Raw genomic sequence first — 139,321 nt, 5'->3', positions numbered from 1 at the left:
CAACAACACCAAGGGATTATTCTTCTTTACTGTGTGTAATACACATATCCACGCTCTTTAACCTCCTGGGGGATCACTATTTCACATGTTATTCATTCAAATCTCCGGTAGACACCAAGTACATACAATATACACTAACTTGTGTGATTCATTACAGTTATATTACAATATGTGAACTTAGATGCACTTATAACACAGAGGGAAATCAGAGGGAAAGTTAAGGTGTGTTGGTTTTAGAAGGGGAGGGGGCTACAGGCTAGGCCAAAAACCTTACACTTAAATAATATATATATATATATATATACTTAGGCCTATTTCTATCAGCTAATTAAAGAATCAATTAGTATAGCCTGAGAAGTTAAATGTAATGTATTCTGAATGAGTAGAGGAGTATTTTGTCTCCATGAATGTAAAACTTTGGTTTATTAGCTTCAACATGGACCAGTTTTCTAGTGAGAGTCAGAGATAGAGAAGGACTTACTTTACAGTGAAAACTCTGCTGTTTGCTCGACTCGCTCCGTAGTTTCCCACTTTTCATCGGGCTCCTGGTTTTTCTCTTCCTTCTCCGCTTTTCCTCTCGCTCGTTTCTCTTTCTCGCCGCCGTTAACGTGTGTGTGTGTGTGTGTGTGTGTGTGTACGTACGTACGTGTGTGTGTGTGTGTGTGTGTACGTACGTGTGTGTGTGTGTTTTCCTCTCCTTTTTTTCTCCAAAGGGATGGGCTCGAGCCGAGGAAGTGACGCAACACCTGAGCGCTGGAAAACCCAAGCGGATATTTCCTTTCCAAAGGCCACTTTTTGTTTCGCCAACAGAAAAACCTAAAAATCTGTTGCATTTATTTCGAACAAAAACAAGATATAGTCGTCAACAAAAAAAACAATTACAAATGTGTTTAAAAAAAAAAAAAAAAAAAAACAAGGAAGGTGAACTGTTAATGTCCTGATCATTTGCAGCAAGTCTGAGCTCGAAAGGTTGTAAGAAGAAGAACTATTAACTATTTAATCCTATAGACCTTTATAACACACACTCTCCAATCAAATATTTGAATTTATCCATAATGATATTTACATAATACACACGTGTCAAACTAATGGTCCAGGGGCCAAATCTGGCCTTTTGGAGCATCCAATTCGGCCCGCAGCAGAAAGTAAAAATGACAGAGAAAAATTAAAAAAATAATTGTGTAAATGAAACTCAACAATATTTGCAGAAGCTCACAGTTTTCCTGGTGCTTATATCGCATGATTGCAGTCATTTTTAATGTAAATTCTTTGAAAAAACACAAAATTCTTACAAAATCCTTCAATTTTATTCATCCTAGCCCTTTATACCACACAATCTCCAATCAAATATTTGAATTTATCCATAATGATATTCACATCAGTCACCGTCTATTCATGCACCAATGGTTCCTATAATGCACACGTGTCAAACTAATGGTCCAGGGGCCAAATCTTGCCTTTTGGAGCATCAAATTTGGCCCGCAGCAGAACGTAAAAATGACTCACAGTTTTCCTGGTGCTTATATCACGTGATTGCAGTCATTTTTAATGTAAATCTGTTGAAAAAACTCAAAATTCTCACAAAATCCTTCAATTTTCCTCAAATTATTACATAATATTTCCCTTAATTAATTAGAAATTGTTCACAAAATCTTTGAAATTAAAAGTGAAGATCCTGTTTGGACTGATATTTGTCACTTGTTAGTTTCTTACGTATTTAGTATTTTATGTATACGTAGAAGTGGAAACTAGGGCACAAAATTGTTGAAATTACTAATTTTCCCACATAAAATCTGTAGCCCACTTGAGATAAACTGCTCTGTTTTTGGCCCCCCAACTAAAATGAGTTTGACACCCCTTCTATAATATATTAACTATAGTAAAGGCTATTCATATACAAATATGCACAATATATTACTCATGTTTATATTATTACATTTCTATACAATACCACCAAACTCACACACAGTATCTGTCTTTTACAAAAAAAGGCAGTTTATCCATATTTTTCTAACCATTATATTATAGTCCTGAGTTAATTCAACTGTTAGACTATTCTATAATTTGACCCCAGAGAATGACAGGCACATTCTTTTTTTATATGTAGTTCTGCCCATCAAATATAGTCTACAGCCAAGGCTTTTCGTCCATTTGTAAATAAACCTAACTTCATTAAAGTTACGTTTACCTCAACAGTTCCTTTAAAACTGACCTTTGAATGCATATAGATGTATAGTTAGAGCGGTGGCTCCCAAACTTTTCACAGTCCCGTACCCCTTCAGACATTTAACCTGAAGCCATGTACCCCTTACTCCTGCACACTTAAAAACATAATGACGTAAGGAGTAGTGTAGAATAAACCTACCGTGAAAGTTTCCTATGGTAGACAGTGGGAATGCGCACCTGGCGAACTGCTCAAGCGCGCCTGTCATTTTGAAAAAAAGGCAACAAAACATCATCAGTAGGGTAAAACTAACCTGTCTCACGACGGTCTAATCCCAGCTCACATTAGGGTTAAAATTAGGGGTTTCTAGTAGGAAAAATTAAGGTAGCAAAATATTGCACGTATACGTGTAAATATTTACTACGCTATTAGTGCACATGCGCCTGTAGGAGGCTTTCACGCGTAAGATTAAGTTTCACTACAATGTCATGTACAATGTAGCCCGACAGTGAAAATTGTCTCTGAATTTCACCTATCCTGCTGAGTAATCATATATAGCTACAATATTTACATTTCCTGATGAAAATGCAAGTGAGGATTCAGGTGCTGGCCTGCATCATTGAATACTGCATTAGCACTAGCATTAGCATTAGCCTAACATAACCGTTAGCATTAGCTAGCACTAGTTAACATTAGCATTAGCCTATTATTAACATTAGCATTTGCTAGCATTAGCATTAGCCTAACAATAACATTAGCATTAGCCTAGCATTTCCACCAATATAAAGTTAACATAGCATTAGCCTCGCATTATCATCAATATAAAATTAACAAGGCATTAGCCTAACACTATAATCAATATAGCAATAGCCTAGCATAGCATTCGCCTAATATTAGTATTAGCTAGCATTAGCTTAACTTTAGTGCTAGTACCCCCTTTCACTATTTGTGTACCCCTGGGGATTAGAGGATATTCTTACTACTGCTCAGCAACTGAACAGTTGAAAAGCTTTATTATGTTAAAGTTAATTCACGAGATAAATATATAATAACTTGAAAGCCACAATTTTTAACTTTTATTTTATGTGAAAAGGTGGGATTTATTATTTATTCCTAATGCAAACAGTAAACATTTTATTTATTTATTTATTTATTTATTTATTTATTTATTTATTTATTTATTTATTTATTTATTTATTTATTTATTTTTGGTGCATGTTTTTAATCAATTTAATCCATTTCTCAGATTATATATTATCTTAGTGTTTTAAAGCTTTGGCTGCATAAGATGGACACAAATGTATGGCATACGTGACTATTTTGTTGTCTCATCTTTTGTATAGAATCAAGAGTTTTATGGGACCTAAATTGAGGTTTCTACTGGAATATATTTTAGCATTTTGCTGATACTGTACTGGAAATAATTGTATTTTTTTTCTTTAAAACTAATTTCTAATTAAAAATGTCCTAAATGTTTCAAATAGCAAAAACGTTCTGGACAGCTTTTGCACAACAGCTGAAATGCCATCTTTGATTAAAAGATACTTCAAGTAATGCCAAACTTTAGAATCAATTCTACTCTCACTTGAACAAAATATATTTTTAAAGACAAAGGCTATCTGGAATAAAGGTTATTGATCTAAATCAAATCAATGATAACTGATCACTTTTCAATGCAAATAATTGTTATTGATCATAATAATTACATATGGTATATAAGTTGCACAGGAGATTGGAAGGCAGTTTCATGCTAGACGCCATAGTCATAGTCTACGCAATGTCAAGATGGAGCATAGCAGCAATACACAAGGTACAGTAATTACACTGTACCTACAAAGTCTCTCCCAGACCAAGAATTCAAAGCACACTGTTGTTTCAAAGTGTTCCATACAAGATTCTTTTGAAGAAAATAAAAGAACAAAAAAAAAAAAAGACAAACAGTAAATCAAGATGTTTCAAGTAGCAGGTGAATAACACCCTTTAGAATAGAATGATGCATTTTTCATAAAATAAAAAAATATGTTTGAATTGTTGAACAACAAGGACCAGCAGATTTATAATAATAATAATAATAATAATAATTTTAAAAAAAAAGGTATTTATTGCTCTTCAATGGTGCCTTAAAAACACAAAATAGTTGCATCTTGTGTATTATTGCCATTAAAGAGACAATGAAATGGACAAAAACTATTAATATAATTGGACACAAACAGTTTCAGCATGTCCTGATTGAACTACATAAAATAAGACCAAATACACTTTCATTTTGATCCTTAAACACTGTATCTTTGTAAATGTGTAGAATACAGAAAAGGAAGGTGAGTGGACAGAGATTAAGACTTGTCTGTCTGTGGATTTTGATAATAACCGAAACTGGTTTAAGAAAGGAAACATGGTGAACAATGGTTGATGACTGTGGGTGTGGCTGGTAAACCTGGGAGTCGTCACCGAGAGCAGAAAATAAAGAAGACAACCACGGCAGTATTGTGACTTTGGTCAAATCTGGCTGAAATGTTTAATTCATGCATTCAATGCATGCACACAGATATGCAACTTCTGCCTGTTTATAGAAATACTATTCTCTGTTGTGAAATAGGTTTTCTATTAACAATTCCCGATATGCAATTGTCATCAGATCTTACATCGAAACCTGAGATAATTTATCCGGAATGTGTCAAAAACAATATAAAACTCAGTGAGTAACGGCACATGGTTTGACTTTGGACAGGCAGTTATTACGTTGTTGTTTGTGGAATGTAGTCGATGAGGTTAGACCTCTTACTCAGCAGTTTTAAGGCTGTCTGCTGGGGGGAAATAGGTTGAAAAGAGTAAGCAAAAGACCACATAATTCATTCTGACAGATGTCTGAGAATCCTTTAGGAAGAGATAGTAGAAAAGGAATGAAGTGTGATTTATTTATTTATTTGTTTGTTTGTCTAAATACTTCAGGTAAAGAACAAACTTAGCAATAAGACAAAAAATAAGGCAATAAATTCCGATGGAAACACAATACAGAACAGTAGCCCATACACAATGAAGTAAAGACATGTTCATTCATGATACACTTTTTAATCCAGCTGCTTCTACTGTGGGTCAAATAAACATTAGTCTGTCCTGCAGTGTTGCCTGCCTGTGACTCATTGTTTGTGAGATATTGTCACAATTGCTCAACATATTTGTGCGATGATGTCGCTCCATAGCTGACAACACAACAATGAGAGCAAATGATTCATTCAGCAGACACGTGCATTCATTTACCGAGTTAGAGTTTATGTAGATTTTATCCAAGTAAAAAAATAACTAATGGAGTGGTAACAAAAGTCTGTTTTTCGAAAGAATTGTTGCAGAAAATTTAAAGACGAGAAGTAATTTTCAGCCTTTGAGCTTGTGGAAACTTGGACATACTTGAGGGGGATTAAAAGTGTGGGAGAGACTAACAGGAAATGACTCCCCTCATTCTAACACACGCACACACACACACACGCACACGCACACACGTCATATAAAAACACATCCTGCAGCTGTCTCTACTCCACAGCAGGCGATATGGGTATATTACTTTGCTCAAGATGTGTGGATATTTTTAAAACTGCTAAAAACAACACTTCTGCTCTAATTCGTACAACACATGGCAGCGATAACTATGTATAATGTATAACATATTTAATAAAACTTTAAATAACATTATAGCTCACTGGACACCTGTTGTTTTTTTTTTTTTTTTTTTTTTTTTTTAAATTTCATTGGGTTGTCGACTTTTTCACTCAATTCAGCTCCAACAGGCTGAAGTGAACACCCAGGATGTGACATCAACCCACAATGCTTTGCGTGCCATTCAAGTTGGCAGGTCCCGGATTAATAAAGTCGCTTGAGATTATGAATGATGATTATCCAACAAAAGTATTATTGAGACAGATTTTATTTGGATGTTGGTTACTGTGAAGTCAGGACTGACATTTTGGATCATTTTCTCTTTTTGTGTGACATAGTGCAGAGTTTTTGGAGTGGTGTTTCAATCCAAAGGGATTCAACTTAATATGTTCACTGTATCCAATGTGAAATTTGATTTTGGTGTGAATACGCTTTGTTTGGTAAATACAATATATTTATAAATGTTGTTTCTTTAAATCTAAGCATAAATGTAACCAATGGAGGAACTAGCTTAAACTTTTTGCCATTTCTTAATCTATTCTTCATTGCAGATATGCCTCTAAACTTGTTTCTTTTATGAAAAACTTGATATTTTTCAATAGCCCAATCTGTTGTATGATTGTAAGTACATTGTTTTGCCCCTTGGTTAATTTTTTTTGTTTGTTTTGTTTTGTCTTTCAACTTTGCATGTTGTTCAATAGAAAAAATAGAATGAGTATTAGAAAAGTATTAAGATCGCTATAAGTCATATAATTTAAATTAAAGACTTAATTTGTCTTTCATATAAGCACAATAATAAGGCTGTATTTGTCAAGAGAGGAGGATCCATTTAAATGAGAAATATGGTACATTTAAATCAGCAGTAGATGGTAATTCAAAATCTTCCAAATGCTGATAATACAAATATTTGGTTACTCGTTAAAATCTAGTCCTGTAATCACACATGAATAATAATGATAAGATAAATGTAAGTGTCCATAATAATAGGATAAAAAGTTAAAAAAAAAAAATCTAATTGTAAAATGTTGAGGTGAAAATACAGTACTCTCACACAGACCATATTATATACTAGATATTACATGCTCCACTGAATTAGTGAGGATGCTTTGATACTAACTTTAAAAAAATTTAAAAAAAGAAGACAGAGTTGTGTTGCTGTGAGGTGGCCCAAAGCAGCAGATAGGGCGATCACCCTGTAGCTGGCCACCTTTGATGAGGGTGTCTAGTGTTTTAAAGGCCGAAACACCCCAAGAAATATGACTGATGATGCGTTTCAAAATTCAAAAAGATTTTTCTTGTGGAGTATTTTCCCTTGACATTTTCTTAATAGCACATAATCATTTTTTTAGGGTTATTTGTTGTTTTCTGTGTATATTATGTTCTCTTAATACTATTATGAAATGTGCACTTTGGCTGTTCTGTCTATTGAAGGTAATTTGAATTCATTTTATGGATAAATGTAAATCTACCAAACTGATTCAGTTTAAAGAAGTTAATCAAATCGTTTGATGATATTTGGGGGATTCTGGTTGTTCAGTGGTATTTCCAGAATACCGTCAGTGAATCGATTCAAACTAAATCTTCACAGCCCGCCAAGTGTATTGGTGAAGTTTAAAAAACAAAACAAAAAAAATATATATATATATTATTATTACTTTATTGTGACACTAATACAAACGTCCTGACAGTAACCAATTTACGTTGACTTTTTTTCCCGACTGGGTAATAAACCGACCAACTCTAGTTTTTTTTTTTTTTTTTTTTTTTTTTTTTTTTATAAAAAAACACACTACAAAAACAGTCACGTCCAAACATTTACACGTGACCTATATATAAATTTGTTTTTATAATTTCAAGGTTCCATTTGAAAATTCTAAATGTACAAGTCAGACGTGTACACGATAAAAAAAAAATACAGAACATTCCAAGGTTCCATGAAGACCTTACGGTTGGTGACGTCACATCCGGTATAATCTTCGTAGCGATTTACAGGTCGGACTGCCATTTTGTATCTGCTATGTGCTTAATCGAGTTGATGATGAAGAAAAACAAACTTCGGGATACTTTAACTGGATTGTAATCAGAAAAGAAAGTGCTAGTGTATAAATAGTAGTCTTGGTATTATTTTGTTCGTGGAACATTTCCTTGACTTTGACTCTTTTTTTTTGACCGTCTGCTTGTTTACCAGCGAAGGATCGGGAGCTAAAGCTAACCAAGCTAGCTCGGTTAGCATCTACTGCCGCAGCTCTGACCGACATCTGTGGCGAAATGGCGGCCAACGCGGCATCAGTAGCCGTTTCAACGAACTGGTAGGATGCACTGGATAAATGTGTTTCTCCAACCATATTGTTCACCAACATTGTTGTCAATGCTCAAATTAAACGGAGAGTGAATGATAAATATATAATATCGTGTATATCAGTATTAATTGTGAAAGCTTCTGAGCTACATGAAGAGGCCGTAACCCTTTCAAATATGCAATTTATTATAGTAAAACCTTCAATAAGTTGAAATATGACTAATTTTTCTACGTGTCCTTTGTGACACCAATATTATCGTGTCACTAACAGACATCTTGGCTTTCATTCAACAATCGTTAACGGTATTAACGTTTTCTGAACAATAAACATTATAGTTGCTTTATGTAATCTAATAATAATTCACAACACTGTTTGCTTGTTAGTTTTTATTTATTCATAAATAATTAAATTGAACTTAATTATATTGAATCATGTGGGCTTACACGGATAATATTATATATTATATATTTTTTTTAATATTCATTATAACATAATTATAAGCAGTAAATAGTCTTACCGTTTTGTGTAGTCTAATTGAGATATCAATTTATAATGTGTGGTTGATTCCCAGTAGAGTAATACATATTAAACGTACATATGTGATTGAATCACTTGGTATTTCTTTTTGCCTAATAAATTCAACCTAAACTAGATTCCTTATACATGTGTTTAAGCTTAATCATTGTTATTGTGTTCATGACAGGAACTATGGTGCTCCAGGAGACAGTAAGACTCATGAGAATCCAGAATGGGAGAAAGCAAGACAAGCGCTTGCATCTATTAATAAGAATCAAACCTCTAATAACCCAACCCAAGGCAATCACACCGCTGCAGAGGTACGTGTGTTCCTGCAGTGATAGAGTGATCACTTATGAAGAGGCAGACACTCCTCTGAAAGAGACGTGATTTTTAATTTGACATTGAAAAGTGTTTTTAAACAAATGAGTATCCTGTTCTGTTTTTATATCTTCTTAGACTAGTTTACATTTAAGATCTTGTGTCTTTTTTGAGTAGCAATATTAAACCTGTTTATTTTTTACCCGTTTTTGTCGATTAGTTTCAGTCTGGAGGAGCAGATTCAGCTGCTCTTCAGCAGCAGCAGCAGCAGCAGCAGCAACAACAACAGCAACAGCAGCAGCAGCAGCAGCAGCAGTACTATCCATGGTACCAACAGACTCAGCAGCATTATCCTGGATACTCATACCCATATAATTACTACTACCCCATGGGTCCGGTAAGTAAGCAATTGTAAGCTAATTGACATTTTCCTGTGTCAAGAAGCTCAAAATATCTAAATTTTCAACAAAAAAGTGTATAATCATACTGGTCTTAAATACGTTAATTTCAACTGGAACTTAAAGCTAAATGAAAAGTGACATGGCTGTTTAATTTTCCAGTATGGAGGGGCATATCCACCAAACCAGTACAGTGTACCCACAGGGCCATATCCAGGAGCCCCGACCTCAAATGCACAGGTGAGGTACAAATGTGAATTATTTACAGACTGCATACGATTTTGAGTAATTTATGCACATGTCAAGTAAACAATGTTTGAACATCATTCTATCCATTGGAGATTGACTTCTTAAATGCAATGTCATTACTGGTATTTAATCTATTTTGTCATGTGAAGTGACTTTAAAATGTGACCGGCCATGAGAAAAGCTGGAACATGTGGGCCAGAGGGTGTTTTTTTTTTTTTTTTTTTAGTTATTTACAGATTCTGAAAATGTGGCTTCTAAGATTTCAAAGGGTGTCACACTCACAGAAATCAATTGCAACTTCTTCCTGGATTTGTCAAGGCGTGTCACATACTCTTTTGTTTTTATTAGTAGTTATATTTTCTTGGCCATGATTGATCTCTGAAACCTTTTTTTTTCCTACAGCCTCCCCCTGTCCCTGGAATGGAAGACCAGTCCTCTTCCTACCCAAACCAGCCTAAGCCTCCCCCCCCTGGCACCCCTCAGCCCCCCCAGAGCCCGACCACTTCAGAGAAACCTCCCGTTCCTCCCCCGTCACAGCCAAACTCCCAATACCCCCTTCCTCCATCACAAAACCATTATAATGCCAACAACACCATGCAGTTTTCCTCTAGTGACGCAGGCCAGATGCAGGGCTACAATCACTCCCAGGTAAGGCCGAATTATGGCCAAGGCTTCCAGGCCCAAAACACCTACCAGCCCCCCTCCAATAACTCCCAGCTACAGCAGGCACCAGGCCAGTATTCTCCTGGACTGGGCAGAGGAGACGCAAACAAAAATAAAAACCAAAAACAAGGACAGGGACAGCAGCTCTGGCACCGCATGAAGCGTAAGTTTCTCTGCCTTAAGTTGTTCTCTAATATTGTTACCAAGTTAAAAATGATGAATAGTTGAATGCACAGAATGTGTTTTGCTAGTTTCTGTATTTGTTGCCCACTGCTAACTTGCATTTTTTCCACTCATGCAGAGGCTCCTGGCACAGCTGCCATGAAGTTCAACCTTAACAAGAGGCCCTATCAGGTCCCGTGTTCTCCAGTCTCTAATCAGCCTTTTTCTCCAGGCGAGAAGCTTTCAGGATTGAACCCAACACCTTCCTCTCCAGCCACTGCCAGTGCCACCCCTGGTGGTGCTCAGACCAGGTGAAGAATGGTTTGTGGTGAATAATTTTGTCTTTTGTGCACATTGTACTGATGTAGTGTTTTTTTTTTAGACCCCAGGACTGGCCACCATCAATGAAAGAGTATGTTCAGCGCTGTTTCACTGCCTGTGAGACTGAGGAGGACAAGGATCGTACAGAAAAGGTCCTGAAGGAAGTTCTGCAGGACAGGTTAAAGGACGGTTCAGCCTACACCATCGACTGGACCCGTGAACCTTTGCCAGAGTGAGTTTAGCATCGAGTTGGATGGACTTCTCTGGGTTAAAAAAAGAAAAATTTGATTTTTGACACAGGTCTTTCATTTTTGCACTTGTCTCATGTAGTCTGAAGGTAAAGCAGTCCCGTTGGGGATCTGCTCCACCACAAAGAGCTTCAGATGTCTCAGTGAGTCGAGGTGGAGCTACTGGAGCAGGAGGGTCACGGGGCAGAGGCGGTGGACGCAGGTTAGGTCACTACAGAAATATCTTTTCTCAGAGAAGCCCGTCTTCAAGTTCATCTCGGTCATCCTCGCATTCCCCATCGCCGTCTCGTAGCCGAATTCGAGACCATAGCAACCAAAGGCGCAGGCGCAGGTAATGACATCTGTCCTCTACTTGGGTTAACCTGAGCTTGCTGAGGGTTTCCTGTTTAATTTGTCTGTCTGTGTTGTCAGTGATTCAGGGTCACAGTCTGACAGCAGCGTCTCCAGTGATCTTCGTTCTCAGCTGTCAAAACGTGGCCAGAAAGGAGGACGTGGTCGTGGTAATGACAGGGATAGAGCGCGTGGAGGAGGGGAGAGGGGTCGAGGGAGAGGAGGAAAAGCTAACAGAGGGAGACGGTAAATGTTTTTTCTTTCTTCTTTTAATTCAGAGGGAAAAAGCTTTTTGTATAGCCTTTGAAAAGCATCTGAATAACCCTTTACTGCTCCTCATAGAAACACAGATGATGGCAGTTCAACTGGTGGAAAGAAGAGAAAAACTAGCATCACTGCCATGGATTTCCACGACCCCAACAGGGAAGCAAAGAGGCAGAGCAGAGCCGCTCGTTTCCACAAGCAGCTTCGCTCCGAGCCTCTTGTCCTTTCCATCAGCTCACTCGACCTGCCTGATGGGACGCAGGAGGGCCTCAGCTGGGAGGACTGCCCCATCGTAGGAACATGTCAGGACATCACCAAACCCTACCTGAGGCTCACCTGTGCCCCTGACGCTTCCACTGTGCGGCCTGTGCATGTACGTTCTTTTCTTCACTGCTCGTTTATTTACTCTGTATGGAATATTGCTTATCAGGCATTTATTTAAACATCTTAAAAGGCATGAAACATTTCTAAAGCTTCTGCAGATGAGAGAACAACAATCAATTTTCAATTTTCTCTCCAAATGTTGGTACAGGTTCTGAGGAAGTCTCTGGTGGCTGTGAAAGCTCAGTGGAAGAATCAACATGACTATACCTACGTCTGTGAGCAGATGAAATCTATAAGACAAGACCTGACGGTTGGTTTTCTGTCCTCATGTTTTTATTTTTCTCACAGCGTGGAACAAGAATGTCTTTATCAGATCAGAACCGATCTTTATAGGTTATTTAAATAAAAAATACAAATCTTCCACAGTAGCTTTTATCGCCAAGTTTTATTTATTTTTTTCTAATAATTACTTTAGTATTTATCAAAAATGATAAATTTGCATCAGATCAAGGAACAAAAAAAAGTAGTTTAGATACAATTAACTGTTTTCAGGACGTCATTCATCTCTTCCTATGTTAGAGTAAAAATGTCTTCACTGTGTTCAGGTCCAGGGTGTTCGTACCGACTTCACAGTGGAAGTGTACGAGTGTCATGCACGGATTGCCCTGGAAAAGGCAAGTAGTTATAATTAGCAGGTTGAGCTGTATTTGATTTAAAAAAAAAAACTGATCATTGCACACACCATGATTTATTTGTCCGTAGGGAGACCATGCAGAGTTCAACCAGTGCCAGATGCAGCTGAAGGCCCTGTACAAGGACCATCCCTCAGAGAACGTTGGTGAATTCACAGCCTATAGATTGCTGTATTATATCTTCACCAAAAATTCTGGAGGTATGGACTCACAAAATTATGTCCCAAATGGCTTTTGGGGCAAGTTCTTTATCTTTACATTGTTTTTGGTTAATCTTTTGACAGATTTGACCACTGACTTGGTGTACCTGACTCCAGCGTTGCAGGCAGACGTTTGTGTGTCTCATGCTCTTTCTCTGCGGGCCGCGTGGGCGTTAGGCAACTATCATCGTTTCTTTAAGCTCTATCATGAAGCTCCACGCATGGCTTCATATCTCATTGACAAGTTTGTAGAGAGAGAAAGAAAGATTGCTCTCCGAGCCATAGTCAAATCGTAAGTCATGCCAACATAAACACCAGTAACGTGAATGCTGACTGTTGCATGTGTCCTCATTGTTTCTTTTGTCTGTTTGCAGGTTCAGGCCTGACGTGACCGTACAATATGTGCAGTCTGCTCTGGGCTTCTCATGTCTCGACACTTGTATGGCCTTTTTAACTGGGCTCGGAGTCGCATTTAGCTCCTCTGATCCCCAAAAGTTAGACTGCAAAAGCAGCACAGCCTCTTTAGCAGCATCATGAGAGGGTGGGGTCAGGGTTAGCACAGCGCTAGGAAATGCAAATGGACCTGAAGGGATGCTTTTCTTATTTAATATGCTGCACTACTTAAGACTCAGAGTTCTGATACTTCAGTGGCAGGTTTACACAAGTAATACATGCACAGTCATGCAAATAGACATAAGATTTCCTGATACACATACAGTTCTTTTAAATTGTAGCTTGAACTAGGATTAAGTAATGTTAAAGAGGTGGGAGAAGCAGAGCAGGGAGGGGTGCATACCATCATGGTTCCTGTTCCCGTCCAGCCGTCAGATTTCAACGCTAACAGTGTTCTATTATGTTTTTCCTTCCTCAAGTCAGCAGCTCAAAGATGCAAAGATTCAAGTCTTCACAGCCAGAAGAAAAGTTGAAAGTTGAAAGCCACCCTTAAGTTGATGCTTCAAAGTCCCAAAGCCAAGTCATCTGCACACAATTTACAGAGAGACTGAAATACCAGCAAGTTGTCCAAGGAAGAAGAGGTGGTTTGTATATTCTGCCCTCGTTATCCTGTTGCTCCCCCCTCCCCCCGAGATGAAGAAGTGAACTGTATTTGGAAGGTTGATTTAGGGTCAAGTTTTCATCCTGAACTGAGAATATTATTCCACCTGATGAGAATTGACTTTGTTTCCTATTGAAAGTAAGCTACAGTTCTAAGTCCAAAGTTCTCCAAAGTCCTGGAAGTTTAGATTCATCAAAGCAGCCCCTAGCATAGAGGAGTTTGTTTTCCATCATCGTATCGGTAGGAGTTCCTCCAAGCAGCTAAAGCTCCACTCATCCTGGTGTCGTCACAGCATCGTTGCTATGGAGTCCATTTCTGTACCCGACCAGCTGCTCTGCGGTGATCAAAGTCGTCGTCGCTGAATGCTGCTGAAAGTAAACGTACACAATGGACCGTGAGAGGGAAACCTGCAGTGTTCCAAAGAAGGGATCCAGAGTGGTTTGTATGCTCCACCTGTCTTTGCTGAAGCAGGCGACCAAGAGCTCATCAAAGATCTTTCCTCCATTTTCTCCTGTTACTACTTTTATTTCTTGCATTAATTAGGCTGCAGTATTAGCTTTTTTCCATTGAAAGTAAAGTTTTACATTATCGTATAAAAGCCGAGTTAGTGCATGCCACTTCCTTCGGTTAACCAGTATTTTAGCTAAGAGCATTATGCAACATTTTGGTTATTCTTTAAGCCCCTAATATTTGAATTGATTATTCCCATGAATTTAGAAGTTGCTTTGGAGCCCTTGATGTTGTTTATTTTTTTCCGGGCTGACAATAAGAACTATCGGTGAAGCTTTAATGCAATGCTTAAACATTGGATTTAAAAGGTACATCTGTGCCTGAACTATGAAATCCTTGTGCCACAAAGTTTTTAGAAGGAGAAAATGGTTTTTTTTTTATGGCTCAGCAGTGTTAACTCATTAAACATGTAGCTTCATAATGTGGATCTGTTAATACTGATAGGAGTAACTATGGGCCTGCTGTACAGTTTGACTGTTTTGGTGAAGACTCATTTTTTTTTAAATTTTTTATTTTATTTTTTTCTGGGGCTTAGTTTAGGTTTACACATGGGTAAGTGTGAATTTTCTTCCGGCTTGACTATTTTAGATATGTTAGCTCAAAAAGCAGATTCAATATGATTAAATTGTATGCCACCAGCACACAATGTTTCAAATGACAGCAAGTTTGCCGTCATACGCTGTCAGATCCTATTTTGTCAGATTGGCACACTTAAACCTAAATATAATTATTTGTGTCGACAATCCCCTCAGGCTGTGTGACAAATGTCTCGTGTCGACACATAGTTTCAATCACCTTTCCAAACCAGCTAGCATCAGTCGATAAATCTCAAAATTGAAATGTTTGTTCTGTCTTTTGTTCTTGTGATGTAATGAGTAATCTCAAAATGTTTCCTTTCTTCTACCCTTTATTTATTCTCTTCCCTCTTCATCTTCTGCCCTCTCCCCCCTCCCCTCCAACCCGAAACACCACCAGGCCTGTTCTCCAGCTCACAGCACTGCTTCTTAGCAGGATCACCTCCTCCACACATCTGACCGGGGAGTGAAAGTGAGCACATCCAAGTCTGGCTGGCTTCTACCGTCACAAGTTGAAGCAGATAAAAAAAACGCAGTGGGAACCTCAGCCTGGATGAAATGTGCCGTTGGTGTGATTTACTAAATTAAATTTTTCAAACGTCTGTCTTTTTTAAACCCAATGTTTGTTTGATTCTGTTTGTCCAGACACATTTAAAGCTAGAATTAAGCCACTTCTTTTTGATGTTTTTTTTTCTTTCTTTTTTTTTTTTTTTTTTTCTTATTTATAATTAAGTTTTCTTCACAGTTGTTTGAGTGGTTGAATTTTTCACTGAAATTGGCTTGAACGTTGCCTCCTGAAAATGTGCTGATTTGCCACAAACTACTTTTATTTTGATGTAGGCATGCTAAGGAACCCCTTTAACATGCAATTGGCCTTTGATGTGACAGCTTCAATTGTGCAGGTTTTCACAAGTTAAACATTATGATTTGGTATATTAGACAAGTTCCCCCTTCAGGTGACTAATGGTTCATATTCTCATGTAATTTCTTTTTCCCAGCGATGTTTGACTTGTGTTCTCTGTATTTTTGCTCCCATGCTGCTGTTTGCCTCCATCAAACTGTAACTCCCTCTTTGGTATTTTGGCACTTTAAGAACCTTCCCTTTCACATGTGCTCATCCCCCTGCCCAATCTCTCGTTTTCGTTCTTTTCTGGTAAATCTCATCGTCTTCTCCTTGCATGAACCCTCTCCTCTTTGCTGCTGTCCTCTCAGAACTCTGAGCAGTATCTCTTTTCATTCTTTCCCTCTCACGCTCACTGTGTGCAGCTAATCACTTCCTATAGTAAGTATTGTGCAGTGCCCGCTGTGCTTTCAGTTTCAGCTTACTAACAACTGAAGCAGAAAGATTCCCCTTTCCCACACCTATACAGATCTGATTTGTAAACTGTTGTTTTGTAAATGTGTAAATATCTTTTTAAAAAGAAATATAATAAAATTCAAGTATAAAGATCATGCAGTGGTGGTGTTTTACACATGGAGTTGTCAAATGCAAACTTTATTATGAAAGGCCAATTTGCAACAACAAAAAACCAAAGATGTTACTTTTTAATGTTTCCCCATCAAACTGGACTAATCTCATCAATGTAATGTCAACAGCAGCTCTTTACAATACATGTTCACTGTCAATTTGGCTTTGGTAGATGTTGGAAGAGGCTGATCTAGATTACACCAAAATTAAAGGTTTTCACCATTACTAAATTGCATTATGACATTTTTAATCCTCTATAAGCATTAAAAGCCGACAAAACAGATTGATTTGTTTTCTACAGTTAAAATACAGATGGGCAAATATTTTTCACCCAAACAAAGGTATTGATCGATGCAGATGAGAAAAAAGAATAAATTAAATTGAGTGAGCCAGTTTGAAAGACAGAATGAAACTCATGCAAAGATCAAAACCAAAAGAGGTGGAGTTTAAAAAAGAAAGACGGAAAAGTAAAGTTTTTAAACAAGCAAAGGCGGTTAAGGAGAAAAGCAGCATCAGAAGGAAGTTATAACAGAAATATATAAGCAGATATATGTACCAGCAGAACTCTCAAACTTTCTCATTTTGACAAATTTTAGCAGATACTGACCTGACTGGGAATGCCCCAACTGCTGCTCTGTTTCACTTGCTTTAATCTTTTTTATTACTATTATTTTATATATATATATATTGCCAATTTCTTTATTCTAACACAGTGGTTCTTATTTTTATAAGAATATTATATATTTAACCCTGCAAGCTTCATCTGTGTATTCACCGAATCCTTAGCAATTGGTAAATATATATATATATATATATAATATGATTTCTTCAGAACGTGTATATATTCTATTGGGAGTCACACTCGTAAACCTGGGCTAATTTGTTGATAACGTAATTTTATGTTTTAGGAATCAATATCTGAAATAAAAATGTAACATTCTTATAATTTATCTTCATACATACAGTATTTTATGTAACACATTTTTGTTGAGACTGACTTAAAGAACCTCTGGGGATCGATCAAACCCAGGTTAAGACCAATGTTCTAATTCCTCAACTTTAAGGACAGGTTCCCCTCACAACCAGATACATCACCTTCCTATAAGTGCTTAACATGTAATCAATGCTATTCATTTTATCTGTCAGTGGTCATAATGTTATAGCAGAGCTTCATTCAAACTGTTCCCAATGGTACAATTAAAAAGAAGAAAAAAGGTAGAGCAGTAAAAAAAAAGTGCACATTTAAGTGCCAGGAAAAAAAGGCACACAAGACGAAAAGAAATAAGTAACAGGATTAAAACTAGAAGGCAGCAAACACTAAAAGAGGAAGGCAGTGCAAAAAGAATAGCAGTGATTGTTTCAGTTTCATTCTGAGGCCTGATGGGGGTAAAACAATGGCTCCAAAATGCTGATTCATATCAAAGCTAATGTTAAAGAGCTGTGGAAACAAACAGATGGTGAAGGTGAGCAGAATCAATAAAGAGCAGAGAAAGAGAAGGTAAAAGAGCAGCTTTATTTAGAGCTAAACAACAATCAAAGCAGAACAAAAGAGCAAACACAAACAGAAGAGAAAGAGAAAGTCATTGAAACAAGGTGAGAGGTCACTCAGTAGCTCAGAGAACAAGAAGAAGATACAGAAAGAACTGAAAAATGGACTCACTTCAGAGAAAAAGGAAAACAAAACTAGAAAACTGAAAGTCTGCGGCTGTTTCTTTCCAACTGGGTGAATAGACGAGTTATACCAAAATGCACAAAGATCACATAAGTGAACGTTGTCAGACAGATGGAGAACATGAGTGATGAAACGGCTGAAGAGGTAGATTGTTGGAGAAGACAAATATAAACTACATCTGGGCAGAGAGTAGTCGTCTATGTTTGAAACAATGAAAGCTTTGTCTCTGATGTCTCCATTTACTGAGTGGACAATGCTGATGTACACGCACACACACACACGCACACGCACACACATACATACAGGTAATACCTGTTACCAAAAATAAGCCCTTTGAAAATGTACAAAATGTTTTTGTACATATTGACCCCTGATGATAAAATTCCAGACATTAAATAGAAACCTCTCCCACAATACTTTTCTCTATAGCATCACTTTGCCTTTGCATCACTTCCCAGCATCAGTACTCTTTGGATTCTGATAGGGAACATTTCAAACAACTGTCTATAATTCAAACATCATCATCATCATCCTCTGAGTACTCTCTAACATGAAGGACACTGAATGAGTCCTTTAGCGGTTCACAGCGTCCTTTCCTTCTGCTTAGTCTCTCACTGAGAACTTGCGCCGTTTGTCCGAGGCCTCGTAACCGGTCCTGCAGCATCCCCGGATCAACGGTTGAAAGGGAGCCTCCTCCCTCCACCTGCTGTGTGGCTTAGTAAGGGGTGAAGCGGTTGTATCCTCCTCTGTACAAACTGGCCTGTGACAGGAAGTGTTCTGTGAGCAGGCAGGAAAAAAGGCAGCAATAGTCCTGTTTGTATATATATATATATATCTATGCTCAGCTCACCATTGTACCAACCCCATACGTCGTTGTTGGTCCAACAGAGTGGTGATAAGGATCTGCAGCAGTGGCGTACACTCGTCCATACCTGGTTAAATAAAATATCAAAGACATAGAAAGCTCTGAAAAATTGTATCCTCCTTTTAATCATCTTCTGCATTAAAAATGGGGTGCCCAAACATCTGGACCTACTTTATCAGTATTTAAGAGGCTAGAAATTTTGGTAACATTTTACTTGAAGTTTTATGCATAAGGCTGTCATTAAGTGTTGTTTGCTCAATAATGACACTTTTCGCTAAATTGTGACACCTTTGAAGCTACAGTATATGTTGGCATTTTTTGGTTTAGGTGGAGGGATCTAATGGGGTTAGGTAGGGTTAGAAGATAGGGTTAGGGTAAAAAACAACACATAATGACAGCCATCATGACATAATAATAATAATAATAATAATAATAATAATAATAATAATAATAATAATAATAATAATAATAATAATAACCGTGTCAGCCTTTAAAGTGTGAATGACCATGGTACCAGGATAAGGAACAGATAACTGAGAATATCTGGCAAAGAGTGTTTTTGGCTCTTGGTGCAGGTTTTTGCTCTCTGAGTGTTCTTGAGTTGTTTTATTTCACACAGGTTCTTCCTAACACGAAGAAAAACATATGCCTGAAGTGTTTTCCTTATCACAGGTAATGTTTCACTTGTACTCATCTTTATGCCAAATAAATGGCCTTCTGTTGGAGAGAGATTTTGTGTGTTTATATGTCATTGTGTCTGTACCCATCACTGTAGGCCGCCGTGGCAGCAGACGCAGATTGGGCCACTCTGTAAGCTGCAGGGTAGCCGCCCTGCACAGAAACAGAAATGTATGAAAGAAAAGAAAGCAATTTTTTGAGGTGAAAACCACTGGTTTAGATGAAATCAAGGGATTGTGTAGCTTCTTACATAGACTTCTGCTCCGTATAGGCCATCTTGATAAACAACCCTGAACAAAGAACAGAATTGTAAAAAACAAATGACAGACTAGAGAGATTAGTGCATGAGGAGGAAACTGGCGTACCCTGGGTAGGCGGGTACGGCTGTAGGCGTGGCCGCCCCCGCCGCCGAGCGGATTGTGTTGTAGACCGCTCGACCCCGACCTCGTAGAGCAGAGCCCCGGTACGCTAAAGTGGGAGTGGCCATTGGGTATGGAAAACTAGCAACTGACATAAGACAGACGGAAAGAAAAATCAGTCAACATTATCACACATTCAACAAAGTTTTGTGGGTGGACTGTGTCTGTGAATGTGCCTTTACCTGTGTAAAGTTCAGGTGCATACATTGCTCCCATCACAGGGTTGATCTTCCACCCCTGGGCTACAGAAAACAAACAAAAAAAAGAAAATAAGAACTTCATATTCTTCACCTTCGCCAGCTTCAACTCAACCAGCTGTATGAAAAATACAAAAAAAAAACTAATCTTACTTGAAATGTCCCCATTCACCAGAGGGGCCTGTGGCTTCTTGGTGACGACTCGTGCGGTGGCATTGTTTACCTGTGAAGAAAAGACGAAAGAAAATAAGACTTTGGAGGCTCAAAAAGTAGAAAACTTTAACAAAAAAATCGTTAAAAGTTTCCGATTTGCAAAATAGTTTTAAACTCCCTCACTTCAATCTTCCTCCCTTCCACAATTGTCCCGTTCAGCTTCTCCCTTGCTTGGTCGGCCTCGGCGGCGCTCTCAAAAGTGACGAATCCAAAGCCCTGTGAGCCAAAGGTCTGCATATTATGACTCCAATGGTCTCTTCTACTTCCTGATCAACATTCTGATTGCTCACCTTCGACCCTCGCTCATTGAAGATGATTTCCACATCAAGGATTTTTCCAAATTGCTGAAAGTTACAGAACATGCAAATGGTTTTAGCATTTCATCTAGTGCTGTGTGCTATGAGTCGCTGATTGTAAAGTTGCGCATGCTAGAATAAACAGCAACTTTTCACAACATTTAGCAACAAACCACATTTAAAAAAAGATATGTGAATTATTTTACTGTTAGCTGTACTTTGACCAGATTTACAGCAATATTTGTGAAATGTGTGATATTTATTTCATAAAAATAAGAGGTCAATGTTGAATGTTAAATCTAAATCTGAATGTTAAACCTAAATGCTAAATGTGAAATCTAAATGTAAATGTTAATGTAAATGTTAATGTAAATGTTAATGTAAATGTTTAATCTAAATCTAAATGTTAAGTCTAAATGTTAAATCTAAATGTAAAGTCTAAATGTTAAATCTAAATGTAAAGTCTAAATGTTAAATTTAAATCTAGATGTTAAAACTAAATCTAAACGTTAAATCTAAATGTTAAATCTAATTGTTAAATCTAAATGTTAAATCTAAATGTTGAATCTAAATCTAAATGTTAAATCTAAATGTTGAATCTAAATCTAAATCTAAATGTTATAACTAAATGTTAAATCTAAATGGGTTTTTTTAGCATGCACAACTTTACAATTGGCACCCCATATTTTGCAGATTCATAATTGAGTTCAGGAGTACAAGGAGCATCTAACCCCAAACATCTGGCGGAGGTCGGGATCTCTGAAGCGAAATGGGATGTTGGAGACGTGGAGGCGCTTGGGTTGGGCCTTACCTGACCCCTCCTCATCACTCCCGCTCCCGGCTCCGCCCCCTGACGACACGGAAACGCTCAGAGATTGGGGGTCAGAGGTCACAGGCGCCAAAGGGTCCTCCTGAAAGGGAGGGAGAATGAAGGAGAACGAGGTGGAGAGAGAAGAGAGCGAGCAACATGGAAGTAGGAGGGACGGACGAAGCATGAAGGGAACAAAGAGAGAAGAAAGAGAGAAATGGAAAAGAATGAATGAGATGAGAGATGAAAGGAACAAATAAGAGAGAGCATCAGTAGCAAAGCAAAGAAAGAGAAAGAAAAACATCAAAGTCAGTTCAACTTTTCTTACTTTCAGATTCTGTTGAGTAAGCATCACATGACATGAGGCAAAGGAAAAAACAAGTGTTCCTCTCAGGCAAACATGAGGCGTGAACAGGGCTCTGTTTTAGTGAGACATCTTTAACACATGCCTGTAGGACTTATTAAGCACTATTAACTTACAATAATACAATACAATAGTCCTTCAGCTGCAGCGTAAACACTACAAATTATTCTAAAATGTACAAACAGGCCTAAATATAACAAGTTTATCATTTGGAAACTTTGATAGTTTCTTTTTTTTTTTTTTTTTTGACAAAGCAGCTGTTTGTTTTTTAGTGTTTGATGTGACAATGTGTAAACTGGCCCATGCACAACAATTCAAGAACTAATGTGCCAAAACATTCACTACCCACAATGCACCACGATGCTAGTGCGCGCGCGCTGGACTCTTGGCATGTGGGTGCTTTGGTCAACCAGCACTATCATGTATGGTACAAACTAATGTTAAAAAATATTTTTAAAAGGCAAAAATAATTAGTTTAAATGGGGGAAAGGGGAACAAAGAGGGGAAAGAAGAGATTAGGTCAGAAAGAAAAGAAAGTGGGAGAAAGCAAAGGATAGAAAAAATAATACAAAAAACAGAATGGAAATACAAATAGCAGATCGAAGTATTAGCAGTCTAGTACCAAGAGGCAGATCAACTGTGAAGAAGGCCTGAATGTAGCAGTGAAAGAATCAACATAGTAACAGAAGGTGCACAAACAGCTTTAAAGGATGAAAGTGATGGGGACAGAAATCCAAACGTAAAGGTCAGTCTGGGGTCAAAGTGCTGCTTTTCTGCCAAAGGTTAAAGGTCATGTGTCAAAAGGCATAAACCAAAAGTTTGGGGTGAACAGAAAACCGTAAAGACACACTTTCACTCAGAGAAGCATTTGACAAAGGCCACATCCACACACACACACACACACACACACACACACACACAGACACACACAGGCTGGAGTGGCAGGGGTGGAAACAGGGAGTTGGGTTTTGGTGTCACGATGCAGAATTGAGTTCTGGACCTGAGCGATATTTCGGAGGGGGAAAGAGGGGGGGGGGGGAGGTCACCTGGCCAGCCTCTCCCTTTTGACCCTGCCTCCTCGGCGACGACTCAACATTCCCCCGAAAATCAGCACAGACTCGTGTTTGTCAGTGGGCTCTAGTGATGGAATATATAGACGGGGCCACAAAACACCATTCATGAGCAGAAGAAGAGAGATGTGCTTCAGAGGCAGAATGCTGAGCTCTGCACACTGCTCAATGTCTGTCCCTTACAGCAGGGGTTCTCAACCTTGGGGTCGCGAGACACTGGGAGGGAGTCGTCAGATGCCTTAAAAAAACTACGAATATTTTTTGAACAATTTGAGCCCATTTTAGCTTATTTTTACCCTTTTTCTGCAACTATACCAAACTTGCCACATTTCAAGTGTTTTTATTACTTTTTCTTGCCATATTTTTGCTCCTACTGCATTTTTACTACATTACTCTCATTTCTGCCACTTCTTCATCAAATTCCAGTGCCTTGTTTGCACATTTTTTCCACTTTCATGACATTTTCGGCAACTTATAAACCCTTTCCATCACTTTTCCCACCTAATGTTGTATATGTTGACTCATTATTGTCACTTTTAACCTCTTTTCAACATATTCCATGCCTATTTTTAACCACATTCACAATTTATTTGCCTAATTTTCCACTTTTACCAATTTCTGTGATTTTAAAAATCTCATTGCACCACCTTTTCCACCATTTTTGGCCACTTTTAACCCAGTTTATTTCTGATTAAAGCAAGGATTTACATCTTTAAGATGTCTATATGGTGCAAATAATTATAAAATATCCACTAACAGTGGATATTATACAGATAAATAAATGTGGTTATCACAGATTCATATAGATTGCCCTTTCTCCACATGACTGTTCTTCACTGTTCATGTCTGTGTTCAACCACCTTCGGGTACAATGGGAGTCCCTGGTCTCTGGAACCTTTATTTTTGGGGTCGCGGGCTGAAAAGGTTGAGAACCACTGCCTTAGAGAAGATTGGACATCTCATGCAATTAAATTGCACTACACAGAGACTTTGAACCTTATTTCAAGATAAATGACACAAAGATGATGTTCAAATCAGCAGAGAAACGTACTATTAACGAAAGTGTTTGATCATCAAAGAGAGGACATTATAAAACGTAATAACCTCTTGCAGGAGAGTCTCTGACTTTTGTCATGCTGGAGATTACGTGCCTGTTGTAGATCTGACCTCCTAAATAAGGAGGTAATAGACTCCTCTGGAGGTAATAGACTCCTCTGGGTAAGGCGATAACATTGCAGTCCATCAAATGTCTTCAGGATATTTCACTCAAACTAAAATGATGTTTTCTTTTGTTTGTTTGACTGCGATTCAATGTCAAAACGATTCAACCTGTGAGGACCAAAATACGAGTAAACATCTCTCCAATTGTGACAATTAGGAAGTGTGACATGAAGTAAAAGGTGTTTGTGTGTGTAAATCATTACACATGGTGAACAATTGGACGGCCTGTGCAAGAACACAAACACCTCCAACTCAATGTAAACAACCTGCTGACTATAAACTGTCAATATCAACACCATTACCAAGCAGGTCTTGGAAGCTGATCTGCTTCACAGCCAGTTAAATAAGACACAGGGGACAGGGAGAAGTGAGCATTTAATCCCGTCTCAGCTGTCACACACTTAGCTGTGCGGAGTGTGCATTGAATCTCCGTAGAAGGACAGCAGAAGGGGAGGTGGGCTCTAAATATAGACGGAAACTCTATCAGGCCTCTCCTCCTGGTGTATAGGACATCTGAAAGGATGTCATCTTTACTTGCTGGAGATCATGTTTTAATAGGACCCAAAGCTGTTGTGATGGACGAAAATAACACAATAAAATGTCACAAAAGGATCTCACCGTAGTGCTGTTAGTGAGGGGGTCGCCCCCATCATGCTGAGGGCCCTGATAGACCCTTAGCTGGGGGTGGTCAGGAAACTCTGACCCAGTGTGAGCTGAGCTGAAGTCCAGCGCAGTCAGTCGGCCTGCAGATGTTGGAGGAGCTTGGCCAGGGGGAGGGTAGGATGGAGCAGGGCCGTAGACCTGAGGCAGGGTGGGGTCCCCACTGCAGGGGCCGGCCTCCTGAGTGGGGCCCCCCTAAGAGATGCAGACAAAGAAATAGACAGGACTGATCAGAGACAGAGGAGGAGACGATGCTGCACATCTGTGAGCAGACTGTAAACAAACAAGAAACTTCATATTTCACCTGAAATCCATCTACTACACCTGTTTATCTTTGCCATGGTTATCAGCTTTCACACATTACCCTAATCCAGAAGACCCTCCACATGCAGATAGAAACACTCCTATGGTCTGCTTACAGCACCTAACATGCTTTTGATTTGTGAGGGAAAATATACGATGAAGGAGAACATGCAAACTATGCTCAGAAATTCAGTGTCCGCACCACCTTTTAACTATCAGTTGTTTGGTCTCCTTTAGAAAATGTTCATGTTTTACATAAACATGAACTAGATTTTCTTTTTAAAATGCAAAACATCATAAAATCTTGACATTAATCCTTAAAAACAAAATTGCAGCAATAAATTGATAAATAATTATACCAGAACTGGGCAAAACTGAGGCAACTTTTAAAATATACTAAAAGTTTAATTAAAATAACTTGGAATAAAATAAAATATACTTAAGAAAGGCTGCTTTGTTGGACAATAGTCCTGAAGAATTGGATTCAAATCTGTTAAGGCAAACCTCTTTATTCCTGGATTTTTCATATTCTCCCCATGTGAGTGAGAATTCTCCTTCAGCACTCAAAAAAAAATCATTTTCCCATTAAGAAAATGTGATTCCCTTAAACTGTCTGCAGTTTCAGGGAAAAACTCAAAATATCTCCAGTGAGAAACTGGAGTCTCAAGTGCCTTTAGACGTCTCTGTGATGGACTGGGAATTTGATGATGCCACTTATTAGGACGAGTAACGAAGTTAAATAAAAAGGTGAAAACTTTTAGTTTGCCATTTTTCTTACATTTTATTAATAAAACTTTTATTTATTAAAAGTGTTGTGGATTCAAAGCAAAGATGCGCAGTACAAAAATGAATATACTTCTAAAGTAGCACTTACTAGATTAATATCTGAATTAAAAAATATATGTATTTATTATATTCAATTTATTTAAGTGTCTTAATTTAGGAGAAGAGAACAAAACGAAATATTACTAATAATATATATTACTCAGTTCAGAAGTAAAAGCATTGTCTTACCCTTTCACTGCATTCCTCGCTCTCTGTTGCATTGTCCACCAACAGCAACATCTTTTAATGCCAGCTGACAACCCGCCCACCTCCCCATTAGCTCTACCCATCCACCAATCATATCTGATGGTTTCTAGAATAAAAAAGAGCAAGAGGAGGAGGAGGGGGCTGAGGGGGGGGGTCTGCACCAGCTGTGGATCTCTGTAACTGTCAATCCACCCACCAGCTTTCACCTAAAAACCCTCTGCAGACAGACAGCAGCCAGCCCTCCTCTACCATCATCAAGTATTTATGACTGTGGCCCTGAAACTCTGCTTTAGTGAAGGTCACCTCTAAGAACATCAGCCACACGAAGCCAGCATGATTTCATGGGAAAATACATTCTTTATAGTCAAATTGATTCAAATCATAAACTAGGAGCAAAGTTTTAGTGTTTTTCTATTCAAAAATGTGTTTATGATGTGAAGATTTGCTTTTATTTCAGCCGATAATTACTTCTGTTAAAAATGGTTCTGCATGGGAAACAAAAGCACTCAGAAAGTGCAAACCTCAAGTGCAAAATATGATTGACTTAATCCTATGAATACATTATTGCTGGTGAAAATATGACAGTTGTTTCCTTCATTTACATGACATCACAGATTCCTTTTCTGTGGCACTGGTATTTTCTCTTCAGTCAGGGATTAAATCACGTCTTCACCCTCTGTGTCTAATTATTATCAGGTTTAAAAAAAAAAAAAACCTCCTGAAAGTCTGCCAGTTCTGAACTTAAATGAATATATTTTAATTGTAACAAGTCTCATGTTTCCTTGCTCACATGTTGCATTGAGAGGTGTGGATAATTGTGCAGAGGAGACTGACTGGGAGTTAGACTCAACTGATCTATACTGTGAGACAAATGTTGAATTTTTCTCTAAATTAAGACACTCATTTTTTTAAATGTTATTTTAAAGATTAACTTATTTGCTTTGAGAGAACAATTGATCACAACACATCATGTCTGAATCTGAAAAAGCACTAAATGAGGAAATAATCACATTTACTATGTCTCGTTAAATGTTTTATTTTGGGACTTATATCTAACTTATTCCTGGGACTGCTACTTTATTTATTGGTTTATTTAACAGGGACAGTGTGCATTAACATCAATACTAAAAATACACCATCTTTAGCCAAAAGGCTCTTTTTGATCTGCAGTCCCTGGACAGAATGTTAAATTGTCACCCTTAAATATTACTAATTACACAAATAAATACAGTAAAATATACAGTGAATAATGCAACAACATAATAATATATAACAAATACAAAAACAACAGTATTTGAGAGGAGATAATCCAGTGTGAATATAATTATAATGTCCTGTCAGACAAAATCATGCAAAGGAAACACTGAGGCTTCAATAATCACACACACATTCCCAAATCCATAGTAGCATCTCCAGGAATAATACTAAAAAAAAAACACAAAACAAATGGGCTTAATTCTAAAACCAGATCAAATGATTTTTTGTTTCAGACTTCCCTGGACTAAACTAAATTCAAACATCCTTTAAGTGTATGATTTAATATGCAACATAATGATTAAAAAGAGTTTTAGCTTCTAAGCTGTACTTGTTACTGAGAAATTACCCGTTGCCGATTTAACGTTGGTGTCTTGCTGATGAAAAACAAATTCATGAATCCACCAGTCATAGACTGACGGCTAGATTTAACACCACATCTTCTCATGTAACCGTCACACTGGAGAGTGTTAGTGTTCCCACACGTCAACACAGAGCTGTGCATGCATCCTGTCCCATTTGTGCGACAGCCTCGTCCCTGCCTGTCAGATAAGAGTGACAGTCTAACAGATATGACCAGCAGCTCTGCTCTTTGTCTTTGTGTTCCTACAGACACCAGCAGCCTCATGGGCCTGGTTCAGCATCACTCACACACCGTCTCCTGCTCACACACTGCTTTTTGACGACCATTTGTTGCTTTTCTTCTCCAGTGTCGACCCTCAGCTGTCTGACAGTGGTCAGAGGTCGAACACTGGGAGCCAGGTGCCTGTGAGGCAGCTGCTGCAGGATTTACACAAGACCATTAAACTGTGGATGTAGCCTTTGTATGCCACAATCATTTGCTCTTGATTCATTTGGAAAATTATGTTCCAAATATTGTCCGTTTGTGTGTTATTGCGTTAAAATATATGTTTGGCCGTGTCTACACAACTGATTATAAATGTATATATTCCAACAACAAGAAACCACATGTCACAACCAGGGTTGAGGTCAATTACAAATACATTTTCAGTTATCCATGTTCAATTACAACTCAGTTATGATTGTGGTGACTGGCACTTTTTCCATTCACACTAAAAATTACAATTTTTATTTATCCCCTAAAAGTCAATTCCAATTATGTTCTCATTTACTAAATTTAATTTCCAATAATCATAATTACTGAGCCTGAAAGAAATAACACTATATAACATGTTCCAATGTTTAAAAAATAAAATAAAAAATGTTTAATTTTTTTTGCCTTGCATCTGAAATTTGGGTTTTATTTTTAATGCCTTACTGCATTTTCACCCCACTTTAAGTGCGCTCATCATATCTGAACAAGTTTTTAAGGTCTTATGAAAGCAATATTCCAGAAAAAATATCCAAAATGTTTCCATTTTTATGCCTTACCGGCAAAATTTGGGTGTTTTTTTAAAGAAATGCTTTAATGCCTTAGTGGATTTTCAGCCCACTTTTTTTTTCTCCACTTTTTATGCCTTGGCACTAACAGTTTTTTATAGTTTCCATGACAATTACAATTTCAAAGTCAATTCTCTGAACTCAATGACAATTCAATTATTATTACAACAGCAACAGCTTTTTTCAAATACTATTACAATTATAATTGCATCATAACTGTAATAATGCAATTGCAATTAGAATTGATCGAAACCCTGGTCACAACCACTTGCGCAACTTTTCAATATACAACATATAGCTCTAGTTTGACCAGGACTGATGTTATTAAAGTCAGAAGCTGCCCTTTATTTACGGTCTAATAATTGTATTCCATTATGCAGATTAAAAAACTCTAACTCAAAATTTAAAGAAAAAATACTCTGGAAAATGATAAATCATTTACTTGATGGCACAATCATGCCTTTTCCCAACTATTTTAAGCAGTGGGTTGTAAAAAAAAAAAAAAAACAGATAGGTGTTGGAATCTCCTCCTGTGATTATCTGCTGATGCAGAGTGGGCCAAAAATACAGCTGGTGTGAAGCACTGAGACAAGGTGGATGCATACCAGATTCACTGGGGTATTAGTGGTATGTGGGGGACACTTGTTCCTGGTACCACTGAAACCACCGGCACCAGTGATAACCCCTACCGTGTCCTTACTACTGAATAAAGAACTTGCTTCCCCACCTGTTTATTTCACACAGCTTCTATTGAAGCCTCTGGATTAGACAAGAAAACACTTATCAACACTGTAATCTGGATTTAAATGAGATTATCTTGAATATTCTGCTCCCCTTATAAGTAATCCGATAACTCAAGTGTTAAATATTCTTATTTATTTGACGTTTTGATCAAATTTGTTGTTTATTTTCAAATATATGCATATACCAATTCTGTATTCTTAGAATATAGGTTGACTCAATGTTTTTTCATTAAAGTTCCATAGTTAGGTTTTATTAAGATGCTTTCGATTGGAATTTTGATGCCATTGACACATGATTTATTCAGATGGGGAACAATTGAAGGAGTTTTTACCTGGACTAGGCTGGGGTAGCATGCGGCTGTCTGTGGATAGACGGGAAGTCCATAAGGCTGGAGGATCACAGTGGGTGAAGAGAGCATAGCCCAACAGCCACTCGCACAGGGAGACAGGGAGCAGTGGAAGAGGAGGTCAACAAGAAAAAGGAAGGATTGGAAATCAATCAGAGGAGACGGCTATAGAGCAAAAGGGAAAAAAACAGGAGAAAGAGGAAAAACCCAACAATGGGGAGAAACCAAAGATCCAAGGGGGAAGGAAAGTTTACACTCCTTCCATGAGCGTTAAACCAAAAACCAGAGAAAACTCCACAAAACAGCCAAGTGCATGTCTGTTATGGACAGGATATGGAGCAGTGAAAGAGAAAGCAAGTGTGTGTCCATCCATTGGCCATGCAAGCTGACGGACAGAAACACATGCTTGGGGTCCCGTTTCAGAGTTATATAAATAGTCGCATATGTCCTTCTCCCTGAGTTTACCACCTCACCACCCTCACTTACACACTTTGCAGTGCAATAACATCTTCTTAGGCGTCTTATATTGATTAAGGTACAGAACCCAGGTTTTATTGTCACCCTGTAACTATTTTGCTACTATAACACCTCAGAATTAAAAACAAAACACTATTACTTATTAAATAGGCAGTAACAAAAAGGCAGGTTAACCAAAGTAAATCATACACGTTTCTGTTTGTTTACATATTATATATTCAGTGGGATACATTAGGATAGTTTAGAAACCAAATTAGCAAAAAACTAAATTTAACAGAATTCAACATATTAAATCAAATTCAAACGTGGAAAAATTATACCTGACTAATGCAAATATTGCATTTATCAATAAGGCCACAAGGAGACCGTAATGAAAATATATAATATATAGCCATTATTATTAATAGATTTTGGTCCAAAATGTGGTAGATTATCATACCTGCAAAATGAGGGTAAATGATTTTCTCCTTATCTAGACACAGGTAGATCTCATATAAAAATAAGTGCATAAACGCAAAAGACAAATATTATAAATAGGCTCCAGAGTGTCCAATGAAAGACCTTACACACCTCCTATCTCTCCTTCCAAGCTGTACTTTTATAATATTGTGAAGCGTGTTCAAACTTACAGCTCAGTTGTGGTTTTTCAACCACGTGTTGTGGCTGTTAGTTTGTCTTTGACCACTAGAGGACGACCAAACAAACGTATCCACTTCCGTTTAGTAGTGAAAAGCATGATGGGACATGTAGTTTGTGTCTGGTCTTTATATAGCAGAGCTTCGTCATACCGCTTCCTCTTTTACTACGCGAGCCTGATCGAGGCAGGTACTGATCACGAGCCCACACTGTATTTATACAAATTACATATTGGGAGTTATATTAGCTTCCTAAAGTGTTACAATCTGTGTAAACACCGTGGTACACATATTTGTATTACTTGCCGGTGTTTATTTCGTGTGTTTCGATGCTAAGCTAGTGTTAGCATGTCGCGTTAGCCAACGTGGTGCGGTGGAGTGGAGGCCTACATGTGGTCTCATTGATAGGTTTTTTTTTAATTTTTATTTTTTTTATGTAAACGTAACAAATTATCGACCAGACTTGTCTGACATTTGTGATTATTAAATTGCACTTTTCAACTTTAACGTTGACATTGCAAAGTTTAGCATGTGTACATGGCTTACTATAATGCGCTGAACTGTTACATCAGACTACAGCATGAAATTGCCCTTTCCTTGAGTCCAGTCAGTTGTAACTTATGCCAACAATTACTTTTACTAATATGCTGCTCTGCTGTCCCAGTAATGGATAAATCCAATGTTTTATAGGACTTATGCAGTTTTTAGTCCCTCAATCAACAACAATTCACAAATAACAGTTTTATGTGTATCTCATAGCTTTAAATGGACTCCACTGCTCTTAATAATTTGGCTCAGTGTTCAAATTAAGATGATTTATTTTTTTTAGCACTATTGAAACACTTAAGGTCACAGTAGTAAAAAAAAACAAACTTCTCAGGGTCCCTTTAAGTCTCCCAGAGTTTTCTTATCTTTTGATAAACTGTTTTAACCATCAGGAAAAAAATTACATTTCAAGAAAATGCATAAAAAACTGTATTGTTTCATTGTGTGTATTTTTTCTCTATTCAGGCACTAAGTCACCATGCCCGTTGCCAGGAGTTGGGTTTGTCGCAAGACTTATGTCACCCCCCGCCGACCTTTTGAGAAATCCCGTCTTGACCAGGAGTTGAAACTCATTGGTAGATACCAGAATGATACCTTTAAAGTAATTGTAGTTTTTGTGTTTTAAGCGGTTTACTCATTTATTTATTTTTCCTCCAGGTGAGTATGGACTGAGGAACAAACGTGAGGTGTGGAGGGTCAAGTTCACATTGGCAAAGATCCGCAAAGCTGCCAGAGAGCTGCTCACTCTGGATGAGAAGGACCCAAAACGTCTGTTTGAAGGTATATAAATATATTTTTCTACACTCATCAGTTGATGTTGGCCTATGATTTAAATATAAAAGATCAGACTTGACTATGGTGTCACGAATTCCTCGTCAATGAGGCTTCTAATTTCTAGTGCAGAGATGTGCAAAAGCACTGTGGTTTCTAATCCCTGCCTTTTGGCCTCCAGGTAACGCTTTGCTCAGGCGTCTGGTGAGGATCGGTGTGCTGGATGAGGGTAAAATGAAGCTCGATTACATCCTGGGTTTGAAAGTTGAGGACTTCTTGGAGAGGAGGCTGCAAACGCAGGTGTTCAAGCTTGGACTTGCCAAGAGCATTCACCATGCTCGCGTCCTCATCCGTCAAAGGCACATTCGGTAAGAACGACACTTTCAAAGTCACAGATCAAGAGTCCTAAAGTAAATGATGGACTCATCTCATTGCTTCCTGTTCCATCAGAGGACCTCCTACGTTTAACAATCTCCACTGAGGTTAAACATTTCATCAAGGTCAATTCGGTATCAATACCGTATACCTTGTAAATAAGCATTGCCCAGAGCCAATCCTGCCACTGAGGGTTTACACTGATGTGACCAACAGGTAAGGTGTGAAGGATTGCACCTCGGGCAATTGTGGTGCGAGTGCACAGTGTGATTTGCCAGATTCTCAGGCTGATGATTTAAATAATAAATTCAGACTTCCTATGGTGTCAAGAATTCCTCGTCAATGAAGCCTGCAAGCATACCAAAATTTCAATATTAACCACTTCTGTTCAGCGGATGTTTAATATTGAGTCTGTAAAATAGAGCCGATAGAAACAAAAAGCATTTTCCAAAGCGTATCCCGTTTTTTATTTTTTATTTTTTTACCTTGGACAGCGTGCGCAAACAGGTGGTGAACATCCCCTCCTTCGTGGTGCGGCTCGACAGCCAGAAGCACATCGACTTCTCCCTGAGGTCACCGTACGGCGGTGGACGTCCAGGCCGCGTCAAGCGAAAGAACGCTAAGAAGGGCCAGGGTGGTGCTGGAGGAGCTGATGATGAAGAGGAGGATTAAAAAGAATGGCATGCAGAGGGACTCGTGTTACTGTTCTTCTGTAAAAGCCAAATAAAATGTTTAACCAAAAATGTCTGACTTTTTGTTTTGAATGAAGTGGTTCCCAGATCCACAGGTGATCCCAAAGGGACTTTAATTTTGTTCCAGAAACATTAAAAAAAAGAACAAGTCAAATTATTCTATACAGAGATAATGAAGGAAAAGAAATAAATTAACTGCTCTGTGGTTTGTTGGTGAGTAAACTCAGGTGATTTGCGTTAACAATCTAGACTAGATGTGAGCTTATATTAACTATAAATTGTCATTAAGTGCGCATTTCACATAATTGACATTCTTGTATTTGTCTTTTGGGATAAAACATGACTAGATCAGTTGAAGTGGTTCATTCCAATGGTGATATTAAAGGGGGTGATGTGTCCTCCATTCTAACAGCTGTGAGCTTGTTTTAAGTTGGTGTGACTGTTTTGTAATGTGAGAAAAGAGGAAGGTAAATATTTGAGCTCTAGTTTTTACCCTAAAATGGAAGTGTGAAAGGTACATTGAGCTAGAAGCTGTGATAATAATGGTACGGTCCACTGCCCTGCATTTGCTTTCGTTACCGGAAGTAATGTTGAAACTGCAGAGGTGTGTTAAGATTAATGGTGAGGTCTACGTGCCCCATTGAAGGCAGGATAGCAAACAACACTCATTTTAAACCCTAACAATGTAAGTAAACGATACCTAACGCTCACTAACATTACCTGTATTTAAAAGTGTTTATCGTTGCGGTTAGTTTTGTGCTAGCTTAGCATTATAACGGTAAATGCATCGACATGCATAACTCGTCGTCAGTTCTTTGTCGTGAAAAAAACACGTTTATATTAAGGTGGCGTTTAGTTATTTAAAAGCTTTTCAACTCCGGGACTTAATGTAAAAAGCAGTGAGATTGTCAGAATACAGACATTTGTTGATTAAACAGCAGCCTGTCAATCAACAAGCGGATTTGCCTCTGGCCCCGCCCTCTCCTGGTGGATATTATGAAATGAATGAGATGTTGGACGAGTTTCACCTGCTTTGAAAATGATTTGTTATATAATAGAATAAAATGATTATTGTGCGTGTTTCTAGAATACTTAAATACTCAAACAAATGCCTTTGATTCACAAGGATAAGAGAAAAACAGGTATGGCAGCTAAATGTAGACATACATATAACACACAAAGGTGATACATTATCACAAAGACACAAGAAACCCAACTGACAGTACAGTAACTGAACATGATTTAATAAACTAAAAGTCAGTCACATACAAGTCAAGCTAATTCCTGGATCTTTGTGAACTGACCTCACAGGTAAAACAAATACAAGAAGGAGCAACAAAAAAAAAAGATTTAAAAAAAAGTTTTTCAATTAATAATATGTAGACCAAGCCCTGAGAAAAGGTCCATTTTAATTCAGTTATATAAGCTGTTTATTGGTGACCCTTGTGTTGCACCATAGCACATATATGAAGTTAGATTTGGGTTTTTCAACCTTGGGGTAGGGACCCCACGAAGGGCCTCGTAATTGGTGAAAAAAAAAAAAAAAAAACCTTCGGTGAAAACAAATTAAAAATCGATTTTTCAAATCTTTAGAATTATTATTATTTTTCAAATTCACATCACACACTTTACATATCAAATAACTGTATCCTATACTTAAACTTACACTCTGAGGTGGTGCATTTGTCACTTTGTGCACATATCCTGGCTACAACTGTATTTGGAACACACTATAATAAACATGATCAAAAGCTAACAATAGAAGAAAAAAAAGTGTCTGGGGGACATTTGTGATATGGAACCTCTGAGTTTGATTATTATGAGCACTGAAACAAACACACACTGCTGTGAAAAACATCTCAGTGATGTCAGTCAGTCTTTAAACCTGACATTGAATGGTTCTCTTGTCTCTGACAGCAGAGAAATGCCTTCAGATGAAGTTGTGTACCTGGGATTTCTTGGCAGCTCCATTCCTGTGGGATTCCTCTTCCGCTACCTCAGTGAGTTTACTTTAGGAAAATTCAGGTTGTCTCTCAAACTGTGCTGGTCCTTCAAGTTCAAAATTTGGACCTATACATTGTAATCCTATTTTGCTCAACTTTTACAGTATGACGTTTGTTTATTTGTTTTTTTTAAAAAGCAGATCTATTGCTGTTTACCCCTGTATGATTGAGAGGTATCTTTGTTGATGTAATGTGTTTGTTGATGATTTTAATTGATTTGAAGCAGTTGAATGTTTTCTGTTGCACTGTTTGATCATGTAAAGCACATTGAGTTGCCTTGTGTATGAAATGCACTATACAAATAAATTTGCCTTGCCTATAGAAAAAAAAAAAAAAAGCAAATTTTACCCGTTTCGGTGTAAAACAACAGAACAATATAATACATAACAGGGGTTCTCAACTGGTTTCACCCTGGGACCCACATTTTGCCACCGTCGTTAAATCATGACACGCTTTTTTTTTTTTTAGAATTCAATCAACCAAATAATTTTTTTCAAAAATAGCTGTTGAAAACACACGTTTTTTAAAACATAAATCTATATATTTTCTATTTTCCTGTGCAACATGCATTTGACAGCAAGCCTGTCAAAAGAAAAGTTTCTTTCAAAATAAAGGACAAGTCCAGCATGAGAGACATTACGTATTTATTTATTTATTGCTTTTGACCAGCTGTCCGCGACCCCCCCACCCCCAGTACAGGTTCTCGATCCACTTTTGGGTCCCGACCCACCATCACTGTGGGATCCTGAGAAAGTCCCTCAATCCCCAACTGCCCCCCAGGCAGCCACAGTGGCTGCCCACTGCTCCTCAGGGATGCGTTAAATGCAAAGGACAAATTTCATAACTGTAATAAAAAATACAGAATATGACCAATAAAGGCGAAAGCCCTGATTTAAACTTTAATACTGCTTTTTACTTTCTGAATCTTTTTAAAATTAGATTCAACTGAATTGTCATTGCACGTCACCAGAACAGAATGCAGTTAGTATTTAACGAGAAGTGCATAAGCAGTAATTATCTAGTACAATACCTGTGTCAAACTCATGGCCCGGGGGCCAAATTCGGCCATTTGGAGCATCCAAATCAGCCCGCATGAGAAAGTAAAAATTAACATGAAACTACATGAAACTCAACACTCCTGGTGCTTATATCGCATGATTGCATTTTATATGTTAAATTGTTGAAAAAAACTCAACATTCTTACAAAATGCTTCAATTTTCCTCAAATTATGGCATAATATTTTTCTTAATTAAATAGAAATTGGTCAGAAAATTTAGGAAATTTAAAGTGAAGATCCTGTTGGGACTTATATCTGTCACTTATTGCTTGGATATTGTCAGTTTCTTACATATTTTGTATCTTATGTATACGCAGAAGTGCAAACTATGGCACAATAATGTTGAAATTACTTGTTTTCCAGCATAAAATTTGTGGCCCACTTAAGATCAAACTGCTCCGTATTTGGTCCCTGAACTAAAATGAGTTATATATAGTCTATAACATACAGCAAGATAAAATGATTTGAATAAAGTATGTACAGATACAGCAGTTGTGATTATATGAAATACCATTATAACCTTATCTTTTTTAGTTTCTCTCATCCTTGGTGAGTTCCAATAATCCTCAAACAAAGTAGGAAACAGCGGCAGCATAATGTGAAATGTTTTAGTGTTTTTTTTTAACCTTCGTAGTTGAATTAGTTATTTTAGTGGATCGATACATTTTTTTGCTGTGCTTTCATTTAATTTCGACAATTACCCAGTAAGTGTTCAGGGTTCAAAACTGATGTTTCTTGCAGCATGCAATCCTTCCATCTTTTTTAATACGCAGGTGCTGAAAACTTAAATTGAGCTGCTAACTAGAGGGAGTTATTTATCTCGAACTAGCGCTGGGCAAAAAAAACAAAAACACCCCTGATTTAATCGATTTATTGAATTTGTCGATAAAAATGATTTTTATTTTGCAAATTTGAGTTTAAAAAAATAATTTTTTTCCCAACAGTTTTTTCTGACTTTTTCGCGTTCTGTCCTTGTGGGTTACCATAGCGCAATGTGAGCCAACCCCCTCTTTGTTTACATGTGTTTACCCTTTGAGTAGGCTATATGTGTGCCACGGGCATGTTTAATGTTTTATTCGCACTATGCTGAGATGCTAAGGAAAGAGTTTATTATTATTTTTTAATTGTAATGTTATATGTTATAAAATATGTAGTTATCTGATTTCTTAATTAGAAAATTGAAGCTACTGTGAAGTTGCTGTTGCACTTTTGCTTAAATCTGGGTTAAAGCTTGAAATTGTTGAATGACAGAGTCTCATTTAGTTTTTATTTTGGGATTGTTTTATGCATTTTAACTCTTGAGGACAATCACAGCAATAAAGTTGCACTTTTGACAATATATCTGATGTCTGCAGTCATTTTTGAGTGCATTGAAAAAAAAATAATCGAAACTCGAATGTTTCTTTAAAAAATCTGAGTTTTTTTTTTGGCAAAATCGCCCAGCCCTACCTCGACCTTTGGCTAAGAGCAGAACGAGTGAGATTTTTCTTTCCCTCCAGGTCCAGCGGTAAAGCAACAGGCTGCTTTCCTCCTTGGCTTTTCCATCACCATCGCTACATGTCGCATCCACACAGTGCACTCGCTGATAACCGTCATCGGGACATGGATCATTGTGAAGAGCAGCTGGAGGTGAGGCACCAACATCCTCACCTTTCACACATTGTGTCACACAGACTTATTTAACCATCGTCAAACACGAGTACATTTACCAACACGTTTCAGTCAAAGTGGCACGATTTTAGCTTCAAACAAAATCCTGATTTTTTACTTTGAAAAGGCAATTTTGGGTTAAATTATTTCAAGTAGTTTCTTCTAAAGAAGTGAAAACAACTTTCAGAATTTATTAGAAAAAAAAGTAACATTAAAGAACCTCACACGGAATTCACGATTAATAAGAAAAGGTTGTAGAGAGACTCATGCCAAAGTTACCCTCGTGAATAAAAAAATCGATTTTCTGATGTAAAAATCGCCCTCAATAAATAATCCAATTTTGATTTTCTATTGATTAATTGTGCAGCCTTAGTTTCAGTACAAGTAAAGGACATAATCCAAAGCTTTACTAGAGTAACAACATGCTAACTGGCTTGTGTTTACATGTGGTGGAGAGAATACTGTAAAATGAGGAGGTGCCTCACCCTGTTTAATAAAACACTTGTGTGTCTGTTTGACCCAAAGGCACGCCCCCGCAGTCAGCCTCAGCTGGACCTTCCTCTATCTCCTTTTCTTCCGGCTTGTGACTTGGTTTGGTCTCCCACCACCCACACCTTTCGCCAATGCCATTCAGCTCATACTCACGCTTAAGGTATTAAGGTTTTGTAAAGACATTTATTCAATCTGTGGACTTTTCAATCATCGTATGTCTTTATTTTGACCTGAGATGGTGAGTCTTGCCAATGAGGTCCACAGCTTCCATGTGGAGAAGAAAAAGGAAATCAGCTCCTTTGTCAAGTCTCCCATCACAGGTGGTCTGTCCCAGGAGCCCTCCCTCTATGATGTACTGGCTTATAGTTACTGTTATGTAGGTATCATGACTGGTAAGTGTAATGGTGCTGAAATAGCAGTGTGGGTATTTAAATAGGATTGTTGTGTGTTGTTGGTCTGTGTCATTGTTGCTCTTGATGATGAATTGCTTTTGCATGAATTTTAACTGTTGTCTCTTTTTTGTCTCACGTTCTGCATCATGTCCAACATTGTGAGTTCATATTGTTATTTCTTTGCATAGACTTTCTCTACTTACACTCTCCTATTTTTGTGTTCTGTATCTTCGTTTTCCTCCATTTCTTCCTTACGTGTCTCACATGATCCTTAATCTCGATGTGCTACGTTATGTCTCTGTCTTTTTCCTCACGGTGCCATCCCTCCATTTTCCCCGAAGGCCCATTCTTTCGCTTTCAAACGTATGTTGACTGGTTAAAGCAGCCGAGCCCGCTGGCTCTGCCTGGGGCTGCCGTGTGCCTGCAGCGGTTAAAGCTGGTTCCCGTCTACGGCGCTCTCTACATGGCTGTCAACTCTGTCTTCCCATTGGCCTACGTCCTTACAGAAGAGTACCTGGATCACAACTTTTTCTTTAGGTGTGTGATTTATTATTAGTCCCTTAATTATATTGAATAAGGGCAAGTCAGCTAATTCTATGTGTCTTATTCTGATTTAACCTGCTTACCATAGTTACCGTAGTAACGAGAGGTAAATGCTGTGTGAAACATCAGTCATACACCCTCAAATATGATAACATTATCATGATTGTAATCACAAAGGTAATAATCTTTTTTTTTCTTTTAATTTTTAAGAAGTTTGAACAGCTGAATGGCTAACTGCTACTTCCATAGACTATGTTTAGTTATATAAAAAAAATCAAATAAATTACTGATTTAAATCTTATTTAAAAAAATTTAAATAAAAAAGTATTTATTTATCTATTTTGCACAATTAAATGTGTAATGTTCGTTTTCTAACTAAAACACTACGCACAATCTCAAACAACTGTATTCTATACTTTCTCAAATATGAAGCTCGTTAAAATAAAATGCAGTCACTTTATGTACTAATCCGTACTACACTGAATTTGTAACACAGCATAAAAAAATAATGATCAAAAAACAGATTTTAAAGAAGAAAAAGGTAGCTAGAAATGTGTAATACAAAAATGGGGTCACAACCTATAAAAGGTTGGGAACCACTGCTATTAACATTGCCCAGGCTTTTTTCAAAGCTTGATTTAGTATTATTAATATTATCTTACAATATATATTTGATCATGGTCTGAGTCACTATCTAAGACAACAATCATAGCTACAGTATAAAAATACAAGAAGTTTTCTTTGTTATATTTTTGTTTTACAAATGTAGAGAGGATAACATTGAGTCTAGCATCTTGGTAATGTGGTAAATATGACATTTTCTCTCTGTGTCTTACATTCCACAGGTTTTTTTACATGATCGCAGTGTTCTTCGTGTTCAGGATGCGTTTCTATGCTGCATGGTGCGGAGCTGAGGCTGGTTGTATCAGCGCTGGCCTGGGCTGTTATCCAGAAAAAGCTCTTTCTAAACCTGGAGGAGGACCCACTGTCAACTACAGGTAGTTTAGCCCATTATTAAAGGATGAAAAACACTGTTTTAAAATGGTATGATGTGTTGTAAGTATCTATTTACATTAGTTGACGAGCAAATGCATTTGTGCTCTATTTTCTCCTTTCATGTAGTCCCGATCCAACCGTTGAAGAGAAATACGACTTCAAAACCATCCAAAACATTGACTGTTACAACACCGACTTCTGCGTGAAGGTCCGACATGGCATGCGTTACTGGAACATGACCGTTCAGTGGTGGCTGCATCACTACATCTACGCCAATGCTCCCTTCAAGGCCTACACGCTGAGGTGCAGAATGCAGCTTGTGTTGATCCAACCGTTGTGTTTATCCACACGATGCAAAAAAAAAAAAAACCCATGTCGAATTTTAACTAATAATATGTTAAGGTTTCATTTATTCAGGCAAACTTTTTTTTAGGAAATTTACTTTGAATTTTACTTTGATCTGATTGCTTTGATGTATCCTTGAAAGAACTTGTAGGGATACATCAAAGCAACCAGAAGATGCCTCTGAGGAAGACTGACAGTTGGCAGTCTAAACATGTCAGGAGATCAAAGTACATTTTCAGGACAAGTTTGTCTGAATAAAAGAAACCATAACATATTATTTAAAAAAAGAAGACAAAATGAACTTATTGGAATTATTACGCAGAAGTTTTACTAAATTTGTGAGAAAACAATTATCATTGTACAATATAACATGTAACTTGTTATTTTTACTGGATTTAAATAGTTATTTCTAGCATTGACACAATAGTCAACATTGTTTTTGAAAAGCAGTGATATTTAAGTAGTAGTGAGTGGTGTCTTACCACACATATTAAATAACTCCTATATATTTAAAAAAAAAAAAATCTTAGATACATTTTTACAATTCTACATTTTTTTTAAAAAAATTTTTTAATGACTAAAATACAAAAAATAACCCCAAAAATAACAACAGATAACATAAGCTGAGTCTGAATGTGTGCTTCTGTCTCAGGGCTGGCTGGACCATGTTAATCAGCGCCTACTGGCACGGCCTGCACGCTGGTTACTATCTCTCATTCCTCACCATCCCGCTGTGCATCGCAGCTGAGACCAGCATGGAAGCATCTGTTAGAGCCAAACTGGGCCCACGTGGACAGAACATCTTCGACTGGGTCCAGTGGTTCCTGAAGATGAGAGCCTACGACTACATGTGTATGGGCTTCGTGCTGCTCAAGGCCTCTGACACCATTTACTACTGGACGTCCATTTACTTCATCATACACGTCATCGCCGTAGGTTGTATAATACTGGGCAGGGCCCTGAAGGGAGGGAAGCGAGGCGGGAAGCACAACCACGAGAAAAGAGAGGAAACAAAGGAGGGGAATGTAAAAGTAACAAATGGAGAGAAAAGAGACTGAAAGAAGACAGAAGAAAACTGCTTTTAAGACTTATGAGATTATTTAAGATGAGAACTACAATCGAGGAGTTTAAACAACAAAAGATCAAAAAGGTTCAAGAGAATATATTGAGTAACATTTGTTTTTCCTAAAAACAAAGTAAGTCACGCTTGAACACAATTTATTGTCATGACTGGAAACATTTGAACAGGTATGTGTTCCTAAAAATGCTGTGAACACTGGGATAGGAATGTATGAGATCTGTGAATGTAACGATAACACTGAAAAGTGACTGTAAGGTTATAGACTTTCAATTTTAATCATTTTATATTTGAATGCATTTCAGAAAACTCTTGTTTACATGTCTATTTTTAGTTGTTTTAGTTCTGTGTTTGTCTAAATTGTTCAAATGATTCCTTTTTAGTCAAAGGCGAACAAAGCAGTACATTTGCTTTTACGGCTACCGACGGTGTTATGATGTCACGTCTGCTCACTGCCAGAATGTCTGGACTGCTTTTTATGCACCAGTGAGGTTTGGGACCAAACAAGTGTTACAGGGTAACTATGAGGTCCAATGAAAATTTCAGGGATTAGAGCACAGCTAAGGTTCAGCAATAGTGTCATGGTCAACTCACATTATTTATAATACATGAAATCATTTGATGTAAGGTCATTAATAATCAGTTTATATGAGACTATACAGTCAGTGCAATGTTTATAACAGACACAATTATTTACGAAATATTTTGTTGTTATAATAGTGTTTGAATTGATTTTGGATATTATGAAGCAGTGCATTGCTTTGCAACATTTTTAAATGATCACTGAGCTCTACCGTTGAGTCATTACAGCCTCTGTTTGCTAGACCTTTGTGTTATTCTTGCTTCATGTAAGCATTTATCTGCGCTCCCCTTTTTAGGGTCATTATTTGTGGCACCGGGACCGACTGATTTGTGTTATGATGTCTCCAAATGCCCGTGGAAAAATATCTTTATTTCCTTTTAAATATGATTGCTGAGCTGCTCCTTTTTTATTTCAGTAACCACACTCTGTGTTTTGGTACTTGTGTCTCCATTGCTCTTCATAAACAACTGTATGACTCCCAGCTTTTTACCACTGTTGTATTTTATCAATAATACATATCAGTGTTTGATGTGGTGTGGCCTACTTGACTTTTATTTTTGTAAATGTTCATTTGAAGCTAATCTGTGAGAATGCGTTTTGATCAAACTCAGAATAAGAACATTGGCCCAATGCTTATTGCTAGTTACTCGTAGCTGTCTATCCCTTCAGGTCTGACTGAGATCTAACTGCTGAAAATCTATAAAAAAAAAATTTTTTGACCGTAATTTATGCATGTATTGCTCAAATCAAAGAGTTTATTCATATGAGGAAGCACCTGGTCGTTTATTCTCAAAGGGAGCAAAGTCCATGAAAAGAGAAAACAGGGAAGTAGTTCCTGCATTGTTTCCTCGTATGGAACGGCTTCATTTCTTTGTTTAACTGTATGTAAACAAATGACAGCCGGGCTTAAACTGCACCACACAAATGGAGACTAAGCTGCAGATACACGACACAGGTGAGATACAATACTGAAGGTGTTTATGTGGAGGTTCTGAATGAACTCTGGTTCTCAATAATGTCTCTCTGTCACTAATACACTCATAGGAAATGGTTACCCTGGTGACCAACAGCTGCTCAGGCTACGACGGGCTTCATCTGGACAGTCCCATCAGAACTACCCTCAGTTCAACCAAAACTCTGACCCGACTGAGGAGGAGGAGGAGGGGGTGGAGGAGGTGGACAGCAGTGGGCCCAATGTGGAGCTCAGGAATACGCCTCTGCCCATGGCCATCAAACGAGCTGTGTGGTATGGCAAAACCCATTCACTTCTGGAATTCAGTTTAGAATCTATATGTCTAGATTTTAACAGGAAAACAAAAAGTGGTATTTTAAAGTGAGCGTCATTTTACACAGTGCCTGCTTCCTTCTATTGGGTGTTTGTACACTGCCTTATGTTTTGAATTAGAAGATAAAAATCAACTCGTACTGGTAATTAATCAATAGTTGTGTTTGTTTGATTAGTTCTCATAGGCTTATACACTGCTGTTATTTAGAGCCTGAGTTCTCAACCTTGGGGTCAGGACCCAATTTGGCGTCACGAGACACTGGGAGGGGGTCACCAGATGCCTTCAACAAACTAAGGATTTTTTTTTAAACAATTTAAGTCTATTTACCCTTTTTTGCAACAACACCAAACTCATCTTTTTTAACCTATTTTCATCACTTTTTCTTGCTATATTTTTGATCCTTTTAATGCATTTTTACTACATACTGTAACTCCCATTTCTGTCACTTCTCCATCAAATTCCAATGCCTTTTCTGCACGTTTTTCTCCCACTTTCAACACTTATAAACCCTTTCCATCAGTTTTTCCACCTAATGTCACATATGTTGACCCATTATTGTCACTTTGAACCTCTTTTCACCATACTGTATTTCATGCTTATTTTGGGGAACTTAACCACATTCACGATTTGTCATGCTATTTGCCAGTTTGAACTAATTGTTCCAATATTGACACTTTGAACCCGTTTTACCGCTTTTGCTGTCCTTTTTTGGCCACTCTAACTGGCAGCTTTTAACCACTTTCTGTGGTTTTTAAAATCCTGTTTCACCACCTTTTCCACAAATTTTGGTCCATTTTAACCATTTTATTTCTAATTAAAACAAGGATTTACATCTTTAAGATGACTATATACTATGTTGCAAATAATAATCAACTATAACAGTGTATATTATTCAGATAAATAAATAAATGTGGTGATCACAGATTCACAGAACAACGGACCATCAAATTGCTGAATTTATGGATGGGCCCCGGTCTCTGGAACCTTTATTTTGTAGGTTGTGGGCTGAAAAGGTTCAGAACCACTGGTTTAAAGCTCTCTAGTTATTAACATTAATAATAACCTCTTTCATGGCAGGAAATCGCAGCAGATGCAGGATAATAGGGCTTCCAGCTCAAAGTCCTGGAAGCAGAAAAATAAAAAATCCCTGCGTAATCTGAGGAGCATTACCAGAGAAGCTGGACAATTTTTCACACTGTGGGGCAAGTCTTTGCAACTGATTGGAGGTAAATAATAGGAAGTCATCAGAGGCGATGGCAGGAATCAATCCATCAGAGAGACAATAAAGGATGTGTGGCTTTAAAATCCAACCTGTAGTTTTGCCTTCGCAGGGAACTTTGGAGGAGGCGTCCAGTCCTACTTCCTCTTTCTGCGATTCTTAGTTATCCTCAATTTCTTTTCATGTCTCCTGATCGCCGGTTTTGTCCTCATTCCGAGCATCATCTTCAGGTCTGTGGGAACCAGTCTGGAAAACAGCACAGGTACTAACTCGCTCTTTCATTCTGCTATTACTCAGCACTACTTCTCTTACCCTGTTCCTTATTTTGAATGATTGCTGCATTTTCCATTCAGTGATTTTTTTTTATTTTTTTATAAATGTTGAGAACACAGTGTCTCTTGTCAAGAAAATAAGACACACATTTTCCACTATTTAAATAGCTTCAAAAGACAAGCCTGCAATGTTATTATCCCAGGCCAACTGGCAAGATGAATATTCCCTGTTTGTTGTACGAGCCACATCTCTAATATTTCAACATATCAATTTCACCTTTTGCTTTATTTTTTTTAATTTAAAAAAGAATAAATTGCTTTAATAAACCATTCCCCCGCAGAGATAAAAGGATTGTGTGTCTTTTTCATGCAAGAATTTCAAAAGCTTTGTGCTAATTGTGCTTTCCAGGTCCAGAGGAATGCATGAAATATGATCCTAACCCTCCAGGCCTGGTGCTGTTTTATAACTACTTCCTGGACTTGCTTTCAGGAACGGTAGGAAACAACCTGGAAAGACTGCAGATACTCAATGAAGTTAATGTTTTCAATGTGACATCAGCTGAAAAATGAGTAATGAGGTTGTAATATGTTAACCGCTCAACAGGTAGAATGTAAAGTAATATCAATGATATCTGTTTTTAGACCTTGATGCCACCGCCATGTTGGAACATGTCAGAGTTAGACTAAGATCTCTTTGGTGAATCAGTTTTGAGAAGAGGACGCTACACATCATTAAAGTTAGCAAAAGCTTTCATGTTACACAAAGTACAAGAACACTTCCTTACAGAAACTGCACAGAAATATAATGCAGTTAATTTTTTTTATTAATTTTTTACAAAAGATATATCTTTGAAAAGTACAGAAATGAGGAAGGAGAATGTAAATCTCAAAGACGTTAATGGCACCTGTTCATTTTGTTCTTTTTCTATTTTATTTGTTTTTTGGTCTGTTTGTCCTACTGGCTCGATTGGAGTATTTATTTGTATTGTCAATTTTGATTTTGATTTTGCATTTGTTATTGGTGAATAATGGGGTAGGACTTGACAAGCCTAGGCCTCTTGTTTCCCTTGTCAAATGTGTAAATGTGTACATGTAGTTCATGAAACTTACAGCAGTACCAATTGTACCTACATGATACTACAGTATATAGATTGATGTTCCTCAAATGTGTGTTTTCAGGGATTTATGGAGTATTCCTACCTGTTTTATGGCTACTACAACAACACACAGGTGGCAGAAGAAAGCTTCTCCTACAACATTCCACTTGCTTATCTCTTCACTGCTGTCTTCTACTTTGCCTTTTGTCTCATTTGCCTCATTATACGGTCAGTTAACAAGGTTGGGTTCACACTCCAGTATTAATAGCTGAACATGTTGAGCGTTCACTCACTTTGACTTTAATATGTATCTTTTTTTTCTTCTCTGACTGCTTCTAAGCAGCATGGGCAATGCAGCCCGGGTTGCTGTGGCAACTGGAGGCAGCGCTGTGGGCAGCTACAGCATGATCATATTTACAGGATGGGACTACGGTTGCCTAGGAGACCAAGCCACCAGACTCAAGCAGAAAAACATCCACTACCAGCTTCAGGTCACAAACCTCCTGGACTTGGAGAATGAAATGAAACACGCAGTTGTTGACTATGGAGTCAGGGTTGGGGTCAATTATAATTGCAATCACGTAATTGATAGTTAAGTACAATTATGGTGTAATTATAATTTTAATTTCAAAAATCTGTTGCTGTCATAATTGAAATTAAAATTGTAATTGAGTTTAGTTAATTGACTTTGTAATTGTAATTGCCATGAAAATTCTATAAAAATTGTCAATTATAATTTAACGCAAAACTGGGGAACCACGTTACAGTTCTATGTAAAGTTCTATATATATGTAATTAACAATTATTAAATTATGTTTCATATCAAGCTTTGCCACATTTTACAATTTAAAAAAAAAAAAGTAAATCGAGCAGTATACTGCCACAAAAAAGGCTCTGACCCCCTCACTAAAAATGTTAAAACCTATATTTTCATTTATTAGAAAGCGTAACAAGGTACCCAATAGGAAATACAATTTGTTTAGTGTATGTTACAGCTGGTTTAGGGCCCGTTAGTAATTGAGAATGTAATTAGGGGGCCAAGCCCGCGGACCTGGGAGCCTCGCATACGTGTTTCCCAGTGCAATGTGCTGTGGAACCCTATTGTAATCGTTCTGATTATTTTTCCATTGGTAAAAGTGGTGCTACAGGCTAAACCGTACATGGGAGGATAATGCAATTTACAGGGTTGGGGTCCAGAGACCAGACCCCTCCACTTACCTCGGACGCAAAAAATTCCATATGTCTGCCAGCAGGGGAGGGGGGCTATAACTAAGGTCAACACATTTAGCTGGGAGTGTATTGGCTCTTATGACATCATCACTGTATGGATTCTCTGTTGATTCTACCATTGTCTCCATGGAGACAAGTTCAGGTTCTGGTTCACATTCATGGGGGTCACGTTCATAGGGGGGTCCATGGGCTTCACAAAACCTAGGGGTCGAGTCACGCGGGAAGGCTTAGCCCCCTTTCACTGTAATCGTAATTGAGTTGTAATTGAACATGGACAATTGAAAATGTAATTGACCCCAACCCTGACTGGAGTGGAACACAGGTTTCCATCCAGTCATTACTTGTCTCTGCTCTCCTGTTTACAGGTAGATTTGGAAGAGGAGGCCTTAAGCAGACGAGCCGCCTCTCTAACAGCATGTCAAAAGATTGTTCATTACACGTTGCGTGTTGTTACTTTCCTTATTGCCCTCGGGCTCAACGCAGCAGCTTTCTATGGCATCTTTGAGGCAACCAACTTCAGTCAGGTAATCAATAAAATAAAGGTGTGTGAGCATAGAGGGATGCATCGCTGATGTTTTGAGTGACATTTGTCCTCCATGTGTCAAATAGCAAAACAGCGGCAGGGCAGGGTTTCTTGGTTTGTTTTTTGAGTATCTTCCCTCCATCGCCATCACCACTGCAAACTTTGTGGTGCCTCTGTTGTGTGACCAGTTCGCTTTGATTGAGAGATATTCTCCCAGTACTACTGTCATACTGGTGCTCCTCAGGTTGGCATTTGTACTACGTAAACTTAGACAACACATACATTATTAATATTTCTTTTGACAATTATACATTTTTGCACCAGGGCGGTGTTTCTACGTCTGTTGAGTCTGGGAGTTCTCATCCTTACGCTGTGGCAGCAGATCACATGTGACGGAAACGCAAACAGCAGAGATTGCTCACTTTGCAAATACAACAACAAGGACTACCCGGTAAGATGTTGTTTGTGCTGGAAAAACCAAATACTCTTTATCTCTGGGTTCAACACAACAATAATAGCAGATAAATGGAGAATAATTGTTTTCTGTAGACAGTTTCTATTGTTCGTAAACTTTACTTGCCATGCTTTTTTAAATGTACAGATGATGCTGAGTTTGCCTTGATTGAAATTTGGCAGACGGGACAATTATTTGATATTACAACGCATAATTAATGATTTTAACAGTACACTGCAGCAGCACAGTAATATATACCCCAACATGTCAATAGGGGGCAATAGGGAGCATTATACGTTTGCATAAAAAATATGTTCACTTTTGTGCTGCAGGAGTTTATGCAAATGCATTAATACCTCGTGTTGTCCAACAGTTAGTGCCTATCAAGAGTGGAAACAAAAATAAATTAGGCGATATATTGTGATAATTCAACGTGCAATTATTGTATCGATCTAAAAAAATGTCCAAATTGATTTTTTTTTTAACAAAAAAAAAAATACCCCTAACACAGGCATAGCATGTAAACTGCCGGTCACTAGGTGTCAGTGAACCACATCAGACCTTGTTAAACTACCTCAGTCCTCAATGCATTTTAGCTGGAAGTTGATTGCACTTTATTTTCATAAAACATACTGAGCACTTTTATAGATGTATGTGGTTACTCTTTTTTAAAGATTTTAAGAACTTAACAGAATCAGAATCTATTGTCGAAGCAAAAGTTGAACTTTTTTTTATAAAATGTAATTTCACAGTTTGATAAGCCTACCACCTGTTTTTGAAATTTGTACTTGAATTAGTTAGTTACCAGTTACTTGTTCTCGCGAGTTTAAAAAAAAAATTAAAAAATATATTTCATACCATTTTGTACTTGTAAATGTGAAATTTGCAATTATTGATATTCCAATATATTGTGATGTATATAGTATTGTTTAGTATCGGGATATGCAAATCGTGAATCGTATCGTCCGATTCATGGCAATGCACACCCCTAGTACATAGAGGGTACCTTGAGGTGTTTTGTCCTCATGCATCGTCAACAGATAATTTTTATTTCTGTTCAGTTTATCCAAATTGTAAGACCGTTGTATCTCTATTTATTATCTGATGTTGTAGTGCTGGGAAACTCGTGTGGGGCAAGAAATGTACAAGCTGACCCTGTTTGACTTCCTGGTCAACCTTGCTGTGCTCGTCTTGGTTGAATTCCCACGCAGGTACTGAAGACTATTTGAATGTGCGAAAGAGTTTACAAAAAAGGTGATTGAGAGGTTAAAGAAGTGCATCAGGATATCAATAGTCAGGATGTGTTATTTGCTGTGTTGTAGGATCGTTGTCGACCACTGTCCCAATAAACTTGTGCAGTGGTTTGGCCGCCAGGAGTTTGCCGTTCCCCACAACGTGCTGGGACTGGTCTATGGTCAGACTGTGGTCTGGACAGGAGCTCTTTTTTGCCCTCTGCTTCCTGTCATCAACACCATTAAGTTTGTCATCCTCTTCTATTGCAAGAAGGTGATGTTACAGCTCCAACACACTGAATGGTTCCACTAAAGCGTCTTGGGTTTCTAAGCTGGTCTTTTGTCCCCTACGTGACCCCACAGATCACACTTTTCCATAACTGCCGACCAGCACTGAAGACTTTCCGTTCAACTACCTCCACGATCTACTTTCTGGTGACACTGGTGTTTGGCTGGGGCCTGGCCACAGTTGTTATGATTTACAGTCTAGCAGAGTGAGTAGTGATTCCTGACTCATTGTTACAACATCTTCAACTGATCAACTTCAGTTGTAGAACACGTGACAGCCATGTGTTGTTTTCCCCACAGGATCCAGCCTTCTATGGGTTGTGGACCTTTCCGTTTTTTTCCCACCATGTGGTCGATCGTCCCAACCTCTTTTTACAACCTCTCTGCAGTTACTCAAGATTTTCTTTTTTTCATTGGGTCCCAGGCTTTCTCCATCCCTCTGTTTGTGTTCTCATGGTGAGGAAACTGTAGTTTTCTCTCATGATCTCTACACTGGAAAAGGCTGTGGCAAATATCTAAGTGTCTCTATTCCCTCTGGACAGTGTGGTGATGTGCTACTTTATAGCTCTAGCAGCTGTTTATGGAAAAAGTGTGGCGCTCCTAAGAACTCAGCTTAAACTGGTGAGTTTTTACCGATAACGCTCAAAGCAATGATTTCAAAGTTGACCTTATGCATAATGACTACTGAACTGTTTCCTTGATAATCTCAGGCATCTTACTTTAATACTGCTTTGGTGTGTTTGTACTTTACAGGAGGGTCGTGACAAGAAGTTCTTAGTCAGGCAGATTGAGGAGCTGAGTCGGCAACTTGAAAGACCAAATGCCAATTCTGGAGCACATTCATAAACAGCATCTGCACGGACGACTGGAGTTTGTCTACACAGGACAGTCGTAAAAAAAAAAAAGAATTAAAGAGCTGCTTACAAAATACTTTGTGTGTGTGTGTGTGTGTGTGTTTACTGCTCCCACTGCTGGTTATCATTTTAAATCTGTGACGAACATTAGGAATGACATAGAAAAACCTGTATAGACTGTAACATTCAGTTACATGGACACAATCTGATTGAATTGATTTGAATCAGGTGATTAAATTATCTAGTTATATAAACACTAATACATTAATCAGTACTTGTAACGGACTGGCTGAACGTAATATGATAGAGCCGATTACGTGAATTGATTTTTGTTCAAGTCTGTTTTAAATTTGATTATTTATAGTATAGTCTGACATTTTTATTGTGCAAACATGTTGACAGCAATAAATAAAAACAAAAAATGAAGCACTGTGGTTTTCCTAACTTGACTGTGTCTAAAGGCTTTGGTTTTTCTTCACTTTGAAGCTACGGTTCACATGACAACATTTGTTTAAACAGGTTATTGTGTCATGTGTTTTTTTTTTTTTACACCAATCTTTTCCTCAAAAACCTGTGGTTGGTGATTGTGTAAAAGGCTATAATATCTCCACAGCTTTCAGAAATCACATTATGAAAAGCATACTGAAAGGCAGACAAAGGGAATGACAGAATTAATATATAATCTTAGTCAAAAAACTGTTGCATGGAGTGCTGCATGGGTTTCTTGTGTTAGGAAGTTGTGTTTTTTGTCTTTTTGAAACTAATATATAATCTTATTGTTTAGCCTAAAACAACTGATTGAATTTTGCACTTTACAAGAAAACTGAATGTATAGAACTTGTCAAAAAATTATGAAATTAGAAGGTTTAACAGCAAATTGTTTCCTCATCAATCCAGCTCAAACTGAACTGTGAAAAGAGGTTAATTTACAACATGTTTGACACTCCATGTAAATATAATGGAGCCAAGAGTTCACAGCAAACTTCTGCTTTTATGTTGCAAAGAAGTGAAGCAATCTGCTAGCAGAGCTTAAGTTAAAATAGAAGCTTCAATAAAGTTAAATTAAAAGCTTTTTTGTCCTCTACTGATTATGACTGAGAGGTAGATTGTTAAGATGTGTATTATTCGATTTTTTGTTGTTGTTGTTGATCTGAAACTCTGTTTAATGTTTTTATTGATTTTAAACTCTTATTTTGTTTTCTGTTGCACTTTTTAATCATGTAAAACAATTAATTAAATTGTGTGTGAAATACGCTATACAAAGAGATGTCTCTTGCCTTTCCTTTAAAGGCGAACCCACAGCGCCACATAGTGAAAGTACTTTGATACTGCTTTAGCGTGTAGTCATTGTTTACTTCCGGTGTAGTTCTGCTCCTTCCGGCTGACTATCACTAGCAACTCTAGCAAAGATTGACACAGCAAGGTAGTGATTACGCTATTTTCAGGATTTTGTTTGTAATTTGGTTGAAAGAAAGTATATTTTTACACAAGTGTTTGTGTAAGAAATTGTTTCGGTAGCTTGTGTTTGTTTCAGTAAAGATCAAACCATTAGCATTAGCCTACTTGCTAAGACATCTTAGCAGACATTACCTAGAAATGTTGGCTTTTACTATTGCTATTATATCACATCACTTATGTTTCTAACAAACTTTTTTTTGTTGGACTGCACGCAGTGGAGTTTTATGTGCAAACCCGAGTGAGTTTGAAGCTGAGCTATCTTCGCCTCTGGGAGCTAACAGCTAGCGCACAGAACATACCGTTTCCAAGGGAACCATGAACATCCTTCCCAAGAAGAGCTGGCACGTGCGCAACAAGGACAACGTCGCGCGCGTGCGGAGAGATGAGGCGCAGGCGGCAGAAGAGGAGCGCGAGGCCAAGAGGCGCGTGGAGCGCGCGGAGCAAGAGGTGACCTAGACCAGGGGTTCTCAATTGGTTTCACCCTGGGACCCACATTTTGCCACGGTCCTTAATTTGCGACCCACTTTTTTCTTTTCTTTCTTTTTTTTTTTTTTTTTTTTTTTTTGGAAGTCTTCAGACCAAATTAAATTTTTTCAAAAATAATTTTTTTAATTATTTGCTTGTTGCTCATTTTCATGAGCAGCAAGCAATTCACAGCATGCTGGTCAAAAAAAAAGTTTATTTCAAAATGAAACACAAGTCCAACATAAGAGACATTAAGTATTTATTGATTTTTCACCAGCTGTCCGTGACCCACCCACCACTGGTCCGTGACCCACTTTTGGGTCCCGACCCACCAGTTGAGAATCACTGACCTAGACTTTAGGCTTTGGTCTGAGTGAAGTTACATTAAAGTCATTTTTAGAATTGCCAAAATACCAGGAAAACATCAACAAATTATTGAGATTCCTCTACAACAGTGATTCTCAGCCAGTGATCTGATCTTTACTCTATAGTGTGTACGCAATTTTAGTGTAGACTGAAAATACACAACAACCAAAAAACACTCTGACCTAAAGACGAAGATGATGAATAAAATATGAGACAAAAAGTGAACTAAGATTTTATCCTAAGTCTGAAACTAAGATTGCCCTATTCGGGTCGTCGAGCATCATCCTAAGCAGGGAAGCCCAGACTTCCCTTTCCCTAAGTAAAATGTGTCTATTTCTGCAGGCACGCACAGAATTTTTGAGGAGGAAAGCTCGAGATGCTCTCCCATCAACAGAGGGAGGAGGAAACGATGACAGCGACCAACAGAGCGGCGTTCTGGAGCATCTCAATCTCTTTCCTCTGGAGGAAGCTTCAGAAAAGAAAGGAAATGAAGATTATCTCAAGGAAAAGAAAGAGGAAAAGGTGACAGTTCCACCATCACTGATTTTAACTTCATGATGCAGGGCAACAAGTTAATCTGCTCTTCATGTGACTTTGGCCAAACACTGAACCATAAATAGTAGAAAAGTAGTGGTTTTCATGGCAGCTCCAATGTTGTAAACAATAATGTTGTGTCCCACTTCTGACACCATGCTGTGTCTTTGTTATTAAGACTTGACAGGACAACCACGAAGTTCAGGGTCTCAGCACATGTCGTATCATTGCTACTGTATATAATATAACAGACTTCTTCCTTAGCCTTTACCTAAGCTCTGCCCTATCCATGACTACGGGTAGCCACTAGGCCATAAACACTACAAATACGAGTATATACAGTATACCAAAGATGGGGTACATTTGTCACAGCGGGGGCCACAAAAATGTGATTGTCTGATTTGAGAGCCACATTAATGTCAGCATTTAGAATAATGACCAATCTTTTTGTGTAATTTTGTTGTGTATTTTGTATATATTTGTTTTGGTTTTGTGTATTTTTGTTGTTTTGTGTGTTTTTTGGAGTCATTTAGGCTGCGTTCACACTGCAAGCCTTAATGCTCAATTTCGATTTTTTTTCGCTCAGATCCAATTTTTTGTTTGTTCGTTCCCATTACCATTTAAAATGTGACCGGTATCAGACTCCAGTGTGAACGGTTTGCGGCTCCAATGTGACCCGCAGGCGCATTGTCGCGTTTGTCTCAAAGTTTTTGTGCATTCGAGGCAGAGAATGAATGAGCAGGTGCAGAGGAGGATGTGGGAAAAGAAAAAGAGAGAAATATTTAGTTTTGGCTTATTTGTGGTGCCGATTTTCTTTTAAACACAGACCATTCATGATATGAAGTGAACCTTCAAGCTTTGACCAGAACCCGACTGAGCAAAACTGAAACCTACACGTCCAACAGACATTAGGTATTTATATCCGTGCCAGACCCGAAACCGATAATTAAAACCTATTTTTTCCTCATACAAATGACATATTTATGTTTGTTTTAGTGGTAAGCCTGCTTTTATTAATAGATAACTGTTAATGTTTGTGTTGAGCAGAAATAAATGCATTATGAGTTTGTCACACCACAGAAACATGTCTCAAGTCATTGACCACTGGTTGAATGGCTTTGTACATGTTGTAGGGAATACATTTATGACCTATTTTATGTGTTTAGAATAAAATGTCAGAATTTGCTTTACGGTCTTTAATGTCAACATCAGATTAGTGCACGTCAAACATACACAGGTGCGCAGTACGTGCCAGAAATGCTGAATCTATTCACATAATCCACGTATCAAATATAAGGATAATCCATGTGTTCAACAGTGGATGCTTCAAGTCTGTTTTAATTCTGTCCCTCTCTGCTCTGATCAGAGGACAGCTCACAGCTGTTTGCAGCGCAGCACTCACTCACACAGCCGTTGCTATAAAAAGACATCAACGTATCAAATGCGCATTAAATCTGCCTTGGTCATTGACGTGTTCACACTTCTTTTAAAAATCAGATCTGGTCACTTGACTCCCAAAAAATTTGATTTGGGCCACTTTTGCCTGCAGTGTGAACGCAGCCTATATAGCTCATTTTTGTTTTGTTTGTTTTGCTGTCATTCTGTATATTTTTGTTGTTTTGACTCATTTCAAGTGTTTTTGGTGTCATTCTTGTGAATCGTTGTCATTTATACACTACCGGTCAAAAGTTTAAGAACAAACTTTCCTGGTTAAATAAAGGTACATTTATTTTAAATCGAAATGGATGCATTTTGAATCGATCTGAGAATCACGCGATATAATATTGCAATATATTGCCGAATCGATTTTTCCCAACACCCCTATCGATGACTTGGTTTTTAAATGTATGTGATCTCAGTCATCAAGATTGAGCTGCTAAAAGGGAAATACAGTTGTGTTACTTTTGTTGTTGGTGTTTTGCAGGAGAAGCAGGAAAGAGCGATCGGCTTGCTTGTGTCTTTAGGACCACAGCCAGGCACTGAGGTGACTCCGTGGTACCTAAAAACCGACAAAGAGAAAAATAAAAAAGAAGAGCGGGGTGAGAAGGGGAAGGGCGTGAGTGAAGAGGAGAGAGAGAAGAAGGATCGTAGGCTGAAGGATAGTTTGGACCCTTTGAAAGACATGAAGAAAGCGCTTGTTATTAATGACAGAAAGCAGCACAAAAGCAAGAAGAAAGGGGAGAAAAGCAGTTATGGAGAGAGGTAAGAACATCAGCGTTGAAACCCTACTTAGTAAAGACAAATGTGTTAATGAAGTGTTGTTACGCCTTCGTTCTCCAGCTCCATGGAGCGGTTACGAGCTGAGCGCCATCAGAGGGAGGCTGAGGAGCGCAGGAGAGCCCAGGCTCTTCTCGACCAGAGGAACAACAAAAGAAAGGATCCTAGCTGCGAGTTGAACGACAGGGAGAGACCGTACAACACCGCCTACTTCCCAGAACTCGCACGGAAGCGACAAAGGCGAGATCGAGACAGCTGGAGAGACGAGATCCTAAAATCCTGAGCTGTGGCAAAACGCCAGTTTTCAAAGCTGGAACCTGTTTAAATGTGACTCATTGGGTTAATTTATCAAAACTGATGATGAAGAGGGTTTGAACATCCTTCTTGTCCTTTCATTTGTAATCTTAGCAGAAAGCAGAGGGTCATATTCAGCTCATGAGTTCATCAGCGGACAGATGGTGGTCATCACAGGGGGTTTGAGGCTCAGGCTGTGCTCAAGGACAGATTGAACAACTGTTCACATGACAATAATATCCAATAAAGTAAGCATGATGACTTCACCATCTATGGAAATGCAATTCCTGCTTTGAATGGTCATATGACTCTATTTTGTGTTTTTGTTGATGTGTTTTTGATTCTGCCCAAATGATGATTGAAATGAAACTAAAAGTTATTGTACGCTAGGTTTTGAGGTATTTAAATGTAAAGCATGAGAAAGAACATGTTCAAATCTGTAGAGCTGTTCTATATGATGTTTATAAAAACGTGTAAAGCAAAGTTCATGCACAGTTTGAATTATTGTATTTGGCCATTGAAAATGGCTACATTGTTCTCATTGCAGTTCGTATTATTCTTCTTATTCCGCAACTCTTTTGTCCTGTAACTCCTCCTAGGCTATTAATGCAGCACTAATGACACGTATGTCATCTCATAGGGGCAATGTCAAGGATGTCCAGTCGACCTTTTTTAGAGCCAAAATGTCAAGGTCGTGTCAAGTGTCAAAAACCTAAAATTTCCATTATTTCTACGAATATTTATTGTAAAGTTCAATGCTTACATTTATGAAAAGCTCATCTCAAGTGAAGTATTTTATTTAACTGGACCAAAGTTGTACGACTTACCATTAAAAAGATTGGTAGGGGTCAAATTTCATGGCGTCACAAAAAAAAACACTTTTTTCCCTATAACTTGGCCACAAATTGAGATATAGTGCTCAGACTGGTACCATTGAACAACATATCCTTTCAATGTGTGACCTTGACCTTTGCTCAAGGTCACATTTAAGGTCAAGGTCAGTCTTCTGTTTTTGCTGTATTATTACTTTCAATTTAATTAGTAAAAAGAACAAACTTGTCAACAAATCCAGTTGTCATTTTTTCAATTTTCAATTGCCAAATACTGTACGTATTCGCCTTTTTTGTCATGACATCATTTGGTTTTAATTTTAGACCTGCATGAATTGTCAGCATAGAAAAAAATGTTCATGTTTATTTTTTATTCTATATGCACTTGAGTACAACAGGTTATTCCCAGAGTAAGTATGTAAGTAGGGGAAGAGGTAAAGTCAAATAAAAACATTGTTATTTTTCAAACTGCATTTTCTTTTGGTATTTTTTCCTTTCAAAACAATATCCCATATCATTATCGTGAGCCCCCGTGTTGAATATCGTCCCATTTCTAATACATATATACTGCATATCTATAATACAATACATTAATTAATTAACACCACCTCTCTGGACCGACTGTGGGAATTCACTTTGAGTGCTTGCTCTTGGTGTTTGTGCATTTGTAGCTCTGGGTCTAAAAATAAGAGGAAGCCACTTTGTTTACTTTTACATTTGTTATATATACTGTATATATAATTTTTTATTTTAAATAGAAAACCTTTATGTTTTTGTTAATCACATTTGAGCACTCAAACATTCTTGGAAACTTGTTTATAACAAATGAGAGAGAGAGCACAGGTGTATCTATATCTCCACTGTTCCCTGTCTTTGGGATCAAAACTCATCTTTTCCTCTATACAAGCAGCAGTGATGATGAAGATGATGATGATGATGAAGCTGGACCGTGACAAAGCACCGTGTGGCTGTGACGTAAGCAGAGCAGGTCCCGCACGGTGATGACCACATAGCCAGGCTCCATCATGGCCACAGCGCAGACATGAACACAATGGAGCAGCGCGCATTCCCCGTGTAACTGCGGATCAGAGCCGGGGGGAGGAGAGAGGAGGGAGGGGGGGCAACACGGAGACGCTCTTTTATTATTAGGAGGAGGAAGAAGAGGAGGAGGAGGGAGACGGCACAGACCGTGGAGTGGAGGGGGGGACACGGGAGGACACCGACGGTGGGCTGCGTCGTTTGGATGCTGTTGTCGCTCCGGACGCGGAGACGATGCGGCCACACTGCTGGGTGCTGGTGCTGCTGGTGGGCATCATGTCGTACCTGAGCCCGGAGAGAGCGCTCGGAGCCCCGCAGAGGGAAGGTGAGCAGAGCCGGAGGAGAAGGAGGAGGAGGATGGTGTTCAAAGCTGTCAGGGATGCTGGAGGAGGAAGAGGAGGATGAGGAGGAGGAGGAGGAGAGGGGGTGTACTCCGTTATGAAAGGCCTCTGTGCACATTGGGCTGATTGTGTGATAGCATCAGCCACGTTGACTGGGACACAGCAGGTATTATTGCACAGAGGCTGGATTGATTGGGTGATGGGCTGGGACCAGATTTGCATGCGCTGATAATGAAAATAACAAGAGCCTCTGTGTGATCGATGCTGTGCATTAACAGCAGGTTCAAAACCGATGGTCAGTGACGGATATCCCAGCTATAAATAGCCTCTGCTGGTAGAGGTTAAATAGCTCCCACTGCACTGGCATCTTTGTACCCTGAATCTAAAATGGGCCTTTATACCCCCAAGAGCTGCCAGTGTGTGTGTGTGTGTGTGTGTGTGTGTGTGTGTGTGTGTGTGTGTGTGTGTGTGTGTGTGTGTGTGTGTGTGTGTGTGTGTGTGTGTGTGTGTAGTCATTGTGTTGTGGTGTATTGTTTTGATAAGAGCTGCTGGCACCGAGGCTGGTGGAAAAGGCCTCCTATTTATATGCAGTGTCTGTCTGGACATCTGCTTCAAGAAAGATGAAAGAATAATAACATTGCTCTGGAATCAGGATTTGTTGGTTCTGTGTGTTTAGGGAACGCTCGGACTTCATATTTATTCCCAGGTGTGAGGATCAACTATTATGATAATGTTATATGAGCTGCTCATTGTAATTTATTCATGTTTACCTTTATTTAGCCAGGAAATCAGTAAAACATTGGTTTGCCATTTAACAACACAGGACACTGCAGAGACTGCTGGAGAATGAGGGTAATATAGCTCTAGAGCAGTGGTTCCCAAACTGGGGTGCATGTACCCATAAGGATACTTGAAGACCTCTCAGGAGGTACATATTTACCAGTTTATTCTTAGCATAATAGATTTTTTTTTTTTAACATACACACAGACTTTTTTCTCTTCCATAATTCCATAATCTTCCATAATAATACATTTTATTTGTAATGCACTTTACATTTGATTCCAAATCTCACAGTGCTACAGGATTAAAACAATACAACACAACATATATTAAATATCAATAAGAAGTTGTGGCACAACTCTATAAAATACACCAAAAGGTGAAGTTCAAATTCTAAAATGTGCCAAACATCAGAAATAAATGAATAAAAAGGCCTAAATTCAAGGTTAATGTTGGATGACACACAGTAAAGAGTTTAGACGAGCCTGCAGACACAAATAAATAATGTATAACAGGAGCGAAGGGGTACTTGCGATAAGAAAAAAAGGAAAAGGGGTACATGATGGGAAACACTGCTCTAGAGATTTTACTGCTGTTAATGTAAAGGAAATGCCTTCTGCAGATTAATCTGATGATATGATGAAATCCCAAGATCTTAAATTTTTATTCTCCATGAGATTTCCACTGTGTGAAGACTCGCTTTGCCTTTGATAACAGGGAATGTTTCTTTGAATACTGAAACATTGGCTGATTTCCTCACACAGTTGCTCTTATAACCTTTAATCTCACATAACTCGTGTTTTCTGCGGTGTGGTGATCCTCGTTGTACAATATTTATCAAACTTATGAAATATTGAACATGCTCTAAAATTGATGCAGTGTTTACAATATCATGACCTTGTGCAGAAATGTATTTTTGGATTTCAATAACTGACACATGCAGTGAAAGTGAGCTGTTTCCTGAGAGAAGTTATCATATGCACAAGATACTTTGTGGTTAGATATACATTAAAGTAAGATGATTGTAGGGCTGGGCAATACATCGAGATTTTTCATTTGGCTATATAAAAAAGATGACAATATCGCCTATTTTTTTATAGCTTATTTTATTTTGAAATACTAATTTTATGAGCTGCTGCTTTTGCTATTTCTCAGAACAACATGAAGAGCACAGTTAGATGATCACTGAGTGTGTCCTAACCCAGACCTTCCTCTAAAAAAAGCCACACTACAGATCTCACTCACACTTGCTGTCCCTTATAGGAGAAAAAGCCAAAACTGGCAAATATTATGCAGCTGTTTGTTAACAAATGTCCATGTGTGGCATTTTTCATCAGCAAATTTTACCTGAATTGTGTTTAGTTGAATTTAAAATATTGAGATTTATATCGTATATTGCCAATTTTTGAAAAAATATTGAGTTTTGATCCATATTGCCCAGCTCTAGATGATTGATATGACTTCATAGATATGCCAACAAGTCATTTAAAAATGCAGTTTAGCACATGTTTGCAATAATGATCATTTTTAATGGACCATAAGAGGAATTATTGGACTAGCAGCCTCTGACTGCTTAAAGTGTCTTTATTCTCCTTTTTTGTCCTCTAGTCATTAATAACATGTCAGAGATGTTATGGCTCTATACGTGGTATTTAACCACGCTGCCCTACCACTTTTCTTTTCTGCAGATGGTTCACTTCACTCAATCGACCACACTGAGGTACAAATATCACATGTCCCGATCCCTCCCTTTCTCGCCTGACTATAGCAAACCTTCCTAATTTAAGTAATTCTTTCCTGGTTTTCGACCTCCTCCATGATACAACTCCTTTTTACCCAAATGACAATTTCAGCCACCCCTCCCTGCTTTTTGACTGTGTCTCCTGAGTGTAATGTCAACTCTAATACTTCCCCTTTCCCATGTGCTTTCTTTTTTTTTTTTAAACCTATACTGGAATGATTAAATCTCCCTAATGCAAACTCAAATTCCAGTCCCTATTTATTTCAACTAAGCAAGACATGTTTTGTGCTTAAGCTGAGTTGTTCTTCCTGTTTCTTTCCCCCTTAATCCCTAAAGAAGGATGTCCATTGGGGTTCTCCTCTGTGTCCCAAACCACTAAGAAAACACTCCAATGGTTTCCCTTAAAACAAACAACTCAAGTAGCAAGATTTGAGACTTTTCTGATCAAAATAAGTTCTCTTTGCCTATTTTAGCAACTCAATCTTTTCAGTGTTATAGAAACACACACAAGCACACGATTTTCCCCCCATAAATCTCTGCTCTTGTCTTTCCCCAGTTACTCAATCCAGGGTTGCTTCCCTCTCTCCTCCACCGTACGTCGTCATCATCATCTCTTGCTCGGGGCTTGTGTCTTTTGTTCTGCTGCTCCTCACCTGTCTGTGCTGTAAGAGAGGAGGAGTGGGGTTCAATGTAAGTCTTCAACATGTAAGAGATTTATTCACCTATTTCTGCTCGCTTTGTTTTGCTGCACCTTTTTTTTTTTTTTTCAAAATGCCTGTGTTTTTAATCTACGAGGTTGATTTGATAAACTGAGATGTTTGTCAGTGATGAAATGTGAATTTGAGTCAGTATTTTTAATTGAACTGGATTTACTGTTGACATCCAATTCTTCTTTTATGGTGCCTGATTTAGGAGTTTGATAATCCAGATGCGGAGGAGTGCTCTGGAGGCTCCAGCCCCATCCAGGAGGACAGTCTGTCCTCGTGTCCCTCACTACCTGAGGTCTACACCTTGCCAGTCAGAGACCGAGCCAACTGTAATGCACTGCAGGATGGATCAGGTAACACATCTCCTTAATTCTTTCAGAATAAAAGTGAAGGATTTCACCTAACCAAGCTCCTTTTTGGGTTTAATGCCGATATCAAAACATGCTAGTTCATTGAATATCTCAAACTGAGTGTAGACTAATGCATTCTGAATCTCAGTGGACTGTAAACAACGCACATCAGTCTCTGATAGCACACGTACATCTCGCCGACATCGGCAAGATGAATGAAGTTGCATCGGCGAGACGTATTATGGAGAGCGTTTGCTCATTGGGAGACATTGGCGTTTGGCCGATGTTTAGACAATGGATTAAAGATGCTCAGTGCGGCCTCTCTACAGCTTATATAAACCTTTATTTAGCTCGAATCATTCAATTAGTATAGATATCTCCATATCCATAGTTCAGTATTTACTTAAATCTGATAGGAATATGGCAATATCACAACAACAACAACAACAACAAAAAACAATATACTACCACTAAATAGCTTATTATGTGTGGACAAAATAAAGAGAGACACAGTTCATGATCATAAATGTATTTTCAGCAGCATAGCCAAAAGATCCCCAACACAAAAATAGCTTCATGGAAGTGACATTTTACAGTTCTACAATTTTATAAGTGGTGTCACCAATTTGGGGGGAAAAACACACAAAATGAGGCATTAGGAGTAGAATGCCAACGCACAATCTGAGGCCGACATTGGCGAGACGTATGCGTGCTATCTGGGGTGTTTGTCAAACTACACGAATAGAGTCCTAATTCATTAAATGGTCCACAAACTGCTACAGTCTATTCCACTTTACCGTGTAAACTAGCTACAAAAATGACAATCTCTCATTGTATATAAACGTCTGACTTGTCTATCTCACATAGAAAATGAATTAACCTTAAGTAGATCTCTATCTACGGCTCTTCTAGGGCTAAGCTTTGGGACCTTCCTTCGGCTCATGGGGTCCAATGCATTAGCATAGCTTACATATTGCCAGAAACGGCTCTAAATTTGATCTCAAATCTTTGTTTCAGTTTTGACTTGTATTGGTTGTTTGGCTGTTTACTGCAAACTGGTCAATACTGAGTTTGACTCTCAGCATAAAGTGAAGGACTGCATTCATAGTTTAAAGCATAAAACACAGGAGCATAAGCGTAAACTTGGATAATTTATCTGATTGTTGTTGATCAGGAGTTTATTAAACAAAGCATTATGTTATTAGATTTCTACAATTCAGTTAGCAATATCTAATGTTAATATAAACTGTCAAAAAGATGAATATTGTATTTGTTAGAATAAGAGGTCATAGCATTAGAAACTGTTAACTGGGGAGCAAACTGAGATCATTTTGAACCTTTTTATAGATTAAATATAAATTCACACATCTTGAACGCCCCAGTCATGAATTGAAGTGTCATCTGTCTTATTTATGATGAATGTATATCTTTTTTACTATACAGTGCACTTCACTATATACTGTATTTATAGAGCTTCCTCAGTGTTAGGAGGTAATAAATAAATAAATAAATCAATACTTCTATTATTTGATTTTTGTATATATATATTTTTATCAGACTCCAATTACAAGTGCTTCAAAAGACACACTTTGAACTACCTTCAAGAAATTGGGAATGGCTGGTTTGGAAAGGTAAGATGAACATATCTCTTTTTTTCAATTTCAAGAAATCTTTTAAAATATATGAATATATTTTTGATTAAGTAGATTCAACGTGTGGTGTCAGCCAGATTTGAATCTCTAATTGTTATTGTGTATGGATCAGGTGATCCTGGCTGAAGTGCTGTGTGACTGCAGCTCGTCTCAGGCTGTAGTGAAAGAGCTGCGTGTCAGTGCCAGCCCTCTGGAGCAGAGGAAGTTCTTGGCTGAGTCGGAGCCATACAGGTAGGATAGCAATGCTGGACTAGAGTGACCAGACGAGAATGTAATGTTCAGTGATGGTCAGCACTGTATTTACAAGTAGTGGTTATAGTGAAGGACTCTTATGATGATTATTATCCGTCTGTCTATCTATCTATTTCTTAAGCAGAAAAATGATCATTCTTTTTTACTTGTAACCGTAAGTCAAACACCTATGGCTTTATACTAGTAATATTGACAAACACATTTGTTTTTCAGAAGTCACTAACTGTTTGCCAGTTGTGCCAATAAGCCTTTTCACACTCTGGAAGTGCTCATGCGCGACCTGCGGGGTCATAGATCTAGAGGGATATTAACGTCAACAAGCTTGTTCACTCTGTTGATATTTCCAACCTAACAGCGTTTTTCATTTTAGTCCAGAGATCTTTAATGTTTTAATAGTGTTTATATTATTAATATTACACATATTTGGACTCGAGGGCTGGACCAGGGCTTTCCGCTGATGCTACTTTTGGTTTGATCAGTGCACTTTAAAAAACCGATGGGAGCAGCTCAGCAGCAGCATCGAAGCAAGGGCAGTCCTCTCACTTCCACACAGGTTACCCCTGGTGCACGGAAAAACCTGGGTCTCCAGCGGGCGGAATTTGGACTCTACCCGGGAATGATGCACATATCCGAGCACTTCGGTAAAACCGAATGGAGAAGCAGTATCAAAGCGACAGACCTCCTTGGTTCCACACTCCTTCTGCCAATGATGGGACTTGGTCTCAGAGCGAGATACCCCGACTTCCAGGGTCTCTAGCGGGCGCAGTTTGGACTGTCACCGGGAATAACGAACATATTCAGACTCGGGTGGACCATGGCTTTCCGCTGATCTGAGCACTTTTGCAAAACCGATGGGAGAAACAGTATCAAAGCAAAGCACCTCCTCTGCTTCCACACTCCTTCTCCCAAGCTTTTAACTTATGATAGATTTTTTTTCTGTATTTACCTTAATTGTTGTAGTTTTTAAAAAACTGTAAATTGTCTTTGAGTTTTTGAAAAGCGCTTATAAATAAAATGTATTATTATTATTGATAGGACAAGCGAGATTTCCGTGTGTGAAAAGCACAGTATGACTTCTCACTTAATACAAATTCACTAACCAGGACCATGATTATTTTCTTTAAGCTATTGTTTTAACTCAATTTTAAAAATTTGAAGAAAGTGCACAAGATGGTCAGACCGACAAGTGAAACAGTTTGAAAAATCTGAATTTTCAGCTTGTGTGCAGCATTAGCTTTAGCAGCTAACTCAGTCTTTCTGCCTCAGAGAACGATACCACGTTTATTCAAAAAATTCAATTCAATTTCAAGGAATCAATGGTACAACAATAAAATAATGTAAATCTCTGTCAGACTCTCTGTCAGCCAAGGCGAGTTTATCCCTCTTGACTTTTGACTTCATTCGCAAGAACTGTGTGAAAATTCTTATTATCAAGGCTAATGAGCCCTTGGTTTTTGACCCTGGTTTTATTTCTTGGCTTGGCTTTCTCAAATAAAACTTGTCTCTGACACATTCAGCACCTCTGACGTTTCAGCAAAGATTTGTTTTAGGTATTATTGGCTGTTTTAAGTTGCATATCCATAATCTAAACTGCTAGCGAACAAGCTAGAGCTAGTGTCTTATTTATTTATAAAGCGCTTTTCGCAGATAAAATCACAAAGTGCTGTGTCACATCATAATAGCATAATAAAACATGGGTGAATATACATTTTAGTAGCATCATCATAAAAGGATACAAAAATCATTTTAAATCCAGTATTTTATACTGTGTACTTGTTGTGGCTTTTGTGATGTTTGCTTTTTTTTTTTTTTTTCACTTTCTTGTGTTTTTGAGTAGCTCTCATATTTAATGAACTGTGTTTTTTTTTTTTTTTTTTTTTAATAAGCTTTGCTTGTTTTCTGTTTGTCTGCCTGGGGACTGCAGAGCAACTCTGGTGTGATTTTAGGTAAAAAAATTGTGCATTGTGTCTGTCAACACTAATATTAAACTAAACTAAGATGAAGCATTATAGGCCTACTGACATTTCAAAGTTAAATCTAAGTTAATTTGTTATATAATTTTCCTTTTGCAAGATACAACAACATTGTTACATAATATTAGCGTGTACCCACTTTTTTCTGATAGACTGTTTTTGCTTTTTTTAGCAGCTCTTGCTATTTTCTCTCTCTCAAGCACACACACACTTGCACGTACACAGTATTGATCACAACACAAACCTCGGTACAAACCAACAAGAAAATGTTATCACACCAAAGCATTTGGTGTTAACAACCAGTTTCTCTTTTCCTTCTCAGCAACAGTCTTTCCCTTTTATTTTGGGAAAACCTTTTTATCTCTGTCTTAATACAAATAACCGCCTTACATTCAATCTATGTTTGCTTTACTTCCAATACCTCAGAAGTCTTAAGCATCCCAACATCCTCCAATGCTTGGGGCAGTGCAGCGAAAGCATCCCTTTCCTCCTGGTCATGGAGTTTTGCCAGCTGGTAAGTATAAAGTACCATTAGAAAATAGACGGTATAGTTTTTATTCTGCACTAGAATTGTTCTGTTTTCCTTTGGTGCTTTTAAAAAGGAGACTCATATTCATGTAGCAATAACTGATGGGTTTGTGTTAACCCTGTCAGACGTTGTCCACCTGTTTAGCCCTTTAGTGCTTAGACTATGTTTTATAACTGTAGTGAATATTGGTAGAATGTTTCTCTCTTTGTTTCTTCTGTATATTAGAGTATCTTTACCCTTCTTCATAGCAAGTGTACATCTCTTTCTATTGACAGAGAGGTCAACAGCCAATAGACCATAAGGTACTTTTTTTTAACCTAAAACTAAAAGTAAACCATGTATTCCTCATCATGATAGATTTGATTAGGTTGGAAAATGAGAGGAAACGTTTGCTCCATGCGCTGTAAATAACTAGATGTATTGCGGTCCATAGTTTTAGATATGGGATTGTGAGTTTTTGGAATCATCAAACTGTCATCACAATCTGTTTAATGTCTATGTGTTAGATTTGTTTTCACTGACTGTCTGGCTTTGTAACTGATCAAAATCCAAGGTCAAAAAAGACAAAAGCAGATCAAGAGCAACCAACTCAACAAGAAAGGCTAAACAGCACCAGTCTCACAGGCTCCTAATTCCCTGTGTGATGACGTCTCCTTCTGGCAGACACTTTTATCCTATTTTTCATACTTACCATTATAAATCCTTGTCCTTGCTGAAACAGAAATGGCAAATACAAAGCCTGTCAGCTCATTATCACCCCCCTGCTGCTTTGGGAGCTCTGTCTTGGAAAACATCTACAAAGTATTTGCTACAGCAGTCACAAAATATCCTTGATGCATGTTGAGTTTAGCAGCAGGTTTATTCTGAGTTTCAAGAGAGAGAGAGTAAAAAAAAAAAACTGTAATATGGCCAGACAACAGCATTCATCCTCCAAATACAATATCATACTTTTAGTTTTGATTTGATGTGTAACTCAGGGTGATCTGAAGAGGTACCTGCGAGCCCAGCGCAAGTCAGATGGGATGACTCCAGACCTGCCCACAAGGGACCTTCTGACCCTTCAGAGGATGGCTTTTGAGATCACTTCAGGGCTGCTGCACCTTCATGAAAACAACTACATCCACAGGTCTGTTATGACTCTTTATTTAGTTCTCTAATCAATAAAGCAATCATCCACTAAAACTCTAGTTATATTGTTAAAATTGTTTTCTATGTTCTCCTGTAGTGATCTGGCTTTAAGAAACTGTCTCCTGACTTCAGACCTCACTGTGAGGATAGGAGACTATGGCCTATCACACAACCACTATAAGGTACAGCATGAATTAATTTCCTGTCTTTTTGTTGTAATCTGAATACTTATCCTGGTATTGTAAATTTCCGATAATTTTTTTTCTGTATCATTGTGAAGGAGGACTACTACCTCACTCCAGACAAGCTTTGGATCCCACTACGCTGGATCGCTCCGGAGCTGCTGGAGGAGTACAGAGGATCTCTCATAGTCACAGACCAATCGAAAACCAGCAATGTCTGGTACGCTTTAATCCAACGGGCAGAATCTGACTTCCTAAACTTGTTATGCTGGTGGCCTGAAGTAGCTCTGGCACTCACCACTCGGTGTCATGTCACTTCTAATTTCGATGCAATAACAGTTATTGCCAGTTGACAACCAGAGCTGATTGAGGATGACTCAGTGCAAGAGCAAAAAAAAGACTCAACTTCTCTTTATACCTGTGTTGTTTTGATGGTAAACTATTCTAAAGACTGAGTCTGAGGCAAGGAAAAAAAAAAATCAAAAATGCTCTTTGAAGAATCTGTTGAAATATTGAACCTCGTTAAAGTTTTAGTTCAAGCAAAGGCAAATTAAAGACATCGAAGCAGCAAAACCACAAATACTTCATGAAAATATACTAAAGATAGTTGTAATCCAACTTGTGCTGAATCTAAAAGTCCAAATCAGTTTGTCAGCAGTTTCAAAGTTCAAGTCAGGCCCACCAAAAGCTTTGATTAGGAAATTAGATCAAACTGTTTCTGAAGCCTTAGGCTCCTCGGCTGCAGGAACCTACAAAAACCCAAAAATGAAATGCAAGTTAGACTTATTATATCCACTTCCTTATTATCCTCTCTAATAATCAACTCATTGTTGCTGCTTATATTTTTACGTTTTGTTTAAAACCAAATCTCACCACGAACACGTTTACAATTGAGGCCATAGTATAAAATGAAAATAATTAAAACAAAGTTCAAATCCAGTCTCTAAGGTCTCTAAGCTTTATTTCTTTCTTCCAGGTCATTGGGGGTGGTGATTTGGGAGCTGTTTGAGTTTGGTTCTCAGCCCCACCGACACCTGAGTGATGAAGAAGTGCTAACTTTTGTCATAAGGGAGCGACAGATCACACTGGCTCAACCAAGACTAAAACTCTCCCATGCAGACTACTGGTTTGTATTTGTTCGTTGGTAATATTTAGTAGATAGTCTTTACACTGACGCCAAAAATAACTGAGCTTTCTTCTGCAGGTATGAGATCATGCAGTCCTGCTGGTTACCTCAGTCGCAGCGGCCCTCTGTAGCAGAGATATTTCTTCTCCTCTCATCCCTTCTGACTGCTGAGCAAGAGATGGCAAGGAGTAGTTTTGGTGAAGAAGACGAAGAAGATGAGGAGTATGAGGAAGATAGAGGACGGAGAGGCGAAAGCGAAGAATCCTTTGAAAGGCGCTGGGACTTACTTCGTCCACCTGCCTTTCAAACTGCCACAAATGAGCGGTACAGGGAGAGGGAGTACAGCAGGGACAACCGAGAAAACTCCTACCCTCTGCTGGACCCGGTGGGGAATTGTATCACACCATCTTCATCAGAGCTGGATGATATTCTGACTGTCACTGAAACTAGTAAAGGCTTGAACTTTGAGTATTTCTGGGAAAAGGCGAATGCAAGACGAGGTTACAAGCCTCTTCCACCCCCTCAACAAATCCCACCTTTGAACAATAACCACAGACAGTCACTTGACACTCCCACTGTGGTACCTGTGATAAGTGCTCGCAGTCCTTCGCTTGCCAGCGAATACTACATCCGACTAGAAGAGCACACACCCAAAGACAAGTCGCCCACTCTTCGGGGAAAGACACATTCATCTTTTCGTTCTGATTCAAATTGTCCTGGAGATGTAGAGCTTGTGGAAATTCGAAGTGGGATGTTAGGAAAAGAGCGAGTTCCTTACTGTTCAATAGAGAAGTGTGGAAAAAGCCTCCAAACTGTCAGATCGAGCGAGGTTCAAGTCCAAATGCCACATGACACAGGAGTTGCTGAATTCAAGGACACTTCAAGCAGAGTGACTGATTTCTCAGTAGTAAATTTAGGCGATGACGATGAAGTAGAAAAGAAAACGAGCAGCGAGCCAGAAAAGAAAATACCCTCAAGTTCTCAAGCACCAGTCCTCCCTCCCAAGCCTCAGTCGATGCCTATGTCCTCAGGCACCCACCTCCATTCACGACCACTCCCTGCTCCTCCATTTGGATACAGAGGCTTGCCTCACTACACTATCGGTGGAAAAATTGAGACAGATCCGCTTCACATGAACTCCTGCTCAGTATCTACTTTTGATCACCTTGGGTTCCAGAGGTCCATGCAGACTCTTCCCCCTTCTCCTTCCCTTTCTCCATCACTTCCTCCATCAAGCCACCCGATTTACCCTCAACCACCTCAAAAGTGTCCTCCCCCTCTGCCACTTCATTCCAAATCACAAAGAAGCTTCCATAGCTACAACACAGCTGATTCTTACCTGAGTTACAATAAGCCAGACTTTCAGAGATGCATTAGAGATCCACTATCCTGTGACATTTCTGATAAAGTCAGTGAAACCAGGCATGCACCAAGGCATCAGTCATCTGTCCAACATGCAAAAGAAACATCTTCTTCTCGAGTGAAGGCGTTTGACTCTCCGATTCGTAGAGAAAACCCTCTGCGCCCTATTTATCGAAATCTGCCTCGTCAGCAGCCTACAGATTCGCAGATGGACAGGCAGGCTTCGTTGAGTCCCACCTACTCAGATGAGGATGACTCCCCCTTCACGTCTCCTGAGAGGCCATGTGGTGGAACGACGGTCTATCATTCCAGCCTTTCTGAAGATGCAGACCCAGTTGCTCCTGAGAGCTTTTCTAGGGGAATGAAAAGGACTCAGTCTCGACTCGACACAATCCTGCCTGCTATTTGGAAAGAAGATGCTGAACTTCAGGCAGAACGCATTGCAGCAGCCAAAAAATCTCCAATGCATTTGTTTTTGACAGAGATATCAAGTGTGACAGAGGAAAGTGAATCCAAGTCAGATGCAGCATGGACAACAGAGAAGGAGAAGAAACGAGATAATGAGAGATTGAACCACCTTTGGGTTCCCAATACAGGGATGCGACGATCCCAGTCATTGAATGAAGAGCTTGCCTCTACAGGACAGCCATGGGGACAAAAGATACAAAGCAAAAGGACAGAGGATAAAGACACTGTTACTAATGAGTCACTGCAAGGGGATCTGTTTCTCACAGAGATCGACACTGAAAAAAACAGAGATACAGATGGTGAATCAACAAAGGATTCAGTGAAATACCTCTATCCAGGCAATTCCAGATTACAAACCTACGGCTGCACTGCTGGGCTTCCTTCTTACGCTGAAGCAGAAGAAGCCTACTCCAAAGGTATACGAAGATCCCGCTCACTCTTGTCTGAGATTACAATCGATAAACTCGAGTCTGAAAAACATTCATCTGAGCCACAAAGACCTGAAATGACAAGAGAAGAGTTCTTGAAAGAGATTCAATCAGCAGAGACATTTTTGACTGAAATCATATCAAGACAAAACACTTCCACCACTAAAAATGATCCAGATACATCTTACTCCCCTACTCTACTGTCCCCCGAATATGAGTCCATATGCATTGACCCGGACTCTGCACAGACTATCCAATTTCAAACAGATAGCTCTATTCGAGCATCTAACAAAGGAAACGATGACATACAAAAAGAAGCTATCTATGCTCAAGTCACTAAGCGAGCTAAGAGGAGTGAAATTAAAGTAACCTTGAGACCTGAAATACCAATCCTTCAAATAGGATCAGATAAACAACCTCTTACACTACAAAGCCAGGAAACCAGTAGTGATCACTGCCAGTCTGGAGATTTCTTGTTTTCAGAAGTCATGCCTAAGAATGGTTTACTACACAACCAACCACTTTTGTGTCCAAAAGAAGATGAGTGTTCAGACGCTCCTGCTTTACCTGCCAGAGGGGAGCTTACAGATCAATCATATCAGCCTCAAACTGAATCCAATAAGAGCGGAAATGAATTGGACTATGAGATAAGGTGTGAGAATAATTTGCCTACCCCAAATGAAAATGAAAAGGCTGCAATCATAGGGAATGGGGAGATAAAGAAAGATGATCTGCATGCCCACAGCCCAGAGAGAGGGAGTCAGACACAGGAAATAGATAGGATCATGTCAAATGACCCTGAGAAAATAACTGATTTGAGACACTCTGACAGTATAAATGTGTTTGACAGTAAAAGCTTTGATGACCTACAAAAAGAAGTTTCATTACAGCAAAATCAGAACTACGAGGAGAAGCCCTGCCCCAACAAACAGAATGAACCCACTCCTGCAGTGACTCCAACAACTCCAGACTGGGACCATTCTTCTGATGCGTCACTCGTTACCCCTACAGACTCAGTCCTGTCACCTATGACTTCCAGCTCAACTGACTGCCTCACACCCAGCGACTCATGGACAGCAGTTGGAGGAGGAGGAAGCAGTGGATTGCGAGCTTTGGGAAATGAGATACCGCACAGAGACTCGGCCTATTTCTCAGATAGTGACTGGGAGAGTGATGGGATTAACAGGAAGAGTGGAGATGGACTCAATGCTTCCAGGCCAAACAGCAGCAGAGGAAGTGAACGAGGACTATTATCAGGAATAGAGGAGAAAACAGAAGAGGAGGGAGAGTTTGCAGATAAAAGCCCTTTAAAAAGTAGTTTACATGTGTCGGGCAACAAAATATCATCGATAGATAGAACATTTGAAGAGAAAAATGTGGTTTATCAAAAAACACCAGACAATAATGTTTCTCTTTTAAGTAATGACAAAGATTTGTTCAACAAGCAGCTCCAAGCTTCGCAAAGAGATGATTCCGGTATTTGCTATCACAACAGTTCAGCACTACTTTGTAATGATTCCCAGGCAAAAGACTGTATAGAGTTCATCGATAAGTTATTTTCAAGTTTGGATGATGAACAGATTAAAGGCCTCTCTCAAAGTGGGACGCTTGTAATAGATAGGCACTGCAGTGATGGGATAATTTCACAAATAACTGATTGTAAACATCAGGCAATGACAGAAAGTGAGTCAAAGTTACATATTAAGAACACTGCAGAGACAAACCGTTTATTTGGATCTATTTCAGACAAACATTCAAAGGACTGTACTTGTGAACCAGGCAATAGATATAGCATAAATATGTCAGATATAGACCTCACTGCATGGAATTCTCTGACAACTGGAGATGAAAGTACGATACCCTGCACACATCTCCAAATTAACAAAACAGAGTCCAGATTATTTAGTTTGAGTGACATTCAAACGACTATACATGAGAAAAATATGATTTGCAGTGATGAAGGAAAGTCTCCTGGTGAAAAGGTTTGTGCTCTCCCAAGTCTCGGGGTTGAGAGCCCCGAAAAGTCTGAAAGCATTGAAGCTAAGACCTTAAATGACTACAATGAGCTTGGTCAAAAAAACCTCCACTCTTTAGAGGACGACGACGACAACAGGGCTCAAGTAGAGACTGAGAAACACCACACAGCGGAAGAGCTGATTGACACCACCACAAGCGGAAAAGATTCTGACAAGAACCATTTTAAAGACACTCAGGGTGAGTTGTTCCTTGAAACTAAAGAGGTAAAGGCTACTGTTGCGGAAGACAAACAGAGAACAGAAATGGACGCGATGAAGGAAGAGTTTGCTTGTCACTCAAGCGTTTTTTCATTGCCTGATGAAAATGACCAGTGGGCCTCTCCAGAAAAGAGAAACCAAGGAAATAAACTGGGACTTTGTGCTCAGGCATTAGAGGCCAAGGAGAGGCTTCTTGTTGATCGGGATTACTGGGAAATTGAAGTAAATGATGAGCTTGCTGGAAGCGAACATCATCCAGCCACATTGGAGGACTTAAAAAACATCTGCAACAATGAAGAGCAAAGACCACAAAGTAGTTGCTCTGTAGATAAACTAAGGGACCGCATAAATACCAATATTCAGCAGACCAATGAAATACAACAACAAGAAAATATCGAAAACCTTGATCAGATATACACGCATGAGAAAGTACAAAATAGTGAAATCCCAAGTATTGACATTGAGAATAATGAGAACCCAGAAGCAGACACCAGAGAGATGCAGATTTCATCACACAGAGAGACATTCAGGGACAACAGTGCTCTAGACAACCACGTGCAAGAGGAAAATCACAATTTTAATCACTGGCCCCAAATACCAGCCTGCAATCATCAAAGGGAAGAGCTACTGTCTGTGTCATCTTCAGTAGACACAGAGGGTCGTTGTAATTCAGTCAGTCAAACCTCAAATGTCTCTATTTGCATCACAGAGGCACCACTTCTTAATTTTTCAGCTGCTGAAGATTTTGAACAGAACTTTAATCCAGAGGCTGAAATAAGACCTTGGCTTGAGAGGCATTGCAACGATGAAGGAAACCTGGTTACAAACTTTGTACAGAATCCCACAGATATGACCCTCTCATCAACATCACATGACCTTAATCTACAGGAGGACATGGAGCCATCATATCCACAGGTACAGGACAGTTTTAGCTCAATGGACTTCCCAAGCCCTCCACAAAGTATAGACCTGGATGTGCAGGATGAAAAACTGGAGAGTTTCGATGACTCTTTTCCAAGTCCACCCCCATCTGTTGTAGATGGAGAGGAGTTCACTGGTCACATTAATCTAGAGGAATTTTTTCTCAGAGCTGAGACAGACGTTTGCCCAACTAGCAGCACAGAAGCCCCAGAGCCCGTTCTGCAGGATCCAGACCCTCCTACATTTCTGAGCCAAGGGCTCTCAGACAAGATGAAGCTCCCCTCTGTGTACATTACACCAAGTGATGACAGTGAATCTATGTCAATTGTAGATAGTCATGGTGATTATGCTGATCTGTTGTCTGAAACGGCACCACCTTTACCCTCAGCACCTCAAACTCCACTAAATAATCTCCCGCAGCTGCTAATTTCAGAGTGGAAAGATTTGGATGAGGAGCCTCTTGAGGACTTTGAAAAATTGGAGCAACTCTGCTGTATATCTGGGGATGAAGGAGAAACTCTGGGGGACCTTTTCTTGGGGAACTTGGAGCTCCTGGGATCTTTGAAGAAAACCTTGGATCGAAAAGGTAGCAGTGCTGAAGTGAATAACACAAGCAATTACACAGATTTTGACACTGCTGAGGAGGGCAAAATGGATTCAGAAGGTGACAGGATCTCTGAAACCTTTGATACAGCTGTTAAAGCTGTGCAAGGAGTGATTCTCGACTCCCAAGACTATCTGTCACCTCAGGAGGAAGATACGAATGATGGAAGCCATTCTGAGAGCACAAATGGAGCCAAGGAGCAGAGATCTTTATCCCAGATGACCACAAAGAATGGCCTCATGATGCAGGTAATTTATACTAATCATATATATGTTATCTAGGTAAGTTTACTTTTGCATATTGACTTTTCTCTGTTTCAGGTGTGTGAAGAGAGGCTGCAGTTCTCCCTCAGTGAAAATGTGAAAACAAATGTTCTTTGGGGTGCTGATGTGAAGGACAGTGTCACGCTCCGACCATGGGGGGAACCAGAGAGTGGCGGTGAGGAGGTCACAGTGAACGAACAGCAGGAGAGCAGGTATGGAGGCTGAACTAATGTATCTGAACTGGAAAATTCATTCGCTTTGTCATTGCCATCCTGATAATATTCATATATGTAAACCGACGCATGCTTTTTACAACTCTCCACTCTTTATTTATTGTATGTAATCACTGTGTGCAGCATTAAATTTAAAGGAGCATAGGGCAGGATTTGTGAAAAAATAAACATTTATTTTGATGCTGCGTTCACACCGAATGCGTTTTCTGCGGCACCGGACGCATCTACCTCACGAAACATTCCGTAGGTTTTGCAAGGATCAAAAAAATGTCCGCATTTGCTTCATATGAGCGTTTCAAGCGAAGCACCACCCACCAGTGACACATCCAACGAGGTGAGTATCACTGCTTGCTGAAGTGAGGAGCTGCGCTCCTTTTTCTCCTCTCATAAACATAAACCACCAGTGAAAAAAGCCGGTGTGATTAGCGGCTAATGCTATCCTAGCTCAGCGCCGACTTTCAAAGATGAAAACTACACAGAGAGAACTTTTACCTGCTACTACCACCTCCACACCAAATCCTTCCTTCCTTCGGTTATTAAGGCCATGTCATACAGCTCCAGGTGGTCACACACAGCTTCTACTCCATGGTTGAATGAGTGAACAAACCGGTGTCCATGTTGACGGCCTGACGTCATCGTCAACAAAGACTCTGATTGGCTTTTGTGACGTGAAACAGTCACAGGAGTTCAATATTTTCAACTCTTGCGAATGTGCAAATGTGCGAATGTGCGAATATGATGAAAAATCAGGAGCATGCTCACACGGCCAACGCACTTGATGCACGGATCGGACCGCATCTCTGCACAGGAAAGAGTTCGCATCTGGGGCGCATCTATCCATTGACTTTGTATGTAATCTGGTCGTACAAACATTTCGTGACGCATCCGGTGTGAACCCAGCATAAGTCTTTTAATGCTAATGGGTGATGAAGCGCTCACAACCAAAAATAATGAGCCCACACACATTTCTTCCTATTGCCTTGAACAGATTGTGTGATACATTTTGTACTGCTGTTCCGGGCAAAAAATTCCCGCACAGTTCTGCAGACGTGATGTCAAATGATGCTGATGGTGACGTCAAATGACGCTAGTGCGCGTTCTCTACAGCTTGAATACCGGAAATAAAAAAAGAATGCAAAGAAGATGGCTTGGAGACTGAAAGACGACAAGCGCAGTGGTCTAAACTACTGTTTGGTTCCGCAGATGAATACAGTGGCATGTGCATAGGTCTTGCAGTAAACAGTCACATGAACGGCGAGTAAATAAATAATCCATCATCTATTCACAGTATCTAATCAGCTGTGCTCCGGTCCGAAAGAGTTGATGTGCGCTCCCGTGGTGTCTTGGCTGATGGCTGCAGTTACCCTAACCACCGTGGTGTCTTTCTTCCCATTTCCATACTAAAGGAAGCTCCAAAATGTTTTTTTTAACATTGTTTGTCTGTACACTGTACACTAATGTCGTGTCCGGACCTATTGTTTGACAGTTGTTGTGTGCATCAAATGGCTGAGAAGAACACTATTTACATCTATGTGTCTTTTTCTCACTGTTTTAGTCAAGATGACCAAGAAGCAACTCCAGACTCTCAGGAGCCCACTGAGTCTGAAGACTCCATATATGAACCAGTTACTGTTATTGAACAACCTGAAGTCACAACGCCTCATCCCACCGCAAACCAGGAGATGAAAGGTACGCACAAAAAAACAAAAAAACAAAAAAACAAAACAACTGTCGTATGGTCATTTCTTAGCAAAAATATACATCTAATCTATTCAAATTCTAAATTTAAAGATTTTTTTTTTTGGTGTCAAAGTAGATCCTGCGTTGATTTGTTTTTTATTAAAAGTGAAACCACAAATGTTAGGGATCATAAGGATTAGGTGTTAAACTACATAATGGTAGTTAGCACTTCTGCCTCATAGTAAGAGAACCTAAATCTATTTAGTTTAATTCCAATTACATTTCTGTAACAAATTGTGATAATTTGAAAACTGTAATGTATTTCACCAAATAAAGATGCAAACTAGAGGTTTACACCTGTGTTATACTTGAGGCATATAAGAAATATATAGCAGATAAATGTATAACTTTTCTTACATTTTTCTTTTTCATTTTAGCGATTTTTAAAATTTTTTTCTTTACTTTGAATTTATCTTATTTATTCATGTATGTATTGTAATAGTAGTGTTTGCGGAAGCTCTCGTCACACATTTGGTCAATGCTGTTTTCCTCTTTTCGTAGCAAAGCTGGCTCGTCTCTCCCTCGCTCTCCCACCGCTGGCTCTCACTCTCCCCCTCACACCAACCGGTAAAGATGGAGCCATCGGACATCGGATTGGAAGAAGAAGACGACTGCTGTCGGGAAGTGACCCTGACGATGATGATGAGGAGGAGGACGAGCCGGAGGATGAAAGCTCTCGGAGGGTGATTGTTGTCACGGAAACAGATGTAGACAAGCGTGTCGGGCTCAGGAGTTCCCTGAAGTCGCCTAAAGAGCCATTGGATAGAGGGAGAGACAGAGGGAGAAATGTGTCCTTTTTTGACGACGTCACAATCTATCTCTTTGATCAGGTAATTCCATCTCAATTCACAGTTTATTCACTCAAAAGCCATTTTTAAAGAAAACTGAGCCCTGACTGTTTATTTTGCTATAACAGGAAACTCCAACCAATGAATTAGGCTCCTCTGCTCCCACAAGTCCCGCCTCCGTGACCACGAAAAGCACTAAGGTGAATTTGCGCGGTAAGTTAATTATTTGCATTACAGAGAGCAGAGGCAGGTCTGAAACGATCTATCACATCCTCAACCAGCACTAAAGACCTATAGCTCCTGTACCATGGGATTTAACACAATGCACATTTTTAACACCACGAATTACAACAGGCTCATATCATGGCACTTGGTTTCAAAAGGTCTCAAACCGCTAACCCACATAATGAAATCCACTCACAAATAGAAAATTACACACAAAAACCCAACACAAAGCTGAGTTTACATCAACAACAATTCATTCACATCTAATTTTTTGGTGCCATTATAAAATCTCCTAACAATATATAAATTATCTCTTAACTCTTTCCAAAACTCTGTCGGCTGGACTTTCATTTGTGTGTCTGTATTGTATATACTGATTGATGTCATATTAATAGTTATATTATTTATCTTCTGACCCACTTATTTATCTCCAGCTGTCAACGGGCGCTTGGTTGGGGTACACCCTGGACAGGGTACCAGTCCATCACAAAACACAGATAAACAACCACTCACACATTTCTATTCACTCCTACAGACAATTTAAAGACTTCAATTTCTCTAACATACATGTTTGTTGTGGATGGTGGGAAGAAACTGAAGTACCCAAACATGGAGAGAACTTGTAAACTCCACACAGAAAGGACCTAAGTGTCCAGGACCTTGAACTGAAGACCTTCTTGCTATGAGTCAGACGTGCTAACCACTACACCACTGGGCTGCTAATTATAATATCAATATTTGATAATACATTTATTCTTATCAATATTCATTCATTCATCATCTATACCTGCTTATCCTCTACATGTCTGGAGGCTATGGCAGGTCAAATAAAGAATAACAGTTACACTCATACTTAAATACTCTCCTTCCCTTATCAGTGTAAAGTTTCCAACTTGACTGGGGGATTAAAGTGACGTAACCACAAATATCCTCTGCCTGCTCAGGGAGAACATGCAAATCCCAGAGACTCCCACAGGCTGAAATGTGATGCAGTCATCATAGCTGGTTGTCTCTCCTGTACAATCTCATACATGCAGCATCACACTGGGAGTGCGTACACGTATAAACCTGCAGCCTGTTTCTTTTCAGGATCACACTGCAAGATGAAGAGTGTCGTAATACAACCCGACATTCTCTGACTCGTCTCCACCCCCAGATGTAAAAAGCCTTAATTTCAGCCGTCTTCTCTCTAAGCGCGCAGCCAGGATTAATCCTCTATAATTATCCCCCTCTGCATGGTGACATGTGGAGCTGAGCGGGGACTTTCTTCCAACAATGCAAAGCAAAGCAAGCCTGATTTTCCCGACCATTTTTTACTCTCCATCTCACATCTTCATCACCTCATTTTCCAAAAATTAAAGCTTTGGACTCTGATATTTCCTTCTGGGTAGCTCATATGCAAATAAAAGAAAGGGAAAAAAAAGCCACACTTATTTTTCGTTGTCTTTTCAGACGAGAGTTCAAAGCTCTTGTTGAACAAGTTTCTTTCCCTTTGAGTTATTTTTAACTAAAGCTGTCCTGCCTCTGTATGGATATTATAATAGATACAGATCATCACTTTATTTTCTGCCCTGCTTTTGGTTTGGTGTGTAGGTGTAGCAGTGTTCCCAATAAGGACTTACACAGAATTTACCTACAGAACAGCACAGAGACTATAGTACAGAGGATAAAAGCAGTGCTTTGAATAAAAATCAGCAATTAAAGATTTCTTTTAAAACCGACCTTGGATGCTGCTTTTAATGCACTCTGTGTTCTACCAAATCCATCACATTCAATAGGACACTTTTCTCTGACACAAGGTCAAGTCCTTCTATTTGTTGCTTTTTAAATCGGTCTAGACTGTTCATCCATAACATTATGACCATCTGCCTTTTGCACCGCATGTGATACAAACTGGGATGTTGAGCAGTGTTGAATATAAATGGATGGCCTTACTGGTTTGAATGCCAGATATTCACATTTATCTGGATCAGTGATCCTAAACATGGTACCATGATCAATCCCACTTTTAAGGCATGGAGGAAATTTCTAGCACGTGTCTGTACAGTTGTATGCTCAAAACAAAAAGTGAAACGAAACTTTTGACTAGAGCGTGTAATGTACAAAGTCACCAGCAGGAGGTGTTGTACAACCAGCTCAAAGAGCTGAACATAGGGAATTATTGGCTGCTTCCAAATAGTCCCTACTATCTCCTTTTCTATCCACTATTCCTTGAACCCCGGAAGTGTTTAAGTGGTGGCCATGATAAAAAGCATTCAAAATCTCTTTAAGCTAAAAAAAAAAAAGGAGGCTCAATGCTTCCTTTAAAACCTCCTTTAACCTAGGACACTGGACGCTCAAAGTCCACCACCAACACGCTACATTAATATTAGGCAATGTGGGTGAAGTACCTTGCCCAAGGACACAATGACAGATACCACTGGGGTGACTGCCACCCCACTGTGGCACCTGGAATTCTCAGTGGTCTCCCATCCAATTACTAACCAGGCCCAGACCTGCTTAGCTTCCAAGATCTAACAAAACCTGGCAATAAAAGGCTGGTATGGCCACAAAACCTTTACCAAAGGAGACGAGATAATGCTGACCCACAATTCCTTGCGGCAACAAGATTTAAAGGGACTCGCACACCCGAGGACATACGTAAACTCACAATGACCGACAAGTAACGGAGATCATGTAAGTTACCAATGCAATAATATGCCTTGAACGACTTTAAATAATCTAAAAGCCATATCTTATGCTACACAGCCATATTATCAGATTATAACTGACGTTAAAACAGATACTCTGTAGTTCTAGAAAAAGGGATCAGAGACATTTATAGCCACATTATGTTTTATTTAACATATTTAATATTTCTGAGTGAAAGGTGAAGGTGAGTGTGAGCAACCATTCTCAATGTGACGTTCTTTTACTTTCACTTTTGTTCGATCGTAGCCTGTTTTCCTTTGATTTACATTCAAACCTTGTGAGTTTTGAGATTATATCAGCGGAAAGTGTTATTAATGTGCTTTTAGTTTAGTAGTTCATTTTCGGAAATGTGTCGTTTTTTCACCATTAATCTCATTAATCGTCATTAATCTTCGCAGCTGTCTGATTATTACGTCAAGTAGTTGAAGTGCATCTGATTGTCAAAACAAACGTGATGGCCTTTTCCTAACTCCTCTCCTAACACCTTTCCTTAATCTCATGATGTCATCCATGGGGTTAAGTAAAAGTGGATAGGAAAGGAGATAGGAGGAGGGACTATTCGGACGCAGCCATTGATTATTCAAACTAGTGCAGAAGTACATTGATCCAGATTCCCTCCAAAATGTATTGAAATTTTCTGTGTATTTGTCAAATCCGTACTTTTGATGTAATGCTGCCGGCAGACAAAAAGACAGACAAACAAAAAAAAAAACGCTGATGAAAAATATTTATTAATGCTCTCCAATGGGAATCAATATTTAACTTGTGTCGGAGAGTGAAATGACAAAAGAGTAAAGAAATTGGTAAACAAAGTTCAGGATTAAAAGCAGCTAGACCTTGGGCGTTTCTATCTATAGATGTATAATGCTCTACATAGGGCCTGATGAGCTGCGAGGGCCCAACAAAGCTTAGTCCTCAGACTCCTCTGAGAAAAATAAAATTGAAATGTGTTTTTTGAAGAATAATTAAATTAAAATTCTGGGACTCCAAAGTCGTGCAATGTATGAAATGTATAAAACCCACGAGACATGCTGAGAGAGATGCAGGTGGGAAACTACATCCTTGTAGATGTGAGAGGATTTTTTTTCTACTGCCACACTGAGCTATATTTTAATAAGGTAAAATACTTGATCATATACAGCTGACTTGTTGAGAACACTCAATTCTAATTAAGTCCTTGGTAGTTGAGTTTTGCCAAACATAGACTTTTTTATTTGGGTCTCTTGATCTGTTTTGATTTGTGTTTGTTGACATTTGCTTGATTGCAGTTTTTGTGTGTCTGTTTTCCCATCAGGCCCACACGGCAAGAGCAAGGACTCGAAAAGGAAAGATGATTTAACAATCAAGCCGAGGTCACCTGTGGCGACGAGCCCAGTGAGTGCATCACGATTCACAGTCAGCCCGGCCGACGACCGTCATCTGGTGTAACGTTTCAACAGTGGAACTTTGTAGAGCCCAAGCCTCTCAGACTGGCCTGGAAATGAAACCCGGCCACTCATTCCAGATGATATTTTTTTATTGAATGGGAAACTGAAAAAGAGCGAGACTCTGCTTCTCAAATCCGGACTCATCCCAGGTTTTACCAGCGATCGAATTTTGTATGACATGGATTGTCTAGCTCCCGCCTGAAGCTGTTTACAAAGTTATATCTTAGCCGTGGGCTGTAAGAGTCTGGAAACTGCAACACATGGTTGAGGAAGGTTGTAACATAGGACAAAGACCTGACAGCTATGCAGTGGGAGTCTTACTGTGTACCAGCTTACCTTCTATTTTTCTGCCTCATCCTGTTATTCCCATCCTGGCTGTGTGGGAAAATCTACCCTCCTGAATGGGTTCATCTGTTAACGTGAACGCTTGAACTCTGCTCCTCAATAAACTTTGGTTTTCATCGCAGTCAGTTACCGATAGTTGTTCTCGTAGATGGCAGTTTGAAACTGAAATTGCTTGACTCGTGTATTTGAGAATTCTTTCGCATTTGTACAAATACTAATTATACAAGTGTATAGGATATTATTTTAGAGCTGTTTAATTTTAGATGTATTCTTAGACTGCACGGAAAATGAAATAAGCTTTCATTCATTTTCAGTTTTGATAATTCTGGAAAAGGTTTTTTTTTAATATATATAATTTCACATTTCTTGTATGATTTTGCATTTTGATGTTAAGTAAACACGTATGCTTTTAAACTATTTATTTATTTATCTATCTATCTATCTATCTATTTATTTATTAATTTATTACATTTTGCATATGTAAAAATAGCACTACTTAGTTTGGGATAGAATGCAACCACATCTTCTCTAAGATCTTCATAACAAAGAAAAATATTTTCCCAAACTCCTATTGCAAAAAAAAGTATTTTGTATAATTTTACCTGTTGAAATATGCCAATCTGTATGAAACTATTCATGAAAATGTGCAATTTATTTTATTGTCTATACATTTTTTAGCTGTCTCGTCATTTTCTTCATGTCGTTTAATGACAGTGTAGCTTAGCATGAAAATGCCAGCATTTCATGAGTAAACTTCTCAATTTGTTTGTATATCTGTTGATTTGTTTTATTTTGTATAAAAAGAAAACCTAGTTCATATGTTTAGTCTGTGTAAATGTTGTTTTCAACTTGTATTGTTTGGGGGGAAAAAGGCTTTCGATGAGTTGATGTATAAACAAAGGGAAATAAAATTTTGAAACATATATCCCTTTTTTCTTTTAACCATTTATTTACGTGAAATATTGTATTAACAAACAGGAACACAATTATGAATAGGTCATCCAGGCACAGGTCTATCTATCTTCTTCTAAATTTGTATTTTATTTTATTTTATTTTATTTTTGTATTATGTATAATATTAAGCATTGCAAAGATTGTATTTTGCTTTGAGCAGCATATTTTTTTTTTCATCTTTTATTTCTAAAAAAACCAATTTGAAATCAATACATAAAATAATTTCATTTTGTATTTTATTTTATTAGAAATTAGTACACAGGATCCCTAAATGTATGGAGATAGATTTATGTCTTTATTATTCAATAAATTATTATTTAGCAAATGCAAAAACTAACTTGCAATTGAACACTTTTTTTCTTTGATTGAAAATGTTTTTTTTTTTTTTTTTGATTGAAATGTTTTGTTTTTTGATTGAAAATTAAACACACAAATGTATATGGCCCAAAAACAACAAAAAATATGACTTGAAGGAAAAAAAAGTGTTAAAATGCAATTTTTTGGGTCTCAAATATTTTTTTGTATATTTTATATTTTCTTTGATTGAAAATATTCATTTTTGATTGAAGTAAACTTTTTTTTTCATTGAAAATGTTTTTGTTTTTTGTTTTTTTATTGAAGCGATTTATATTATTTTTTTATGAAAAGGTTTTCTTGGATTGAATAATAAAGACACAAATCTACCTCCATATAAATGCAAATAACATATTGTAACGAGCTTTTGGAGAGTAATTTTGAGATAAATGTCCTTTCTGTGATTTTATTTATATATAGTCATCTTTTTTCTACAGTCAACCACTCAAACATTAGAAAAAAAAACCCGCAGTACTTAAGAGGCACATTTTGAACACAGTTTCCCGAAAGCACTTGCTTCACTGTGACGTCATTATTGTACGACAGTGACACTTATTCAAGATTAGCTTCAAGCTACAAGCAAGAAAAGCAACGCAAATAAAGCAGTTTCGTGCTTCAACAGGAGCCGTGAAGGTCTTCACAGGGCCGGTGCGGTTTTACCTCCATTAGGCGGAAAAACAAACCAGTGAGGTACGTTTTTTTTAATTTGTTTTTTTACGTCCATTAAACGTTTGCTAATTGCTAATGCAAATGCTAACGATTGGTTAGTACTTTAGCCGTCTAATGTAATGGCTATAAATAAAAGTTACTGTTACATGTGTATGAAGGTTGCTTGAGTTATCAGGTTTATTTTATTTGCGGTTTGGTTTAGTGTTTTCTTTCGGACATTTAAAGACAAAAGAATATGTATCAGCTAGCAATTAAACACGATAGGAAAGACGAATGATGATTTTAGTCTACTTAAGAATTGGACAGGATGGCGATATTATTGTTGAAAGGGTTTAAAAAAATAACAGGTAAACATAAAGCTACATAAACAAGCTGATAAACGAATACATTTTACATCAGGCCACAATATACTAAATCAGCTGTGTATTACTATTTAATATTTCCCATAAAGAGGATGAAGTACCGTTTAGGGATTAATGTGTTTTTTTAAGAATAATAAAAAAAAATTTTTATTAAGGACATGTCGAGGCAAAGTTGTGTCCAGAATTATAACTCTATTGTTGTTTTAAATCGTTTTTTCGTTTTTTTTTTTTGGTTTTTTTTTTTTTTTTTTTTTTTTTTTTTTCAATATTTGAAAAAATAAATAAATAAATCGTGTTGTGTAGACGTGCGAGCAATATAAATATGTATGATTCTTATTATTATTAGCAGTAGTAGTACATACTACATAGTAGGTAATCCCGATATTTTGGTAAAAAGTATTTACGAAAATTTGTTTCCAGAGCCATTACTGTATCATTGTTTTGGAATCTTAAAAAAATAATAATAATAATTTGTTTCAATATTTGTATTTATTTATTTTTTAAATCTATCAATCTTCAAAGTTTTTCCCAACACTCCAGCTTCCATCCAAAATCATGCCTCTTTCGATGTGATTCTTCAGCAATAAATAAACTATTAAATTATTTCCCTTTAGGAGTCCAAGAAATCAAGAAAATAATAAAATTAGGGAGCAGACAGCACAACACTAGATCTATATAAATATAGTTTAAAGAATTTTGAAGGAAAAAAAATCCCATCAACCTGTGAAGTTAACATAAACTTTAGATTCTAAACAATGCTTACATTTTTTAAGCAGCAGATCAACTCGAGTGGAATTTTTGTTATTTATAAATGTGATTTATTGCTTAAATTGTACAACATATGAAATAATCTCACTCTCTTCTGTTGATGGCAGATGTCTCTGGCCGACGAGCTTCTGGCTGATTTGGAGGAGGCTGGGAATGAGGGGGAGGACGGGCTGTATCCAGAGGGAGAAGAGGGGGACAGCGATGGAGAAGAGGGGGTGGGGCGGGCGGACGAAGGCCTGGAAGACATCCCAGAGGAAATGGAGGTGGACTACAGTAAAGCAGAAAGCGTTACATCTATTGCCAAGCTGCGCAACAGCAAACAGGCGAGGGCAATTGTTTCAGTCATTTTGCCTTTTGAAGATTGCTCCGTTTAACCTTCTGATGTTGGTTTACAGTTTTCAGAAATCACGGAAAAAATAACGCTATATATTGGCAAAAACCGCAAGAACTCCGAAGGTGAGTGAGAGAAAGTTTTTGACTATTAAAAATGTTGCCCTGTAAACTTCCTGATTCTCCCTTTTTTGCTCTGTCCCTAGTGTCGGGCCCTGTGGAGGCCGATCCAGAGTACAGACTGATCGTAGCAGCCAATAATCTGACAGTGGAGATCGACAACGAGCTCAGTGGGTCATTTATTCTTATGCACAAATTGCAATATTTGCATATGAACCTGTTTCCAAACTATTATCTTGTGTTTGTTTTTTGTTTTTTTTTTAGATATTATTCACAAGTTCACAAGAGATAAATACTCCAAAAGGTTTCCAGAACTGGAGTCTCTGGTGCCAGATTCATTGGATTATATCCGCACAGTCAAGGTTAGTACAAACACATTTTTAGATTAAGATTTGAATGAAAATCTACAGTTTCTATAGGTTTTTGGTTAATTAGTTTACATGCTCACTTTTAAAACAGTGTTCTAACACTTTTTTAAAATATGTTGAATGTATTTTATTTACAGAAACTCTGGTATGTTTTTACTTTGATAACAAACGTTTGCACTTGGTCTACAATAAAAATTTTAATTTTCATGTCCGCTTTTCATTTATTTCTGCTTGTTTTTGCCTGGAATTGATATAATTTTAGGAATTTCAACAAAACAGAAACAACAATCTTCACAATATGTTTGAGTACTAATATTTAAATTCCGTTAATCTCTTTTTGTTATTAGATGAGACTTTATTTGGAAGATGTTTGACATTTTTTAAGTATGGAATAAATAAATGCTTGTATTAATTAGTTTATTTATTTATTTTTTTGCTGAATTTCTTAATTATTCTAAACATTACATATCCATGTTTTTGTCCTCTCTAAGGAACTGGGAAACAATCTGGAAAAATGCAAAAACAACGAGACTCTGCAACAAATCCTCACAAACGCCACCATCATGGTGGTCAGTGTCACTGCATCGACTACACAGGGGTGAGGCTCCTCCCACCTCCTTACACCTCTCCATACCTGTGTTGTGTGTGCCAATGGTGTGTTGTGTTTTTTGTTGTCCTGCTTCAGCTCGTTGCTGAGTGAAGAGGAGCTGAAGCAGCTGGAAGAAGCCTGTGACATGGCTCTGGAGCTGAACCAGTCCAAACACAGGATTTATGAATACGTAGAGTCACGAATGTCCTTCATCGCCCCAAACCTTTCCATCATCGTTGGAGCTTCCACAGCTGCTAAGATTATGGGTGGGACATGTTTGCATCTGCTGACAATCTGTGTGTGATCAGTTAATGCAGGGGTTTTACCCTTTTTTTTTTTTTTTTTACTACAGCAAACTTTCCATATTTTAACCTATTTTCATCACTTTTTCTTGCCGTATTTTTGCTCTTTTTAATGCATTTTTGCTACATTTCTCCCAATTTTGCCACTTCTTCATGAAATTTAAATGTCTTTGTTTTTTGCACATTTTTTTTTTCGGCACTTATAAATCCTTTCTACCACTTTAACCCACCTAATATCACATATGTTGTCCAATTATTGTCACTTTTAATCTCTTTTCACGATATTTCAATGCTTATGTTTGCCAATTTAACCACATTCCCAATTTGTCATGTCCATTATTTGCCAGTTTAAACTAATTGTTCCAATATTGACACAAAATTCTGAAAAGGTTTCAATCATTTTTGTCACTCTAATTTGCAACTTTTAACCAATTTCTGTGTTTTTTTAAAATCCCGTGTCACCAACTTTTGTGCAACCTTTATTTTGGGGAATGCTGGGTGAAAAGGTTGAGAATCAGTGAGTTAATGTATGATTTATTTAATTTTAACTGTTTCTCTGCCTTTACCCGTGCTGCAGGCATCGCCGGCGGCCTCACTAACCTCTCCAAGATGCCGGCCTGTAACCTGATGCTGCTGGGAGCTCAGAGGAGAACCCTGTCTGGGTTCAGCAGCACCTCCCTGCTGCCACACACTGGCTTCATTTACCACTGCGACGTGGTGCAGTCCCTGCCCCCGGTCAGTGAGCACACGCTCACATTATACATACAGGTGCACTGAGTTTATCTGACGACGTCTTACCAAAGGCTTCTCCCCTCAGGACCTTCGGAGGAAGGCAGCTCGTCTGGTGTCTGCAAAATGCACGCTGGCTTCTCGCGTGGACAGCTTCCACGAGAGCTCAGATGGGAAGGTAACTTTAATAAACAGACGCCTGAAGGCATCAGAATCAGAATCAGAATCAGAAATGTTTTATTTGCCATGTACAGTTTTGAGGACAGTACAAGGAATTTGACTTGGTGGTTGGTGCACAAAACAAGCAACAAAAAGAAACAAAAGAAATAAAAACAACACAACAAAGAACAACCCAGCAACAATAATAATAATAATAATGATAAATATAAAGGATGAGGGATAAATAAAGGATAGATAGAGAATAAATGATAAATAGGATAAATATAAATATATATATACAGTGCAGCAGGTATCAAGCTGGCGGAGGTGGTGATCGGGGGGGGGGGGGGGGGGGGTTCAGTGGGTGACTTGGGGTGTGTTCATGTGGATGGTGGCAGAGGGAAAGAAGCTGTTTTTGTGTCTGGAGGTTCTGGTCCTGATGGACCGAAACCTCCTACCAGAAGGGAGAGATTGAAACAGTTTATGACCGGGGTGGGAGGGGTCGGCCACAACACAATCATTGTGTTGTATTTAGAAAAGAAAGATATTATTTATATCCTTCCTTAGGGAGGGCTGGTGATGGTCACATCTATGCAATAATAAAACATGCAAAGCTGTTGTGGAAAAATTGCAGACAAGAAGAAGAGAAAAAAAACTGATGTAAAATTTCCTTGAATAACATAAAACAAATCCTTATTGCTAACTACTATTCTTTTAAATCTTACTGTTGTGTGATTTGATTTGACATTATTTTATTCTATTTATTTTTTATATATTTATGATAATATTTATAATGTTTATTATAATATCACTCACATTTATTATAAGAAGTGTTTATAGTCCCGGACCTCAGAGAAATCTGACTATTGCTCATGCACTTCCTGTGTTAAGATGGCCGAGTGGTCTAAGGCGCTAGACTTAAAAACATTTATTTCCGCTGACGTAGGTTTGAATCCCATTTCTGACATGATTTTTTTTTTTTTCATTTTAACATATTTAACACCACAAATTCCACTTATACATTTTCGTATATACTTATACATATACGAAAAAAGAGAAACATTTTAGGGTATTTCCTGGGATAGGGACTAACTATAGCTAGAAGGGACGGGTCCAGCATTAGGCTTACTGTGGACGCATGTGCACAGGAAGTGCCGGAACTATAGTCAGGATTGTCTTGAGTTCCGGGTCCGCACCAATAGCAACAGCCTTTATTATATTTGTCATTAATTCAATCCCACTGCTTGCTCATAGGTTGGCTATGATCTGAAGGAGGAGATTGAGAGGAAGTTTGACAAATGGCAGGAGCCTCCTCCAGTGAAAACGGTCAAACCTCTGCCTGCACCACTGGATGGACAGAGGAAGAAAAGAGGAGGAAGAAGGTAAACACTGTGCCGTCAAAGGAAAAGGCTTAAGGAGTGATATGGAATTGTGTGTTTCTCATCACACAGTTTAGATCAGCTTTTTATAAGATCACACACATTAAAATTTCAGGATACTGTATATTCAAAAACATTAGAAATTATGTTTCGAGTGGTAAATAAAAAATAAAAAAATCCTGTTTGTATTCAAAAGATGTTGAAGCTACGGCTGGATTTATAACTTTAGGGGATTGCTGATGTTTGAAACTTACAAATCTCAGGTACAGATGTGGTATTTTTGGGTGTAAAATTATGGAATTGACTAAGATGAAATAAACTTGTAATTCTATGTGAGTTTTTAAGAAGACTTAAAATGATCAAAGGTTACAATGAAATTTTATTGTTTTTGATTATTCAGTATAACCTATTATGTGTTTTGTAACGATATACTTGTACTGATGTTTTATTTGAATTATTTAGTTAATCATATGATGGTACAGGATAGGCAAAAATAAGCCTTGGGGCTTCGGTCTATTCCCTTTTCGGTTGCTTTTTTGTCAATTCTGTTGTGAAAGCATGTTTTTAATTTTGTTTTTTTAAACCAAAATGGAAGCATTCATTCATTCATTCATAGATGTTCAATTATATCTAAGTGAACGACATTCGTGTCCAAAAGCAAAGAGACGGCAGCAGGAAATGCTGCTGGAGGAGCATCAGTAACATCAATATCTATGTAACATCACTGCTCGTGTGTTTCTCCTGAAGGTATCGAAAGATGAAGGAGCGTCTGGGTTTGACTGAGATCAGGAAACATGCCAACAGGATGACCTTTGCAGAGGTCAGTGGGATGTCTTCATTCCTCCGTGTCGTTCTGAGGCATTCATATGTTTAAAGTCGTGGTTCTCAAACTGTTTGGGGTGTTCCCACCTAAAAAAAAAAGGTGAACTTTCAAGCCTCACCTGTGCCCATTGCACCCTAAATTATCCTGACGAATAACATCATTATCCAAAATAAACAAAAATCAAAAACTAAATTAATCACCTATGTAAAAGTGCATCCGTCAAAAATACAGGAAATAAAACATTGTTTGTAATCTGTGCCCACATTGGAATTTTTTTACGTCAGCTATTGAAAGTTTGTTTATTGTTCTGCTCCATGTAAAGTACATTCTAATGTAAATCATTGTTTTTGTTCTTAAGTTCCACTTTACATTTTTTTCATGATCACACATCTATAGTAGTCTAAAAATATAATGCTCTTTAAATTTCTGCTACATTTGTCATTATTACTTACCCTGTGTATCGGCGTTTTGTTTAGTGTTAATGATCTTTGTCAATGAAAAAAGGCATGAAATTGAAAATGTACTCCTGTTTGTCACGCCCCACCTGTCATATATCAGGGGGTGGTGCAACACTTTCTGAGAAGTACTGGTTGAAAAGGAAGTAACTCATGTCATTCTGTGTAGACGAATGTGATATAAAAGTGTTGATCATTTCTAATGATTTTAGTGTGTTTTGGCAGTTGTTGCTCAGATGTTTTAATCCTGTGTCTGACGTCATATTACAGATTGAAGATGATGCGTATCAGGAGGATCTGGGCTTCAGTCTCGGTCAGTTGGGGAAAAGTGGCAGCGGACGAGTCCGACAGGCTCAGGTCAACGAGGCCACCAAAGCCAGGATTTCCAAATCCCTCCAGGTAAGGGTGTAAGAAAAAAAATCGATTTGGCACTATATCACAATATTTCACCGCACAATTATCGTATCAATCCAAAAAATGTCCAGATCGATTTTCTTTCTTTTAGCTGGGAAGATGATTCCACTTTATTTTCATAAAACATACTGGGCATTTTGATAGATGTGGGTTTTTTTATTTTGTTATAGAATCTGTTCTATATTTTTAATTTTTTTTAATGTAACTTACAGTTTGGTAAACTTACCACTTGTTTTTACCCTTGGTTGTGTGTAAGAGTGGTGTAGGTTTTTTAATGCAATACCCACCAACCATTCTCACACCAAAACACTGGTACTAATGACAGGATTCTAGGTCATGAAAAAATATTCGGTCGGTAGATTTTTGGTGGGAAAAAAAGCGTTTTTGAGGATTTTGATTTAAAAAAAACTTTGTCATGGACTGATTTTAAAGGAGGTGGACCATCGATTAGTGGCATCATTTTTTATCTTTGTGTTTGTCACAGAAACAACTACGTAATAAAATTCTATGCATAAACAGGTGAGTAATCATATTTAATAATGTTTTATTCCCCTACCGGTATTATAAGGATGAATAATTTCTAACTATAAATTCACTGAAGTGCTTAGCATGGTCTCAATAAATCAATGTAAATTATTTTTGTGACAGTTAATATTTTGAGGATTTTTCAAAGGTCAGACCGAGGGTTTTCAAGTGCGGGCACGTTATGTTTGATTTTAGTTCTTGAATTACAGTTAGTTATCATTTACTTGTTCTGGCAAGTTTAAAAATATTGACTAAATTGTATTTCATACCATTTTGTATTTGTAAATATGACATTTGTAATTGATATTGCGTGATGTGTATCGTATTTAAAATTTGGGGATATATGAAATTGTATTGTCTAATTAATTTCAATGCACACATGAATCCGTCTCTTTTTAAAGGTCATTCTTGTCTTTACCACAGCGGACACTGCAGAAGCAGAGCATGACGTACGGAGGGAAGTCTACAGTCAGAGACCGCTCGTCTGGAACCAGCTCCAGCGTTGCTTTCACGCCTCTTCAGGTAATGAATTGTAAACACACAGGTTTGTGTTTCACTGGGTTCAGATCAGCTCACAGATGCTTTACTTTCATCTGCAGGGGCTGGAGATCGTAAATCCACAGGCTGCAGAGAAGAAGGTGGCTGAAGCCAACCAGAAGTATTTCTCCAACAAGGCAGAGTTCCTCAAAGTCAAGAAAGAGTCCAAGAACTGAACAAATGTAGATACAAAGTGAGAATGACAATTTATCCCCACATCCTGTTTCTGTCCTCTTTTGTTTTTTTAAATAAAGCTCTGAAGTTTTTAGATTTGTCAGTTCAGTGTGAGAGACAAGGACCATATTCTGCAGCAACATAAAATTGAGACAAATTCAAAATCAGTGTAAGCTGAGTGAATCCATATTCCACAAAGGAATAACAGGACTTCACACTGATGTTTACTTTCTTTAAAGAATTTATTGAAATTTTACAATCCTGTTTATATAACCCCACGTTTCATGACATCTCCCATGCAGAACTATGATGAGAAAAATGTGAATGGGTTGTAAAATGTACATCTTTTAGTAATTGCTTAAAATGACCCTTTCTGAGACGTTTCAAAGCCACCAAAAAATATAATTTAGAAAAGGCAGGTCTCCTATGTTTGATGCAGTGTCTTGTTCCCATCCCACCCTCAAAAATAAAAAATAATGCCTGTAAATTAATCAAACACAAACAAAGCTGCAGTACAAATATGAGGTCATTATTGTCAGAAAATGCAGTTTCAGGAAATGTGGATCGTGTCTCAGACCCAGTTAACTCTTCATGTTCTTGAGCACAATGAACGACTACAACAGACGAGGCATTTGCAGACCAGACCCACATGGTAAAATATACCACCTGAACTTCTTAGGATTTGTTTCCCACTCCACATGTAAACAGTTTCTCAGTGCACATTCACTGTATACGGCGTCCACTAAATATCAGGTGGTAAACTAAAACACAGCAGATGACATGACGGTAACTAACGAAGGGTCTTGTTATCTTAATGCGTGAGAGAAAAGGTGTATCGAGTACATTCACTAGGCTCAACATTGCCTTTTTTTTTTTGCATTGATGCAAACTCGTTAATTGTGTACGAGTCGACAAATGTCTCAAACCCTACGTAAGATTTATTTTACAAGTTTATTAATGTGTCACAAACTTCAAGGCTTAATAATACATTTTCTTTTAACAGGTTAACTTAAAAACATTTTATTCGTAAAGAGAGGGAGTCAGAGACCAGTTCAATTGCATAGCAATTTAATCCATGTCCAATAAGGACTCTTTCCCTGTCACAGGGAGAGGCCCTGTGGTCACTCTTAATCAGCGCTTCAATATCAATAAAACTATTGATAACCGCTCACTATGTTCAACAGTGACCATATTTAAACAGGCATCAAAAGGTGTTAAAAGAAGCCACTCCTACCTACACTCCACGACTGAATGTCCCCATTCTAAACCACCAAATTACAGTAAATACAAGAAGGGCAGTTCACGTCTAATATTCAAATCCAGGGGTTGTTTTTTGTGTCAAAGACTTCCAGGCTCATGTTGGGTTGGGTGGTACAGAGGGGGATCGTGTCAAAAACAGAAAAATAAACATGAGAAACATGCATGGTGTAAGCTTTCCTAATGCCACATACTGAATGTGCACACAGACAGGCACAAACGCACACCTCCAACAGGAACCCTTCCTCACGCGTGCAGCACGGTGCCTTTGATGGGACCCACGGGGCGTTTTTAGTCAAAAGCAGAGTGCTGCGCAAGGGGGCGCTGGCTTCACATTGAGACGCAGCCAACACAGATGCCAAGTCTTCCCTGTCAGAAGAGGGTTTCTACTACACATCACAATCTCTATCCACAGTTTGGAGTTCAGTCTCGGAATGTCAACAGCAGCACATTTCGTCTCTCTCTGTCCGTCACTGCAGGTCTCTGTCTTCGAGGTACCTGTACTCGAAGGTGAACCCCTCCTTTTTCCTCTGGCCCCATTTCTCATAGTCAAAATAAATGTAAGTGCCCTGAGGAAAAAGACAGAAGATGTACCAATCAATTCACACAGACACACGACATGATGGTGAAGCCTTAATTGTCTAAGGAGATGGATCACCTGTTCAAACTCATCAGTGATGGTCTTGGGCTCCTCGTGCCTCTGGAACCACATCATGTACTTGGTGTGAAACCTCCATGATTGCTTTTTCAGAGCCTTGGCTGAAAGATACTGGGCCTTTGTACCCTAAAAGAGATACAAAACAAAATACAATCTGTAGATAGAAAAACAGACAAAGGAAACTAAGACGCCTTTACATCGACAGTTTACAGATTTAAATGTTGAAAAATATCTTTTGCTAACAGGCACAAGTGCTGCTGAGCCACACAAACTGTCAGGATGATTATTAAAGCATTTATGAGATGAAAGCTTATCACCAGTCCGAGAAAAATTGAAAAATCTCAACAAAGGCAGCAGTTTATACTTTAATCAGTTTTTAATCCCACTGCAGAGCTCACTTTGCATTATTGATGTACACTAAAGTCCAAATGAGCAGGGGTGCACATTCATTTTTTTAGTCATGTGCTTGGAACACCTCACAAGAGGAACACAATAGGGCATGTGTGTCAAACTCAAGACCCAGGGGCCAAAATCTGGCCCTTTAGAGAATCCAATTGTCACGGCAAATTTGCGGTTGACCTCATTTGGAGACATGATTTATTGCTCTGGTTGAATGATGGAGTCCAGGCGAGGCATTGATGATTTTATAAAAAAGATTTATTATAAAATTAAATAAAAAAGGAGTAAAAAAGAAGCTTCCATCCTGAAAGAATGAAAGGCAAAAGGCTCGTGGCAGAGCAAAAAGGCAAGACCCGCTCTAACTAACAGTTTCACAGCTTAAGCTTTTATACAGATAACAGAAAAAGTTCCACCCTAAGGTGAGGAGAAGGAGGGAGTCAGATGCCCAACAGTGGAAACATTTGAGGATGATGAAGACGTGTATATTATGAGGAAGATTGGGCGCCACTCTTATCTATCTTGATAGTGTGTGTGTTCGTGTATATCTGCATGTGAGTTTGAGTTTTGGCCTTCAGCAGAGACTCTGTGTTGCACTGAGTACAATACGATCTGTACTGTTTAATCTAACATGAGTCAGCTGTTCAAAAGTGCAAAGAGTAATGGAGATCATGTATTAAAACATGACAAATTGTACACATGAACACACATTTGACGATATGATGATGAATATAAAAATTGCCATAACACAATTCAGCCCGCAGGAGAAAGAGAAAACATGAATCATTGTGTAAATTACTAAATAATTAGAAATCAAAAATAAATAAATGAATCAAAGGACATTTAAATATCTGTCACTTATTGCTTGGATATTGTTGATGCCTTCCATTCTTTAAGTTTAATTTATAACTGGAAGTGCAAACTTGGGCACATTAATGTTAAAATTGTTCGTTTTCCCGCCTAAAACCTGCAGCCCACTTGCGATCGAACTGGTCGGTATTCAACCCTTGAACTAAAATGAGTTTGGCACCCAATGATTATGGGGTGTGTGGATCACTGTCTGATTGTCTACATATAATGTAAGGTTCAATGGAGACTCCTGACATTTTGAAGTCGTTCTAAAAACAATAGCTCATATTCTTAGTTAGGATCTTTCATCAGTGAAGGGAATTTTCGCCTCCCTAAAAAGAGCTCTTTTCTCCGTTTTCTGTCACTCATTTCATCGTGTCGTCTGGGCAACTTATTCTGTCTTTTCTCTCTCTGTCCTGCTAGTGCACTCATGCTATTACTGTGTCTGTAACCCCGCCCCTTTCCAGACGTAGAGGGAGACATGCATTAATTAACTCTGTGCGGCTGAAAAGTTAAAACCGCTCAGCTCTTGATCAGGAGCAGCATCCCATCCTTCACTACTATCCATCCCTGAATCTACACGTTACAACATTTGAGCTGGTGCACATTTGTTATTTTGATCACACCTGTGGATCACTTACGTGCAGCCATACAAATAAGCGCAATCATCACTGGTTGTATATTTCTGTTGGAATAGAATCTGATTTTTGTGATCCATCATTAACTCATTCTCATGTCACAAATTCATTGCAGAAATGGCAGGCGTAGAACCATCGGTTGAATGAAAATATACCTCCAAGTAGTAGAAGATGAAGAACAGGGTCTCTGTGGACAGTCTCTGGTAAAACTCTATAGAATCAGAGTGGTGAGGTGGTATCTGGTGGTGGAAGGGTAAGGTCGGACAGGGATTTCTCATCAGGTATTGCCTGGAAGAAATAAAAACAGAACAAAGACTATAAGACACTGAAAACTACAGCAGCTAATAAACACAAACAAAAGACTAAAGATCTAAAAGTAAGCCATTAACACCAGAAAATATGAGTATTTATTTCCTACTAAATAACATCATTCAGCTTTCTTTAAGTTGTTAAACGCAACAGAGAAACACCTTGATCCACGCTTTTTTCTTTTCTATTTTCCCCAACAAACTATCAGTTGTGGTATTTTCTGTTTGTGTGCATTTCTGTGTATTCATGGCAATAAGCCTTTCTGTGTGATCCAAACAAACAAACAAACAAACAAACAAACATGTCACCTGGTTTAACTGTAAAACATTTAGAGAGATAAACTAACTATTCTTCAGGTCCAAAGAAAGCATTCTTCAGATGGATCCATTAATTGATTGACGATTTGAGGCTTTCACATAAACCTCTTTGGTCCGCATCAGGATTCGTTACCTTGGATAGTCCGGTCCGTTTGCGCTGGTGTGAAAGCTCATTTGAAGTCTGGTTCACTGTAAAGTGTGGGTCTCAGTTCACCTCAAGTGAAGCCTCGTGAGGCTTTTATGATGCGAGAAAGCAAAACCCAAACCAAATATAGGAAGTAGGACCAAAAACTGGACTTGATGTTGAAACATAATGCATCATGGGGACGAGGAAAGACTAACATAATTGTGCATATGCAGTAATTAAAGATGGCATGGGGACAGACGTGGACGAAAGAACTATAAACATCAAAGCTTTGGAGCTGCTCCATTTTTTCTGACCAAAGTCTTGTTTTCTTCTTCTGCTGAGTGTTGACAGTATTTCACTCAAGCAAAGAAGAAGGTGGTGGGAGAATTCTGTCCAATGGCGAGCGACCGTTTGTTCTACCCACTTGATGTTGTTTAGAAAGTATGGTGCGCTTGGCAAAGAGCAGTGTGAAGCAAACCAGACCAAATGAACCGCACCAAGTCCACCGGACTATATATGTGAAAGCCCCATAAAGTGATATCAGAAACTCTCCAGTCTAACTGTAGCCCCCCCCCACACTCACTGATGACTGTTTGAGTGCTTTTTAAAGTGTGCAGTCCCCACCTGATCCTTTCCGAGTCCGAAGGGTGTGGCATGTGTGTCCATGCAGACTCCTGCATGGCCTGCTGATAAAGCTGGTCTTTGGGGAGGGGGGTTGGACCCAGTGGACAGACCCCGAGTGATGGGGGGATGCTAACCTCCGACACAGACTGCTGAGGAGCTGCAGGTGTGCCAGGTGCTGCAGAGGAATTGGAGAAAATGTCTGCAGGACAAGAAAAACAGCCACGTTAACCACAGAATTACAGGATTTCTCAGACTAAGCGATGAATAGACGGTTCTGAGCTGTGCAAGTGTTTGTGCTAAGCAGCATAACATCAGTAAACGTTTCATGCACATGAGCAGTGGCTAACTACAGAGCTAACCATGGAGCAGTCAGTCATGTTCCTCCATCATGCCTCAAATCAAATTTACAACAATAGATGATGAAAGAGATCAGAACACATTAGTCCAGTTATAAAGTCTTTACACTGGCTCCCAGTCAGCCTCAGAATAGACTTTAAAGTTCTGCTGCTGGTGTATAAATGTGTCAATGGGTTTGGTCCAGAATACATCAGTGAGATGTTAATGAGGTATGAACCCAGCAGGTCTCTCAGAGCTATGGACACAGGACAGATAGTGGAGCCCAGAGCTCACAGTAAACATGGTGATGCTGCTTTTAGTTGTTATGCTGCAAAGAAGTGAAACAAACTGCCAGCAGAGCTGAAGTCAGCAGCCAATGTGAAAATGTTTAAATCCAAGTTAAAGGCACTCTTTATCTACTGCGTATGACTGAGGGAGATTTTTAAAATCAAGTACAAATAAAAGGGTTTCCCCAAATTGAAGCGATCTGCTAATGCCTAGTGTACTGGACTTACCTCTGTCTGTCAAATGCAGGTTGGCAATCTCTCCATCCAGACTGGATCCCAGAGCTGCTCTCTCAGCCATCGCTTTCAGAGAACTAAGTGGTTCTGGGGCCTGAGGAGAAACGATATATTTAATGAAAACAAATAAAAGCAAATAGAAGCAAAATAAAGTTAAACTGGGAGGAAAGCAAAAAAGTCTACACTTAAATGTATCTATAGCGTAATGAGGTTTGAGGAGGAGAAAACAAAACTAATGACATGTTGTTTTAAGACAATTATCAGCTTCCATTTCTTATTGTAAGCATCAGTAATGTAAACAATTATCTAAATCCAACCCCTTCACTAGATATCAAACCTCTCTGTGGGCTTCCTCTACATTTGTTCATCTGTAAATGTTCAAACCATCTCACCCTGGCCTTTCTCAAACTTTTTCACTGCTCTTCCACTTTTCATCCTGTCCATCAAGGTTAATCGTAAATAAAAACTGAGCATCTTCATTGCTGCCAACTCCACCTCGTTTCCTGTCTAGGTTGAACCACGTTTTCACTTCCTGTTTTCAGGTCCTCTTTAACCAGTTTCTTAATGTCCCTACAGATGACAATAGGTACAATAGATAAGTAAAGTTACTTAGCTCACCTTGAGGACATCAGAGTTCTGTGTGTAAGAGTGAGGCCCATTGAGAAGACTCCCTCCCCCAGGTGTGCTGTCTGAGAAAGAGGGGGATGGAGAGCTTGGAGGCAAGGTGATGGAGCTGATTAAACTGGGACCATTGTCCAAGCTGAAACAAGTCAGGAGAAAAGAGCAGACACAAATCAGAAGCTGCTTTCTAACGACATGAAAAAGAACTGAACACCAAAGTGAGTTAAACAACATGGGATAACTCACGGCTGACTGGTCGAAGAACTGAGAGAAGAGGGCTGGCTGCTTTGTGACTGGCTCGGTGTGCTTAGAGCTGATTCAGTGGAGCTCTCTGCCACTACAGCACTGTAACCTGAGGGGAGGAGGAAATCACGTTAGGAGACCTACACGCAAACTCAGCACACACTCAACACGAGTACAAAACCTACTTGTGCTTCCGTTTTGTTTTAGTCCACTTGGTGGGCGAGCAGGAGCAGTGTTTACTCCCATTCCTCCAACTACGCCCCCACTATCTCCATTCCCCCCCATCATGCCTACCACCCCAGGGGGCGAGCTGACAGAACTTGGGGGCACCTGAGACACACCCGAGTTCACACTTTGCCCAGGGACCAGACCTAGGAGGCTCCCACTGAGAGAGCTGTGGGCTGGACTGGAGCCCAGCAAACCCAGGCCCGTCCCCGCGCCGTTGGTGGTGACTCCACTGGAGCCAGAAGAGGTGATGGAGCTGCTGCTCTCAATGGAGATGCTGGACTGAGTGGTGCTGCTCAAGCCCAGGCCTCCAGACGCTGCTGCCTGTGCATAAGGGGCTGGCGTGGACCCTGAAATCAGCCCTGCCATTGTGTTTAGAGGACTCGGATGGCCTCCGAGACCTAAACTGGACATTTGGTTGGCACTGCTGGTCCCTGACAAACCAACTTTGCTTAACCCCAACCCCAAACTAAGTCCCAAACTGGATGCTGGACTGGGTATGGGTGTGGGGAGAGATTGAGAGTTGGGAGTTGATAAACTTGGCGTACTGGGTTTGGTGAGCGAGGGGGTGGTGGAGGCTGGGAGGAGGGGGTTGCTGGGAGGGCTGGGCGTGTTGTTTGAGGGAACCGAGGGCTTGGTCTGAGGTGTTTGCTGCTGTTGCTGCTGCGACTGGTTTGAAGGCTGAGGTTGCTGCTGCTGTGGAGGTTGATGCTGATGTTGCTGCACTGCACTACTGAAGCTTCCTATAAGGCTGCTGCTCGGGGGAACCGCCGAAATGCCTCCGACAACACTTGCCATTGACACAAGCGAGGACGACGAAGACCCAGAGGTGGTGGAGGACGAAAAGGAAGATAGCAAAGAGGGGGTGCCGTTCTTCACAGGAGACTGTAGTGACAAACATCACAGTGGCATGTCAAGAGAAACTGTCAATTGTGAGTAAAGAGTGACAAACAGAAGTAAACTTCATTGTGATATAGGGTGGCTCATTTATGCAAGAATGGCACAAGCTAAATAAATGTCTCCAGCCGTGGTCCCACAGAGAAACTGCTGCTGCCTTTCAGGAACTCAGGTCAAACCACTTCGGCGACTCTGACCCTCCAGGACCAAGGATGAAGATCGCTGCACTAGTCTCCTCGTCTACTGACACAGCACAGATGAGAGCTTCTCACCTGACTAACTTCACTGTCTGTCGACCGTCCCCTTTTCTTATCGTCCTCCGAGTTCTCCTAATAGAGGAGATACCTTGACATGACAATCCACTCTTGATATTTCCATTCAGCAAACTAACCAGTAAAATAAACACAATGGGATTCGCAGTTTTGTTAACGTTGATGCAGATTTTTTTTATGGAATATGTGCAAAAAAAAATGTGCCACAGACCTTGTTGAGCACAACATTCATTCTATGCCCTAAGTGAGATTTTAAAGAAGAGACTTACAGCAGTGCATGTGGCTGGCGATGGAGGGATGGGCGAAGAAGAAGTGGTGGAGGTGGGAGTGCTGCTAGAGTGGAGATACATTTCATCTTCCAGGTTGCCCTGACCTGACGGAGAAGTTGCAACTAAAGCCGCAGCTGCCAAAAAGAAAGAGGATAAAAACAGGCATCAGGTGTGAGGACATCATGATCGCTTTGGGGGGTTAAATTCTCAAATGTTTGTACACCCATTCCCACACTCACGGATGTCTTCCAAGTCCAAGTCATCGTACAAAAACTCATTCTCTTCGAAATCCGGGTCTTGTGAGGAATCAATGTAGTATTCAACATCATCTTTGATCTTAAGGATTGCATCCACTGGAACAGAGTCATTGTCCAGCATTCGTAGAATGGTCTCTAACTTATTTATGTGAAATCGATGCCTCTCTATCAATCGTTTGCGCTCATCGATGCGATCTTGCTTCTACAGGACAGAAGAAAGGCGAACAATTTAACAGCATTTTAATTTTCATCTTGAGCACGGTTGAGAGTATAGAGAAAAGAAGAAGCAGCTGGAAAGACTTACCTCTTTGTCGCCCTTTTTCTTTTTGGTTTGAACCAAGAGAGATTCCACTTCACTTTCAAACTGATCCACCTGCATATTTAGTGTGTCTATTGTAGTCTGCAAATCGGAAAGACATCAGAAAAAGTCAAAATGTCATTTATTTTAATTGATCTTGTTAACCTTACATTTTTATAGTACATCTTTGTAACATTATTAAGACTTAACTTAAAGATTTGTAAAGGACAACACTTAAAGCACAGGCGAGGGATGTCAAAAAAAAAAAGAAAAATCATGTGGCAGGTGTCTTACTGTTAGCCACTGTCCCGTTTCTTCTTTTTCCCTCTGAGCTGGATCCACCTTCTGTGCAAGGCCTAAGCCTTCTTTAGAGTACGCTTTTGTTTTTGTCTCTCGTTCCACCACCTTGAACCGCTCCATTTGCTGAAGAACAGCAAAATGATATGCTTGTTTCCCATGAGTTGTAAATGCAACAATATTCTCACTCAACAGCCGCTTGCAAACACACACATGCACCCAAACAGACACTTAGTAGGTGCGATGTTGAATGGAGCGTACCGTCTCTATCAGTTTGCGGTTTTCAACTAGCTGCCTTTTGTCTTTGATTTCATTTGAGGCCACCCATGTTTTTATCTGATCTCTCAATCGCTGAAAAGGGGAAACAATAAGTCACAAAAGAGTGACATGATACATGTAAAGTGTTGAAAATAGCCTATACACATTATTAAGCTGTAATACCTGAAGCTTTTTAATTTCTTTCTTGAGGTCAGCCTCATATTTTTCCTTCTGGTTGGCATTGGCTGCATTGTGGAGCTGGAGGGAAAGGGACAGTGGAGCAAATATACATTGACATTCTTGTATTTACCTGCAATAAGTGTTAAAACTGAATGCAGAAAGCACAGATCTGTTACCTTTTGCCAGATGTCTTCAAACTGTTCAACACCTTCTGCTACTTTTTTCAAACATCTATCAATCTCACCTAGAGAGAGATCACAAATTAAATTAACAGCCTTCGCAACGTGATCAGAACTATTGCACCAAGCTGGACTGATGCTACTTAATACCACTAATAGTCATTGCCATCCACACATATCTTACCTTGAAGTTTTCTCTTGTCAGCCATGGCTCTGACTACGACAATGTCCACATTCCGTCTGTCAAAGAGTTAGCTGTGCACATGAAACCGAACCGTTAATGCTCAGTTCAGAGAAAACAAAATCCCTCCAACAGTGGACTCAGCACATCACCGAGTGGAGCTGTCGTTAAACTACAATTAGCTCAACCTTAGCAACACTCAAAACAACAACACTTCACAAACCACGCACTTGAAACCAAAGCTGTGGCCCGCTGATGTCTCATCCGAACGTTTAAAGTGAAAACACAAAATGTATTTGATGGTTACATCCTAACTGACATGGTTGTCAGCCAAAATTAGCAACCTAGCAAGCTAACAATTTTACTAGCTTAGCTAGTCCACCTCGCTCGGTTACTGGCTCTGAAACAAGCAGCACGGAGCAGGTCGATGGGCTGGTTTATATCCATGCATCTTAATCGTGTGCTCCAGAAGAGCTTTCATTTGGCCGATCTGCGTTGGGAGATTCAACACACAATTTAATCTACTCTGATCGTTAACCCTGCGAGCTAACGTGGCTAACTGTCAAGCTAATGCTTAAGGCTAACAGTTTAGCAAGCTCAGCTAGCCACAGTTAGGAAAAAGGGAAACTGGGTCAAGCCGGCTTTCTCGGTTTATACTTGTGCACGACATTTACCTATGATGTGGGCTTTCGTAAGTCTTTTTAAAAAATGCCAAAACTAATTCCAGAAAGTCTTCTTTACTTCCAAATACTGTTTTCTTTTCGATAGGCTCGCTTACTGTAATGTAGCTGAAGATGGACGGTAGCTAAAGTCCCACCTCTGTACCTAAGCCCCGCCCTAAGTCCGATTTACGACATTTGATTGGACAATGATCATGTCTGTCATAGTTGGACTTCCGGTGAGCTGAAGAGCAGCGATTGGCTCTGAAAGATCATGAGTTATGATTGACAACTGCAACTGACAGAAGCTGAGTAAAGCATTTATTTGCCTTTTGTCTGTTCGTGGGTTTAAATACAGAACCTGGAACTTCTTCTGATTAGAGTAGTTATATCTATAGATATTGTTTGTGTGTATGAGCTTGAAGTTATGCCTTAAGCTTAGCTTTGCGATGGACTGATGACATGAAGATGGATGAGCTTGCCATTGTAAATTTTCATTAACCCTCCCATCATTCTTGGGGTCAATCTGATCCCATTCAATGTTTACCATTCAAAAAATAATAGTATCATATAGAAAGATATTTTTGCCCTGCTTACCTTTACATTTCTTTTTTGTGTCTCGTTTGAAACGGGGAGAGCACAAGAATAATAGAACCATTGTAGAATTTTGGCAAATGATAAAAACACATTTAAAATCTACAAAAAAACATGATTTGAGTCATTTCCCGGGATATTGCAGACCAAAATAAAGAATTGTATGAGAATTAAAATCTTGTAGATTTAAAATAACACAAAAATTCCATTCACCCTGAGGTCACAGTGACCCTGCTACTAAAATGTAATCAGTACTTATCATCATGTGAAAGTAAATAGTAAAACATTCCTTCCTTTTTCAACAGGGATTGTCACATGAAGACATAATGCATTAGAATTTACAAAAATAATACTTTCAAGCACATTTGTTGTAAAACACTTTAATAATGACAATGTATTTCTGTTTACGTTCATAACAGAGGCAATAATATCACTGATAATTGCTCAATATGATCTGAGCTGTTACATATTCACTAAATGCATCATGTCAGTGATTTATTCAACACAAAAAAATGACACAGTACATGAAAATCCTGTCATATTTACATATCAGCAATTGTGTACAAAATTAAATCAATCGTTGCCCAATAATCAGATGAAACATCAGTATCAGTGAGAGAGTGAGGTCGGGCTGGAAATGTCTCCAAACTGAGTTTCTGCCAACAGGTCTGCTTCCGTCTGTGGAAAGAAATACAGGACCTGTGTTTTAAAGATGATCTGACGGGCGTTAAGAATGGTGCCAGCGCAAGCCTCCCTCACCTCTTGGTCTTTATCTTTCTCCTGCCGTGGAACTCGATGCCTCTTCTTCTTTGTCCCAGCGCTTTGATGTGCTGATGCAGATGAAGAGGAACCAGCCACACCGTTGGGCTTTTCATCCTCAGCTCCGACAGAAGCTTCTGTATGAGCTCCTGGCTCATCCTGAGAGAAGCACATAGAGATCAACAGTTACTGTATGTCAGATTCAATAAATTCACAATACTAAATGCTTTGTGTCAATATTAAGTAACGAACACAGAAATCAGAGTGATTTTAGTTCTAATATGTGAAGGTTTCGTTTATTCAGAAAGCTGTTTTTCAGGGAATTTACTTTGATTTCCTGACATGTTTCGACTGTCAACTGCCAGTTTTCTTCAGAGGCATCTGCTGATCTCTTTGATGTGACCTTGACTTTCGCGTAATAATTCCAGCAACTTCTTTCTGTCTTATTTTTGAATACGTTAAAGCTGATATCCGGAGTTTCTGAGAGGACGTCTTTATGTCCCGCCCTCAACAGCATCACTTCCTCCCCCTGCAACCTACCAGAAGCCACGCCAGCACGCGCATCGCGGAACATAACAAGCTGGCATTGATATAGGTCTATGGGTCAGGTAAGAGCCAAAATCATATTTACCTGTTTGCTGTTGTGACGCGCGGCCTTGTTTCCGTGCACAGTTCCGCATTCACTTTGATTGACAGTCTCAAAAACAGGAAGTCAAAGTCCATTGGCTAGGTTCAGTCGGCGATCGTTTTCCATTTGTATAGGGGTCTATAGGACGAAGGCGGGACTTATATACATTAATGTATATGAATGACCACCGGCAGTAGACTATAGTAAAAGACAAGTTAGATATTTTTATGAATTTCAAAAGAATCATACATAAACATAGATTTCTCAGAAACTCCGGATATCAGCTTTAAGGTTTTATTTATTCAGACAACTGTTTTTCAGAAAATGTACTTTGATTTTCTGACATGTGTCGACTGTCAACTGACAGTCTTCTTCAGAGGCATCTGCTGATCGCTTTTAATGTTTCCTTGACTGTCGTGTAATAATTGTAATAATAGGATTTTAGTTGGTTTAGCTGCCTTACTTTGCAAAATGCCCAACAGTCATATTTTCTATATAAAACAGCTCAAATCCCTTTTATACAAACCAAATACAGCATACATCTGTTTTGAAATACTTACATCGAGCAGTATGGTGAGCTGGACATTTCTATAATCGTCTCCATGTGCATCTAATGTCTTCATTAGAAACCTGTGAGTGAAATTAGAACCTTAAATCGGGAAAGAACTGTTATAAAAAAAAGTTATAAACTTAAAACTCAGCGAGCTTTCATACCGACGTTCTTTCTTCAAACGCTTTGTGATTCTTTGCACTTGGTGAAGTCGACCCAAAATCTTCTGGTTTACCTGAAGGAGCACATGATCCTGATTAACTGGTACGTATTAACAGAGCTTTATTAGACCCATAAAGATATGTTGGTATTTTGCTAAAAGGCATTCGTAAAACCTTTAAGTCATTAATAGCCCAATAACATTGAGATCTTGGAGAAACTAAAGTACAGAATCAACATCCAAAACTTGAGTCCTGAGTTTAGATTTTAGCCGTCTCTGTTTTTGTTGCAAATAATAATATTGTTTCAACTAATAGATGTGTGTGACGTCAAAAGCTACAGTAGCATACACCGACGGTAAAGTTTCCTATGTTTTAAATGGTGGTGGTGATAAAGAAACTAAAAGTGATTATTTGCTTCTATATGCCTCAAAATAGTCATTAATGCAGAAGCTCCCAACCTTTTTCGGCTCATGACCCCATTTTGATATCACAAATGTCAGGTGACCTGACATGTTTATTAAAGTGTGTTAAAAATAAAGAGTAGCCAGGATTAGTGCACAAAAGTAAGTAATAATAAGTGACAATATGAGCCACCTCATTTATATTTGAGTATATAAGTATAGAATACGGTTATTTGATATTTATTGTGTGTGATGTGTTACATTGGTCATCGGGCAGGCCAGCACGTTAGCGCACACACCTGTTCAATCTCCTTACACCTCCTGCTCAGAGACAGATACTTCCTTTTATCCAGAGCTCTTCTCTCTTCATCTTCCTGTTCCGTGCTCTCCAAAAGCTCATTTCCCCCAGGGCCCAGCTCCACCTGAACACAATACACGCCTTTCTGCATCAATGCATGTTGTTTCTGTGATTTAAATGGACTCGTTGTCCAACCTGAATGCCACAAAAACGAACACCTGCAAGAATGCTTTATTAGAATCTAATAAAAGCTACGTCATCTGCACGGTTTCTTCTCATCTCCTGTTTGTGTTTATCCTGTAATCATAGGTGCAGCGGTTGCTGGAGCAGATCCCAGCTGACATTAGGTGCAAGGCAGACCCCACTAGGTTGAACGAACGGGCTGCCACTGAGCGATCTGGTATGCTACACGGGTAAAGCACAAACCATCACAGAAAGGCCAATAGTACAATGGCTTATTAGGCCCACATTAAATGAAGATAAATCAATATGTGTACTACAAGATTAAAGTCATAATATTTCAAGAATAAAGTTGTAATTTTTTGAGAATAAAGTCGTATATTAACAAAATTGTAATTTTACAAGATTAATGTCATAATAATAAAATACAAACAAGTCACTTGTGTGTTATGGAGCATTTAGTGAGATTATGCTTCTCTTTAAGATTCACAAATGGCAAAGAAAAAACTATTCTCAAAGTATTATGAATTTAATCTCAAAATAATGTCTATAATCTAATAAAATTACGACTTTGCTCTCATTAAATTAAGACTTTATTCTCAAAATATTATGACTTTATCTCGTAGTGCTCAGATTTTTTTTTAGTTTAATGTGGCCCTAATACTTTGTCGTGCAATAGCACTTTCTTTACAGGTTAGTAAAAGTGATTTTGCTGAACCAACAGATAATAATATCATAATACACGAGCATTTATGTTAAAGACATTAGTGCACATTTAATAATCTTGTGCACAAAGTTAGCAAGGTATGGTAATTGTTTGTAAAACTCACCTTGTTTCTAATAGCAACAGCTTCAATCAATGTTGTTTTTAATGGTTTCTCTACTTAGGTTATTACATTGTTACTAGTGTGGATGCTCGTGGAAATGAATGATGGGGTATGTGTGGGATTCTTTTGATTTGTTCATATATTTTATATTTGTCTATCTCTATTCTCTAAAACTCATTTAAACATTTAGTCTTAAACATCATAAACCTGAACTAAATGACGTTTCACAAAATAAAAAAATCCTAATAGTCTTTTACCATGTACATATTAATCCTGCGGGTTGGATGGAATGCTTTAATGGGCCAAATTTGGCACAAGATTTGGCAACGCTTTCACAGTAAAAATGTGGTATTGGAGTAATAAAATATTCTTCACTCCATTTATTGTTTAATTGTATGAAAACATTAAATTTTAACAATGTTTGATGAGTTTAAACCTTGTATTTAACTCACAATGGTTATTTTATTTCCCTGTGATGAAAAAACATCATGATTTATGTTGTCTATTAATGTTAAGAGATGGTTACTACAAATTAAAAAAAACTGACAAGAAACTTTTTCAAGTAAAAGTTAAATATTGGGGAAAAATGTTGACTTTTAAACTTGGCCACTGTGGGGCATATACATTTTGCAACATAAAATAAAACAAATATATAAATAAAGTTATGTCATAACTATATAAAGGAGTAAAGATGATATTGAATGACATCAGAAGTGACATTACCTCTCCTGGTCCAAGCTCTACACCACCAGGCTCCAGCTCTGCTTCCAGGATGTGTCCTCCAAACAGAGGAGGCAGAGCCAGACCAGAGAAATCCTCCATCATCTGGAGATGAACACAAGTGAACTTTATTCATTTAGGGCAGTGGTTCCCAAACTTTTCAGTCCCGTACCCCTTCAGACATTTAACCTGAAGCCAAGTACCCCCTACCCCTGCACACTTAAAAACATAATAATGTAATGTCATGTACAATGTAGCCCTAAACTTTACATTTCATGAAACATGTAAACATGTGAACTGCACTTCTTAAACACTCTTTGAACTTAACAGGACAGTACAAGACAGGACAAGAAAAAAATGTATTAAAAAAAAATCCAGCCTCTGCGATTAGAAATCGCGTTTTATGATATGGCGATAATATCGCAAATGCAATTAATCATTCAGCCCTAGTAAAAATCATCAATTTTTTTTTTTTTTTTTTAATTATTTCTATTAACGTACCCCCTATGAAAATGTGCGTACCCCTGGTGGTACCCATACCCCACTTTGGGAACCTAGGATTTTGGGGAACTTTTTTTGGAATGTATTGGAAAAGGACAAACAAGGCATTGCATTTCCAGCATTATGTAGACCCAGACTTCTCAGGATACAACCAAATACACTTAAAACAACAAGCATTATTTGTCTGAATACATAAACGAATCTTAAATAAATTATTTAATATTTAAGTGTCAGCCAAAACCTGAACTCCTGACAGAGAAAACGACTTTAATCCCAATTCAATTTAAATGATTTAAATATATCATTAAGCTTACATTTCATAAATTATAGATCACAAGACTAATTCAAAATCTCGCACAAGATATCTGAACTCTTACTTCCAGAGGGCTTTTTTTAATACAGCATTTAAAGACAAAACAGAGAAACTAATCAAATACATAAGGAAAAACTCAACACAGTTTGTCTACACCAGGTTTTTGTATTATTACAAACTAAACTATTGTTTTGTGTTTTTCCAAAGACAATATTAGACTGTAATAAATCTTTTAAAACTCTAGTGAACATTTTACATTGCAGCATCACTTTTAAACCACGATCCCGCTTTACTCACATTTGATCCGACCTAGCACGTCAAAACCGTCCCCACAAAACGTTTTATCGATCAAATAAACTGCAGCCTACATTTATATAACTAATTAGTACCCGATAAGGTGTATTGTAGCATATAATGTCATACATATGGCAATTACAGCAACGAGCAAAATTATCCACAAAACAAACCCTGTTGTTAGGAAAGAGACGGGCGCGGATATTTTACGTCATCGTAGTTACTACATTTCCCAGAAGCCCCTACAACAGGCAACATGGCAGGTACGTGAGTTTGTCGTCTTCTGGACTGATAGCCCGTGAAGCTAGCTCTAAAAACGCCTGTTTATGCACAGTCATGCAACTTGGGTGTTTATGAGATATAATGAAAACCTAGGGGTTACTTTATCACACTAATGAGATACCCTGGTTGTGAAAAGGTTGTCGGAAAAACATGACCTTGGTGACATCGCTAATGTTAGCATGATGGTGTATTGTTTCAGCTGGTGACTGACATTGGATATCGGTGTTTGTAGGTTGTAAAAGCCATTTAAAATCCGTTTAATACATACATACATAGCGAAGTCATATTTGTGTTTGGAACTTAAATTTTTTCGGAAGGATAATATTAAATAACCAAATCAGGAAGGCAAACAATAGATGCCTAACGGACTCAAAGCTTAAGGGCCATAATTTACTGTAGTCCCACATTAATCTGACCTATCTGACAGCTACCAGTGGTTAAAATAACATAAAATAAACCTTTATCCAGGGTGAGGAGAGCTAAGTGCTTTACCAGTTCTGTTCGCTAAATAGACTTATTACCGATCTATTCACAACACCTGAGCTAACAGTGCTAATCAATGTCAACCTATTCTGTGTGTAATGCAGCGATCGGAACTTTCCTTAAAAACGCGTGGAACAAGGAGCCAGTGGTCGTTGTGTCCTGTGCTATCGGACTAGTCGGTAAGTAGACAACTGCTCATCAGACGCAAAGGAGTGACTTTGACTGTATTGTTAAAAATAAATAAATAAATAAAAACAGAGTTAAAGGTTTAGTCTTTTAAATGAGCATGACTTTGATAAGGTTTCAAAGAATACCATTGGAAACCCAGTAATGAATTGGTTTTTAAAATTAAACAGTCCATGTTGAACAATCAGACTGGATAATAAACCAGTCTGCAGCTTTTAAGTGTGCATTTTGTGCTGTGCATTTTAATGTAGATTGTCTCAGCAAATTTTTATGAGTTAAAACGAATCATTTTTTTCCTCAAAATAAATAAAATGTATTTAGAGACACGATGTACCCAAAGGAGCTAAATATTAGCTATACACTTATAATTGTAAGAATAGAGATTTCAAACTGACATCTTGAAACCTAGTGTTTATCTCTGCATTACTGTGTATTCACTGGACCCTACACATGTTAACATCGTTCTATTAAATAAATATAAAATAACAGTGGATTGTAGGGCTGCAAACTTTGGTCGTTTAGTCGACTAGTTGGTCGTTTAGTCGACTAGTTGGTCGACGCCGTCGTGGTCGACCAAGATTTTCATTGGTCAACCAGCAATGTTATCAGTTTCAATACCATTTCGATGTCCAGCAACAGCTCTGTGTGAGTGTGTGCTGTCCTCCGAGCAAAGTGGGAACAAATTAAGACATCCACTATTGAATCAATCCTTTTTCTGCACAAGAACATGGATTATCCTTATATTTGATACGTGGGTAATGTAAATAGATCCTCTGGCGCCGTAGGCACAGTGCATTTGTTTCCCCGTGCGCTGATCTGATGTTGACATCAACAGTTTATTAATAAAAGCAGGCTTGCCACTAAAACAAATGTAAATATATCATTTGTATGAGGAAAACATAGGTTTTAATTGCCAGTTTCAGGTCGGGCACTGATATACATACCTATTGTCTGTTGGACCTGTAGGTTTCACTTTTGCTTTGTCGGGTTCTGGTCAAAGCTTGAATAAGGTTCATATCATAAATGCGCTATGTTTAAAAGCAAATCAGCACCACAAAAAGCCAAGGCAAAATATTTGTCTCTTTTTTTTTTTTTCTCCCTGTCGTCCTCTGCACCAGATCTTTCATTCTTTGTTTATTTTTTTTTTTTTGGTCGACTAATCGCTACGTGTGCGATAGTCTTGGTCAACCAACCATTTCCTTGGTTAACTACAGCCCTAGTGGATTGTTTATCAAAGTTTATTTCCCTGTTTGTTGCTTTTTGCCTTTGTTTTAAGACTCGAGTATTAATGTACATGTGCCTCTGATGCTCATTAGCATAGCACATCTTTGCTTAAATTGGTTTGTATTACATTGTACTTTTATTAAACAAAAGCCCTTATTCTCTGCAAGCATACCAGTAAGAATTGATGCAAATGGTATTACTTTTCTTTTATTTTGTTCACTCTGCGTTCCATAAATGGGCCTCACAGTGTGCTTATTATGGATCATTGGAGTGCAAAATAAATGTTATTTTGTCATTTTAGATGTTATTTTAGAGATCTAGGAAACTACTACACTAAGTCTGAGGGTCTATTAAGCATAATATTACATAATATTGGACACATTTCAAAATGAAACATTTTCTGAGGAACAAAAGTGTTTATAGACTTTTGTATTGATAACATTATTGTGTTAAAATTAATTTTTTTAAATGTTGTGCAGGTGCTGTGCTTCCGTTCATCAGCCCGTACACAAAGTACACAGCGTTGCTGAACCAAGTCATGCCATTCAACTACCCAGGTAAACAAGTGGATTAGATTAGCCTCCTAATTCATTGGTCAACCAATCCTTTATTGGCTGCTTTGATTTAAACACTTGGTATGACCTAATTAAAGTATGTTTAATGTGAAGCAATGGCTTCAATTGATTAGCAATCGATGTAGTTCTTTATCCACAAAATTAGTCTTCACATTGATGTCAGTCTCTAAGGAGAAATGTGGGATTAAACTGTCTTAAATTCATCTGGGTACAAAAAAAATACAATAAAACAAAATATCTTATGCAACTGAAATTTTGAAAATATCTGACTGACAGGGAATCATTTAAACTATTTGTTTTTAAAGTGATTTTTCTCTCCTTTGCAGTTCCTCTGCGAGACGATGGAAACATGCCAGACATTCCTGCTCATGTATCGGAACCAATTGGAAACAAATTGGAATTCCTTAAAGATTTATAACTTCCTGTGCGTGAAATCAGTGACCCTTCTTGTCATTTGGTCCTCGTCTGTCTGCAATGTTACTCTGTCTCTCAATAAAGATTATATTTAATTCTACCTGGCTATATTTCTCACTTTTTACTATGATTAGTTTGTTGCCGTTCATTTAACACACATTGTGTAATATGTGATGTTCTGTCAGAGGAGGTATTAAAGCTGATATCCGGAGTTTCTGAAAAATCTATGTTTGTTTATGATTCTTTTGAAATCTGAAAAAATACCCAACTAGTCTTTTAGTATGGTCTACTGCCGGTGGTCATTTATATACATTAATGTATATAAGTACCTCCTTCGTCCTATAGACCCCAATACAAATAGAAACGATCGCCGAGTGCACCCAGCCAATAGACTTTGACATCATCACTGAGCCCATCGACTCAGGAGGTGAGGGTGGGTCGTCCAAACAAATCCAACGTTGCACACCCTTGAACCAAGCAGCAGCCATGTTGAAACTCTCAGGTCAGTCTGATCCTGATACGCTGAGATATTTGAGGAACACAGACAGACAGAGATTCCTTGATTTATAGATAAGATTTAATGTGGTTATTCTTCACTGTGTCTGCTGATTTTAACTGCAACAAACACTCCACTGTTTGAAAAAAATGCAATAGAAATGTTAAAAAAAACACTGATGGCTATAAATGCTGTAAAAACACATTTGATTACATTTTTTTGACAGAAATAAGCATACTGACACAATGCAGATAATTTTCCTTTATATATCTTTTATTATCAATGTTCATTATCACTCTACACATTCCACTGTTGTCAGATTATAATTTTAATGCATCAATATGTGTTGAGCGTTGACACAAAATCTCTCTTCAGAACAGCTGCTTTCTGTGTTAATTTGTGTAGCCTTGAAAGGACAGATGACATTAGAAGTGTAACAACAAAGAATGATTATAATGCAGTTAATACCTCACACATACAACACACGTTCTCAGACATACATTTTGTTTTTGTTTTGATATTGTGAATCAATGCTTGTACTATGACTTGTGATAGCTGTTTGTATAGGTTATGCAGCATTTTTCTCACTGCGATTTAAGTCACAATGTGATCCTAGAGCTATTTATGTCTCCATGAACTTTTAAGTGGCCATTTTTCTGTCATCTTTATTATCAGACAACACAGTGATAAGCATGTCATTGATCCGCTATAAACAAATCACAGAATCTTTAAGGTGCTACACAGGGTCACAGCAAATACAATCAAAGAGTACCGTATTTTTCGGACGATAAGGCGCACTTAAAATCCTTTAATTTTCTCAAAAATCAACAGTGTGCCTTATAATCAGGTGCGCCTTATGTATGAAATTAACTACTGTGCTTCAACATACTGAACTGAAAAAGTGAGTGTATTGTTCTGTATTTCATGTGTTAAACCTGAACAATGTTGAAAGTTATTGTTCATGAGTTTAATAAAGTTTGACTTTTCTGACTATTTTATTTTGCTTAATGCGTCTTAATATTAATAATAATAACAATAACAAACCGGTGTGCCTTATAGTCCGGTGCGCCTTATATATGAAAATAGACCCTGTCAGACCCATTCATTGATAGTGCGCCTTATAATCCGGTGCGCCTTATAGTCCCAAAAATACGGTAAAATGTCAGTTTTCACACCTCCAATCAGTTACCATTCATTGATAGAAAAGACGGGAGCTACGTAATATTTTTAGTTTGCGTGTCTCATAGTTTACCGTAAACCCACATTTACAACCACATGCTTAACTTCCCAGATACATTCGTCATCACTTTCAGACGCCTCACTCCTTTATTTGTCATTTAAACTCATTCGTAAAGATTCTGCTGATTTACATTTTTGGGACGGGGGACGATGCAAATCCAATTCGGATCAATGCATATTTCCCTTTTGTAAGATTTAAACTCTCCACGTCATGCTATACTTTCTAAAACACTTCCTTCTTTCATATAACAACTATCATGTGTCCAAACAATATCTTTCACTCTATTTGTGTGATTTGGATATTCAATTCATCTGTCATTCTGCCACAAAGTGATGTGATATTCAACCTTTAAATTAAGATCATAAGTGACCTTATTTCACAAAATTGACTAATTTAAAATGAATATACAATCAAGATCCTAAAAACAAACTCATCTACAACATTTTACATACCAGCACATTCCTTTACGGCAGCAGTTTGAAGCGTTAACTGGCTTAAATACAACATCTATCCAGCATCATTGTGTGTATTCAGCTCTGTTCCCCAGCTACTTAAAGATAATGCATTGTGAATGAGATGGAGCCTGTCCGAGTCTCATAATGTTTTCACGCACACATTTGTGCGTATTAACCTGGTAGGATCCAGTCCCTAAATCAATAATTTGCTTTTGAATATGTTATCATCACAAAAAAAATATGGACAAAGGAGCAAAGAGAGTGTTTAACATTAAAGGACAGTTAAATAAAATGTTAGTCATCCCCTAGCAAGAACAAATAGTCCACTCTTGAAATCACTTTCACAAATCCTCTGCCAACAGTTTGAGTTAAATGATGAGACAATGCTAATATTTCAAACAGTTCTGTCTTTACAAGACACAAGAGAAACTCAATTAAAAGGAAGATTATGATATACACAGTTAAGTTATCTTCAAATTGCCTATATGAGTCAGTGTGCTGTTGGTAGGATTCAGCTTGAGGATGGAGTGATGGAGGCTCACTCAATGATGGGAGCCGAGCGATCATTGGTGACCGTTTTTCTGAGTCGTATGTGGGCAAATGGATTAGGCCTGAAAGTAAGAAGGGAAGAGAATATGTAGTATGAGAAGGTGCTCAGCAGCTATAGCCAAGGGGGGGAATCTTTGACTTTTTTAGTCCATAAAATAAAAATACAAAAGACTTTAAACACTATATTTGCAACTTCTTTATTTATTTATTTACTGTTTTTGTGTCACTTATAGAAAAATTGCATTGAGAATGTTGTTGATTGAAATGCTCAAACAAAATAAAATGCTCCCATTATTTTCCACAAAATATTCATGTGGATAATTACAGATCAAAGGATGCATGCTGACGTCATGGTAACAGTTGGCTTTGATTTAAAAAAAATTTTTTTAAATAAAGTCAGAAAAGCCTTGTATCAGGAAAATAAGTCTTATTTTTAGGTCCAAAAAGAAAATTGATCTTATCAAGCATGTTTTGTAATCTCATTTTAAGAAATCACTGCTAACTGTAAAAGCTAATAAAAAGGTGGAATGAACCAAAAACCGGATGCAAAACGAATTTACAATAAAACCCAGTAGAGAAACAATAATTTTTGTCTTTTTTAAGAGTTAAACCACCTCTAACATTTCTAAATCTAAGAATGTTGTGAAATAACAATTTAAGGTTGTTCATTTTTAAGATGTTTTCTTTCTTTTTTTGATGGTGATACCTATCATGTCAAAAATGGCTTTTCAATTTGTACATGAAAAAGTATTCCTCTTTTTCATGTTCATTCTATCATATACTGTAAGTAGCTAGTCTATCTAATCTAATCCCTGCAACCCTGAAAAGGAGCAAGCACAGTGAAAGATGGATGGATGGATGAAATCTGAAAAATGTTGGCTGTAGTTTCTTAAAATTAGGCAAAACATGCTTTAAAAGATTCATTTTCTTTTTGGACCAAGAATAAGACTTGTTTTCTATATACAAGGCTTCTTTTTACTTTCTTGAAATTCCTTTTTTGATAATGCACTGAATAACACAAGGAAGGTATAATAATAATAATAATAATAATTTTTAAAAAATGGGATTACCTGGCCTGTGAAGGTGGAGTAGAGGCCAGCTCTGCTGAGATCTTGAGAGACAAGATAACAAATACCCTGAGTTTCCCTTTCATCAACTTTGCAAACTGTGACTTCTGAGCTACTCTCACAGGTTTCATGTTTCTGACCTTGTTGGTGTCAGCCATGCTGTACGGGCGTGGTCGGAAGGTGCTAACCCTCTGTGGAGGGAGAGAGCGCTCCTCCTCAGACTCAGGGTTATGGGTTTGGTGACCCGGAGATACCAGCTTGTCCAGATGTCCGGTGCTGGTGCTGTTAGCCTTAGATAAGAAAAGAGAACTGCACAAGGAAAGATATGTATTCATAAAAAGGTTTATTCAATTCATTTAATTTATTAACTAAATGATTTGTTTTTCCTGAAGAAAATGCAAGTCAGCTGAAACGAACCCCTATTTGACTGCTGGGGTGATGTCATCCACCAATTAGGAGTCAGCATTTACCTCTGCTGTCTCCTGATTGGCTGGTGAGTGACACATCAGCCAAGATTTGAAATTATCATGCTGCCAGATTTGAATTACTAAACATTAAACTCCAGAAGATAGCAGATCTAAAATATTGATACCTTAATTGTTCAAATGGGTCTTACCTGACAAATCAGCCAACAAAGTTTAAAAAGAAATAGAAAACATAAACTATTGTATCATTCACTATTTTGTTGATATTGGAAATAGATGAAGAAATAAGGAAAAGGTCCTTCAAAGATCTGTGTGTTACTGGTAATTTTGATCTTTTGACGATTATTTGAGAACAGGAGGGAAAGGTCATCATGACAACAAACAAAAAGTCAGTTTGACCATTTTGCGAAGGTGGCTTAATCGCACGTTTCCTTACCTCTCGAGATGATCCATTTTGCTGTGTTGTGGCTGAGTGTAGGAGAAAGGGAACCAGCCTTTCCTGTGAACAAACAACGCTCAGAGCCATGTGCACTATGGTGGAATCTAGCTAAATTAAAACTGCACAGGTAAATTGGTCCCTTCCTTCATCCATTTGGCAACCTTTCAAAATCACACCCTCTATGGTGACAGGTTGTTTTCTTATTTGTAACTATGATGAGAAAAATTCTGTTGTATATTTGTAATTACTTTAAATACTTAAAGGCACACTGTCTAACTTTTGGCCACTAGGGGCGCTAGACCTGTCACATCAAGGGCCCCTAGTGGCCACAAGCGCCACAGCATTGTTGCAAAAATCAACAATGAGTCAGTCGGGCCAGCTTCCCTTTCTTTTGATTGTGTATGAAGACTAGTTGAAATGTAATTTCGGGATAAGTATTTGCTTTAAGGGCTGGGTCGGTCGGTCTGGGGTGCGAAGCGGGGCTGGGCTCGCGCTGCCGCCCTCCTCTCCCCGCTGCCACAGCTAAACAGCTAACCCTAACCCTAACCCTAAGGGCTGGGGTGGGTGCGAAGCGGGGCTGGGCTCTTGCCGCAGCTGGAGGAGCAGCCGCTACCGCCCTCCTCTCCCCACCATTGGAGGCCCGGCCCTCGTCCCTCCACGCCGTGTGGTGGCGCTCTACCCTCCTACTCCCTGGCCTCTCAGCCATTGTCGGCCCCCTTCGCCGGGGGTCGGCGCGGCAGCCGTGGTCGTGGCGGACGGGGGATGGGCAACCCGGCATGTGCGGAGCGGTGTCCAGCGCCGGGCGGAACGAGGGTCGGCGGAGGGGGCCGGGTCTCGATAGCGTCTTTTTAGCCTCCTCAGAAGCAGTTGTAAACTTTTTACTTGCCTCGGCCATGACCAGGAGTCGAACAAGCTGAAAAATACTAGCAAAAGCCTTAGCCCAATTAGTATATCCGAGCCTGTGGTCACGTGACTGCCGTAAAGTGATACGTTCTCCAGGCATTCTCCAGGTCACATGACCTGACCAAAGACGGTCCGTCTCTCCAAACTTACATGGGCGGTATTTCAACAGGGAAGCCCAACTCGGAGCATTGATACTGTCAAACCCTGTATATTGGCCTGAGTCAATTTAAATCATTTAAAATAACTCATATGGGTCAACTCTTTATGTCACAAAGTCAGCGGTGTGCCTTTAAGTAATGTTTAAAAATGCAAATACTTCAGTACTTTCACTTAAGTAATATTTTGACAAAGATACTTCTACGTAGTTTTTGAAAAGTAATAAAGAAGAGTACTTTGTACACCTCTGGTTATAACAAGGTCAGGACAGCTAAAGTCCAGTCGTACCGTCCGGTCCGCTCATTTTGACCGTAATGCCATCCGTCTCTTGGCTCTGAGATGAGCAATGCTATGTTGTCACCAGCCAGGAAGTGGAGTAAACACGCTCCACCCATTGTGCTTCCACCCACTCCACTGCCGCCACCACTGTCTCCTGGTGAGTGAGCAAACATGGCCTCCACACGCGTGGGCCCAGAGAGCGGCAGCATCTTGGGCAGACTGGAGCCTGTGGAAGAGGGAAATATAAGATTACAAGAATGTAATTCATGGGAGTTTGACAAAGAAAGATGGGTAACACTTTCCTAGTTTTGTACATAAGGCTGACATTATACTGTCATTATCGGTCATTTGCATGAATAAGGTGGCATGAAGGCTGTCATTAAGTGTTGTTCGCTAAATTATGACACCTTTGTAGCTATGTTGGTATTTGGGTGAGGTGGTGGGATCTAGTGGGGTTAGAGTTAAGGTTAGGGTAACGAAAGGATAGGGTTAGAGTAACGAACAACACTTAATGACAGCCTTCATGACACCTTATTCATGCTAATGACAGGTGTCATGTCATAATAATGACAGCGCAATGTCAGCTCTTCTGTATAAAACTAAGTAAAGTGTTACCGAAAGATGGAGCCAGGAAGAAGAAATCATCACGTCATACCCTGAAAGCCGCCCGTCCGCATTTCACTGCCTGGCCTCTTTGGCAGGGGCAGCGTTGCAGTAGCACTCATGTCTGCAGCTTTCAGCAGCCAGGGGTTATGTGAGGGAGACCACTTGTTGCTACTTCCTGGTCCAACCTGCTGGTGCAGGAGCTGCACTGGAGTCATGGCCCTGGAAAGAGGAGCACTATGGGACAGAGGGGGGCTGTGAGGTGCACTGTGAGGGATTGGAAGGGTCATGCTGGCTGGAGACACCTGACTTAGTGACATCACTGTGGACGGGATGAGACTTGGGGAGAGGTTCGATGTGTTTGTGGGCAGGGGGAGTGAGCTCTGCAGGGCTGAGGAGCAACTGGTGGTGGTGGGAGTGGATGCAGCCGGGCTGGCACTGCCGCTGGTGCTGCTGTCAGGAAGGGGGCTGGCTGACGCACTGACAGGTGTGCTGGTATGCTGAGGAGATGCACCCTCTGAAGACCCTCCACCAGCTCCTCCTGTGGAGGACCCTGAGTGGAAGGTCTGAGGGGAGCCTTGAGGAGGACCAGTATCACTCTGGGAGGAGGAAGGAGGCGAAGGCTGTTGCTGCTGCTGGGGACGACTGGAGTCTCCGTTTAATAGAGGAGAAACTTCTTGGACAGAGAGTCTCTGAAAAAAAACAAAAACCAGATCAAATATTAGGTTCTGATTTCTATAAAAGTTCAGATGTCCACATTTCACTCCCACCTTAAAATAGTAAAATCTTCCCTACCCCTTCCATTGTCCTACCCTGACTTCCTCTTCACTGTTCCCCTCACCAAGGTGTAACACTGCCCTCTCTTTTTATATTCTCCCTTTAATAAAGTGTTTCTTACCCTTCCTTAAGGAGAGCTGGTGATGGACACAATGCAAAAAATTATAATTCATTTATTTAATTGCAATAATAAGACATGCATTGCTGTCACGAAAATATTGTGCATTTGCAATGATGTGATGATACAAGTTTTTTTTTCTACTAAATAAAATCAACACTAGTACTTCTCTTTACAAGTCCTAAAAAGACAAAATGTTAATAATTAATTAATATATAATTTCTGATGAAGGGGTTCTGTAGGAAATAAACAATCGTAACATTTGTGCACATGTTTTTGTAGAAGCGGTTTTAGAAGTAACTATAACTCAATAAAGAAGTTCTTTCTATCACATAACTTGGACATTCCTCCACTTGTAAAACTTTATGGCACACATTTTTTGTCACCTCACATGACCTCAACTGAAATTGAAAATGCTGAAAACCTCAACTGAAGACCAAGACAACAGGATGCTCCACTGTCTGAACAAACCGTAATGTCCACCTTTGAATGATTAACTTTAAACTGACTGAGAAATACAGAGTGCAGATGAATGATGACAAACTGACCTGTTCTGGCGGTGCAGAACCCAACTTGCTGTGACGGAGGACATCAGCAATCCCAGCAGCCCCTGAGCTTTGGGGCGCGGTGTAACGGAGCAGGTTCAGAGCGCGCTCTGGGAGCTTTGTAGGCTGAGAGCATGACTGCTGCCAGGAGGAGAGTTTCTGCGACAGAAGCTCTCTCACCTGGAAAACATCAACAACACATAAAAAAATAAAATTACATCAGAATTTCAACTTTTGTTTTAAAACAATATAAGTTCTAGAAAATGTCATGAATTATTATTGTTAATATTAGCCACACATTTTCAGTAGCTTTTGTTGGGGAATCTTTTATGAAAGATTATTACACAAAGATGAGCAACTTTTATCACAGCCACAAAAATATGGTCATCTTATCCAAAGATATTGTCAGAATTTAGTGTAACATTAAATAACAGTCAATAAAATGTTGGCTTTTTTTCTTTTTGCTGTCATTTTGATGTTGTTTTGGGGTCATTTGGCATATTATTATGTTTTGTTGTGTATATTTGATGTAATTTAGTGTATTCTCTTTGGGGGCCTCAGAACCAGTGGTAATTTTTAATTACAAAAATACAATGTTGTTTTATTCAAATTTTTGTCATTAGGACTAGATTTAGTCAACTAAATAATATTAAGATTTTAGTTGACTAAATCTGTTACAGTTATAATAAGAGTTTACGCATTCATTCATTTATTTACTATTGATCAAACTGATATAAGATGGTATTAATGTTTGTAAATACACAGACAGATTTGATGTGATCAATGCGTAAGTTCTGATTGGGTCTCGTCCCCATGTGACGAAAATATAGTTTCATTTTTATTAGTCAATGAAAATATTAATTTAGTTTGATATAGATTCTGTTATTTTTATTTTTTTATTTTATTTGTTAGTCCTAGTCTAATTTTTGTCACATAAAAAAATTTAGTCGCCAAAACTATGACAACATTTTTAGTTGACAAATATTATCCCTATGCTATCTGAACAATAGCCACGTGTGTCCTGCTGTCTGCATGAGAATATCTTGATTTTAGATTTACAAACACGTTACAGTGTTTATTGTGTTGCCATTGAATGTGAATTGCCATTGCACCAGCACAGGCAATAAACACGACTATTCCTACAATTAACAATGACAGACTAATCACTATTTAAATCTGTATTACTCCAGTTTACCTGTTTGTAACTCATACAATGATTTAAAAAAAAAAAAAAAAAAAATGAATGAGAAGGAAACACTGTACCTTGGAGTGGTAGTTAATAAGCAGTTTAGTGACACAACACTGTCTGTCCACCAGGAAGCAGTATCTCCTCCTCTCCTCTGTGAGGGCAGCCCTGTAACCTCCAGCCACCAGTGTGTCCAGTTCACCCTGACGACGACTCATCAACTCCACAAACTGAGAAGAAAATTCAAATGTTATCGATAAGTCCTTTAAAAACCTTCAGTCGTCATCACCGGTTGAGCTCTACAGCATGATATTTAATGACCTTTATAACAACAGACTGCCGAGGCCTGGAGGATTGTGTGACCTCACTTCCTGTCTGTTCATCACTTGGGTGTGCTTTCTCTTTATGCATTTACTCTTACCCTTTTGCCATTCTTTCATTCCAGCACCAAATCCTCTCACCAGATCAAGCTCTTTCCAGTCTGAATGTTTTCCACCAAAGTTTCTTTTCTGAACAATCACCTGAGGCAGATTGAGCTTTAATCTCATTCACAGTGACTCACTTCTCCCATAAATGCTGAGTCACCTCTGATTCTAAATCTGCTGCCATGGTGACATTTAGGATTAGGTGATTGTTTCTATTTATCATCTTGAAAAATGTCTCTTCTAGTGCGATTATGGGCCGCAAACATAAAGAGAGTTCCACTTTGAGTACCTGCATCTCTCTGTCTCCGTACTTGTTGGGATGGCGGCTGCCCTGGCTCTTCCTGCGCAGCTTCTTCAGCTGAGACTGACAGCGCTCAATTGACTCCGATTTTGACCTGCGCTCGTTCTGGTACTTCTTCAGGGTTGCCTTGGAGAAAAATACAGAGCTTTGAACTAGCATTGAAAACTAAAGATCAAACACATGATATTGTAATTTACCTGAGATAAATTCAGATGTACCAAATGATAATAAGGTGGAGGCAGACTTTAGCACACGAGCATCTTAACACTATACTATACGTTGTAACTGCATATTAAATTTGTATTTTAGTCTTGTATTTCACTTTGTGAATGAATAATGTCATTGTTGAATTTGTACTTCAACTATTCCACCCATTTTAGTCTTTTAAAATATATTTTTAACTTGATTTTCCCCATTAATGCTTTATTCATTGTTGAAAATCAAATATTTTCTTACATAATATCTTTCCAGCATCCTCGACCAACATTGTTTTAAAAGTAGAAAATAAGAGGTAGACTTTTTAAAAGTTTAAAACCCCTTCATCTGGGACTAAATACTAAAAATTGAAAATATGTTAGGATTGAAGTCGTAAATGCAGTTACTTTTCCAGTAAGGAGTTAGACTACATCACTACAAAAGTAAATGGAAAGAGTGACATATATGACAATGAATAAACATACTGTGAGGTACTTGATATCCAGCTCCAGTTTCTGCTCCAACTGAGAGAGAAGTTCGGAATGAAACAGTTTCAACTGTGGAGAAAAACACACCAAAATGTCATGCATCAATCATTTTCATACCTATTTAGCATTAAAATCTAACCAATACCTAATAAATAATGCAGGGACAATTTTTTTTTTGTTGTTGTCTGTATTTGTTGCTTATATCTTTATTTTCTCAAATTAACAACTGGCCTATAGGCACTCCAGATGAAAGATTTGCCAATAGTCATTCTCTGTTTACGTGCAGTAACAGGAACTTAAAGTGATAAAGAAATGTAAAGGAAATAAAGGAGGTAACTGGTATTTAAGTTAATCTCAAAATTTGGCTTTATTTTTTTTTAAATAGCAAAAATGAAAAAAGTATTTACCTCTCAGTTGTATTGAAAATGCCACAAACTGATTATTGTGAATTGAGGAATTTTAATGGTGCATGATGAATAAATATGCTTGAAGAATAATGGGTTTTCCAAATGGTGCCTTTTTCCAAGAGTAGTATAAACAAAACAACACACTGATTTCCTTTCTTACCACGTCTTCCAGCTGCACCTGAATCTGTCTGTGGACCTCTGCCATCTGAAACAGTGTGTCACCTGTGAGATGCAAAAGTTCAATAAAAGTGACATTAGATTTAAACAGCAAATCAGATTCTGTGACACAAATATCAAGGATTTCAGTGTGCGTGTGTGATTTCTGCATGAATGCCATGTTTGGGTTTGTGTTGTATCAAAAAAGACATGTCATCAAATTCTGTTTAGACTGTGGTTTTTGATGCACAGTGGCCATGTTTACATGGGAGCTTTAATTCCTCTTTAAAGCGGAATAAAAGTTAATTCCTCTTTAACCTGACCTTGTAAACGCATAATTCCTAATGCTAATTTAATTCCGATTTAAAGTTAATTCCGATTTAGGTGACTGGTTTATTCCATTTTTAATTCCAAATTAGATCATTCCTCTTTCTTGTAAACACTTAACTTGGGTAATTCTGCTTTAAGTTAATTCGGATCGTTTTGTGCTTGCACGATGATGTGGCAAAGACGCGCGGGTGACGACACAATCCAAGATGGCGGCGGCCCAGACTCCAGGCTTGACTATTTAATAAGAGCCTTAATAAAAGACATGGATATAATGAAAATAGTGGATGGACAGAGGGAATTACTATTTCCATGTAAACACGAAGCAGAACACTTTAATTCTGAATGATTTAATTCGGAATAAATAATTCCGAATTAAAAAACATCATGTAACCGTGGCCTGTGTTCATCGCAAAGCTCTGTAGTATGTGGTGGCATCCCCCTCTCCCCCCTACACTCATGCCGGCCTCCCCCGCTGTTTGCAGCATTACAATGAGATCATGTGGTGTTGTTAATCTTCCAACAATGGCCCCACTCTTTTCCTCTGTTCCTCGCTCTCTCCAAATTTCCTTTTTCCCTACTTTTCCTTCATCTCCTCACTCAGTGATTCATATGGTCGACTGTTTCCATCCTGCACGAGCTGTCACTCACTGACTTGCATTAGAGTATGACAGCCTACCATGCACATGCACATTATTCTGCTCCGACCTCACACTCACCCAGCTCCTTCGAGCCCTGGCTGTCACTTGCCAGCTCTCCCAGTTTCACCAGAGTATCAAAGTAACCCTTAGCAGCCACGGTGACGCCTGAAGAAAAGCGTAAATACATGTTATTGGTGGGGAAAAAAAGGAAGAGGATTCAGTGACAAGTGTAAAGTAGAGGAGGATTAGCTGGAGGACACTTTGTATGTGTCTGAGTGACCTGTCAGAGCTCGCTCATAATGCTTCCCCATGGTCACAAAGTTTTTCAGGCTGGGATTAAACTGGTCCAAAATGCCCTGTGAAGAACACACACACACACGCACACACACACACACACACACACACACACACACACACGCACACACACACACACACACACACACACACACACACACACACACACACACACACACACACACACACACACACACACACACACACTTTATTACCAAGTCTCATTTTAATCACGGTCACTGTGAGATTGTTTGACTTGTACCTTGTAGACATTTTCTGTCATCTTGTTGACCTCGTCTGTTCGAGACATTTTTTTTCCTCACGTTTTTTTTTTTTTTTCGACCAATTTGTTTTCTTTTGTTGTCCTCAAGTGTCCACGTCCTTATGCTTTACATGAGACAGACATCCTCTAAAAGGAGGCGATAACAGTGAAAAGAGATTATTATTTTGGCAAATTGTATTCCAGAGCAAGTCAAACAAACATAAGGGGGTGAGAAACATTTCATCTGCGCAGGTGGGATCATTATTGCCAGGTTTTGATAGTTATTCACTCTTTTTTCCCATGGAAATGTACTTTGAGCTCTTAAAATGCTGGAATTATTATGCGGAAGTCAAGGACACATCAAAGCGATCAGCAGACGCCTCTGAAGAAGACTGGCAGTTGACAGTCAAAACATGTCAGGAGAGCAAAGTAAATTTCCTGAGGAAAAAGTTGTCAAAATATAAAATTGTAACATATTGTTCCAAAAGAAAACTAAATGAACTTGCTGGAATTATTATTTAGTCTTTTATTTTCCCCAGGCAAGGCAGATTTATTTGTATAGCGCATTTCATACACAAGGCAACTCATTGTGCTTTACATGATCAAAAAGTGCAACAGACAACAGCTTAAAATCAATAAGAACATTAAAGTAGGCAACAAAACATTTCAAATCTTCAACAAAAACATTTAAAATCTTCAACAAACATCAACAACAACATGACCAAAAATCTCCTTCTCAATCATAGGCAGTAGAGAAAAAACAGTTCCTTTAACTTTGATTTAAAAATGTTCACATTGGATGCTGACTTCAGCTCTGCGGGCAGTTTGTTCCACTTCTTTGCAGCATAACAACTAAAAGCAGCATCGCCATGTTTACTGTGAACCATAGATCTGAGAGACATGCTAGGTTCATACCTGACTATTCTGAACTAAACCCATTCACACATTCATACACCAGCAGCAGAACTTTAACGTTTATTCTGAAGAAAAGTCTTTTATTTTCCCGTTTTTAGACAAACATATAAAAACATCTAATATGTTATCCTATTTGCTTTGCAATCACAACTCATATGGAACTTTGTTATTCTTCTGTAGAACTTTTCAGTCCTTCAACTCTTCACAACAAGTGACCACAACCTCAAATTTATCTTTTTATCCCCCGCTAAGTATCCCGTTTCCAAATTCAACACTACAGCCTCACTGTGTATAACAATCCAAATATTTCTCCAAGGATTCTGTGCCAGGCAGCTTATATCTGCTGAGATGAGAAGAATGTGTTCCTCCGGCTTGAGTCACAGATGTCACAGCACTGTATAAACATCCATTCTTGATGTTTGCTCAGCACAGAGGACGATCAAGAATGGGACCGCTCTGAGGTCAGAGGATTTCCAGTCTGCATTTGATGGATTCGCCTGATTTTTTTTTCTCCCCCTGTGCAGCCCTCTTTTGTTATCACTGAGATTACAGGGAAAAAGTTGACCCAGATCAACTAATTGTAGATGACACAAACCATTCCCAGACTTTGCCTCATTAAGGCTGCTGCAGTGAAACGTGGGTTTTTTTTTTTTTTTTGTCATGAGAGAACAGAGTTAAAGCCTATTAGATGTTCTAACTCTGCAGGTCGTTTAGAGTGATACAGAAATATTTGGATAGATTTGTTAAACATACTCCAAAGATATAATAAAGTGTCACTTGTTTCAGGAGGCAACACGGGGGATTGTGCAGGTGGTCGGAGAACTCATACAGAGAGTGCATTCATGTGGTTTCACCTCATTAAAGTGCTTTACAGCATCAAGGATGCAAACACTTCAAAATAAAAGGCAATTACTTAGATGACCAACTTCCATTGAGAAGCTTTTTAGACCTATCTGAAACTAAAAACAACAAAAACTGCTGCTTTATGCTTATTGGTTTCCAAATATTGAGTTTGTGGATTGCAAACAGGCTCACAAAGTATAAACTTATCTTAAGTACAAACTTAGTTTTACTTTCAAAATGACAAAATGACCACAGAAGACTAAATATATTGTCAATAACACAATAATTGAATTTTATTTTTATTTTTTTAGCAGCAGCCCTGCAGAAAATTGACTAATCCTTTCAACAACATCCCAACTCATTTGAAACCATTCACTATTAAACACCACAAATCTGTCCAAAACCAAGATGAATATATTATCTGTATGCAGATGTAAAAAAAAAAAAAAAAAAAAAAAAGGTTTAGTTTTCAATAATCAGCAGTTTTTATGTCTCCAAAATGAAAGCAAAGCCATTTTACATAACAGTGAGAACTCTGCTGATCTTCCTGACAGAAACAGAAATGTTAAATAAAGATGTAACCTACCTTGGTGGCTCTCATCGTGGGAAAAAAAGTGAAGTCTTCCTCTTTGACTGTTTAATGAACAGTATAACACCCCCTCTTTCCCCCTATGAGGCTACTTTCCCTCTCGGTCAGTTAGTGGGGGGTTGTTTCATCAAGCAGAGCACTAAATCTCAGCTACCCTCCACCCTCTTACCATAGACTGTTGCCACCTTTTTCACATGCCCCCCCTCCTTTCCCCTCACACTTTGCTGCTCTCTCTTCAGTCCTAGGAATAAGGGTCAGCCTTTCGGTGCCGTTCAGTACCTTACCACAGCACTGAGCCGATTACTGACATGCCTTCACGCAAAGAAAAAGAGCAGAAAAACCTCCTGAAGCTGCAGCAGTAGCAGCAGTAGAAGCAGTAGAAGCAGCTCTCTGCCAGTGGAGGCCACAGTCAGCCTCCTATTCTGCACCAGCCTCTCTCACTGGGGCAGAATAACAATGAGCTAACAGGACCTCTTCTGAATAGCAGCAGGAGGAGAATAATGACTTGAACTTTTTAAGCCAAAGACAGAGCCTACACTCTGCAGGCCTATCACTGCATGGCCAACATACAGCCGGCCCATAGCGCATTCCTGCAGAAGAGGAGGAGGAGGAGGAGGAGGAGGCCCTACATCACACAGCCAGGCTTTTTTCTTACTGCTGCAAACTGAGCAGAAGATGTCAGGGTGATAGAGGGAATGAAGAGAGTCGGACCGTTTAAGTGGTGGAAAATATTACAAAGCATTGTTGCGAGGCAGTAGTGAAGTGGTTTTGAAAGATTTAATAAATACCTGCACAATAAGTCAGGTTATTTAACTCAGGTCACAACCAGCTTCAAAGCTCCAATAAACTAAACCACTAACTGACTTGTTTTGATTCCACTGGAGACAGTAAACACCAAAACTTCTGTTTAACTCATCTTTTTACAATAACCACCATCCCCTCATATCAGCACGCCATGACTCACGTTAAATGAAAAGAAGTTGCAGCTTCATCACGTCCTGTAATGAAGATTACAGTAGGTTTGTAAAGGTTCTCAGGCAGGTCCAGGTCATGGTAATTACACTGGCTAAACTAAATTACTATACAGCAACATTTAACTCAGCATAATAAACCTGGTTGTAATTTTATGTGAAGCTCTTACTAAAATAACACTTTTATGACAATACAATTTCAACTCTTCCTCTTGTACAGTATTAACAGAGACGTAAACAGGAATGAGGAAGATGTCACAATCTCTGTCATTATATTCATGTCTGAAATGTACAGGGTCCAACTTTGTTTCATGTCTCTTCTTGATTAGTTTGGTTTTTGAGTTCAGCTGCTCCTGAAAGTTCACTGGAAGCAGACACAAGTCCTGGAGCTTTGTCACTGAAAAAAGAAAAACAAAGTCTGTTCACGTACAAGACAGAGGAGTGAGAAAACAGATCTACAGAGTTTTTATTTACCATGCAAGAAAGAGTAAACACAAAGCACCCAGTAAAGACAATATCAGGAAAACAATACATATTCAGCAGCTTAAAACAGGGATTAGCAATAGAGTGACGGTGACAGAAATAACAAGTCGTGCTCACAAAACAAAGACAACAGAATAGCATGATTGGGAAACATTCAATTAAAGGGCCCATGTTACGCTAAATGGACTTTTCTGTGCTTTAAACATGCCCAAAGTGTTTTTTTCATCGATTCCCTCAATCGTTAGTTAGAGGATGATTTGCTCCTTTCTTACTGCAGGGTGAGCCCAAACACCTCCCTCCAATTTGATGACTCGTTCCCATTTTGATGACGAATTTGACGCGACACTGAGCTGGAGAAGCCACGCCTCCAGGAAGCTCTCTGCCGTGATTGACATGTAAACAAACACGCCCACGAAGGTGAGCATTTCAGCGTCCTTCACGCAGTGCTATGTATGTATTTTCTACAGTTCATGTATGTACCGGTGAATGCCCCGCCCCCACGCTCTGTGCCGTGTTTATAAAGCAGCATGAGCTCGGCTACAGAGTGGGTGGGAGGAGCGCGGGCCGTCCTCTGGCCCTACGTCACCGTGCGGGGAGGAGGAAGTCAGTGTCCTGTCTATAGACACGCCCACTCATGAATATGCATAAGTAGGCCGCAAATCAGCCTGTTTGTGTAGAGTTGCTCAGAAAGTGACTTTTCAGAGGCTAAAACTCTGGAAAACAGGTGAGTTTGGGAAAATAAACCTCAAATACTATGTTTTGGGGTTCTTAAAACAAATGGAGATGGGTGAAAAATAGCATGACATGGGAACTTTAAGCATAAAAGTCTGTGCAAATAATACCAGGTATGACAACTTTTATAGTTTTGTAAATCTCACCTCTCTCCATCTTTTTCTATCTGGAAAAAAAAGTTAAAGATAACATAAGCTCCTTCCCTGGTGTATCTTTTTTTTAATAAAAGGCAATGTTCACTAAATAATAACCGAGCTACTCACCTTGGGCTTCTGCAATGGGCTGCCAACGGTCTTTCTCGGCCCGCCGAGGGTCTCAAAGGAGTGACTGCGCACTCTGATTGCTCTCTGAAGACACAAGCATACAGTAGGAGGTGAAACATACAGTATGATTGAGTCAAACATGATCCCAGGTCCTTATTGGGAATAAGGCATTTCACCTTAAAGTTTTCAATAAATCCCCCACTTCCTTCAGGGACCCCACGCACACCCTCAGAAGACGAGACGACAGACTGTAATGGATCCCCCATCATGACCTGGGAACGATTTGTGAGTTCAGCCTTCAAATTATCTAACAGCGATGAACGAGTACGAAGCTTTGGAGAAGAAAGGAAATAAGATAAATGATGAAACAAAGGGTTTAATCAGCGGATTAACCAAACGACTTAGACTTAAAACTTTCTCGTTCCTACCTCCAGACGCCTGAACTGTTGGGCTTTACAGCAGGAAATCTCTGCATTGATGAGTTTGGTCAGAAGGAATTCTCTCAGCTGGAGATGCTACGACACAGGACAGTGTTAACAAACTTATCAACATTATTATACGGAAGTGTTTTATGTGACAAACGTGAATAGCAATATCAATGAAAATGGGCTAAGTGAAATAAAAGTGAGCGCTCTGGTGTTCATTGATCGGTCTAACTTCAGTGAAGAAGACTTCTTCAAAATAATGTGTTTAAAGCTCTATTTTTAAATGTTGCTGGGGCATCTCCAAATATATTGTACATGTACAAATTGTAAATCAAATATATTGTACAAAGTAAAAACCAATATATTGTACAAGATAAAACCTGGTATATGCAAGTAAATATTTTGGTATATTTTAGCGGTGGGCAAATTGTTCCTTTTTTAAAAAAATTGGGTGGGAAAATGTCAAGTAGCATTTATTCTGTAATTATAAACAGATTAAAAAGAAAAATAGCAAAAATACCACACAGTTTTAATATAATGGGATCTGTTTGTGACTTAGGAAGAAATAACTGCTTCAATGTTTGTGTTTTTAAAGTAGGAAAAACAGGTTAAAAAAAACATATCGAGGCTTGTGAAACAGGCAAAACTGTCATGTCAAGAGTGGGTTAGTATATATAAAAGGAACAAAAAATTATGAGAAAAAAACCTAATTTAACTTAAAATATGAAGCAAATGAGAAATATTTAACAGTTAAAAGTAATTAAACTCTTACATCTGTGAAGATGGGAGGATCTGGAAGGACTGGACCAAAGGGAGGAACGTCTTCTCTGGCTGTGACACACACCTGTCACCCAGAACAAAAAAAACAGCCATATGTTTACCCCACTTACACTCTTGTCATAAGAAACACTGTCAGTAGAAAGCTCATGTTATTCATAAGGAACACCACTTTAATAAAAGAAAACTCCCTGTGTGGAAGCATAAAGTGGGTAACACAGCGGTTCTCAAACTGGGGTCCTTGAGCCGTATTGAGGTCTGTGAAATAACTTCACAAAAAAAATAAAAAAAAAAAATTAAAAAAAATCAACTATTATTCATGTTGTATCATTACAAATGTGTGTGATACATATGTCAACCAATTTTACACATTTTACATGTACTTTTAATGGATGCTAAATGACGCACTGCTTATTTTTAATTAGTGTGCACATCATTTGTTTTTTGGTAATACAAACACATTTCATGTAATACAGTATATACGACTAGTACAGTGCAGGTACTCTTCATGTTAATTTTACTACAAATATATTAATATTAAACATAAATGTTACACGAACAGATCATTCCTATTGTATTTAAATTCAAATTTGTTTTTAAATGGGTCCTAAATGGGTCCTTGAAAAACTCTCTCCTGAGCCATAAAAGGCCCATCATTTAAACAATTTGAGAACCCCTGGGGTAATGGATAATTATGAAGAATAATTGTAAGGTAATTTAGCTAAAGAAGGCTGTTTATTTTATATTATATACAATTGCTTATTGCGTGAGATGTTGCATCCAGGAAGTATAGCACTAGCATTTTACTTCTTCTGGTCAGAGACTGTCAGCATCTTCTGAGTGGACCCACTACACCACCATGTGGTAACAATAGATATGATGAAACCTGGAGAACCAGCATCAGTAGAGACATAAAGCTGTCCGTCACATAGTGAGAAGCTGCCTGATGGTCACCTGGTATGCAGCTCCTTCTCCATCCTCTTCCCTCTGAATCCTCCGAACCACCAGGAAACAGTGCAGGAAGTGAGACTTGACAAGATCGGAAAAAAATGGGGTTTGTCCCTCTTGGAAAACCACGGCAACAATGTCATTGCCTATGTGTCTTTTTCTTTGTAACTATTGTGAGGGGGACACAGAAATAACTCTGCATGAGAAGAGAACAGAGAAAGATTTTACAAAGAACATAACAATTCCCTCAGAAGCTGATTTCCCATGAATCATCAGCACATGATAGAAACAGAGAACCACACCACAGTGAACTGACCTGCTGTGGGTCGCTCTCAGTGAAAGGCAACTTAGTGGACACATGGAACATAATGTCTCTCCCATGAAAGGAAGTAAAGATTGCTTCAGTTCCTGTCTGGCCGTGACACACATCCAATCCACCTCTAAAGCTATAAAGGAAAGAGAAAGTTAGAAGATGAAACCATCCACATGTTTCTCTGTTTTATTATTTTAATGCTGGATTTAATAAACTCAGTTTACACGGCAAACCCAGTTTGATCACAACACAGCTGGACTGGAGAATTCCTGGCACTTTAAATGTAAAACATTTAGACATTAAACTAAATGAATTAGATTAAATTAAGTTAATGTTTACGCTGTAACTTATATTTGATCAGAATTGTCCTGTGGGCAGAATTAGATACTGATTGAGTTTGACCCATTTGCTCTATAATAGAAGAACATCAGGATTTGTTACCCTGTGAATCCATGCAGTTGAACAGTCCCTCCCAAAACTGACAGAAAGTCTTTAAACTCCTGACTCTCCTGGTTGTTACCTAGTATATCCTCTTCAGTCAACTGCAGATAGATGGATAGAGGGTGAAAGGGTGAGGGTTCACAACCAGGATTCAGCTGAAAATAAAACTAACTCGTACCTGTCCATCCCTTTGGTACAACACACCAAACTTGAAATTAGGAGATACTCTGTGTTCATCGAATGTGGTTATAAGTTCTGGAGCCTGAGGGGAAAAAAGGAGATACTTTTCTTATTTGAAAGTCATAATGCTACAACATGTGTCATTTATTTACCTTGAGGTAGCTGACGACGTCAAACTTAGAGACGGTCACTCTGTCGCAAAGCAGCTACAGGACGAAAAAAAAACAAAACCCAACAGCATTATTATTAAAACAGATCATTTAGTGTGGAAATGTGTGAAATTTAGTCAGCGAAATCAATCAGACATTTTTTTGTCTTTGTCACAGGAGGATCCACTCTCAGCATTTATAACAGAGGACAACATTGATGACCGTTCAAATGAAGAAGAAAAAAAAAACCCTTAAAGAAAAAACAAAACAAAATACCAAATACATTTCGAGTGACACGTTAAAAGGTAAATTTGTGACAGTGTTGGTTATACATTGTGTTGTTGAAATCTTCACACACCCTCAGTGTTAATGTTAATGTCTTGACTCTGAGAATTGTATAAATCAACACTAAATGGGGTTAGTTAAGACTTTTAACACTGTAACCGGAGTATAATCAACTCAATTAAAGGGTTAGTCAGTGTTAAACTTTTTAACACCTACAGCAGACATGGGCAACTTTTAACACAGTGGCGGCCACAAAAAAGAGAATCTTGTATATTTTCCTGTCATTTTTGTGTATTATTTGTTGTCGTGTGTGTTTTTCTATAATCTTGTTTATTTTTTTGTAGTCATTTTGCGTATTTTCTGAATTTTTGTAGTCATTATTATAGTCGGATTTTTGTCGTTGTTTTGTGTATTTGTTTTTTTTTTTTTTTTTGTGTATTTACCGTAATGTCCCATATATTAGCTGTAGCCAATGTGCAAAAAGCGAAATGAATTATTAATAAAAGTAAACAAAAAATACTGGAGTTCATAGCATCATAGTTAAGCAGCGGTTGACGCGTGAGGTTTATAAAGTTTCTTTAAAAACAATAGTGTTAGGTGGTGATAAAGAGTTATTTACCTTCGCTAACTCAACAGCAGAGGGGATGCTGGGAAAAAGCGATATAGAAAACACTCCATGCAGAGAGCACTCCCTCATCCTGAATGGACAAAAACATGTCATAAAACACATGGGATGAGTAAATAAAGTCCTCTATTTAAGGTAATTTATTTGCACATTAAAGCTTTGATTGAAAGCACGCAAAAAATGTCAACAGAACAACAAATCTCAACCTTAGTATGACACGAAGTTTATTCTCCTCTTCTTCCAAACACACAGACAGAACCAGTGGGCCCAGGGATGGATCTGCAGCTGTGAATGAGTGATGGTACTGGGACGAAGAAAAAAAAAAACCAAGATAATAAATAAATAAATAAATAAATCATCTCAAACAGTCAGGGGTGGACAAAAATCATTTTTAGACAACATAAAGTGAATTTACTCGTGAGCGAAAGAACTCGTGGTAGACTTTGGCCTCAGCATCTCTTTCCATGATGTCGAAGGTTTCTGGATAAAGGCCGCGGTGGGAAGTGGTGGGACTGACATCACGTAAGCTCTCCAGAGGAGGGTCAATCCAGTAGCCTCCCAGTTTAGAGGGAAGGATGAGCGGCAGTTCTCTACCATTGGTCAAAAGCTGAGACTAACATAGACATGAAGGAGTTAATGAAAATGATGATGATTGTTTATATAGTTCAGAGGCCGAATACAGTTTTATCTCAAGTAGGGCACAGCTTTTAGACAAGGAAACAAGCAATTTAAACCTTAGTTTGCACTTCTGTGTATAATTGACATGTACAGTATGTAAGGCATCGATAATACCCAAACAATAACTGACATCAGTCCCTGCAGGATTCCTCTCTTGAAATGTCTATAATTTTGAGACAATTTTTGTTGTGTAATTTAGAGGAAAAGTAAGAGATGAAATCTTGCACAATAAGAACTTCCTTTATTTTCCACAAAGGCATCTGTGTAAAATAATTATTATTATTTAAATAAAATAATATCAATTAATTCAATTCAAAATAAAAAGAATCTCTTGGTTCTAAGTGTTGCTAAGGTTATGAACTCAAACTGAGAAAATAACCAGCATTCAATACTGTTTTGGTGCTGTACATTACGTTTAATCTGGTTGGTCGGCTATTAGGGCTGAACGATTTTGGAAAATAATCTAATTGCGATTTTTTTTTTCCTCAATATTGCAATTGCAATTTAATATGCGATTATTTTTGCAAGGACTTCTTGTCATGTATTTTTCAATGAACACAAGCAATAAATCAGTCTGTTTCATAATAAGCAATTTCAGATGTATTTAATTTTTAAATCTATAAAATATCCATTTTAATGCACAGATTACAACAAGAAAGCAAACAAATCTGTGACTTTACCTCTTCAACATATCTAACTAACTTCACGTTTCATGAAACATGTAAACATGTGGACTGCACTTCTAAAACACTCAGGACAGACAGGACAAGAAAATCGCGTTTTATGATATCGCAATAATATCGCGAATGCAGGTAATCGATGAATTTGATTTTTGTCTGGTCATTTCATTTTTTGTCATTTCACAATGTCCGTTGATCATTTAAAACAACAATAATTTACTCAGTAACGGTTGGGTTTAAGAATGTAACAAATTACTTCTTTTAAAACATTCTTAAATACAAGTAAAATGACTGATTTAGGAAATTTACACAAAAAAAGTAGAAGTAACCATCAAAGCAACTCAATCACAGTAACATGAGTACTTGTAATCCGCTACTTTCACCTCTGATTGTTTGATAATTTACACAATGATTCATATTTTCTTTGTAATTATTTTTTTTTACTTTCTCCTGCGGGCCACATTAAATGCCGTAAAGGGCTGGATTTGGCCCCCGGGCCTTGAGTTTGACACATGTGGTTGAATGATACACATAAAGATGTCAGTGTCAACACACACTCAGTAATATTTCTGCAGCCTCACCTTTAGAGGCAGTGGGAATTCACAGCGCTGCTCATCGATCCTGCTGCCCTGACGCACAAGATCATTAAAGGTAAGCACAGCTCAGTCTGGAAACACATGCACTGCACGTGATCTATCACATGGTGTAACTCACCTGGAGCTTCTCAATGATTTCAAACAGCTCTGTGTCCTGTTGACGAATGAAGTGCAGTCAGAGAGACAGTAATAAGGAAACACAGCTTTACATATCACAGCTATAAACTCATTGGTTTTATCTAATATAAAATAAGATATATAGAAAATATAATCATGATATCACCCTGTGGCTGCCACTGGTGGAAAGGAAAGTCTTGTTCTCGCTTTCAGGAGAGTCCAGGATATCCAGCATGTTGTCCTCAGGTCTGCAGCGACAGGTTGATTTACACAATGACACCATTCACCGCAATAAAGTGAAAAAGTTCCTCACCTTGTCTCATCTGCACATGTAAATCTGTCCACACTGTAAACAAGGAAGTGAGAGGAAAACTCTCCTCAAACAACAAACAAGTCGACCTCATCTCACAAACCACTGTCATTTATTTAGACCATTTATTGTTACACAGGTGACTTTTCAAAAAGCTGAATGTCTGAAATCAAATTGTTATCTTTTCTTGTCCTTACTTACCCACCGTATGCCCCAAAGGTGAAACTCCTCTTTTTGGAAAAGGACATGTCATCCCTCTTTTCTCTCTTCATGTCTCTGATGTCACAGTGAATGTTTCTACATGCCAGGTTGAGAACGAGTCGATCAGGGCAGGTTCAAGTAGATTTAATTCACTCTTACATTCTGCCACTCCTCCTCCTCCTCTTCCTACCCCCTGCCTCTCACTCATTTAAGCTTTCCTCCCCCCCACCCCTGTCCTGCTGTCAGAAAGACAGGCAGTATTAACCCAATCAAACAGCTGCAGCTGCTGCAAACTCTTAAGCGGATACAGTCAAACTGATCTGATCTGCCATGTGTCATCGATCCCCATGTACGAGGCAGTTTAACCGACTGACTGAGCCTAAAGCTGGACCAGTGAGTTAAAAAAAATTAAGAAATAGAAACAAATGATTGAGGCGATTCCTTGTGGACTTGTTACCCTTTGCGTCAGGAGGAACCATCAATTATTGACAGCACACACAGTAAGGGAGAGGAGATAGACAGCAGGAGTGAAAGTAGAGAGAGAAAACCATAAAAAAGGGAAATTAGAACATTAAGGTGAGAAAGTACCAATATATATCATTATTTAGGCTGTCAACAACAAACTATTCATCCTAATAGTTATTCTTTACATATGCAATATCATTTGAAATGTATTATTATGCATAGAACACTTCAAACATACATTGATACTTCAGGTAAAAACACAAACAATACAGGAGGGGCAACAGAAAGGATAAAAGTGCAATAGATGCTTTTTACTTAACCAATGGATTGGTGACATCAATTGCATGTTAGTATTCAGTAGCTGGAGTTAAAAGCCACACAGACACAGCGAGGTGCAATCTGTCTGTGTAGGTCATTACTGCCATAACATGAAGATGGTAAAAGGTCGACTAATTAGGGAACATCAAAGTGCAATGATGGATGGATGGACTGATGTGTGTGTGAAACTGCATATAATGTAAAATCCATCCACTTTCTGACCCACTTGCTCCTTCTTTCAGGGTCGCGAGGGTCTGCTGGTGCCTATCATCATCATCTCCACAATAACTGCTCTGAACAACATGAGATAAACATTACACTGCAAACAATTTGTATCTCTTATTTTTAGGCCAGGCTACCAGACTCAAAACGCCACATACTTTGTTGTCGTTGTTGTCGTCGTCGTCATCGTCGTTGTCCTTCTTCTTCTTCTTTTTCTTCTTCTTCTTCTTCTGTACAATAGTATATATTGCTAGTCCTCTGTTATTCGTGAACTGATCAGGCTGAAATTTGATATTTATAATCTATGGATGTGTACGCATCGACTCTCGGAGCCCGATTTTCGATTTAGGACCCAGGGGTGGAAAGAAAAAAATAAAAAGAAGGTCAATTTCTCATTTATTTGTGAGTCAAATATTACGACGATTGGTGGTACCAAATCATTTGCACGTACCAATATATAAATGGGGCCCATTACAACGTACGTGTCACGGAGGCGCCAGGGGGACCCTGGGGGCCCTATTTTTCAGATGACAATTCCTCCGATAATTCTCGTTAAATTGGAATGCAGTTTGGAATGAATACTCTATGAATTAATATGATGAGAAACTCTGAGCCCTTTTTTTGAACTGGGGCCTGGGGGCCCACCCCCCATTTCCGGTAATTTCCAAATTTATGGGAACATAGTCGTGTGATATATCGTTTCAAAGGTAAATCAACGTAGATTACGATCATGCCTCACACAATTTGATTAAGGGCTCAATTTTTTGTTTTTTTAGGCAATTGCCATTAAAGTCGTTTTCTCATTTATTTGTGAGTCAAATATTGCAACAGTTGGTGGTACCGAATCATTGACACATACCAATATATGAATGGGGCCCATTACTCCGTATGTGTTACGGGGGCCCCCTTCAAATGAGTACTCCTCTGTTAATGCTTGTTGAATCGGACTGTAATTTGACTTGGATATTCTATGAGCAGATGTCAAGAGCCTCTTGGAGACCTTTTTGAAATGGTAGGGACGGGGGCCCACCCACTTTTCCGGTAATTTCTAAATT

The 139,321-nt window shown here is 38.6% G+C and overlaps 14 protein-coding genes across 22 annotated transcripts in view; 8 read left to right on the top strand and 6 right to left on the bottom strand.

The window, feature by feature from the left end:
* cdc42ep5 (CDC42 effector protein (Rho GTPase binding) 5) overlaps nt 1-689 on the bottom strand; it is a 3,698-nt gene extending 3,009 nt beyond the window's left edge. Inside the window, exon 1 of the mRNA XM_028469812.1 lies at nt 482-689. The gene's annotated coding sequence lies outside the window, so the exon portion shown is untranslated. The remainder of the gene's footprint in view (nt 1-481) is intronic.
* A 7,102-nt stretch (nt 690-7,791) lies between these two features.
* leng8 (leukocyte receptor cluster (LRC) member 8) lies at nt 7,792-15,562 on the top strand. The gene is made up of 15 exons (XM_028469760.1): nt 7,792-8,124; nt 8,819-8,951; nt 9,173-9,349; nt 9,513-9,590; nt 10,002-10,425; nt 10,564-10,735; nt 10,807-10,977; nt 11,076-11,324; nt 11,405-11,569; nt 11,666-11,960; nt 12,120-12,221; nt 12,517-12,585; nt 12,674-12,803; nt 12,888-13,095; nt 13,178-15,562. Exons 1-15 carry the CDS (start codon nt 8,084-8,086, stop codon nt 13,338-13,340), a joined length of 2,577 nt encoding a protein of 858 aa, XP_028325561.1. The 5' UTR covers nt 7,792-8,083; the 3' UTR covers nt 13,341-15,562.
* Nucleotides 15,563-17,902: 2,340 nt separating this feature from the next.
* rbfox1l (RNA binding fox-1 homolog 1, like) lies at nt 17,903-30,355 on the bottom strand. Of its 2 annotated transcripts, none has more exons than XM_028469801.1 (12): nt 29,939-30,355; nt 24,832-25,068; nt 21,482-21,661; nt 20,745-20,798; nt 20,578-20,685; nt 20,395-20,464; nt 20,227-20,286; nt 19,991-20,132; nt 19,876-19,915; nt 19,711-19,778; nt 18,933-19,014; nt 17,903-18,842 (listed from the first exon to the last, which is right to left on the bottom strand). In XM_028469801.1, the coding sequence occupies exons 1-12, from the start codon at nt 30,023-30,025 to the stop codon at nt 18,798-18,800; spliced, it is 1,173 nt and encodes a 390-aa protein (XP_028325602.1). In that variant the 5' UTR covers nt 30,026-30,355; the 3' UTR covers nt 17,903-18,797. The 2 variants fall into 2 exon arrangements, with proteins under 2 accessions (XP_028325602.1, XP_028325603.1); XM_028469802.1 differs by having other exon boundaries at nt 20,578-20,670; nt 29,939-30,353.
* Nucleotides 30,356-31,205: 850 nt separating this feature from the next.
* Nucleotides 31,206-33,500, top strand: rps9 (ribosomal protein S9). The gene is made up of 5 exons (XM_028469826.1): nt 31,206-31,255; nt 32,077-32,186; nt 32,269-32,391; nt 32,564-32,750; nt 33,252-33,500. Exons 2-5 carry the CDS (start codon nt 32,090-32,092, stop codon nt 33,427-33,429), a joined length of 585 nt encoding a protein of 194 aa, XP_028325627.1. The 5' UTR covers nt 31,206-31,255; nt 32,077-32,089; the 3' UTR covers nt 33,430-33,500.
* Nucleotides 33,501-34,011: 511 nt separating this feature from the next.
* mboat7 (membrane bound O-acyltransferase domain containing 7) lies at nt 34,012-43,037 on the top strand. 2 transcript variants are annotated; one of them, XM_028469789.1, is made up of 9 exons: nt 34,012-34,134; nt 35,367-35,449; nt 38,010-38,139; nt 38,686-38,812; nt 38,888-39,044; nt 39,386-39,581; nt 40,433-40,585; nt 40,710-40,886; nt 41,581-43,010. In XM_028469789.1, exons 2-9 carry the CDS (start codon nt 35,374-35,376, stop codon nt 41,984-41,986), a joined length of 1,422 nt encoding a protein of 473 aa, XP_028325590.1. In that variant the 5' UTR covers nt 34,012-34,134; nt 35,367-35,373; the 3' UTR covers nt 41,987-43,010. The 2 variants fall into 2 exon arrangements, with proteins under 2 accessions (XP_028325590.1, XP_028325591.1); XM_028469790.1 differs by having other exon boundaries at nt 34,015-34,134; nt 35,370-35,449; nt 41,581-43,037.
* Nucleotides 43,038-43,362: 325 nt separating this feature from the next.
* tmc4 (transmembrane channel-like 4) lies at nt 43,363-51,120 on the top strand. The gene is made up of 16 exons (XM_028469765.1): nt 43,363-43,544; nt 43,634-43,835; nt 44,953-45,101; nt 45,207-45,356; nt 45,776-45,861; nt 46,546-46,691; nt 46,807-46,954; nt 48,059-48,217; nt 48,303-48,460; nt 48,541-48,667; nt 49,784-49,881; nt 49,993-50,176; nt 50,266-50,396; nt 50,491-50,646; nt 50,733-50,811; nt 50,944-51,120. The coding sequence occupies exons 1-16, from the start codon at nt 43,514-43,516 to the stop codon at nt 51,034-51,036; spliced, it is 2,097 nt and encodes a 698-aa protein (XP_028325566.1). The 5' UTR covers nt 43,363-43,513; the 3' UTR covers nt 51,037-51,120.
* Nucleotides 51,121-52,372: 1,252 nt separating this feature from the next.
* Nucleotides 52,373-56,864, top strand: leng1 (leukocyte receptor cluster (LRC) member 1). Its single transcript, XM_028469814.1, has 5 exons — nt 52,373-52,467; nt 52,718-52,949; nt 53,676-53,855; nt 55,792-56,069; nt 56,148-56,864. Exons 2-5 carry the CDS (start codon nt 52,818-52,820, stop codon nt 56,365-56,367), a joined length of 810 nt encoding a protein of 269 aa, XP_028325615.1. The 5' UTR covers nt 52,373-52,467; nt 52,718-52,817; the 3' UTR covers nt 56,368-56,864.
* A 1,504-nt stretch (nt 56,865-58,368) lies between these two features.
* lmtk3 (lemur tyrosine kinase 3) lies at nt 58,369-83,623 on the top strand. Of its 3 annotated transcripts, none has more exons than XM_028469722.1 (16): nt 58,369-58,571; nt 61,666-61,799; nt 62,022-62,169; nt 63,724-63,797; nt 63,931-64,049; nt 66,470-66,557; nt 67,550-67,698; nt 67,798-67,882; nt 67,981-68,102; nt 68,859-69,008; nt 69,087-75,273; nt 75,346-75,500; nt 77,077-77,210; nt 77,763-78,091; nt 78,178-78,262; nt 82,260-83,623. In XM_028469722.1, exons 1-16 carry the CDS (start codon nt 58,481-58,483, stop codon nt 82,391-82,393), a joined length of 8,184 nt encoding a protein of 2,727 aa, XP_028325523.1. In that variant the 5' UTR covers nt 58,369-58,480; the 3' UTR covers nt 82,394-83,623. The 3 variants fall into 3 exon arrangements, with proteins under 3 accessions (XP_028325523.1, XP_028325524.1, XP_028325522.1); XM_028469723.1 differs by having other exon boundaries at nt 61,666-61,814; nt 78,178-78,249; XM_028469721.1 differs by having other exon boundaries at nt 61,666-61,814.
* A 955-nt stretch (nt 83,624-84,578) lies between these two features.
* Nucleotides 84,579-92,842, top strand: prpf31 (PRP31 pre-mRNA processing factor 31 homolog (yeast)). Its single transcript, XM_028469781.1, has 14 exons — nt 84,579-84,735; nt 85,952-86,167; nt 86,240-86,300; nt 86,381-86,464; nt 86,559-86,656; nt 87,154-87,260; nt 87,348-87,517; nt 88,131-88,288; nt 88,371-88,460; nt 89,696-89,823; nt 90,568-90,640; nt 91,369-91,497; nt 92,461-92,559; nt 92,637-92,842. Exons 2-14 carry the CDS (start codon nt 85,952-85,954, stop codon nt 92,748-92,750), a joined length of 1,527 nt encoding a protein of 508 aa, XP_028325582.1. The 5' UTR covers nt 84,579-84,735; the 3' UTR covers nt 92,751-92,842.
* A 957-nt stretch (nt 92,843-93,799) lies between these two features.
* cnot3a (CCR4-NOT transcription complex, subunit 3a) lies at nt 93,800-103,807 on the bottom strand. 4 transcript variants are annotated; one of them, XM_028469754.1, is made up of 18 exons: nt 103,632-103,807; nt 102,961-103,031; nt 102,774-102,841; nt 102,601-102,675; nt 102,421-102,510; nt 102,157-102,285; nt 101,869-101,964; nt 101,547-101,766; nt 101,308-101,429; nt 101,039-101,095; nt 99,830-100,754; nt 99,648-99,753; nt 99,399-99,540; nt 98,775-98,874; nt 97,924-98,122; nt 96,702-96,834; nt 94,664-94,789; nt 93,800-94,574 (listed from the first exon to the last, which is right to left on the bottom strand). In XM_028469754.1, the coding sequence occupies exons 2-18, from the start codon at nt 102,983-102,985 to the stop codon at nt 94,476-94,478; spliced, it is 2,712 nt and encodes a 903-aa protein (XP_028325555.1). In that variant the 5' UTR covers nt 102,986-103,031; nt 103,632-103,807; the 3' UTR covers nt 93,800-94,475. The 4 variants fall into 4 exon arrangements, with proteins under 4 accessions (XP_028325555.1, XP_028325553.1, XP_028325554.1 ...); XM_028469752.1 differs by having other exon boundaries at nt 101,308-101,441; nt 103,632-103,804; XM_028469753.1 differs by having other exon boundaries at nt 101,308-101,441; nt 103,736-103,789.
* Nucleotides 103,808-104,574: 767 nt separating this feature from the next.
* Nucleotides 104,575-110,064, bottom strand: tfpt (TCF3 (E2A) fusion partner). Of its 2 annotated transcripts, none has more exons than XM_028469825.1 (7): nt 110,016-110,064; nt 108,738-108,839; nt 107,009-107,131; nt 106,312-106,382; nt 106,158-106,227; nt 104,970-105,128; nt 104,575-104,888 (listed from the first exon to the last, which is right to left on the bottom strand). In XM_028469825.1, exons 2-7 carry the CDS (start codon nt 108,837-108,839, stop codon nt 104,820-104,822), a joined length of 594 nt encoding a protein of 197 aa, XP_028325626.1. In that variant the 5' UTR covers nt 110,016-110,064; the 3' UTR covers nt 104,575-104,819. The 2 variants fall into 2 exon arrangements, with proteins under 2 accessions (XP_028325626.1, XP_028325625.1); XM_028469824.1 differs by having other exon boundaries at nt 109,846-110,046.
* ndufa3 (NADH:ubiquinone oxidoreductase subunit A3) lies at nt 110,049-113,106 on the top strand. The gene is made up of 4 exons (XM_028469836.1): nt 110,049-110,105; nt 110,712-110,786; nt 112,497-112,574; nt 112,919-113,106. Exons 1-4 carry the CDS (start codon nt 110,099-110,101, stop codon nt 113,008-113,010), a joined length of 252 nt encoding a protein of 83 aa, XP_028325637.1. The 5' UTR covers nt 110,049-110,098; the 3' UTR covers nt 113,011-113,106.
* A 1,422-nt stretch (nt 113,107-114,528) lies between these two features.
* LOC114477456 (brain-specific angiogenesis inhibitor 1-associated protein 2) lies at nt 114,529-129,169 on the bottom strand. Its single transcript, XM_028469766.1, has 15 exons — nt 128,085-129,169; nt 125,741-125,887; nt 125,465-125,540; nt 125,263-125,349; nt 124,221-124,282; nt 123,651-123,722; nt 122,959-123,096; nt 122,322-122,474; nt 121,062-121,238; nt 119,671-120,310; nt 119,025-119,241; nt 117,675-117,737; nt 116,954-117,122; nt 116,817-116,857; nt 114,529-115,808 (listed from the first exon to the last, which is right to left on the bottom strand). The coding sequence occupies exons 2-15, from the start codon at nt 125,786-125,788 to the stop codon at nt 115,736-115,738; spliced, it is 2,016 nt and encodes a 671-aa protein (XP_028325567.1). The 5' UTR covers nt 125,789-125,887; nt 128,085-129,169; the 3' UTR covers nt 114,529-115,735.
* A 69-nt stretch (nt 129,170-129,238) lies between these two features.
* rap1gapl (RAP1 GTPase activating protein-like) lies at nt 129,239-137,445 on the bottom strand. The gene is made up of 19 exons (XM_028469778.1): nt 137,262-137,445; nt 137,064-137,096; nt 136,917-136,998; nt 136,752-136,787; nt 136,619-136,666; nt 135,095-135,292; nt 134,886-134,983; nt 134,674-134,752; nt 133,773-133,826; nt 133,619-133,702; nt 133,441-133,541; nt 133,003-133,132; nt 132,693-132,854; nt 131,734-131,805; nt 130,965-131,051; nt 130,713-130,868; nt 130,537-130,620; nt 130,420-130,439; nt 129,239-129,455 (listed from the first exon to the last, which is right to left on the bottom strand). The coding sequence occupies exons 1-19, from the start codon at nt 137,330-137,332 to the stop codon at nt 129,368-129,370; spliced, it is 1,683 nt and encodes a 560-aa protein (XP_028325579.1). The 5' UTR covers nt 137,333-137,445; the 3' UTR covers nt 129,239-129,367.
* Between the last annotated feature and the right edge of the window lie 1,876 nt (nt 137,446-139,321).

Source organism: Gouania willdenowi, chromosome 16 (assembly GCF_900634775.1).
Source record: "Gouania willdenowi chromosome 16, fGouWil2.1, whole genome shotgun sequence".
NCBI classification, from domain to species: Eukaryota; Metazoa; Chordata; class Actinopteri; order Blenniiformes; family Gobiesocidae; genus Gouania; species Gouania willdenowi.
This window is presented reverse-complemented; position numbering and strand designations above follow the sequence as displayed.

Excerpts from the sequence above, each read along its gene's own strand:
- lmtk3 (XM_028469721.1), top strand. The coding sequence starts at position 58,481 with ATGCGGCCACACTGCTGGGTGCTGGTGCTGCTGGTGGGCATCATGTCG. Across the intron at positions 68,103-68,858 it reads TCGAAAACCAGCAATGTCTG|GTCATTGGGGGTGGTGATTT; the intron begins GTACGCTTTAAT and ends TCTTTCTTCCAG. Across the intron at positions 78,263-82,259 it reads CACTAAGGTGAATTTGCGCG|GCCCACACGGCAAGAGCAAG; the intron begins GTAAGTTAATTA and ends TTTTCCCATCAG.
- mboat7 (XM_028469790.1), top strand. The coding sequence starts at position 35,374 with ATGCCTTCAGATGAAGTTGTGTACCTGGGATTTCTTGGCAGCTCCATT. Across the intron at positions 38,140-38,685 it reads ATTGTGAAGAGCAGCTGGAG|GCACGCCCCCGCAGTCAGCC; the intron begins GTGAGGCACCAA and ends TTTGACCCAAAG. Across the intron at positions 38,813-38,887 it reads AGCTCATACTCACGCTTAAG|ATGGTGAGTCTTGCCAATGA; the intron begins GTATTAAGGTTT and ends TTTTGACCTGAG.
- ndufa3 (XM_028469836.1), top strand. Across the intron at positions 110,787-112,496 it reads CTGTGCTATCGGACTAGTCG|GTGCTGTGCTTCCGTTCATC; the intron begins GTAAGTAGACAA and ends AATGTTGTGCAG. Across the intron at positions 112,575-112,918 it reads CATGCCATTCAACTACCCAG|TTCCTCTGCGAGACGATGGA; the intron begins GTAAACAAGTGG and ends TCTCCTTTGCAG.
- LOC114477456 (XM_028469766.1), bottom strand. The coding sequence starts at position 125,788 with ATGTCTCGAACAGACGAGGTCAACAAGATGACAGAAAATGTCTACAAG. Across the intron at positions 123,097-123,650 it reads TGGATATCAAGTACCTCACA|GCAACCCTGAAGAAGTACCA; the intron begins GTATGTTTATTC and ends TTTTTCTCCAAG. Across the intron at positions 117,738-119,024 it reads CAAAATGAGCGGACCGGACG|GAAAGGCTGGTTCCCTTTCT; the intron begins GTACGACTGGAC and ends GTTTGTTCACAG.
- rps9 (XM_028469826.1), top strand. The coding sequence starts at position 32,090 with ATGCCCGTTGCCAGGAGTTGGGTTTGTCGCAAGACTTATGTCACCCCC. Across the intron at positions 32,187-32,268 it reads CCAGGAGTTGAAACTCATTG|GTGAGTATGGACTGAGGAAC; the intron begins GTAGATACCAGA and ends TTTTTCCTCCAG. Across the intron at positions 32,392-32,563 it reads CCCAAAACGTCTGTTTGAAG|GTAACGCTTTGCTCAGGCGT; the intron begins GTATATAAATAT and ends TTTGGCCTCCAG.
- tfpt (XM_028469825.1), bottom strand. The coding sequence starts at position 108,839 with ATGATGGAGGATTTCTCTGGTCTGGCTCTGCCTCCTCTGTTTGGAGGA. Across the intron at positions 107,132-108,737 it reads TAGAGCTTGGACCAGGAGAG|GTGGAGCTGGGCCCTGGGGG; the intron begins GTAATGTCACTT and ends TATTGTGTTCAG. Across the intron at positions 105,129-106,157 it reads AGCTCACCATACTGCTCGAT|GATGAGCCAGGAGCTCATAC; the intron begins GTAAGTATTTCA and ends TGCTTCTCTCAG.
- cnot3a (XM_028469752.1), bottom strand. The coding sequence starts at position 102,985 with ATGGCTGACAAGAGAAAACTTCAAG. Across the intron at positions 102,511-102,600 it reads AAGAAATTAAAAAGCTTCAG|CGATTGAGAGATCAGATAAA; the intron begins GTATTACAGCTT and ends TCCCCTTTTCAG. Across the intron at positions 99,754-99,829 it reads AAAACAAAACGGAAGCACAA|GTTACAGTGCTGTAGTGGCA; the intron begins GTAGGTTTTGTA and ends TCCTCCCCTCAG.
- leng8 (XM_028469760.1), top strand. The coding sequence starts at position 8,084 with ATGGCGGCCAACGCGGCATCAGTAGCCGTTTCAACGAACTG. Across the intron at positions 8,125-8,818 it reads GTAGCCGTTTCAACGAACTG|GAACTATGGTGCTCCAGGAG; the intron begins GTAGGATGCACT and ends TGTTCATGACAG. Across the intron at positions 12,222-12,516 it reads CTATAAGACAAGACCTGACG|GTCCAGGGTGTTCGTACCGA; the intron begins GTTGGTTTTCTG and ends CACTGTGTTCAG.
- tmc4 (XM_028469765.1), top strand. The coding sequence starts at position 43,514 with ATGGAGACTAAGCTGCAGATACACGACACAG. Across the intron at positions 45,102-45,206 it reads GTCTTTGCAACTGATTGGAG|GGAACTTTGGAGGAGGCGTC; the intron begins GTAAATAATAGG and ends TTGCCTTCGCAG. Across the intron at positions 46,955-48,058 it reads ACATCCACTACCAGCTTCAG|GTAGATTTGGAAGAGGAGGC; the intron begins GTCACAAACCTC and ends TCCTGTTTACAG.
- leng1 (XM_028469814.1), top strand. The coding sequence starts at position 52,818 with ATGAACATCCTTCCCAAGAAGAGCTGGCACGTGCGCAACAAGGACAAC. Across the intron at positions 52,950-53,675 it reads TGGAGCGCGCGGAGCAAGAG|GCACGCACAGAATTTTTGAG; the intron begins GTGACCTAGACC and ends CTATTTCTGCAG. Across the intron at positions 56,070-56,147 it reads AAAAGCAGTTATGGAGAGAG|CTCCATGGAGCGGTTACGAG; the intron begins GTAAGAACATCA and ends TTCGTTCTCCAG.
- rap1gapl (XM_028469778.1), bottom strand. The coding sequence starts at position 137,332 with ATGAAGAGAGAAAAGAGGGATGACATGTCCTTTTCCAAAAAGAGGAGT. Across the intron at positions 136,788-136,916 it reads CCACCAGTGGCAGCCACAGG|GACACAGAGCTGTTTGAAAT; the intron begins GTGATATCATGA and ends ATTCGTCAACAG. Across the intron at positions 136,667-136,751 it reads AAATCATTGAGAAGCTCCAG|GGCAGCAGGATCGATGAGCA; the intron begins GTGAGTTACACC and ends CTTGTGCGTCAG.
- rbfox1l (XM_028469801.1), bottom strand. The coding sequence starts at position 30,025 with ATGCTCTCTTCACCCACTGTGATCCTCCAGCCTTATGGACTTCCCGTC. Across the intron at positions 20,799-21,481 it reads ACCTCCGCCAGATGTTTGGG|CAATTTGGAAAAATCCTTGA; the intron begins GTTAGATGCTCC and ends TGTAACTTTCAG. Across the intron at positions 19,779-19,875 it reads TATACGGAGCAGAAGTCTAT|GGCGGCTACCCTGCAGCTTA; the intron begins GTAAGAAGCTAC and ends GTTTCTGTGCAG.
- prpf31 (XM_028469781.1), top strand. The coding sequence starts at position 85,952 with ATGTCTCTGGCCGACGAGCTTCTGGCTGATTTGGAGGAGGCTGGGAAT. Across the intron at positions 86,168-86,239 it reads AGCTGCGCAACAGCAAACAG|TTTTCAGAAATCACGGAAAA; the intron begins GCGAGGGCAATT and ends GTTGGTTTACAG. Across the intron at positions 89,824-90,567 it reads AAGAAAAGAGGAGGAAGAAG|GTATCGAAAGATGAAGGAGC; the intron begins GTAAACACTGTG and ends TTTCTCCTGAAG.